The sequence below is a fragment of the Galendromus occidentalis genome, unplaced genomic scaffold (genome assembly GCF_000255335.2).
Source record: "Galendromus occidentalis unplaced genomic scaffold, Mocc_1.1 scf7180000077429, whole genome shotgun sequence".
NCBI classification, from domain to species: domain Eukaryota; kingdom Metazoa; phylum Arthropoda; class Arachnida; order Mesostigmata; family Phytoseiidae; genus Galendromus; species Galendromus occidentalis.
Genome location: NW_003805417.1, coordinates 230935 through 355844, shown reverse-complemented (window position 1 = coordinate 355844; position 124910 = coordinate 230935). Strand labels below are relative to the sequence as shown.

The window sequence follows — 124910 nt, the reverse complement described above, 5'->3', positions numbered from 1 at the left end:
CAAGCCGAAAAATCGTGCTCGGCAATGCCCTTGCGATCGCGATTCCTTCCGAATTCACTTTTCAAGGGATCTACATTCCCAACCGCGGTGCGCGTTCGGCGCTTTAATGCACTGCGCAGTTGCGCCAGGCGCCGCCGTCGCGCGTCGTCGCCGTTGCCGCCGTTCACTCCGTGTTCGCTCACGCCCGGAGATGTCCTACGCTGAGTAAAAAAACAGTGGCAGGTAGTATCTTCGACACTACCGTTCGGCGTGAAAACGTCAGATTCATCCGGTGTTGTTCTGCTTAAAATGACTGAATAATGTTTTGAACTTGAAATGATTCATTCCTTATCTTGATAAAAATGGGTGAAGGTTGGATTGAGATTCCATTCTGGCTTTGGGGTCCGTCTTGACTCAACTAGACGGGTTCAAAACTTCTTATAATATATGGAAGTCGCGGTGAAATTCGCACACAGGATCCAATTTTGGCAAGTCTGTGGGCTTCGGTGGGTATGTATATCCATGGGTTCTACTGAGATTGGGTACTTTCTTATTCCACTTTTGTAGCAATTGTGGCAGAGCCTGGAACTGACGGCATCTTCTCCGGGGAATATGGTGTCAAATAGTGTGCCATCTGATGAGAGGTGATCGGCTTCAAATCCCGTACAAACCAGATGCGATCGCGAACATCGCATGCGACGGAGCTGAGTAGTGGCACGTTCCCATAATTGAATGTATGTGAAACATCGTGTCAGCTCAACTTGACCGTCATAAGAATCGTCTCGACTTGGCTCGTCGATCGATGTTGAAATGTCATTTGATTCGTTCACCTCCCTGCGGGCATCGTCAGCTCCAGTACCACAAGACACGACCGATGAAGTCTCTCGGCGACGCTTCCGATATTCAGCTGATCTCTCAGCAGAAGTTCTCTCTCTTTTCACTGCCCTGCCCGCTGAAGCTTCCGCTCGCCGTATGTGCTGCCTTCTACTGGCGGTTTTTGGCCGCATCATGGAAGATTCACAATCTCAAATGATCAGTGCCGATGACTATTGAAGAATGTGATGAACTCGACGGATTCCTCCCATAATAACGAAGAACTCTTGAGTAGCACAAGGTTTATATCCCGACCAAACACTCAATTTTGGAATTATGATCTAGAATCTAGATGTTCGGGATTGAGCGTTCAATTGACACCACTCATGATTCCCTATTATTCCCAGTCATCTCGAGCTCAACTCCTCTCACGAATTTCAAGATGATTCGCGCCATCTGTTCGAATTTCGCCTCCGCTGCGGAGAGGTGTACTCCCATCGACCAGAGATTCTCGTGGCATGGCGACAGCTTGAAGGGGAAACGATAGTAACGCTGACTAAAGGAGAGAAAGGAACAAATCGGCCCCCATTGCGAAATGTCTCATGTTTCGCATGAATATATCCTTCCTGTGACCCCCTGTTTCGCAAACGCAACGCGACCTAGAAGACTGAAAACCCCCTCGAAATCAAACAGTGATTTCGAATCAGAATAAGCTTCAGACATCTCACACAACCTTCAGACATCTCACACAACCTTCATTCATGTCACTCTGGAGGCCTCCCAGATTTGATACCAAAATAGAATGGTAGTTCATGCCGTGAATTCGCGTTCACATGAAACCAGCTACAAAGTTCTACGTTCCCAGGTGTCCGAGATCTAAGGCACAGAAAAGTTACAACATTTGTGACGCAAAGGACGAAGTACCCTCGATCTGTATGGTCGATGAAATTAAAGACGTTTTCACGTCAAAAACTCCGAGGCTCTTCGTACCGTCAATCCTTTTAGCGATGAATTTTCCTGCAATAATTCTCATTCAAGTCGAGATTGATAGAAAATATATCAATATTTTTTCGGGAAACGTAGGACGAGCCTTTGTGCTGTGTGCTTCGCTATCAGTTCCATCAGGAAGCTTCGAGAAACGTAAGACACGTTTGGTTCCTGTGCGTCAATATCATCTTCATCGAAATAGACATGCAACCAATTGCTGAGAGAGCTCGCTGCGAATGGAGCATTGTGGGGCGACATAGGGAGCATCTCTACATGACTGTTTCAGAGATGTTCCAACGCAATGATTAGGAGTAACTCTTGATGGTTTCGAAAATACCGCAACAAGAAATACCGGCGAATCGTCAACGTCGTGAACAACCGTAGTTGCACTCCACGAGCCACGCCGACAGCCTATTCCCAGCCAGCGAGCGAAGCGAGCGCCCGGCTGGTGAAGAACAAAAACAGCGACATTCTGTCGAATATATTGCCAACATAGGCGTCTTCCTTCGTTTCAATCGACGAAATTCGTTCCCTGATCGGGCATGGTGCGCGATGTCGTAACGGTGTCTGGATGGGGACCACCACCGCGAAACACACCTCAGAACGAGCATGAACGCCTGAATCGGTCATATCGATCGGATTCGGACGAGACACAAACAAACTATCCCGAACTCTGACAAACGTGTGTGCGCGCGACAGAAGCTCTCCGGTTTTGAGCCTTCCTGCGATGGCACAACGGTCCATTGGTCGGACGACTCGACAGCAATTCGGATCAGACTCCAACGTCTTTGAAACGACGATCGGTTTAAACGAACGCGATCAAATACCTAGTAATCAGGTGGTCGGTTCCGATTCCGACGTCAAAGGGGACATCGTAATTCGCGGCCTTCAACAGCGGACCGTTGGAAAGTTCGAAGGTATCAGTTCTCCAGAAAAGGAATCCCTTCAGAAAAGTTGCGCTGATTCACAACGCGGAGAGTCGCGGCGCTTTTTCTCTCATTGCGGCAAGAATTAGTAGCAGGAACAAAGCCTCCCGCACGGCGCAGCGTGAGCCTCGTGCTGAAGCCTTAGAAGTTTTGATGATCATCGTAAATGATGTAGATGTAACGAGAAAAATATGAAAAAAAAAAACGGGAGATACTTCCATGCGGCGGGTTCTCAGCGCTTCCCGGCCTTGGCTACTCGTCGGAACGCGAAGTGGGCGATCCTAGAAGAGCTGCTCTCACACTAACTAAGCTGAATTCCAAGCTCAGACCAGGAATTTCCGGTTCTTAGAGCTTTTACTAGCTCTTCAATTCGGAAGGGAGGATTCAGTAGGCGGTTCCGAGACTCTGCGAAGGATGAGATCTGGAGCTAATGAAGTGATACAGTGAATTGTTGACTGTGCTGATCTACGTCATGGTCACCGAGGAGGTACAAGGCTCCTCCGCGTCCGAGCTACCTCGTATCATGAACTCACTCACATGAAGGGCCGAATGCAATCGGGGCGACCGAGGGACTCCCGCGGAGGAGCCTAGAAGGACATCGTCAAGCTCCGCTCTCCATCGATGATCTCGAACTCGATCACGAGTGAGATTCCGCATTAGACTCCTGAACCCCTAATCACCCGGGGGGGGTTCCTCTAAGCTCTGCGAGTTCCCGAGGTAATACTTCCGGCCGATATCGGGTCTGCCGACATCGGTCGAGAAGTATCTGATTAGATATTCACGGTAATTGGATTCGAGAAGGCTGCATCCACGGATTTTTTATTCTCATATTCTGGGACTTTCCGGAATCAGCGGATCCCGGGCGTTACGAACTTTGTGCTTATCAAACGCCTGTTGGTCTCTGTATTCTGGAGAATCGGGTTTCCCAGTCTGGGAGTAGCCTGTCATACGAACATTCCTCTGCGTTCCTGAGGTGAGCTTTAGGGCGCTACTTATTGTTAAAGGAAAGACCACCTGATCGGGGGAGCTCGGGGTCTTTCGGACATGGAGCTGGCCAAGTCCTCCCTCCCGCGGGACGGAACACCTGACAGACACGTATTTGTTGGTGTGTCTCCCATCGATCAAGATACCTCGGTGGTTTCGCTACCCAGTCGGTTTGGATAGATCTAGTGGTCAACGAATCCTTTCACCGCGAAGTCGACACACGTCGATTAGCGTCGAAACACAGCACCAAGAACGACGGCGGCAGCGGCAGTAGTGGCGGCAGCAGTGGCCGCAGCAACGATGCGCTCTCCCCTTTCCGACGTTGGGTCTACTACTGACAGCCATTCCATAGACTCATATGTAATATCTTCAGTCGAGCTCCGTGATAGTATGGTGTGCGGTCTCTGGATTCCTGGAATTCCTAGATTCCTCGTCGAACTCGGAAGGAATTAATTTCACAAGAGAAGTGATTCGCCTTGCACTCTTCCGGGAGGACTTATGCGAGTGCTGACCCAGGATGATTCTCAACCGCCGGACTTAGCGATCCGCTCGCTGCGAGGACCTGGAGATACGCCCCAGATTCGTTCGTGCCCAAGGGAGAGCTCGTCCCATCAATCGTGAAAATTGTGGACCCGAACGAAGTATTCTACCACCGGGAGTGGAGACGGTATCCCGGTATCATGCTGACAGATTTCAAGCGACGGAAATCCATCGCGTGTACATGGTCAGTCACTGATGCCATTCATTGTTATCTCGAAAATTTCGTTCGATCCGCGAGCTTGAGTGAAGATTGGAAATCAAAAAGGGAGTGGTAGGCCCTCAAGTTTGACATCCTGATCGAGCATTGCCCTTGAGGATTCCGACAGATCTCATAAGCGTCAATGCATACGAGAAGAGCTCGCGACATATCAATAAGCCGGCATATTCTCTTTCAACATTTGACGGTTTCACATGATTAGATGTGCGTGAGGTGATTAAAATCAAGGGGGGATTGGGTTTTTCCGGTTCGTATGCATGCTTTGGGCGCCGGTCGAGCCGATTAGAGAGCTCAAACCGTCTACGATCGCGCACGAATTCCCGCCGGTGATCATGATCAGATATTCATGAAAATTCACGATCAGCTCTCGTTAGAGTTCCATCAAGTATCACCGAGTATGAGGGAGTCACTACTTTCAGTCTCGAGAGATGTTCCCAAGAGTCGTATACGCTCTGCGTCGATTACTGTACAAACTTTCCACTCCTTGATTGGGCTGGGAGCAGTCGATAACGAGGTTCCCCTCAAGATTCAGACGCATTCTACGCCGATCCTTTTATCTCTGATTGTCTAAGCGTGTGTGGGTGTTTGGAGTTTCTCTGGACCAGGGAATCGTAAAATAATCTGATTCGGTCGCTCAGATCACGAGCGTTTTTATTGTGTTACTTTGTCCGTTTTTACGACGCGGTGGTCATGTTCTCCACGCGGTTTCGACTGAATGGAAATTATCGTCACTTTGCTCGAACTTGAGAAGCAAGCCGCCGGCACACGGAGAACCTATCCCGAAGACTCGGCTTAGATACGCTTGTCAGGGGTTTGGTTTCGATCTTCGCGCAGTCATTTGCTCGCCGGAGCCGTACGCATAGTTTTGTCGATCTGACATCAACCCGATTCCGTCGGGCTACTAGTTCGCGTTCAGAATGCGAGAAGGGAATCAACGAAAAACGACGCTCGACTTGTTGCCGGAATCGGCTTTCGGCCCGGAAGCAACGTTCGATCGGAAGAATCATCAGCTACTTCATCGCGAGATCCGACAAACAACTCACTCAGAGCAGTCCTCTAGCCGCTCTCGAGAGGGTAGAATTCCTAGGGATCGAATGAGCCAGGAAGACGCCTGCCGCGTTCAACGGTCTATCGGATCATTTTGAAGAGAGCATCCACAATTTGTTTTCCATAATGGTATCGATTGAGGCTCTTCACCACCGACTGGGATTACTTGAACACAAGAGATTCTCATGTCTCTCTTCTCGGAAGCAAACACCACTTTAGATCCGGGACGATCCGACTGCGCATGAGTTCTGTTGCGCATCATCGTCTCCCCTAAGTTTCGGGAAAAACTCTCGATCGACTCTTTGAGCAGTTTCGTTCCATCCGTGATCATATCTTCGTGCATCACGTTTCTGATGACTCTATCGATGGATTATATCATCGACGAGCACTCTCTCATCGGACAAGGTCGTAACAATGTTTTGGCACACAGTGCACCGTGTCGGTTTCCCTCTTGACACGATGACAATTATTCCTCGTAAACAAGCTCTCGTGCTCATCGAAGCTACACTGATCCGGGGAAGAACAAGTGTCGACTCAAGATCCAACTTCCCCCGCTTCGGGCGATCGGCTCATATTCCATGAGCCCCGGATTGCTCACCGCACATTCGCATGAACGATCTTCCGAATTATTCGAGTCCTCCTGCGCGTCGAGGACAATTCCGAAATCCCATCCATCCCGCTATGAATGTTCCGAGGACCTTCACGCCCCGCGCGGGACAAGGAGGGTCCGTCTTTCCCGGCCGACGAGACTGTGGGAGGAGCACCAAACTGTCCCGTTAGACGTCTAAAATATTCGCTTCCGAGCCCATCTCCTATGACGTCTAGGCTATTCCATGCTGATGCGTGTGAGGTGAGAGCATGAGTTCATGTGACAGTCTAACGGAAGCGGAGAACCGCTTCCTTCCGCTTGAACTTCCAACGAAAGCTGGTGATTTCCTTTTGAGTCATCCTCAAAGAAGAGTCGACACACCGCAATCGTGAACGGTCGAGTGACAGTGATGAGTGATTCATCGGAAGAACCGCCTATAAGGGAACCATAGACTCAGAATCACAGTTTTCACGCGCTGAAGCTGAGAATCATGACGATGGTTCGCGACGAAAGCACGGCTCCCATGAAAACCCAATTTTTCGGAGATATGTGCTCGCTAGAACCGTGGAAACACAGCGTTCGACGACACGTCCCGAATCTTTTCCCTAAAACAACACCGTCATTTCAGCGTGACCCCGGTGAAACCAGTGGCGCGGCAGCATGAGCGATCGGCGTCATGCTTCAATTTCCGGAGAACTGATGGCGTTCTTGAGGTTCGCGATGCGCTGTGCAGAAACCCCTCGAGTAGATCGTTCGGCACCTTCGCCGAGCTGGCAGACGCGGGGAGACGGAGTCAGGACAAAAGCCAAGACCTGAATCGGTTGACAGCAGCCGATCGCTACATCATCGAGTACCTGACCAATCAGTACCACAAGGTTGGTATCCCGAGTTCGGCTTCGGCACTATACGGATCCCGATTCTCGTCGATCGCCTCCGACTGAGGTGCAAACCCCTCGAGCCTCCTCCGTCAGAGTACACATGTGAGCATCAAATCGGATGAAGCTTGCTCAGTGGTCATTCTGTGCGAAATTACAGGACTATCCCGTAGAGGAAGCGGAGATTGTTGACGACCGGCTATCGTCACGAAGAACGAGTGTTTCTATGAGACATCAACCCTTGGATACGTCCCCTTTCGTGACTGTCCGGGACATCATTGGGCCTTCAGGTGGGTGTCCGAATCTTTCCTCTCAGCGAATTCGTCGAGCTCTAGTCGCTTCAGAGACTAAAAATGAGATATCGACTCTCTTGCAGCGTGGTGTCTGATCCTGATGGTGGCCATGATCGTTGCCGACATCGGGACCACGGTCTCGTACCACGCACAAGACGAGATCGAAATGTTCCGTTGGTGTCTTCTAATTCCTCATATCGTCTGCATCGTTCTCTTGTTCGAGCGTTTGTGTGGACTGCGAAGAACGTCTGGTTATCTCGTTTCGATAGTCGCGACTCTCTGGTATATTTTCACCGCACCATTGCTCCGGTTCCTCCCGGTCCTGACGTAAGTATCACGAAGAGCCGCCGTTTCGATGCGAGCAAAGCTCGAAAATCGATTATGATCATCCCTCGGGGAAATTCCCCGTTGCACGAAGATGAGGAACCCTCGCGTTTCAGGCTGATGACTGCGACTTTTGACAAAGTGTTGATGCTGAGCGGTGATCCGACGGATACCACGGAGTTCGTCAACAGGCACGAATGGCACGCTTTCAATGATTTGGTCTGGATCGGAGCATTGTACTGCGTCCCAATGGCGAGCTTTCAACTTTATGCTTGTCTTCTGACGAAAGTCTCCAAGGGAGAGCCCACTCTACGTAAGTTCGAGAAATGCATAATTTCAATGTTTGTAAGAGGTGGATCTATGAGGAAGGACTCGGAGATCTCTCGATTGCTGAGGTTCTTCGATTTTTTTTTCCAGTGACTTTCCAATTGGTGTCCATATGCTGCGGAACGCTCCTCGCTTCAGTTATCGCGGCCGTGTATTCGTTTTCTATCCGTCGAGGATCTTCAGAGCGCCAGAGTTTCTCTCAGCAGCTGTTGGTCCCCACAATCGATCGGCCGACGGCGGGTTACGTGATAACAAGGATTTTCGCCTGGTTCGTCACTATCAGCTCAAAAGTTTTGATTATCGCGGTTCTGATCAAGGTGAGTTCATCGAGCGATCGGCAGTCGGGAGACGGGCATCGAAGACCCGCAAAGCCATAGATATTCTCCCCCAATGTCATCAGGAAACTGTTCTCTTCGCAGTTGATCGGTCCACCTCTGGCCATCTTGGTGCTTCTGGTGAGCCGAATACCCATGGTACTGCTGATTTCACTAGTGAGTGAAATCACATGGTCCGTGGGTGATGTCATCACCGTTGCGATGCTCTCCCCGACGTATCTGGTCGCGTCTTCGAAACTCGGACCCGTACGAGACTGCATCGAGAAGCCTCGGATCGCAATCCTGCACTCTGGGGCATGCCTCGTCGAAGCGGCTAGTGTTCTCCTAGCTGCACTCCTACTCGACGTAAGTGGACTCGTTCACTTGGACGCGGAAATGAGTCAAAGACAGAGTGCTCCGCCGTCCCGAGTATCATTCCGGGTATCCTCGTGACCCGCTGGAGGCTTCTAAGATGGCCCTTCCATTTCAGGCTTTTCCTGCGGAACGTGTGATTCAGATGGCTCTTTTCGAAGGAGCAATGCTCTTCCTGGCTTCTCTGCTGTTCTTCCTGTCGCATCGGATTTACCTGAACAGCATGGCCTCGATCAAGATCTGAAAATATGTAGTAAGCGGAGAATCTCAAGGGACACTCGTTTTAAGTCGTTCCACATACAGCGAGACTCAGGAGGCGAAACCCCCGTGGCATCGTTCTCATCATTTGTAAATACGCCAAACCCAGATCGACTCCTAGTCGATTATAATTGTCCGAGCATAGGATTATCGCTTGTTGTCAGGTTCTCAGCTTTCATGGATCAGCTGCGGCGTCGTCGGCCATGGCTCTCTAGAGCAGAGACTTTTTCAGATGTCTGTTTATTGATGCGAGATAAGCATATTGTATAATTCTTGTTCATGGCGTACGGCTAAAGTCGTGCTCCGACTCCCCCCAGGAGAGCCAACTCATCGTTCAATCATCTATTTTCGCTCGGCTTTTTAAGAACATCCTCTTCTGCAGATCGCATCACAGCTAGAAGGAAAAGTTGTCTCCTTCGGCCCAGACTTATGAGGTTCAAACCCAATCTACAGTTAGAGTGTTTTATATTCGTGGAAGTCCTCCACGTGACCTAACGAAAGAGAGGAGATTTCGAGGGAGACCGAACTGATATAAAAACGAGCACGGAGGCTACTCCTCGCCTTGAAGTACGATACATCCGGCATTCTTATTCGATCGACCTAGCCTCTCGCGTGATATCGCCGTATCGAAACATTCCCTTGGTGGGAGGTTGGCCGTCACGACGGGCGGCGCACGGTCTCTCTTCGGGCATTTAGAATATCGCGTGGCTTCCATGACCTTTTATTGGACCGCACTCTCGAAAGCAGAGAGATCCTCCCGATCCCTGCGATATGGCACGGCGATAGACATTTCCTCCTCAAATATGACAGTATGTCAAGTCAATCATCGAAAATATGATATTCTGTTACGAAAAGCGACCGATGATGCCTAGAAATCATCTCGGCGTCATCCACCTTTCGATTTCATCGACAGTTCTCGGAACTTGCGTGAGGTTTTCGCAGCCATCCGCTGTGATGACGACATCGTCCTCGATTCTCACTCCCCCGAAATTTCTGTATTTGTTCAATTCGTCGACAACGAGGAATTGCTTGAGTTCTGGATCGTTCATGGCTTTGTCCAGAAGGCACTCGATGAAGTAGCATCCTGGCTCCACAGTGAGGACCATATTCTCCTGTGAAATATTTTGAAATGAGTGTCTCCTAGACTCTGAATTCCATGTCATCGGAGCTCGAAGTGACATCATATTCGTGTTGCTGATTGATTTCGGGGTAGCCGAGTTTTCACTTGCTCCTTCCTTGATTCGGAGCACTGACCTGCAAAGTTCTGGCGGTCCTGAGAGACTTCAATCCCAGCTCCGTGGATCTCTCGGGACAGCTTTTCAGATAACCTCCAACGTCGTGGACATCGCAGCCCATGAGATGTCCCAAACCGTGGGGCATGAAATAATAACCCAAACGAGCTTTGACCATGGAGTCGACATCGCCTTTCAAAATACCACCCTCCTTCAAGCTCGTGAGAATAACGCTGAAAGTTGTGATCATCGTCATTCCACAGTCAAAAATAGCAACAAAAAGATTTAAGGCCATCGTCTCAACGGCGATGTAATCTCAAGAAGTAGCAGAAAAGAATTGAGTCGGCCATTTCTCACGTTTCAGCAAGGATGTGCAAATCCTTCCAATTGGCGCCTGGTTTAGCAGCCTGCATGACCGCTCTATTCGCATCCAGTACCGCGTTGTAAATCAATTTCTGTTGTTGGTTGAATCTCCCATTGATCGGAAAGGAGCAAGTGATGTCCGAGCAATAACAGTGGTATTCGCAACCCATGTCGAAGAGAGCCATATCGCCGTCCTCGAGGGTTCGGGAATTGGGAGCACCGGAGTGGCCGTAGTGTAGTATGGCGCTGTTCACCCCGGTTCCAGCGATGCAGGTGTAGCATACATGGCGCGCCCCACCCTCGGAATAACAGTGATGCAAAAACAGGGATTCGAGCTGGTACTCCTTCATTCCCGGGCGGATTGAACGCATAACGAGCTTGTGCGCTTCTGAACTGATCTGATTGGCATATCGAATCACCTCGATTTCCTGAGAGAATACAGTTGAGCTTTATCGGCTGCGGAACCGCCCCAAATGCCATCTCCCCGATTGGTCTCCGGAAAGATTAACCCATGGAGCGCAGCAATATCGCTCACCTCGGGTGTCTTGATGACGCGCAATTCACTGATCTCGGGATACAGGACTTCCTTGTCGATCTTGTAGCTCTCGATCCCATCGAACGTTGCGGGCTCCGTCTTGAGTCCGGAATCAGAGTTCGTCCCTTCCAACAGATAAATCATTTCGGGACCTTGTTTCTGTAACGTGGGCTCGATGAGAATCGGCTAAGCAGAGTTTGGCGCTCCCTGTTCACCCCGAAAGTCTCAATGGCTTACCTTGAGGAAATCCGCGATCTCATCAACATACAGGACCTGGTCGGTTCCGTACTTTGTCTTGAATTCGTCCAAGCTCCAAATTTTCCCACACCAAACCGCATAGGATTCTGGCAATCTTGGCACGAAAAGAGTAGATTTCGCAGTTGCCACCTGCAAGGGCGCTCATAGAATGGAAGGAAGCAATGCTTCTCATTGTTGCGGGAAACATCGGAGACTTGTTAATCTCAGAGCAGATGCCGCCTATGCTCACCTCGACGATTCCGAGGCAGTCCGGCTCTTCGACACCGAATGTCCAATGGAAGTACGATTCTTGTCGGAAGAGATCTTCTTTGTCAGTACAGTAACGGTATGAGGTCTCGCCTCCCTTCAGGAGTATGAGAGCCTTGGCCTAGAACAGAGATAGCGTTCGCTCATGTAGACTACTCCCCTCAGACTTGTCTCGCTCACATAATAATCGGGCCCTTGGACTTGGACCGCACCACAACGACTTTTCTCACCTTGACGCATTTCTGATTAGCCCTCATCCTGTCGCTCAGTCTCTGGCGATTCTTGGCGAAAAGCGAAGCAGGTACCCTGAGGGTATTCAAACCACGGTGGAACAATGGCTCCATTCTCTGGGAAAACGAAAGACTCCTCTGAATATTCGCGCAACGCCGGAAGACTTCTTCGGTGCTCCAAGTTATCCAAGGCAGTGATTCTAGCAGAGAGTACCTGAGTTGACTCGAGACCCATGTCTGAGATGGGGCAATCTTTGATGGAAAACTCACACTCAGTGGGGGAATAAGGAAGCGCTTCTCGAACAAGTTGAGAAGGCATGACAAAGCACATCCGGTCCGGCTCCACTGAATCACTCAAAGGGATGATACGATCCGGAATGCCATAATTCAGGTAAATAAATCCCTCAACCCAACGCTTATCGGTGCAATTTTTTTCAAGCTTTATTTCTGCTCCGGAAATGCGACTCTAAGAGTTTCGTGTGCGCGATTATCCGCATGACTAAAGATTCTCAAGAGGAGAGAAGCATGATGTAATTGAAGGAATCGATTCGCCCGGTACAAAAAATTGCAAGACTTCGGTAGTCACCCCATGCAGCCGGATTTATTGTCGACTCACACACGGACGGTGAAAGTTATTCGTGCATGGATGGTCGACATTGGACATGGAAATTTTCACGACTCACTCCGTGAAATTCTGTCACTGACTCACGAGATCTCCGGAAATCTGTGGGGGGAGTTCTCACTTGTGTTTTGAGAGTCTTGCGAGAGCCCCGAACTGTCAAGACTAGACGAGGGATTCCACAGGAAGACAGATGGCGAGGGCGGTGCTCTGAAGGGAAGCTTGCACGCTCAATTTTGATTGGACTTTATTCGGGAGTGACGGGGGCCTCCAATGAAGTTACCAACTTGAATGTGCCGAACGGGATTTCGGGAAGCAGACGATCTTTCCAGATATCGGTGACGATGATCTCTGCTTGGAGGGACGGAAATCCCGGAATTCCCAGATCTGGGGAGTGCGTCTCGCACGGTTTCTCGCAGAACGAGCATCTGGAAACGGCCTCATACGACTTGCTCGAGCCAGGACTAATAATGTACCTGATATCACTCTTCGGCTATACTAAAGTCGGTGCAGTCTCTCTCAATCAGAGATCCTCTTTGGTTCAAGGTCTCTCGGAGCTTCACAGCACAGGACAGAAATATTTCCGTCGCATCAATTCCACACCCGGCCCTAATTTTCACAGTCTACACCGGAATATCTCTAGATTTTCTTTTCAATTAGTGGAATCCGATTCCGTTCGACTCTGCCCAGACGGGAACCTCTCGGTTACCGGCCCTCCTCGGGCCGGGCTGATCACACCACGAAAAATCATCTCCATCCATGAGAAAAACGCTTGAGCTGCAAGAAGCTCTTTTTTATTTCGTATGTACAGCAGTCGTTCCGATAATTGTCCGACATCGATCTGCTCCAGTAGGAGTCAGCAGCAACGAAATGAATGCATCCTCACTTTCTCTTTGGAAGCATGAATTCGTCTCGTATGCATCGTACGGTTCGCTTGTGCGACTCCGAGACTTGACTCCTCGAAAAAACGTCCGAGCGCCGGCACCCTCCCACGTCATCTCTTCGACGTCTGTCACGTTCGAAATCGCTACGCTCGGACGACAAGCCAGTCACCGGAGATTAGATCGAACATCTCTCGATTCACTTCAGAGGAGAGAAAGGCAGAGCGAACAACCATCTCGACCTCATCTCGCGGATCAATGGTACCGTATACGCGACGCATTCATCCCAGCCCGGTTTCTGCCAATTCCTCTCACGGGTCTGTTTGCGATCGGTCAGGCTCTTGTAAGCTGCAGAAGGTAGACGAGTCGTAAAAATCAAAATTAATGAATTTGAACTCTTTCCCTGCACGTACAATGATTGAAGCTCCATTCAAAGTCATCGACCCCTTGGTGCCGACTCACTCCAAAAATGATGCACCATGTGTAGTTGTCCTATTTGACTGAAGAATCCGGCTACAGCGTTCTCTCGTCGGAACGTTATCCCGCGAGCCCAATTATTGCCCCACTCGCTCATCGTTCCCGGCTTCAAAATGTATGACCGCATCTCATAGATTCCTCCGTTCGCCTGAAATGCAGGGAAATGCCCGAGCGTCGATTGAAGCTCATCAGGTATACACATACATAAATCGAAGCGGACTCGAGAGCTCGGATCGATTGTACTCACTTTCGGTTCTGGATGACCCCAGAAGGAAAATGCCAGCATGAAAGTATTCTCGCGAGATCTGATGAGCTTATTCTGATCTGCGACGAGACCCCTTATCTCGTCGTCCTTGACGTGAGCCCATACGAAATCTGAAGCAGATGGATATCCCGCGCTGTGGCGCCATACATGCACTGGAAACGAGCAGAAAGCTTGAAGGCTGGAGGCGAGCGGTGGTATATCGCCCGGATGAGAGTCCTGTGAATTCTCTGGAAGCATACTGAACCTACCAAATTGATCCTGATCGCCGATGACCACTTGCCAGCTCCCGATGTGCTCGGCTGTGCTCACTTTCCGGGCTATTGCAGCAACATATTTCTCACTGGAACGGGAAATTAGAGCCCCGGTTCTGAGCTAAAGCACGGTGCGCCTAGGAGCGGCTTCTCGAGCAACATCCGTCGAATCAAGTTTCTCGTAGTTCCTCTCGACTCACTATGCGCTGATGTATTGATCTCGATCCTTAGGATAAGCGTTGTGAACCTGCAGCTCGTATATCTTCTCGGCTTTCGGATCGGCGAGGGTGATCGAGTGGGACGACTTCCCTGGATCGATGGTTCTCACATGGAGCAACTTCGACAGCCAGCTCTCGCGGTCTGAGGAGCGCGCACTACCCACAGAGAGGGCCCTGAGCGAGAGAATACAGTCACTGAACCATACGTATTCACTAGCATCTCCATTTCTTTTTTAAGGGATCGAAGCTACGTCTGAACACTGATCCTGGTTCAGATCATTCATTCTAATTCGTAGCGGGGGCGCGCAGGTAGCAGATGCGACGCCGCGCCACTTCCGTTCGATATCTACGAGTGAATGTTATTCAGAATTGCGTGGAGAAGACCAGCGCTTGTTGTGACGGATGACGCTTTCTGTTCGCAGATTCGAATCTCAATAATTGGGCGTATCTCGCCGGGAGAAAATATGACCGCGCACTGAAAGGATTCGTGCTGGCCAGCGGATCAATGAGACTCCTCCAGAGAGAAATGGGATGGGATTTCGTCGGGAACGGGCCGAACCTTCTGTCCCAATTTACGGTTGCAATCCGGCTTAAATCACGGCGCTCTCAATGACCTCCACGGGAGTAGAGAAGATTTCCGGCAGTCCGCCTGTAGTTATCAAGAGCTTCAAAGGAGGGCCTTTACATCCATTGAAGCTCGAGTACTCACCTTATAGAGCTACTGGCGAAACTCCTGAGATGGTTGAGCTTTGTCAGCGTGCAGTTCATGTTGATTGTACAGCTCTAGGTCCCTCTGCGAGACTGTTGACGACGTACGGGACTTACCAAGCAAGGACCCTAAACACCGGCTGTGCTCATCTAATATCGTCTGCTTCCTCATCGGGGGCCTGACTGAAAGACTTACTGTCGCGAGAGCACGCTGCGCGCGGGAAAATTCTCGCCAAGGGGATATTAGTGCGGTCGTGGTCGGGAAATAGGGGTATTTGATGACAAGACTGATATCGTTGCGGATTCCCGGTCGATCACCAGGTTGAGTGGAAAGTCTGCGATTTGTTCTGAGTTGTCCCTCGACGGACGCTTCTGATTCGTATTATTCCCTGACAATGCCGAGCTCCATTTAAGAGAAAAGCGGGAGAATGTAGCGATGTTGACTGGAGACCTCCTAAAACCTGGGGATAGATGAATGGGGGACCGGACAGAGCTGAGGTTTCGAGAAACCCGTCCGAGAATTGGAGGTCATTCAGGTTCCGCTTTCTGTTGTCCACCCATGACTTCTGATTGGAATATATAGATCCGACACAAGATCTGTCTGAATCAATATTCGAGCTACACCCCGGCATTCATCAGCCATAGTTCAAGAATTCGGGCACCTATCCGCTAGCCAAAAGACCGGAGACCATGGGGAGAATACGCTGCTGACAGGAGAGACCGCAGTCGGTTCAAAGTCCAGCGTATCCCTAAAATCCGACCCTAGCTTGGGGACCGACACGGAGGCTCTCCTTGGGTTCCGGGATGTACCCTCGGTCACTGATGAAGTTATCGAATGGAGCGAATCAAATGAAACGTGAAGGTGATCCGAACTCCGATCGCGGGAGAGGTTCCGCGCTTTAGTGCTTGTCTAACGGAAGCACATGCAACTTCTCAGCGCGACTTTCTCTTCAATGTTTATTCGTTCGAGTTGGAATCGAACGACAAGCATGGAACCACTGAGCGGATACTCTTGATGTAATTGTAGAGACTCCGCGAGAATCATGGCGAATCATTTCCTGAATGCGGAGGACATCCGGGGACTCTTCTTAATGATCGGTGAGATCCGAGCTCCGACTACGTGGAGACAATAACCTCTTCACGGAGATTGTCTTTCCTCACTGTAGAGTCCACAGCGTGAAATCCTGCATGAGTCTCTTCCAGATGATTGTCGACAAAACATCTTGGCAGTGATCAGCACATACCGAGAGAAGTTGCGCGAAAAGTAAGACGGTCTCCGCGTAAGTTCACTGCTGAATGTTTCTGGCGGGAGTGAGCCGCGAAGTTGTCGTCGTTTCATAACTGAATGATTTTCAGAGGCTACAATGTACATATCATCAATCCTTCGAGACCGGATATTATGGAATCCGGGACTATCGCCCCGCCTTTCTGGCCCCCAAACTTTAAGGTCTCTCAGCCGAAATCGGTGCTCATACTGCATTCCTTAGAGCTCCTTCAGGCCTTGGCTGATGTGGATTTCCAGACGCTGTTCAAACAACTCATAAACTGGCTTGCGCTCCCCACGGGTATTTGACTTGCAAAAGAATTGCGATTTGATTTTGGAATTCGGATTCCCGCGCGACGGTGGAGCTCCGGCCCGGATTTCGGGGTCGCCTCTATAGAGCCGGGGTAAGTCATCGTTCATCATGAGATTTCAGTGACGATGAATGACTTCTTTTTCAGTGAGTCAAATCGTGGTCTCGGTGAATCGGGAATCGATGTCGACTGGTGAACTCGAGACTCTCGAGTACCTGTGCTCGCAAAAACTGGAGCTCCTCGAGAGAAATGGGAACGATTTCAAAGTGGAGAGCTTGTGGAAGAAACCGCGAGGCAAAGCGCTCGTGCAAAAAGAGATTGTGGTCATTCAGAACTCCCGACTCGTCAAATGCTCTGTCGTCAACGACCCCGTCCTCCCAGCAGGAGCCAGAAGTCAGCCGGCGAGTATATTGGCAGACCTCACCTTCAACGTCAATATAACCGGAGACGAACAAAAAGATAAGGATAAACTCGTCCTACCCTACACAGAGTGAGTGGACTGATTGACTGGCTTCGCACTATCGTTGATCGAACCTCCTTCCGCGTATCGGATTGATGACCTCATGCGGTGATTTTTCAGGGCTGGTCAAATCACCTACACTCTCGACCGCGAAGACGATTTCGATGAAGAAGACGATCCAGACGACGACCTGGATATATAAGAGGGGGCTGCTCTATTTCGACTTCATAGTCGTTGATCTATTCCAACGCCTTCGATTAAAACAAAAGAATCCTCTCTCCGGGATCATTCGTTCTTCACTGTAGCATGCCGTCGACTCAGATCGTTCGGATCGCCCGCCACGATCCCCGCGCCGGAGGTCCGGGTGTTGATACCCGGAAAGGAGCGACGGGCTCCCTCAACGGAGGCGACGTGCTCCCTCACCGGGGGCAACGTGCGGGAGGAGATCAATTCTCCGACTGGAATGAGGAAACTAGTCCATCTCTTCCGTAGTTTATTTATTCTCTTTCAATCGTTCCATTTGTGCACTCGCGCATTCTCCGATCGCGCCGCTCTTCTCTCCCGACACCGCGGACTTGTTCAACTCTCTCTTTCAATTCAGGGAACAAAGTTCTCCGGTTACCTCGAACCGAGCGACCCGGAACCGAAGGGCAGGAATCTCCGATCTCGCAAGAATACCCACTCATCCAAGCATCCAAATGTTCCTGAGTTCACGCCTAAATTCTGACGGATACACTCTTTACTTCGGGCCAAGCATGTCGTGGGGGACGACCATCTCATCGAACTGTTCGGGAGTCAAGTGTCCCAGCTTGACAGCGGTTGCCTTCAACGTGCTGCCTTCCTTGTGCGCCAGCTTAGCGATCTGGGCCGCTTTGTCGTATCCGATGTGAGGATTGAGAGCCGTCACCAGCATGAGGGACTCGTTGAGCAGTTTCGAGATACGTTCCTTGTTGGGCTTGATGCCGACGACGCAATTGTCGGTGAAGCTCCGCGACGAATCCGCAATCAAGCGGATGGACCGCAGAACGTTGGCGACGATCATTGGTTTGAAAACATTCAGTTCGAAATGCCCATTCGAACAACCGACCGACACGGCGGTGTTGTTGCCCATGACTTGCGCGGCGACCATGGTCACGGCTTCGCATTGAGTGGGGTTGACTTTTCCGGGCATGATCGACGAGCCGGGCTCGTTTTCGGGCAGTGAGAGTTCACCGAAGCCACAGCGGGGACCCGAGCCCAGGAAACGAATATCGTTGGCAATTTTCATTAGGGAACAGGCGATGACATTCAAGGACCCGTGGACTTCGGCCATCGCGTCGTTGGAAGCTAGCGCTTCGAACTTATTCGGTGCCGTCCGGAAAGGAAGATCCGTGAGTTTCGAGACGGTTTCCGCCACTTTCTCCGCGAATCCGATGCGAGTGTTCAGACCCGTGCCGACTGCGGTGCCCCCCGCGGCGAGGTAGTAAAGTCTGGGGAGAGTCGCCTTCACCCTCTGGATGCCGAACTCGATTTGAGTCGCGTATCCTCCGAATTCTTGACCTAAAGGAGTAAAAAGTGATATCGATTCATCTCGGGATTGAACATCTGAATTGGGGTTTCGAACTTCTGACTATGATTCGGTTCAGAGGCCGAGATTCCGAGATATGTACATATTGATCTCAAGAACCAACCTAAGGTGAGGGGTACGGCGTCCTGAGTATGAGTCCTCCCGATCTTGATGATGGTCGCGAACTCGTTCTCCTTCTCTCGCAGGGCAGCGAGGAGCTTCTCGAGCGACGGCAGGAGGCGCTGGTGGATTTCGACCGCCACGGCAATATGCATTGCCGTCGGATAGGTGTCGTTCGACGATTGGGACTTGTTGACGTGATCGTTGGGATGCACGGGTTTCTTAGAACCGAGTTCCCCTCCGAGCGATTCGATCGCCCGATTCGCCAAAACCTCGTTCATGTTCATGTTTGATTGCGTCCCGGATCCAGTCTGCCAAATGACCAGCGGGAAGTGATCGAGTCCGATCGTACCGCCGATGACGTCATCAGCTGCTTTCGAGATTGCATCGGCGAGTTTCGGCTCCAGACCGTATTCTTTGTTGACAATGGCCGCCGCTTTCTTTAACGTGGCGAACGCCTTGATTACAGCCTCCGGCATTCGCTCCCGTTCGCCTCCAATGTCGAAGTTCATCATAGAGCGCGCGGTCTGAGCGCCATAATACTTCTCGACTGGCACCTTGAGCTCACCGAAAGTATCCGATTCGATTCGCACCTGAATATAAAATCTTCGTTTATTATTCTCGCTGGCATCGGGAGAAGTTTCGAGACGTCTGACAGGGAGGATGGTCGAACGTGAAAGCGTGCGCGGAGATGCTTCCGTTACAATTCACGCATGTCGTTCGATGGACCATCCGACCGCCGCACAGAGATGCCGAGATGACGTTTCCGAGCTCGTAGACATCTCCTGCCCTTGCGGAAGGTCCCTATAGATAGCGGCAGCACCATGTCACCGAGACAATTCGAAAGATATGCCGGAGGGGATGTTCTGCCAGTCAGAGCACGGAGTTGGTCGTCGACGATTTTCAGGATCGACAGAATTTCGTCAGGACGCTATCTCCGTCGGCAGGAAATGTTTCAGGCAGAAGGACGAGATAAATTTCGAATTTCTATCTCTACCATCCGCGGTGACATGTGTCGTTCATTCGCGCGATTTCGTCCATGTTGATAAGCAGCGAGATAACTCGGGGTCGATACAGTTTCGGGGCTGACCCGTCGAGAGTACGAATCGCCTACATATTGAGTAGTCCCGCTGAATCTCTGGTCATCGCGCTCCGCGACGAATCCAGAGTAGTTTCGACGACAGCGAGTTTTCAGGGACCGGTTCGAGGACTCGCGATCAAGGTCAAGAAGTGAAGCCCCGTCAAAGTCTTACCTGGCCAGACATCATTCTCAACGTTTGAGGCGCACGAAGAGTAATCGTGGCTCCAACCGAGCGGATGGAACGACTTGCGAGGGAGCGCAGCATTTTGACTGGCGATAGAACACAACCGGGACGACCTCCTCACACCGCTGTCCAACAAGGGGATAGATGATAGAGACACACACACACCAACTTTACCAGAGAGCAGGCAGCGGCGACGACGACCGTCACCACCGTCCACTGAGAGGAAGATTGCGCATGGAAGCTTTGTTTTGTTCTCCGTCATCCGGGACAGGAGTCAAGAGTGAGATCTCGAGCGGATCCTCGAGCCGCGCTCCCTGCTCAGCTTTTCACGGAAACTTTCGGGAAAATGCAAAGGTTGCGCCCGGTTCAACGTCCTCGACAGCATTCAGACCCGGAGCGCACTCGGAGCCGGTGCAGGCTGATTGTCCAGTTTCGGACCTAGGCTCGTTGACATTCGTTCGGAAGGCACCCTGGGATGGAACGCTCCAATATGAAAAAGTATAATTTTCGGAAAACGAACCCGGATGCGACCTCGGATGCTGTTTTCCGCGCGATCTGATGCGATCTAGTACAGTGAAGCTTCTATCGCGGTCGAATCCGAGAATAATGGCGACGACCATGCGGGCGGCTGCGCGCTCCGCGAGATTCGCGAAATTCCTCGCAAATCGAGCGATTTGGGCCCAGAGTCGACGCAATTATCTCTCAGCACAGTACCTTTGTGAAAAAGAGTGGAATGAGTCGAGAAAGGGCGATCCTCTCTTGCAAAACGTCAATATCGAAGGCTCGTTCGTGAATCTGCTCAGGAAGATAGCAAACAAAGCAGAGACTCACGTTGCTCTGGATTTTGACATTTTCGTGAACTCCATCGAAGCCGCAAAGGTTCTGGATGAACTGGACAATTCATTGAGCAGGTGAAAAATTTCTCGGTAACTTCTGGCTGGGCGCGAATTAGCTCATCATTCGGAGGCTTCACCGCGTCCGGAACCTGTCCGAAGCGACCGTATCCGGCTCTCTTCTGATTTCTTCTCGAAACTGCTGTCTCCATTAAGTCCTCGATCGAAAGACTATCCAGTCACCCCGACGTTTCTTCCAGATTCCGTCGATCTAAACATACAGTAAACGTTCTACCGTCTTCGATCACCGCCGTAGTTCGATACTGTTTGAAAAATGGCTTTGAAGATAAGCTCATCGATTTCCTGGAAGACCGCCATAACTATGGAATCTTCCCTGACACGCAAACGATCAACATCATGCTCGACCATTTCCTGACCCGGAACATGCTTCGGAGTGCTGCCAAAGTCGCGGTACACATGGCCCTGCAAGAAGATGAGGGAAATCAGATCTCGAAAACTCTTTCTCTGATAGCTTGCGCGAGGTGAGGTCGTTGATCTGTGGACTATGGATCGAACAATTGAAAAACGAACTGATCGTTGGCATATGTGGTCGACGAATCTCAAAGTCGATCGAACTACCATTTGAACTCCCGCGAATTTCGGAGGGGGGGACAATTATTGAAGCCATTTGACAAATTCCGTCCTTCGCAGATACCTGTCCGCTGGCTCGAAAGCCGCTCCGTGGAAGAAAGAGGAGCCCGCGCCCGAAGCAGCCGAAGATGACGACGATGACGAGATCCAGTACGTGCGCGTACCGAACATCACCAACCCGTGGTTCGACGATCACTTCGATCTGACCGACCCGAACGATCTCCTCGGGAAGACTCTGATATTTTTCGGACGGGTTTCGGAAGGGGCCGTGCGCGACTCAGCGATATTGATCGGCATGGCGCGACGACAGAAATGGGACGACTTCAGGAAGGAATTGAGAACAGTTACTGAAATCTCGTCAGACACCAAGAGTCTTTGTCTGGATAGAATAAGCGCTCAAGCAGAAGCAGCGGAGGAGGTCTCATCAGAGGAGAAATCCGACGAAGCTGAAGCAACCCCCGAAGACGGACAGAAGACTACAGAGGGAGCGGCCGCTGTCGGGAGCGCAGTTCCTGAATGGGTTAAAGCAGAACTCTCTAAGATTAAGGTGATTTTCCTCACATCAGTCGAGATAATTCGTCATTCCGTTGTGGCAAAATGTCGTTCAAGGTCACGAATCATAAGAACTCGCCTTCCTTGATTCCCAGACCAACAAAGCGACGTTGACAGAATTGCTCGAGAAAGATGTTCCGAAGCTCGGAAGCGTTGAAGAAGCCGATATACAGACTCTGAGAGAATCTATCCGCTCATATCCGGAGCGGAGAAGATCAGAGAAGTCCGACAGAGACTGGAAGATCGAAAGGGACACGCGGTTCGAGGCCCTCAAGAAAAGGAAGGAAGAGCTCTTGAAGAAAGAAGAACTTCTGTATGCGTTTGAGAAGTGAGTCAATACCGCAGATTGAGGACTTGAATCATTGATGCGATGTAATGTTTGCCGGGGAAGAACGACTCGATGCATATCTCGATATCGAGTGCATGCTGGTGCATCCATCGAAGGCGCACAGGAACTCGTAGCATACGATTGAGCGCGATTTGATTAGGTACATTCAATCAAATTGAGAAGGAGCACTCATGTATCCCTCATTCCAGCTGGAACAAAATAGAAATGATCCTCACGGAGGTCCAGGCGGCACGAGGAGAAACCAAGAAGACTGAGGAGGAATACATCCCACCGGAAGTCAAGGCTCGATTCCCGAACAGAGATCGAACCTCAAAGGTTCGAGGCTGAACGAGCGAACGCACAGAGAATCCTCTCGGGAGATGACCCCTCTCGGAGAATGGGTGAACTGCTGTAGATTTATCAATAAACGAGTTCGACCGAGACGATTCCTATGCGAAGCTTGGTCAATTACCTCACACGAAGGCTCACTCTCGGGGATTATTCCTCTCCTTTTTACTCAGGGCACCAACTGGAGTCGTAGCCAATAAGTCCGGCGACGCTCACCTACAGTGAGGATGTCAACAAGACGAATGTCTCTATTCGTGTACCTAGCCAAACAGAGGGCATGAGCCGAACGATAGAGATCGGCTCGTCTGTTGTCGGATATTACCGGTAAATATTTCCGATCCACCGACCGCGCGGTATGCCGATTCCCTCGTCCCGAAAAGGATGGAGTCTGATAGAAAGCAATGTTGCCACAGGAGAACGATTCCTCCTTCATTCTCAAATCTCTATGAATTATTCAAAAGATCACCTGATCAATGGCTGCTCTCTCGATTCTCGTTCACAGCGAGACTGGCCAGCAAGTTCGTCCAAACGTTTGGTCGAGCAAGCGAGCATCTATTCAATTTTGCTCACCGGACTCTTATGCAGCACGGGGTTCCCGAGAGTCGACATGGGAGTCAAAGACTCCGATCGAACACGCCGAGAATGAACGACATATAAAAACAGGAGCTTCTCGAAGCTCCGTGACAACCTCCGTTGTCTCAGGGCACGTTCAGTGCTTCGAGTCGGTAAGCATTTTTGGCCGGTATCGGAGCTCGTCAGCGAAATTCAAGCGAAGCGTCGCGATTCGAATCAGTTTTTTTGCCAAGTATCGTTCGCTTTGTCGCTGGCCCTGATTAGCTGAGCGAGTCCGCTTGCATTCAGGCTGACGTCCCACGTGTCCGTTTCTATCGAGAGGGATCGACGCGGCTCCGTGCTTGCACTTCCGTATAGCCCGTCCGCGACAATTACGTACCTTCCGAGTAGTCGGCTCCTTAGTTTTTGCTCTCTCGTGTCTTCCTCCAGCATAGTCCCGATCCCTCATTGTTTTCGGAGGTTCCAAAGAGTCAGTTCCAGAGCCTCCTGCCAACCTGATTAATTTAGAACGCGGATCAAGTTATTTTTCTTGGAAGCTGATGCAAGCCTCTACAGCAGGTCTCAGGCGGGAGCGAAATTCTGGAAGCACAAAGCTCTAGATATACAAGACGGGCACCTCTACAATCATTAGGATACTCGCGCCATTGTCGATTCACAATGCCTCCTTGTTTCCCTCCTTGTACGCCGCTCTGATATCATCCGGTCTTGTGACTATTCACGCAGGCAGCCGACCCGATCCCGGTGACGTCAAAGACCTTTTCAGAAACGAACGCACCCCCCCCCACCGCACCGGCGGGGGCGGGTTTGCCTATTCACCACCTCACAGAGTTGGGAGCTTTATCCGCTCGAGACCGAGCGTGTACCTACTAATGAGAGGATGTGTATCTCGCTCACAGGACAGCTCCGCTGGCTGGAGATCTACGCGGATTCCCGGAGCGTTCTTCGAGTCCCCATTAATTTGAGAACTTCCTCGCCTCGATCCGATTTTCGCTTGTCAACTGCCGAGCCAGAACCCTTCTCTGCGTGGAATCACCGCCCGACTATGATCCGTAGAGGGAAACTGGTCATGATGAGGACGTGTCCTTTTCCGGGTCATGATTAGTTTCTAATCAATGGCGACCTCCGGGGGAATCCCGCGCCCCGAAGCTCTCCCATCGACAATCCATTCTCGGAGCAGAATCATATGGGAATTTCGTTCCAGTCTGAATTCGTTATGGGAACCATATAGCTTGGAAAAGGGCACGAATGATCTCTTGCCAGCCGGGCCGTGACGAGAAAAATTTCCCGACGAGACACGGATCGAGCTTCTCCGTTGGATTCAATATCGGTGAGAGTTACCTCGGATTCGGAACCACCGTTGGCACCACCGCTGGTGTCATCTGCATAAAACAATCCCCGAATCTCATCTCGACGTTCCCGTCGCGGGAATTCTACGGCTCGACCTCGGGCTCAAGGAACTAAGTCAAAACGTATTCATGACTCGCTCCTCTCAATTTCCGCCCGACAGCAATCAAAGCGACCTCACTCCTCGCGACTCTCCGATACTCTAATTTTGTTTCCACCGATGCCCTCTCCATCGGCTCCGGCACAGTTTGGTGTTCCCACTATTTGATCGGGATATCCCTCCAGAGCGGAGACATAAAATTTCCCTGAGATCGCAGAGTCGAGTTTTGCAGGATCGGAGCCGCGAGGAGGGGAACACGACGAGGATAAACGATATCCAGGCGGGAGCTCGATCCGGAGACTCTTCGGCGACGAGCGATACTCCCCATTTTCGGAAGTCGATGAAGCTCGCTCGGAAGCGGTGGTTACTTTCGGTTAAAAAATAACATGTCATTCTAAGAATGGAATGAAATACAGAATCTCGTTGGAAATCAGGAAACTGACTCGCCCTTCGCTGAAAGATGCCAAGCTCGTCGATCTCTTACTCGCACGCTAGAATCGGATTGGAAGCAGGAGATATACCAATGAGAGAGGCAACCGTGGTGACATCATTCTAATTCCGGTCGACTTGGTCTCCGGCAGGGGACGTGAACATCATGTAAAATATGCGTGAATTGTTGAATGTTGGCAGCCTCTGCCGGGAGGAATGACGGCGAAGTGGAAGAATGATTATCGAATCGTTCTGGAATATTTCAAATCAAGGTGATTCCAACTGGCGCTGGCTCCCGAGATGAAATTCCCCGAGCGATGGCGGGAGATCATCTAATTGAGTACCTACGATAGGCGCTGAAAGACTAGATTCGCCTTAGATTTTCGGGGGGAGGCAGGCTTGATTCGCCGGCACCGACGCTCGTACCTCTACCGAAGGCGGAGGACTTGGAGTGAATCTAACGATTCCCTGGGGACATGAAAACTCTTCCGGGGGATGATCTGACTCGAGGAGGAAGGTGACGACGTATGGTTCCGCTTCTCACGGCCGGCACTTTAATGACGATAAAAATAGAAAGTCCCCTGATACGTGAGTAGAGCAAAGTCACATCCACGCGCACCCCGCTCGCAGCCATAATCTCTGAGGGGGGGCTGTGACCGCCGGAATCAAGTATGGTTTGGTGGAGCGCTTTTCTTCGCTGCAGAAGTTTGGTCTTGCACGTTCAGTGCTGGCATCTTCTTCGTCAACACTCCATCCTGTACGGCGCGCCGCGGAGACACACTAAGGTTCGCCGGTGAAAGGCGGGGCGTCCTGTGATTCCGCAGCATTCATGTCCTGGAGCTTTCCCGAGATCTCGTCCGGCGGTGGCTCCTATTCCACGCACCAACATGTAGTCGGCTCCTGTTCTCGGCGTCGCATGTCGTAGCGTCAAGATAAATTGATCGGCATCCCCTCAGTCCGCTGTCCCTCGTGTCCGACCTCCTGCTTCTGGGGCAACGAGTCCGCGTCGGCTGATTTACCCGGCCCTTGTAGCTCATTAGCGATTGAAACGAATTATTCAGCCTCGTAGCATATTCAACAGAGCAGAATTAGAGGGGACGGGGAATGAGCACCAGCAGCGGCAGCAGCGGTTCGCCATCCGACCGTTGGTCAAATGCCGCTTTCCTCTGACTTTCCCAACCAGAGCAGCAGCAGCAGCAGCAGCTGAGTGGAACCATCGACGCTTGTCCTCCCGTATCGGACATTCGGTAGGGAGCATTGATTTTATTGTTGATGCCTTAACGATATCGATGATCACACCACAACGATGTTCCGCAAGCGTGCTCTGTTCCCATTATTGTGCCTTCTGTCTTCCTCCGGGGTCGCGGCAGGATTTTACAGCTGTTGGGTCTGTTCTGCTCGTCGCGTCACTCCGAGATACAATACGAGCTCGGGGCTGTAAAAAAAGGATTACTCGCTAAATAGGTGGCAACAAGGGTGCCGACCGCCCACGCTTTGTTAACTCTCGGCTAACCGGCTTTATTGGGAGAGGTTTTCTCCTATCCGGGGGTGAGTCGGGTAGCCGGCATTGCGGGACAGCGGAGACGAGGATGAGACTCCCAGATACGAAGGGATAAGATGGGATCACAGCGGACTAATGTTGACATTTCTGCTGGCTCGTAAGACTCTTCTAATCTTCCTCACCACCGTCAACATACCCACCAGAGATTTGTGCACCGGCGCGCAAGAAACAAAACAGCGAGGGTTGCAGCCCTTGAAAGAATTTAGTTGAGCAGAACTGGCCTCGTGAATGATCCATGGTCAAGATGCAAGTCGCGACCGAAAAGCAGGGATTTTTCTGGATCATCTCGCCCTTTTCGTTAATGAGGTCTGAGAGAGTGGAGACCTCGGACCGAACATAGACTGCGCTCAATCGTACCCGATCATCGTAGGTGAAATCATCAGATGAAGCTCAATTCGGAAGTCAGAGCCTACACCGATTTCTTGTTCTGGTTTTTCGAGGGATGGCCAAATGTAGTCTTCCCTCGCGGACGCCAGGACAGGCGTCGGCTGACATCTCTTGTGTTCGTTTCGCACTTGTTTCCGTTCGGTGTCGGCAGTATTCGGAGCTATTCCACTCTCAACGCTTCCCTTAATCTTGCGCACTTGAAACAATCGTAAAGCTGATGCTAGGCGAGATCAACAGGCGTTGTTCGCCGCCCTTCTCCTGGCTTGACGCCGATACGCTGCTGAAGAATTCTCGAGTTGGCGCAAAGTGGAACGTTAGTAGACAGTGTTTCGCCTCGTGATTTTCGCTCGATACGGGTGTGTTTATATCAGAATGGTAAGACGTGATTATTTCTCATTCTTTGGACGAATTTTCGGAAGGCGTCGCCCTTGGCTCGTCATGAGTCGATGAGGGTCATTCGAACATGGTGCCCGATGGTGGAGGTGAGAGGTGAGCGGATATTTTCATCGGGTCTCGACTCTACGAAGAGCATTCGAGAAATCCGACGGATGCGCGACGAAGATCGCTCCCTTTCTCTAGAATGGAACCGCGAATCTTCCGGGTGACCCTCCTCGATTTCGGGATTTCCGCGCTGCTCAAGAATCCGGTGGAAATAGAGATCTACGTTTTCCAGCTCTCAGAAGGTATTGAGACGGATCCATTGAGATCATTCATGAAATGATCATTCTTCCTCGAGCCACAGCGGACGAAAATGAGAATTGTTCGGATGAGTCGACGAATTCTCAAGTACTAGTACTTCTGGGCCCGTTTTCCCAAGTACATTCCGATCGATTTCTTAATCATCGTATCGAGAAACATGACTCCCGGGGCTGTGTATCGATGCATCCGCCCCTCCAATCGATATCCGATACTCCGCTGAAATCTAGACTCTGTGTGTTTCGCGGAGTGCTTGATTTTTTTTCTCCCTTCGAGAGCTCTTTCTATATTTCCCCGAGTGACTATTTCTTCGTCGTGATTGTTCAACGATAATTGATGCTCCCAGTTTAGAGCCTTGATGGCTGAGCAGTCTGCCGATCTCAATAACTACAGGGAACGAACGAGCGCCTCCTTAATGTTATCAAGCTCACCGGATTAAAGCCGAACTTAGGTGTTAAAGCTTGTTTCCAACTTTGATAAGCGCGCTGCCGCTCAACAAGCGGGTGGGCTCACGATCTCGGGAGGAATCGAACGGTGCCGGATGATTTCTGAGCTCTACTATCCGCTGCAGGATCAGCTCAAACGGATGGAGGAGCGGATAGATAAATACCGTAAATATTCTAATTGAAGGGCAGTCCCAATAGACAGGCGGTCTCTAAGAGACGGGCAGGTTTGGGGGGCAGGAATTCAGGTGCCCAAGTCGCGGAAAACGTGAACTTCTCTCGAAGCTTGCGTATATGAAGATCTAGCCTGGTCTAGGCATTTATTTGACGGTTTGAGTTTTGATATGGCTACATAAGCAACCTGGTCCTATTCCCTTGTCGGGGGATAGAAGAAATAGACGGACAGTCTCCGATAGACGGTCAGTCCCTAATAGACGGGCAGGTTTCGGAGGGGTCGAAAAATAGACGGGCATGCCGCATGCCCTTCTATGAGAATATTTGTGGTATGCTATATCAGCTCCGGAGCGCCTGGAGAGGTCGTTCTTTCATTTTCCCCAGATGGGACTGGGAATTGAGAATTCTATCTTGATTGCAGACACGGTCCACGCTCGATATGATCACTTGTTGTCTAACCGAAGAGGAGAAAACCAAGCGATCTATCAACAAAGCAATCGAGGAGCAGCTTCGGCGATACAAAAAGCAGGACTACAACGAGTTGAAGCTATTACTGCTCGGTGAGGCTGCGAGTCCCGCTCATTACGGAGGAGGGAGGGGGGTTTCAATTCTTGATCGGAGCTCGCCATCTTCGGACTGATTTCGCCCGGGAGAAGCTACTCGTCTTCTACTTTTCTTTCATCTTCACCTCATTCGTAATTTTGGAAAAGTTCGGCTTAGGAGACGGTCCCTGGGGGAGTTCTTCGGGTTACGGACCCGCCGGATCTCCCCACTTAATTTGTGTGTCGAACCTGTACAGTTCCGGACACGAATCCATCGCGACACAAATCAACACGATCGCTTCGATTCCATCAACTGCGTGCTCAGAATGCGGCTGAGGGAACCGTGTCGCCCGTATCTGCGTCGGATGAGGGAGAAAATCGAGCCGGGCTTTCAACGGGGGGGATCCATCGCTAACCGAGAAAAGAAGGGCGCTCATTGATGAGTTTGCCTCGAAAAATAGTCTTCATTTCCAGGGACCGGCGAAAGTGGGAAATCGACCTTCATCAAACAGATGAGGATCATCCATGGCAGAGGATACACCGAGAAAGATCGAGCACGTGAGGAGACACTACCTATCCGAGATGCGGGAATTCGTCAGAAAAACATCGCGACCTGATACTTCCGTAAAAGTCGATATTCATCGGGCATTGCTTTCCAGAATTCGCTCGAATCGTCTATCAGAACATATTTATGGCGATGCAGTCGCTCATCGATGCGATGAAGCTCCTCGGCATCCAATACGCTGCACGGGAAAGACTCGCCGATGCCAACTTGATAAGCGCGATAGAGTATCGAACGGTATCAACTTTTGGTGAACCCTACGTGCAGGCCCTTAAGAAGTTGTGGGACGACCCCGGGATCAAAGAGTGCTACGCAAGGTACGGTTATCGATAGCTAGGGTGATGGAACACGTGTTGCTCGAGATGCAAGTCAAGCGTCAGATACCTGGATCCTACATGACCATGATATTAAATTCGCCCAACCGAAGGCTGGGCTTGAGGTCAGTCTTCTTAAACCGGATGCCGTTCACTTGCCGCACGCCGGGCTGGCCACCGTAATTCTCTGAATGGCACATCCAGGAATAGTAGCAATGATTTTTCTTCTTCTCGCAGACGGCGAGAGTTCCAGCTGACCGATTCGGCAAAATACTTCCTTTCGAATGTTGACCGATTCGCAGCGGAAGACTTTTTGCCGAATCAAGAGGACGTGCTAAGAGTTCGAGTGCCAACTACGGGTAAGTGGACGGTCGCGGGGCGGGCGGTCGAACGAGTAGAATGCCGCGGGCTGGATTCAAATCGGCTTAACTGACCAGCTGAATTCAAGATCGAAACCTTGCCCCACTCACTACAACTGGTCGGCTTTTTTTCGGGCCCCGTTCGCTTTTCCCCCTGCCGAATCCTGCTTCTCCCCACGACTGCTCCAAAGATTCTTGAGTGAGAGAGTGCATTTTCTCGAATATCCCTCGCGGAGACTGTCCTCGCCCAGAAGCTATCCCTGCTCTCAAAGCGCGAAACACTCAATTCCGATCACAATTGTCGTGGGTAGGGCTCTCAACGTCCCTCGGACTCGCTGCATCCCTTAGCTTTCCAATCGTATCGAATTTCAGAACAGAAAGGTTTGACCACTGGAGGGAGCAATTGAATTCCAGGTGTCGTCGACTACACATTCGAAATAAATTCCCATAGGTTTCGAATGGTGGATGTGGGTGGCCAGCGGTCTGAGAGACACAGATGGATTCATTGTTTTTCGAATGTGACTTCTATCGTATTCCTTGTCGCTGTTTCCGAATACGACCAGGTGAGCCTGGAGATTCTGTGATCGATCGATTCGGAAGAATTGCCCGCATGCTCCTCGGCACGCGAGGATTGAAGCTTTTCAACCGTGGAGAAATCCCTTCACTCTCCGCGTTTTCAAATCTATTTTCACCATCTGAATCCAATATCCATTCGATCATAGGTTTTGCTCGAAAAAGACAACGTCAACCGCATGGAGGAGTCCTTGGCTTTGTTCAAACTCATCATTTCATACAAGTGGTTTCAAAACGCGTCGATGATCCTGTTCCTGAACAAAAAGGTTCTGAGAATTCCTCCCGTCAATCTGTATCCGTTCAAGAATACTTACATGAAGCGTTCACGGCGCAGCGATATCGCAGGAGGTCTTGCTTATCGCATTCCCCTCCCCAGGACCTTCTCGAAGAAAAAATTGCCAATTCGCATCTGGCGGACTATTTCCCAGAGTACACCGGTCCGAAAGCCGACGCTTATCAGGCTCGGCAATTCATTCTGGACATGTTCCTCGCCGTCAACGAGGGTGAATTCGGAATGAAACCCAGGCAAATCTACTCACATTTCACCTGTGCGACTGGTACGTTAATTTTCCCCCAAACTCGCCGATGCTTTCTGTGAATAGAAGGTGTGATGATCACCGCCGTCAGAAGTATATCAGTCGAGAGAGGTCTCAAATGCGTCTCTCATTTTATCTCGCAGATACAAACAATATCCGTTTCGTCTTCGATTCTGTGAAGAACACTTTGATACAGAATAATATCGACACCATCATCCCCGTGTAGTAGACCTGGAAATCTGCTGAAGAAAAGAAGCCGGAATACGATCCGATCCTCGCCAAGGAAACGTGCTGGAAGCGTTTCCGTCATTCGAAGAGAGGGTCGCCGTGAGGCCGGTTCAGGCTCCTTTCCTCGAAACTTGGAGAGCGGCGAGGACTAAGGAATCTCCTGATACATTCCCATCTCTGGAATCCCCGAACCGGAGCTTTATCGTTCCGACATTATTGTGTGCATAACTATGTGTAAATATCCGCTAGGCCATTGGAACTCGGAGTACATCTTCGAGTTCCCCTCTATGGAATGGAAAGGCGCTCCGCGGAGGTAGCGAGCTAGTTCTGCGATTCCTGCTTGGAAAACTTGAGAAAAATTCGTTCTCCTTGCCTATACATCCTTGGAATTCATTTAATTCGATCTGTCCGACGAACCATTCCCTTCAAAACACTATGAAGCTTTCGACTGCCGTGAACTTGAGATCTCTCTCCGTTCGAGGATTTTCGGACCTAGCCCCGATCGGAATCCCCGGGACACGAGTTGCTTGCGCCCGACAGGAGCGGCTCCTTCGTGCGGGAGGACATCCGTCGGGTCCAGGTGCAGGACTCCTGGGCTATTCATCTCCAAAGTCGCGAAGTCGGAGGCTTGGAAGCGGATACTCGGGGTCCGGGTGGATGAGCGAGGCTAATCGTCAATTCTTCATGACTCATGAGAATTACTCGCCGAGACACGCCTAGATCATCCGCGGGTCAGCTTCATCTGGAACAGCCTTCAGGTCTCTTTCCGTGGACAGATCACTCGTCTGTTGCAGTCAACGACTCTTCCGAGATTATCCCAAATGCCTCGAGGGTCGGCTTTTGATCTGCTTGGACTCTTGTCCCATGATAGGTCTCGAAACTCTCCAGGAAGCCTGAGCGGACACTGTGCAAAGTTTGTGACCGGGAAATCTCCCTGAGTGTAACCTTCGTCGAGCTTCCCAACAAAAACCATTTGATGTTCCAACAATGACCATCAGATTGGCATTGTCATGCAGAGAGGAAGACAACAACGTGCGCATAATCTATTCCTCGAGGAGCGCTCAACAGAAGGTTCGCTCTGTGTTGGTGTACAGAAGCTAACAGAAGAGGCATACCTCAGAGGAGCATGCTTAACATGCTCCACTGCGCGTTTAGGCAACAATCGAGATCACAAAGGGGGGAATTCCAGAGAAAATGTCCCCATTAGGGAAATTCGATGTAATACCCGCGGATCGGGCTCACGGCCGGTGAACGACCAACGACGTAGTTTACGTGTGACCATGATCGCTCAGTTTAATTAGACGTGGAAATATCAGACGATCCCACAACGCAGGGAGATTCTGAAAGGGTCTGGTCGCTTTGTATACAAAGAGTGATACCGAGGGTGCGGCCGGAGCTACGCGATCCGTTAGGCATCTTGTGAGTTGTATTTGGCACAGGGCCACCCTCAATCTCTTCACAAGTGATCGCGAGGTAGACGGACCCCTGACAGTTTGAAAGCCGGCAACCGTGTAACATGCGTGTCTTGTACCAATGCCAAAATCTCTGACTATGCCCAAACAACCGCATGGATCAGGATGGGAATATCCAATGTGGAGCTCATTCAAAGGCGGGACAGCCTCTATAGACTCCCAGGAAAAAATGCGATTACATGATCCAGAGCCCTCGTCGTAGGAAGAAATCTATTGGAATGACTCTTCTGGCCGTGCATAGAATCTGTCGCTCCAGAGGAAGCTCAGGGAGGTCAGGCACTCTCATTGAAGCTCCGATCGAGCACGAGGCACATATGCATGTGTGCACAGACACGTAGGTATATCCACACATAGATATTGAATGAACGTAGCATAAAACTTCCGCGTGTCGAATAGAAGTTTACTTTGATTCTATGGAGCCTAATCTTTTTCCTGATTGGGAATTCGCCAGGATAGAGTGGGGACCACAGCGCAGCATGACGCTCTCCACAGAGAATCGGTATCCGAATGAATGATTTGGAACTGCGCTCCGCTTCTCTCATCTCCCGACGGTTTCATATTGGGTCCAAGAGCTTCGCGAGAATTTCTCAAAGCACATTGCCGTGTCCGCGGTCTAAGTAAGTGGATTCCTCCGATCGCTCCATATCGGAAAAATGAGCGGTCAGCGAAGTCTCGTTTTCGTTCGGTCCAGGCTCGATGTCACGAACAGAAGGCTACGTCTGGTCTCATCGTCTGGATGAGAGCCGGCGCTTCGTCCGATCTCTTTCGATTGACCTTCTCCTTTCGCGGGCCGCGCTCCTCTGGACCTTAATTAATGAGTAGCTAGAGTGACGAGATGGAATGACACGACGAACCCGAGGCGCTCAAATCGGCCATATCGACCGAGCAACAGTCCAGTCCGCTCTCTCTTGTCGGAATCTCCCGTAGGTATGCACTACAGGTCACTCATTTTCGACTCCATGATTGACTGTGCATAATGTTCGAAGACGCACAACTCAGTGGGAATAAGAATATTCTTTTATTACCTCAGACCATTTCATGTCTGCCCTTCGTCGGGTTCCACTTACAATAAATAATCACTTCCGATCGGAACCAGATCAAATCGTAGTGTCGGTGACATTTGGATGTCCGCGTTCCCTTCAGGTCGGGTACAGATCACGTCTATCGCTGAGAGAGATCTTTTCAAATTCAAGTCGGCGGAAGGAAGCTCTTCGCTCATCACCAGTCGGAGCGTTCTTATTATTGAATGACATTTTTAGGTTTCCTTCGACTTAAGCTCCGGTGCACACCATATGTTTTTCTCGGGTCGATAGTAACAGTAATAATTCCCTAATATTTAATTATATATCATTTTCAAAATAGCGCCTAACGGGATAAGTTTGCAATGCAGCATGGGTGAAGATTGGATACATTCCTGTAATTTCGATCGCATGTTCCTCCTGATGAATATTTGCGTCCATGTGTGTATTTATACCGAGTCATATGCACGAAGTATGCGTAAAAATTCCATGAGAGATGGATAGCAACGGCTCATGAAGATCTAGCCTGGATTCGCTGTTCCCTCAGCTGGTATGCGTACCTGTACGCTCGGACCGACAGTCCAGACATTGCAACGGAATCAGGGAGGTCGAGATCTTCGCGACAGAGATGATGGCGTGAGGCATTGCTCGCCCTGATTCCCACGCCGGGTCAGGAGTCCCGTAGTTTTCCTTCCAAGGGAACTCATATAACTTGAATTTATCCTGACGCTCATTCCCACGGCGCGGCATCTTAGGAGTTTTCGGTTTCGCCCAGGTTCATCCGCGGGTTCCACCGCTAAATCACCGAGATATACATGTATTCGACGATAGGAAAGTTAGCTTCGGATCTGAGACTAAACGTAACGCTGGTCATGGACCTGTGCGCATCCACAAACATTTCGCTAAACAACGCCCTCGACCAATCTTCTGGACCGGATCCAATGCATACAAGGGGTTTAATCACTCATCAGGGAAATGCGTAGGAGGGAAGACTGGTGAGAGTCTCGGCCGGTTCCGTCCGGGGGCTCGCACCATAATGGTGTTCTCCGTTTTAGTTCCAGTTTTTCGAGCTCAAGTTCAGTCTCTGGGCAACTTGTATTCGGAAGGTATGCGGTCATCATACGAAGTCCAAGACTTGGACCTCTTACCGCGTATTTATGGAGCCTTTTGAGAAAAACCCAGTTGTCCATGTTTCGATAAGGATTCTTCTATTTGCTCCGGAATAGCCGATACGGCTCCATCTCGAGCTTCTCGGCCATTAGAAGAACACCGGAACGATTCGGGAATATTGATGATTGCTCGCTTCAGCGTGAGCCACAAAAGCAGCTTAATCATCGCGCATCGGTTCCGGGAGAGATTCACACAGAAGAAACTTCGGAAACATCAAAGATCTCCGATCAAGACAGTTCCTATCCGGATGAGTCTTAGGTCGATCCCGGGGAGCTCATCACGTCATTCTTTTCCGATCGATCGGACTCTGTGAGAATCTGCATCGACGTTCAGCTTGCGTATCGAGGTCGAGTGAGCCGAGCGAATGTGACGAAAAACACTTCGCGGCGGCTTACTTTGCCTCATAATTGATTCCATGCTGTGGCCCGATTTATTCGACTCCTTACCATCGCTGAAGCTGCGGTCCGAAACAATGTGCTTTGTGTGTGTGTGTAACATGGCGTCTCTCGGCGTCCGCGAACGCCGTCAACGCAACAACCTTGGTATTCGTCGTTGATCATCGTAAAAATTCACTATATTCGACGATATTGTATTACGGACAGAGGCAATGGTATAATCGGAGCGGAAACCGGTTGACTGCTCTGTGGAGGACTCTCACATCTGCGAGAGAACTTCGGCTCCCCGTCCGTCCGTATCTATTCGAAACCACGATGATTCGGAAAACTATCTGCCGAAGCCGGCTTCAGGCTCCAAAACAGAGTCGGAGCAATACCTAATTTGCGACTGTAAGTGTCTTCAATCAGCAACGACCTACGGCCAATAGGTTCGAGCTCGGATAAAGTGCTGAAGCATCTGAGGAAAACCCATTCGGAGCTTTCGAACGCGGAAGAAAAAAATCGGCGATACTCGTGAATTTGTCCAGGAAAAAAAGGGGGATAGTCTTTCGTGAGGGATCGACACTCTCGATAGATTTGACGAGTCAACTTCAATACCGGAATCTAAGGATAGAGTTTGTACCGTAAACGTTGGGTCTCTGGTGGGGGAAAGGTACCTGATCTGACTTCATCAGGGCGGAGTTTCCTGGAAATGCAGAGATTATGAACCTCTGCCGCTCATCCCTTTCCTTCTGGGGAATGTCCAGGGCGTAGCAGTAATTTACAAGGAGTTGCACGTCGACGGTTTTTCTTCGTCCGCGTGTAGTGTTTCGACATACGCTCATTTTGATATACGTTGCCGACTTGTGGAAACTCAGCGACCTCGTCTAATGACTACGATAATGTTCGGAGCGATATCTGATCGAAGTTTACTGATCTCTCTGGTAGAGGAGGTATCGCTTTTGGTCGAGGGATTCATTCGGTGTCATGTATCCATTATGGGATTCGCTTCTAGATCCGAATTAACACAGAAGCTGATCATTCATGCTAATCGTAATTAATGAGATCTCGGAGTGACGACTTCGGAGCGACCAGAATAGAGAGGGGAAGAGAATCGTTCCGGCACACTTTCAGCCGAAGCCGAGGGTGTCTCAAACTGTAACGACCTTTCTTGCTCAAAACTCCATCTCGCAGCGGGGGAAAATGGAATTTGCTCAGGGAGAAAATCACTCCTTTCGAAATCTTCCAACTGTCCGGCGAAGGCTCCGTGTTGTTCCTTGGTCCGAACTCAAGTAACTGCGCTGGCGTGTCTGTTCCTGGTTTCCTCTCATGTCGTGAATGTTAGCGTCAATGATCGATTGATCTTGAGGGTATGTTGCGTGATTCGAGGCACATATTTTTCAGGAAAGGCGGGATCCACGGAACTTGGGTCGACGATTGAATTCCCGAAGCGTCCAAGATGCTCAAACCGAAACCAGCGACTCTGTTCACAGCGTTTGCTCTCGTTGAGCTCTATCTTGATATTTTCGTCCGACCTCGAGTACGGCTGCCATTCGCTCGAACCTTGTCAGGTATCATTTCGCAAAACGAAATGACTGCCCGTCATCTCCGGCGAGGGGCTGACGATGTTTCGCGGCACGATTGAGGTAAATGAGCAGGACCCGGACTCCATGTGGATGTAGTCTTGAGCTCGGGTTGTTGATGATTGTGAAGGCGATGAATATTGAAGTTACATTGATATCCTCACGATGAAGATGATGATGGCGAAGGCGTCCCATCAATCACTGACGGAATGTGGATGGATACTGATCTGTTGTCGATGTTTAGAGTTTCGTCGGATCTCGCAAGTTCGCCCGGGGCGGTAGAAGCAAGTTCATCTGCAATACGAATATAATCCCGGTGAGCTCCGCGGGCGATTCACTTGCCGAGTGGCCGAGAAGTTCGCATTCGTCCCCACCTTTAGCAATCAGCGGTTCCGAAGAGCCCTCATCTATATCGATGAACAGAGTGGTTTTCGTAGACGAGGAGTCGTCCTCGTCTTCATCCGAAATCTCTGATTTCTGGCCCTGCAGTCGGAGCCCTGAAAGTTGACAGACAAGGTCGCAGCCAGATGTCAGGCTTATTTTGCGCGCGACCGTAAGAGCTAAAAGCGCAGAACTAACCCTCCTTGATGGTTGGGAGACCCATGGCCTGACCGGTTGGAGACCATGTGGCGTCGTCCTGCGATGATACGCCCGGCTGATCGTCTCTTCTGTTATCGTGCATTTCCACATTCTCCTCAAGGTTTTCTTTTATGGAATCCGTAGAACAATGCTCGCTTCCCGATTCTAGATCAGCGTCGAATATCAAGGGTGACGCCCGACCGCGCGGGGCTTCATCGTCGAGACTTGGGAGAGAGGACATGAGTCGTTGTTATGCACAGGTATCATTTTTTCTCCGCTTCCTAGAATTTTGAATCTCGCGTCGGACTTTTTGGGGGAGAGCTGTTCTGGAGAGGGTCCGCCCCGCTTTTCAGATGTCGAAAAATTAAGCAGCGGAACCCTCATCGAAACAGCCTTGAATCAGTAAGCCGCGCTGGTCGCACTTTATTGGGAGCGAGATGATTTTTCAAAGAGCTAATTGAAGCGCTGAAGGCATTTTCTATTAGTTTCGCTCCGAGTGCAGTCGACAACACTTGTCGCCAGCTGTAACAAGTTTCATTAGCGAACGAGCTTTCTCAGATGGCACATTCGACGGCGACTTGACTAGAGTCAAGCTCGACGCTCCGAGTAGATAGCGAATTCGAGAGATGCACTGTCTTCCACGCCGAAAGGGCAGTCGCCAGTTGCGCCCCGGGTTCGCTCTCGAGTTGTGTGGAGATGGGCGACTGGGAAATGAGAGCCCAGCTCCGTCCTCACCTTTTCCATTGTTGCGAAGAGCGACTTCTGGAATTCGAGCCGGTCGGACTCTGTTCGGCCACGGAGCTGTAGCGGGACTGACAGAAAGCTCTGGAAAAAATAGGTCGATGAACGAGTTCGTGGGATTTTGTCAGATTCGCATTCTATCGTACGATCTCCGGTTTCCAATGAGATGAGAAGCTCAAGAGCGGAAATGAGGAATGACAATGGAACGAGAATTTATCCAAGATATAAGATGACAGCAACCTACTTTCTACGGTAGGCAGCTACGCGAGAATCCTGACTTGAGCTCGTCTGAGAAGACGGAGAAGAAGTCTCCCGCAACCGAAGATTTTGGTCCGAACGAGAAAGCACGGACTCTATGCAAGGGCTGGCGGAGCTCACTGAAGAGCACTGGCTGTCCGAGGGCAGGATTCGCCTCCTGGAGAGAAATATACCGGTCGAATCAAGGAGGTTCTCTCTGATGAGCCTAATCCTTCGTTTGCCGATCATTCCGGCAAGACATCGTAAAACGCCCACTGGGCCAGCCGCTTGTTCCCGCGAACTCGGAGCGTTGGCCTTCGGATCGCGGCAGATCCCGATATTGATTCCTCCCGACGGAAATGGCAATGAATGATACCAAGCAACTCAATTTGGGAAGTTTGCGTCGGGCTGACGTCGTGAGATGTTCAATCTCCACGGGACATTCGGAAAAATCATGCTGAGCTCGTCGTCATACACGTTTATGACTGCGTCGAGGGGTTGCGATGATGATGATGTGGCTGCGGCTATGCATTATTCGCGCCGTGCTACCTACCTGGCTTGTAGCGTTGGAACGTCAACTGAAGCGAATCTGGCGAGTGATGCTCGCCGGATCTCCGCTCGTCTCGAGGTCGTTCCGAGTTCAGGGAACCGTCCACGGGTAAAAAGCGCGCGGGAAGATCGTCTGCGGATGTCGTCTCGATTTAGGCACTCATATTTCTCGTTTGATTTCTCATAGCAGAGTTCCTCCAACTCGCGTAGGTATCCCTCATAAAACTTCTGCTCGATCGTGTAGTAGCTGCTCTAGAGTCGCTCGGCCGCTTCAACTTACCCGTACCGACGACGGATTTCTTTAGAATCGCGAGACTCTCGGCTAGGGCCGCCAAAGTTCGGATAACTCGACGACGGGTCAGCTTGCAGGACAAGACGCTCCCACGACTGTATATCGCAGGAAGAATGACGACGGCCTTGAAGAGGAGCGAGATTCATGCAATCAGTCTGAACGAGGTGTCCAAAAATCTCATAGACATCGCTTAGCCATAAAGAGGAAGTCGAGTGCGATCGTCGTGATTACCTTCGAGGGAACGGCGTTTCATCTTCTCATCGAATTGCTCCACCAGCATTTTCACCTCCCAATCGTCGCAGGAGGCCTGGCGCACGTCCTCGGTCTTCAGAGCAGGCGCGTGTTCAGAGCTGGCGGCGCTGTTCGAGTTTGTCTGCGCCGCCTGGATACCGAATAACCAATCAGTGTGGGAGCGGAAGTTCAGCCTCACAGATTCTCAATGGATGCAATCAATTCATTTTCTTCCGATTGTCACATTGGTTACAGTCCTTGAATCATTAGTTCGAGAGCGCGAGAAGGTTTGGAAGAATTATGGCGAACGATAGGAGCGAATAGACTCAGAGAGAGTGGCATGAGGAACGAATCCATCGTGCGGGAAATTCTCCATTTTCAAATGAATACGATAGCAGTGTGTGAATTGACATTGAGGTGGGGTATGGGGAGAGAAGTTTGGGGAACACTGGTGTTCACGATTGTTTAGCGAAACGGGAAAACTCGGCAAGAATGATCAAGAATAGAATAGGATGAGTAGGATGTAACGGTAGAAGCCATTAGCCATCAATCGATATAGCATAGTATATCTGAGGGATAAAGAGAGGCACATTGCCTTGGAGCTCACGGTCACCGATTTAATTCGCGGGCCACGAGATTAAAGATTAAATTTAGGTCAGTTTTGGTCAATTTAGGTTTTAATTGCGGATCGGGTCAGGATAAGACTTTCGAACAAAAGCTGAGGCTGAATTTTTAGGAAATATCCGCTCCTTCGCTCCAAGTCGCATGAATGAGTAATGTCAGGTTCAAACGTCTCACGATATGACGCAGAGAGGAAGAGACACAATGCGAATACAAGACAAAAACTACGGGATACCAGAGCGCGCTACCCGACGAAGACCACAAGGAATCGACCTCGTGTGTAATCAGTGGAACGCTTGTGATGTGTTTTCAAATCACCTGTTTCATGGCAAGAGCGGCATCCTGCTTCGATCCGCGTTTGGCCGGCTTTTCTGAGTTCGTTTTCTTCTCCAAGGACGCTGGACGATCATGCGAAGGAATAGATCTCCTAGAGGTTTCCACAAGGTTGTCCGATATCTGCGGGAACTCAAGTTTCCATAGGTCTTCAGGTCCCATTTTCGAAGCCACCACCTGAAGACCATTTAATTCCGAATACTTGATTCTACGAGTACGGTCGACTTATGAAGGGACAAAATCAGCAGCGCAGCCGTCAGCGACACAGTATCTGATAGATCAGCTACAGCGTGGTCTAAAACGCATTCGGGAAATGCTATGAATCGAGATAAAGGCGAACTACGGTATTTCCAGAGCATTGTACCAGGCACCGAATTCAGAGGTTCGCATACACCCGTCGAACACCGACAGCAGGTCCCCCTTTCGCTAATTTGCAATGTACGCTACTCGTAGTGTTCAGATCTTCATCGGCGACGGATGGGTTGTGTCTCGCTTGCGTCTCGGGAGTCTGGTTCTTGTCTATTGTGAAAGGAACGTTCATGCAACGAGATAGGGATCAAGGAGCAGACCGACATTGATACCGATTTCCGACGAAGTATCGGAGCGGGTGTCATTCGCGAATTCTACGTGACATTCTGCATTCTGGGGAGAGCGGGGAGCTTGGCTGAACGAGTCGGATGACTCGCAAAGGGAGGATAGTTTGAGAATTACGGTAGAAATACACAGCATCCCGGGGTGATACAAAAAAGCCGCCGTCGACTCGTCTTGCAGAAAACCCGGGAGACGTTTATTGACGCCTCCCCTTGAATACAGATTCCCGAGCGACATGCATGCGAATCGCAGACTACTCGTCTGCTCATCGTCCGACTAGAAGGCTGGGAGCAGCGAGCAGAAAGAAAGGACGAATCCCTGTAAATTAAGGGGCGCAGGGAACGAGGATGTGATCGAACCTTTGCTCCCGAATCACGTACCATGCCGGGGTGCTCTGTGGCCGAGGTCTGCGACGTCGGGTAGTCATGCCAGGATGCACTGCGGTCCCCAGCCGCCAAGTTACTTAGTTCGCCTCTACTTTCCTCGTGGTTGTGAATGCCGTTGTTGGCGTGCAGTTCGCTAAAAGTGCTCGTCTCAAAACCACTCCTGGGCCAGGAGTTCCGCGGCGACGGATCGAAAACGTCGGACGAAGGCACCTGAAGTCCGCCACCGTATCTCGTAGTTGTCCTCTGTCCCTTCGAGAGGTTGACGAAAAACAAATGAAAATCTAGATTCACCGATTTCCTGCCCGACCGAGCGAGAATCGGGCCATCCGCCGCCCCCGATCATCGTCATGCAATGAATTAGTGATTGCGTGCGTCGTGACTAGAAAATTGTGGGCAACGCACAATTCGAATATCGTGCAGTGAATGCTCGGACGCGACCTATTCAGTAGGTTTTTCCCCGATCTTCGGAAACCGAACCCACTCGATTTCGTATTGAGGGAATGATTATTTGCGCAAAGCTCGGAAGATATTTACCGTTGCCGCGAGAAGGAAGGCGTTATCTTCATCGTCGGATTCGAACGAGGTTTCACTCAGAGAGCAGATGTCTTCTATGAAATTTGGTCCTGGTCTCTGATGGCGGAATTCTTTCTCCTGAGAAATCCCGCTCGATGTTAGCCTGGCACTTCGATCGCACGGAATGCAGCGGATCCTCACCCGGAGAGGAATGCTTCTGTTTTCGGGCAGTTCGAGGAGAGAAGTTGCACAGCAGCCCACAGTCGGGGGAGACATACTCACTTTGAAAATTAGTTCATCCTGCAGTTCGACGATGAGGTTGTCCTTGATCTCAAGCTCGTGCTCGAGGGCTTCGACTCGCGATGTGAGTTCCATGTGTGTATCCTTCTGGAAAGATAATGACATTCTTCCTCGTCCCGTTTTTCGCAGACCGGCAGATTCAACTCGCTATACTCTAGAGACGAACGAATGCACCCCAGTTCATTCTTGGTCGAAACTCCGGAGTTAACAGCTCTTGTACGAAAAAGAGCCTGAATCATTCGCGACTGCGCGGGGCATTTATGACTCGGGCTCATGCCGATACCTTTCCGATTCGAAAAATTCGAAACTTACCAGATAGTCGGTGACGGCAATCTTGATCTGTTTCATGGCAGCAGTGACCATCAGCTCGACATTTTCTTGATCCGTAATAATAAACGTCTGCTGCGAGTGGCTAGCGTCGTCGTCGATTTCCGTCTTCGATTGTCGAGTCAGCGCATCGTCTTCCGATAGGATGTTTGATTGAGCATTGTTATTATTGTTATTGTTGTTGTTGTTAAATACATTGCCGCTGCTGACGGCGACACTGTTAATGTCGTTGTTGTTGTTACTGCTGCTGACGTTGTTGTTGCTATTGTTGTGAGTGATGTTGCCGGCGGCAAGCAAGCCGCCGCCGCCGTCACCCGCATGATCTTCTTCAGGCGGCGAACTCAGTCCCTGCTTAATTGCGCACATTCGAGTAAGTACAGCGCGTCTCTCCGCATAGCCGTCGAATGTGGCGTTCTGCCACAACGCCCGTTTCTTTGGACTCGCGAGCGCATCTAGCTGCCGTCGAACCTTCGCGGATAAGCACGGACTAGGAGGAGTACTTGAAGAAGCCAGCGGGTGCGAGCCACGACTTACTTCGTCTGTCGCTTCTGCAGCCGTAGAGCCGACATGCGTTCCTTCGGCGACTTCGTCAATGCCGCCGACGATTGGCACGTCCTTGAGCGGGGACGACCATTTTCCTTCGGGGGCCTGTCGCAAACACGATCTCATTATTGGCTAGTGTAGAGTGTCCTGGCGGTGGACCGGAGCCTTTTTCCGATGATGGCGCTTTCCCCGGTGGGCAAAAGAAGCGCTTCTTACAATGAAAGATTTTCTCCTTGACCTTACGCTCGTGCATCCATCTATCGGAGCGGAGCTAGACAATAATCGGTGGTCGCGGCTGGGAGCTACGAGTCTCGAAAAGCCTCAAGATCTGCCCAAATGTAAGATCAAGGAACTCCGAGACCAGGGAATGCTCTATTGGCACGGTAAGAACTCTTGCAGTAAGGCCAGAACCTGAGGAGTCCGCACGAAAATATGTACCGAAGAAAATTAACCGACGAAGCATCTTTGCGCTCGATGGGAAGCAGGGCTTACACCGATCGACACGAAAAGGTCTGCCTGATCTCTTCTTTCGAAACTCAGCGCGCTACGGAACGCGGATGGACTGTCATTTGGAGCTCTGCTCACGGCAGGAACTTCGCTGCTCGACACAGGGTCGAAAAATGGGCGGCGGGAAAAGAGTCGCGGCATGTGCGAGGACAGAGCCATTCCGCCCCAACACGTAATGCGATAACTGTCGAAGAGTCGCTAATATACGCATGAGCACACAAACCTCTGTGCGTGGAGAAGTTGCCTTGAGTGGCGAAATAAACACCTCATCGTCGGTCTCTACTCTTGGAGAAAGTTTCGCCAATCTGCTGCTGCTGCTGCCAGAGCCAGGGGCAAGTCCTCGAGGCGACGACTCGGATAACTGAAGGCTCTCCGGACGAGACGACGTCTGTCGGAGGCGCTCTTCATTCGCTCTCGTTGCCTGCTCTCTTTTGAGCATCAGAACTCGGCGGAGTAGAGGAATTTCAGCATCCATCGCCGATCCTGCGGCGCCAGTCGCCGAGGCGGAGATGAGCGGCGGTGGCGGCACTTCGAACGTCGTAGAAACCTGAGAGTTCGCGTGAAAAACGGCTGAGTCCATGAAGCTCGACCATTCGCGCTCGACAATGCAGAAAAATAAAACAGTTTCCCAGAATCGTTCAAAAAGCATCGAAAAGTCGATGTCGCAAGAAAACGGGGTTTGGGCGATCCGTACCATTGTAGCTCTACGTAAGCTTTCTGTGATTCGCTGTCGCGGAAGTGTTCCGGTGTCGAGAGCCCCACAACCAACTCCACCGGCATTACCGCCTTGGTTGAAAAAACGTTTGGAAGTTGGCGGGGCTTCAGAATGCCGTCGCGTCTCCAACTGTGGCGAAACCGTCAGAAGCTCGCTACGGGGTGATCTGCCTGTCGTAGGGTTACAGTGCTGAAGACTCTGGGAGGGATTGATTCGTGCATTTTGAACCTGGGGTGGAGTTGATGTCTGAGCAGGGCTCATGGGAACGCTAGAAGCGGGCCCTGATTCTGTGGCGATGGAAGCGGACGACGCGGATGGCGATCTACGTTGTCTTAGGTCGGCCTGCGACGGAAGAAATTATGAATTCTGTTCTCCAGCCTACGAACAGTGAAGTCTACCCCTCGGCAGGAAGTAGGCATTCTAAATTCGAAGATTCCTCCCCGGTGATATTTCACACGGATCTCCGAGAAAATTTTCCCAAAAGAGAAAGGAATCACTCTAATCACCTGAACAGCGGTCTTTGACTCCTGGGAAGGATGCGTGGAAAAAAGCTGAAGTTAGCTTCGCGGAATATTCGGTCCATTCTCGTTCATCGATCATCATTTCGGGTGCGTCGACGCCCATTTCGCTGTTCAAGCTTCGCTGCGATGGTTCGGAAGGCGAAACTTACGGAACGTCCTGGTCCCATCGAAGAGAACGAAAGGTTGTCCTGGACATCTGCGTCCATGTCGCCTTCGATGCCGCCTATAGTTTGTCCTGGGGAAGGGGAAATTGAAGCTTTATCCTTCCCTGAACGTATCTACGTCCAGCGTAGTATTTTCAAAGGAAGTTCACACTTTTATCATCGTTCTGTATCCAGCCGCGACTCTAGCTCGAGACCATCACCGTGAGATTGAGTACGGAACGCTGGACCACAACCCGGGAATAACATCATTCGGGAAAGAGAGAAATCGAATCGAGACGGCGTCGATGACTCAATTAGTTTATTATCGCGAACTCTCCTGTCGGGACGACGGAGGAGAGGGATTGAGCGACCGAACAGAGGATGTGTCTGCGTGGAACGTTCCCCAACAACATTAATTGATGGAGATGATATTTCAAAAGGCTTTCAGCTGTCGTTCGTTCGGAGTTCGTAAATTTTTCCTCCGGATACAAATGACTTTCTCCAAGCCGTACATCGAGCGGTCGTCTTTTCTTAGTGCTTGTCCCCCTCTCCGATCCGATTTAAACGATGGGAATAACTCCGAGGCGGATGATTTAATCACATTTCTCCGGCCTTCATGAGATCGTCGGAGCGAGTCCCGACTCACCTTTACTAGATTGGAGCACTGGCTCGCCTGTCGACGTTTGACGGTGCCCTACATGGAAGCGTCTGGAAACGGGACAAGTTTTGAGCGCGAGATCGGAGGTTCCACGACAAGGCGTATTTGCCCGTTTCGAAAGAATGACGCATAACAGACGGCTCGAACGTTCCCTACAATGAGCTTTCAAAGTCGACACCATTGCCTCGCACATCGAGTTGATAGCCTGGCCAACGACAATCACAATCAATAGTATATTTGGGAGACGGTAGCTCTCGATCAGCGGGAGAAAAAGTCCCCGATCGACACCCCTGCCCAGCGACATGCAAAGAATCATCGTGGTCATGCTCGGAAGATTTGAGGAGGAAGTTCCTCCTGGAGCGGGTTCCGCGAAGACACTCCCACTGGAGGGTGCATTATTTTAGCGGGGAAGCAGTATCGCATATCGAAGGAGGAACAAATATTGAGATCGAACGAGGGGGCCATTCAGACAGAAATATAGAAGAATACAGGGAAGTACTGGTATCACCCTAAAATTCCGCTCCTAAAGGATCCTCTATGACAAGAGACCGCTTTGTGCAGGACGAACCCCATTATAAGCACAAATCTTTCTAAGGGAAATTCTTCATACGGAAGAAATCGCCACAGGAAAGCTTCCTCATACGCAATGGCTCCTTCACGGAGACTTTTGGATGCGTAGAGTTCGCGAGGGATCCAAAAGAGGCAGCATTACAGGTCGATTCCTATGGGATTGACCGGATTCAATGAGCATTCCCGGAAGATTCATGAGAGATGCACTCATTCACGTCGATGATGAACTTGATCCGCCATTTCAGGGGGCTCAGTCATCTCGCGTCGGATTTATCATCGTATTCCTATAATCGACGTCCAAGGATCTCAGATTTGTAAGCATGCGACCCGAGGGGATCCTTCTTGAGTCAGGCGAGGTGCAAGCCTTAGGGAATATTCAGGGAACGCGAGGGAAGTCTCAAGTCCTGCAGCGTGTCGAACCCAACGACCACTTAGGGAGCAACATCTCCCCTTACAAATGATAGCAGTGTACAGGCAATTCAGAGAGTTCCTCATTATTCGAGGAAATGCCCATTGACATTCACAGCGTTATTCGCAATATCATACGCATATCAGAGTTTCTTCAGTCGAGGCAACGGCCCGGACTGGATTCAATCTGAGAAGCACGTCGGATGAAAAGATCTACGTCAGGCGATGATTGACTACGCAAGATGCTTGGATTGATCAAGGGTTGCGTGCTCCCTAGTTACCTTAAGAGCCGTGAGATGGATTTATTAACGAGGATTCCAGGTCTAGCCGGCGCGGAACGTACAAACCGCACATCAGCAGTGAGTCCCGCGACCGTTGTGCAACTGCAACCGCAATGATAAAGTGCACTTGTATGTGAAGTTTATCTCGATACTAAATGGAGAGAGCACAGCCTTTCGCTCGCATGCATTTCTCGGAGGCAGGCCCAAGGAGAGCCGAAACCTCTGCGACGAACGAGGGGTTTTAAGGCCTTTTACGAAAATGAACTTCACAAGTTTGGATTCGATTTTACGCTCTCGCCTCGAACGGCGTGCTCTACCGGATTTATTTATGTGACGCCCTCTCTTTCTACAGGAACAAGAACTCAGAAGCGACCGGCAAGCTGTAGAAGCATAACCAAACCCGGGGAGAAATAAAATTCCGGACCAATCGTCTCTCTTCGCTGAGGAGATCGTGGACGTAGCTGCCCTGAGTAGGCATTCCGTCAATTAGATGCTCCCTTATCGAGGAAGCCGGCAGGTTTCCACCCGTCCCAGGAAAACACTTTCCCCAGCGCGAATCCGTGGCGAACCGAGATCACGTGGAGCAGAGCGTTGAACACGAGGTGTTGTCTTTCGCAGATAAAGGAAATTACGAGAAACAGATATTTTCAGTCGTTTTGTGCTGTGACAGAGCTACGGGCGTTGCCTTCGCGTGGCATGAGCAGATGGTCTTGGAAGCTGCAGCCGACGACGATTCATCGTACGAGCCAGCGTCCGACGTAGGATTTTGTTTTCACAAACATCCGCGGGGTGGAGGGAGCCGAGTGGGGTTGGGCTTCGAGAGGGAATCAAAACATGAGGGTGGAATCACAAAAAGAGGCGCCTTAGGTTTGGAATCGCCGACTCTCACGGAATCCGTGGTGTGTTTCTTCCTCCTTTTCACTCTGTCATATCGCGACTAGCGACTAGTATAAATAGAAACTGTAAAGGTGGCCACGAACAGCGAGCAGAGCAGCATCTAAACGAGAAAACGATGAGAGGGGAAAATAAAAGAAATGCGCAGCGGCGGCGATGCGGCAGCAGGATTCGTGAGGCAGGGAGGAGGCGCAAAGTTATTTATCTTTAGAGTGGTATCATCGCAACGCGGTCGTTTCGCACGACCGGCGAGCTTCGGAGGGAGGAAGCAAGGAAGGAACTAGCGAGAAAGCTTGCTACATTTCCATATGAGCCGCTAAGCGTACTACGAGGCGCGAGGAGAGCCGCCTGCAAAATCTATCATTGGATATTAATGTTCGCTGCCGCCGCCGCCGGACGACAGATGGCCTCCGTTCTCCTTTTCTTGGCTGGGTGTCAAATGATTGGATAATGAGCGGATCGAAAGCCCACGGCGGACGGACGCACGCTCGCTCGCGCTGCCACTTACGATCCGTTCGAAGCTAGCGTTCCGCTTCGGAGCAGATGTTTGAGGTCTTTCCTGAATTTTCGTATCGTATTCATTGACTTCTGCGTGCTTGGTGCGCCCGATGCAGTCCCGACTGGCGATCGAGTAGGCGACTTCGGCGATTTTTGTGATTCTGGAAGCGATGCCGTGTCCCCGACCTCGGGTTCCATAGTTGGTGCGTGACCCACGCTGGGGACCATAGGCCCGGCTGCCGCGGCTTGGGACTGCACATCTCCTTCCTGTGAATTTCGAGGAGAAAATCCTTGTCAGGAGATCGGGTTTCAAAACCGGCTCCGCTCAGAGCCGGACCAAAAATTTCTCCTGAGTACGTGGCTGTATTCTACTAAGAAGAAAGTTTGTATTTGATTTTTCGCCGTCCAATTTATTATCAGGTCATTCGGCATGGGAACATCTCCGCTACGGTCCAGGGTACCCGATGCCCAATATTCATCTCTAAAACAGAATTTGGACGCTCCTGGTGCTTCGATATGTGGAGAACTTCTCATCAAGAACTCCGGCTCGAGTCCCCGTGAATGAGTTCCCGGGGCTGTGACCGAGAATCTTGTGTCGACCGAACACTTTATCCAGCTCACCGTCAGCGATCAGGCTCCGTGGAAGGGAAAACTCTGATTCCAGAATAGCGATTCCCGTCGATTTCGCCCCGACGGCGTGCGAACACCCGATGCGACGCAATAGTTTCAGTAAGACGCGGACACGAATCCCCGTCGATTTGGGGGCGCGAACCTCGAACTTCGACGTGAACCCGGGGGATAGGGCGATCCAGGATAGGGAGGATAGGGGATTGGAGGGATAGGGCGATCCAAAATAAAGCGGCTCCCCTCGTTCGGTCAATCAACGAGTCACGTCGTAGCGTTTGTATTCGAGTTCTGGACACTCTCACCCCGATTCCGCAGCAAAAGTCTCTCCCAGAGCTTCGAGGAAACACACCCCTGAGGAGCAGCGCTTATAAAACGAGAAGACTTCTCCATCTGATCGGAAGGTTGGAGTCGCAGAGACCTGGTGCAGCTTCGGGGAATTGAACACTGGGGAAAAAAATCAGCGGGAAGTTTCGAAGACGAGCAAGACGGCGGGACCACAAACATGCTCTGGATGGGACTGGCGCGTCGAGACGCGAGTACAACAACTAGGGGTAGAACGTGTCACAGGAGGACAGGAGAAGTGAATCCAACACGAGCACGTCGTCCGTCGCCGCTACCAACAAAGGAACATAAAAATGTGTTTCCTGCTCTCTGCTCGCGCGCCCAAAAGGCTTGTGAGCTGCGTGTAGTTCTTCACGTCATTGTCTCCAGAAGTCGCTGAGTGGGTGGGCGAAACAGAGAGAACTCGGGATTGCTTCCGCCTAGCTGTGACGACGGGAAGTCCCGTCCGAGAATCTCAGCTCAACCGCCGTCTGGGGCAATGATTCCATCGAACGTCCGTAATTCGCATTTGAGGCCTTCGTTGAGGGGATCCGCGAATGGGGAAGTCGAACGAGGACTTCCCGGACGATCTGATTCCGATCGGTCCGCGCTAATGATCCGAACGCTATTCAACATGCATTTCGGATTCCCTCCTTCGATTCGAAGAGACGGCTAAAAAGATCCATCCAAGATCGTAATCTCCCAACGGAGCCTTCCGAAGAGCTCGGTGATCTATTTGTAGACGTAAGGTTTCGCCCTCCAATTCGGCGGGCTGGTTGACCGGCACAGCGAACCGTGAACGAGGCTCAATTGTGCGGAGGGCTGTTGTGTTTAATGGCTAAGTCGAATTTACGTCGACGGGGAGAAGAAGCCCTCAGTACGGAGCGTCGAGGTGACTACTAACGAAGGAGCTCGAGCCAAAGAGCACCACCATGACCCAGAAATCCGATGGTCCGCAATTTCCATGAGAGCCGTGAAAGAAATCACCTCGAGAGAAAATGATAGCAGCGCAGCCCGAAAAACACCCCTGAGATCCGAGAGGACTCTCTCCCCGAGGAAGACCCACGCCCACTCCTTTCGACATCGCAACCAAGCTCCTATCCGCGTTTCGTTCTGTCCCCTTGCTCGCAATCGTGAAATGTATCGCCGGCGGACGAAATTCGGTGAAATCGATCAGAAAAGTTTTTTGATAGGAATTCCCTGGCTGAATCAAGAGCTCACCTGTTGTACGAGTTGCAGCGGTTGTTGTTTCAACGGTGTATTGGCTTGCATAGGACAATTTATTGTTGAAGAAAGTCCAGCGTCCATCAAACGCTTCCGGCCCATAGCCCGCAGAATCTCTTGGGCCTCCGGATAGTCCCTCATTGCCGAGAGAACATCTTCCCGAGACAGCGAAAATAACTCTGAATATCCCACGGATCGTACATCGGCGGTTCGTCGATTGAAACCGTCAAGGTTGAGAATACCGATTTCTCCGAAAAAATCACCCGGCTTCATTTGGGTTAAAACTTTTCCCGTCTCACTTATTACCTGGGAAGAACAGAGAAACAAAAACATTTCAGCGACGACCACCCACGACCTTCGACAGTGACATGGAGTGAAATGTTGGGATTCGCAGAAAACCGCCCTCACCTCGAGAATACCGTCTGCGATGATAAACATCTCTCGGGCCACTTCCCCTTTCCGACAGATGAGGTCTCCAGGCGTGAAAATATACGCACGCATCTTTAAAACAAGGTCATGCAAAAACTCCGGTTGGCACTCTTGGAAGATCGAAACCTGTGGAAAGATTCAATCATTAAACAACCATCGGGGATTACCGTCCCGCATCGAGCTCCGCCTCAGGGTCGGAGTAATTTCGAGTAAAATGCGAGGTTCCCAGCGTTTTGAGAAGGAGTCTCCGATTGAGCATAACGAACCTTTTTGAGCGTCTTGAGATTTACATGAAGAGCAAGTTCGGTCTTTAACTTATCTGGAAGACCGCCCAATGCCGAATTTATGTCTCCTCCTCCTCTCATTCGGCCGCTGTGGAAGAATAAGGGTTTGAATCCGAGATAGCCGAGAGACGTGATAGAGACGTTCAAAGGAGCCCATGTGGAGCTTGGCGAAAATCCGTCAGCTCTGGCGGTTTCGGAGCATCGCTGAAGACTCGATCAAGCGTAAACTGTTACATAGACTTGAAGAGGAAATCCTCTTACCGCGACCAGGAGTAGTCGTACCATCGTTGAACTCGCCTCTGCATCTGGTGAGGCACTTTATGATGACGCATGTACAATTTGGCTCCATCCTGAGAAAATAGGGCCAAAACGATTGTTAGTCCGAGCCAGACTCGGAACATCGGATTAAATGATGCTGCTAGATGACTCCCGAAGATGAGACTAGTCGGCGCCGTCGATCCAGGAATTCCTCCTCGACCATAGTTAATTCTCTGATCAGCCCTTCCGCCCTTGACTGTCGGTGAACAAAGTCCAAAGCTTTGAAAATGGTCCGTCCGAGCAAGTTAGTTTCTGTCTGTCGGAGACGGTGGTGTTTTTTTCTTTCGAATCAGGAGTTTTCTCGAGCGAATCCATTAAACCTTCCCTCTCCCCGCTCAGGCCCTCGCTTCTCTCACACGCTCCCAGTCTTCCACACAAGCGTTCTGCTGTCCTCTCTCTCTGACGTGAACGGCTCCATTAATCAACGACTTCGGATATATACTCTCAGAGACCCTGTCCAAATAGGAAACGCATAAGAGGATCTCTACGCGCTTCGCTCCCTCTCGCAGTTAGTGTGCTTCAGACTGCTTTGCTTTCACTGACTTCGCTCGCGCACCGCTAGTTTTCCCTGCACGCTTTCGTCTTCTTTGTTCCCTTGGCCACTCTGTGCAAGTGGTCAAGATCATCATTGTGGTATATACGCTGTCTGAAGCCGCGAACGGAGAATCGTCGACGCTACAGAGGAGCTAACTCAATGAACACTCCTGTTCGTCAACTGGAGCTTCAGCTCCAAGAGTCGGGATCGAGTAGACCGTCATACGGACCCCTCCTCCACGACCCCGACTCTGCTTCTTTCGACGCGACCTCGACACGGTCACCTGTCGCGGAGGAACTATGGCAGAGTTCGAGAGATCCAAACTTCGTTCATTCGTCATCGAGGGGCATCCTTTCTAATGTATCTACTCACCAGTAAACGCTCGAATTCGAGTCGTGATGCATTGCGATTAGTAATGACGTTCCCAACTTGGCCTGGAATGATTAGATATTCATTTAATAAAGCGTCCGAACCCCGGCCTATCCTTGAGAGTATTTCTGCGGGCTTCTAACAAATCATGCATAGAAAAGCTCTTCGTGAACTCTCCGTTCCCTTGAACATGAACTACATGAGTTCCACGACTTCTCCATCCAGGTTCTTGGAAAGAGAGAAATTTTCGAGCGATGCCCGCGGACTCACCCACAATCGTAGCGAAGATAAACACTCCGATAAGGTAGGAGAGTATTGTAAAAGCATATCTGGAAAAATTCGCGAATTCTCATTACAATCACCATGTCTTCACATAGCGACGTGTACTATCTGTGCTCAGCGGGACGCGACGGGGGCTGAATTCACGTGCGGGCCCGGTAGATGACGATCTGGGTGCGCCCCCGTCTCATTGACCATCCGCACCACGGAAAGTCGAGGCATTCGTCGATGGTTCAAAGAACTGCGAGAGTCTGAAGTTCTCCCGGCCTTGATTCAGTATAAAATCCCGAACTACGCCGCAGGTGTTGGCCACGGTTTTCCTCTACTCGAATGTATACGGAGCAGGGAGAAAGGACTTTCATCCGTGGGGAGTTTTTTGTCTCTTGTGAGCAAGCGAGCGAGAGAGTTGTCCCGAAGCAGGCGGTGTATCCCGGTCCCATTAGGCGAAACATATTTGTCGCTGACTCCTCTAAAAGCTCTCTCGGGCGCTTGTGAGTAAGTGATGCGGAGGGTCAGCTAGAATTGTGTGGCTGGCGGTCCGGCCGCGGCGAACACAAAGAAAACGGCGCCCGACGGCAGTCCAAGATATCCGCAGCACTTCTGGAAAACAGCTTTCCGAGTTCAGTCGATTGTACTCACTGAAGATTTGAGCTCGGTGTCACGTGATCACCACCGATAGTCGTTAGCGTCAGGGTTGACCAGTAAACGGAAGCGACGTATTTGCGCGTGATGGCTCGCCATTCGGCGTTATCGCTCTTGTACGGGTTGGTGTACGCCCAGGCCCCTCGGAAATTTTCAAACTCGGAGAGCATATAATGGAAACAGCCGAACCAGTGTGATAGCAAAAGAAGAATATGAATCAGATTGGCTACCCTCCAGAAGTTTGGGTAAATCGTTCGACTTTCCACCATATAGTAGAATCTGTAGCAGCGATACACCTTGATGAATCGAGGAAATCTGTAAGGGAGGAGAGCGCATTCTTAATCGCGGAGCCGAGCCGACCTTCAGAATAGAACATTTTCCTCCGACGATACGGTGCCCGAACAGCCCGTTTGTCGCTCGAGTTCATGATGCGCGAAGAAGTTTCGAAAGCTGTTCTCCGAGTCAATAGGGAACCCGGAGGCCAGGTAAGTACAGGGAGGGATTGCCGGGGAAATTCTCCGTCAGCTCCCAACTCCGCTGTAGAACGGAATAGAACTCAGTGTTCGAGTGTTCCTCTCTTGCTCCGGGGAACACAGGAGCCACTCGTCGGCTATTCTGCCAGTACGACTTAAATCAAACCAAGCGAATGCAGATCAACAAAGCTCGGCTCAATGAGAGCTCGTTCGTTTGTCATCCACAAAGAACGTCTGACGTCTTTCATTGTTTACAGCGACGAGCTCGTAGATTAGAGCACAAAGAACAGATTACTTTGGCGGACAGGGGCGAGTTCTTCGGAGCCCGTGTTGTTGTTGCTTTGTATCTGCTTTGTATAAAGGGGAACACCGAGAATACCGCCACGGTCCACAGCGTTTGTCCGAACGAGAGAGTATGAGCATCTTTCTTTTTTTTCAGGCTTGTCGCCGTGGTCCCAATTCGAGTCCCCCCGGATCCGAAGACAAAGGTGAAATCGAAAGAGAGTACGTCCGGCTGACAGCATCGATAATGAAATTGGGAATGATGATAAATATTTTGGTCAAGCTAAACTTGCACTGTGGTCAATCAATGCAATCTGGTCAAATTCGGTCGGACAGAGTTCGGTTGCAGCGTTCTCGTATGGTTCGGTGATGTCCTTGGATGAGCAGCAGTGGATTGTTATCTCGGGGAGCGCTGGGGGCCGTCGGATGGTTTTCCTCCTCGTCTTTTTCTTCTCCGCCAGAGGCATTTTTCCATCTGTTTGACGGACGGACGGACAGACAGACGAACGGGCAGTTGGTCCGTCAGGCCGTCGCTGTGTCTGTCCATCAGTCCGTCTGTCCGTCCGTCCGCCCATTCGTTCGATTCAATAAGCTGTGTGTTCCATCTGCTCGGTCGTACATTACTTCTGTCGTGCTTGTTGGACGCAAAAGAACTTTACGTCGCGCTGTTCATTAACAACCTCACTACTGACAATGTCGACAAGCAACGAATTTGGACATTTTCCAACCAGAGACGACTTGTCTACGAAACATCAATTGTCTGCAGAGCCAACACGAGTAGATATGACTCGGGTTTTCGGTGGAACGCGAAGCTTGTTCATTCTGTTCTCTGTCCTCTAAGCGCGGAACCGTTTTTATTTTCTACGCCCGAAATAGATTAGGAGCAGGAATGAACGGGAGACATTCAGAATGAAGAGCAGCGATGCAGCAGTCGTCTTTTCCAGCACTCACCTAAGTAGGGGAGTTACCCCTATGATGAACTGTAGGAGGTCCAGGGGTGTCAACGATACCAGATCGAGAAGGAAACTCCTATAATTCAATCGTGCATGCGTCAGGGATCGGAGCGACCTGATTCAGGTCTCTCCTTCTTGGGTAGTTTTATTCGAATCGTCGAAAAAATAATTCCGATGGCGACCGCTCCTGAATCCCCGTCGGCATCGGGCAGAATAGTGGGATAAAGAATCCACGCTACTCAGCTGCAGCAATCGTCGTAGAACTGCGAGAGCAACATGAGCCTGCATTCCCCGAAAGGACAAATTGTGAATCGTTCTCAAATACCTGGATCTTAAGTAGTGGCCTCGTAATTTCCTTCCTTCGGACACCATTAACCCTTGTTCCAAGTATCCTGTTCGGAGCTGAATGACGATGTCGAGCAGGTAGACAAAATCTGAGAAACCGTCGAATGCAATCCACATAAACACTGACAGGTGCTGTATCTGGAACGAAGGAGAAGCATTTTCGTTTGTTCGAGCGACGACACAGCTGAGGGGAGTCCACAGGTTCTCGAGCGATACCAAGGCAGCGATCTCAGAAAAACGCTATGAGCACAGATCGGAGCAGAACGGTGAGCTCTTTCCAGGAAATCGGGGGGCGAGTATTTGTATGAGAAGACCGGAATAGGTGAACAGGGAGACGATCAGAGTCGATTCTCCCCGGAGCTCTTCAAAGCGGAAAAATCTTCAAAAAGATCCGAAGAGCGATAAGAAAGAAAAATCGCTCGGTCCAACCGAGCGGAAAAATTGGCACACGAGAGTTTGTCGACGTTCCGAAGGGGCCTCCCCTGAAAATCGGTCTCCACACCTCAGCGTGCCCCGTCTCTATCATCGTTCCTTCCCCCCTGATTCTCCTGTCTGCCGACGGTCTACCGTCGAGCCGTTATCTGTCTTCATCCTTGTAGTACAAGTAGGAGTTGTGCCCAGAGCCGTGACTCAATCATCCGACTGAATGGGTGGCACGTGGAAGAGGCGTGTGAATTAAGTTCTCCCGTGAAATCGTCGAAACTGTCTCCGCCCGCCCTTCGGGCTTTTCGCCAACCGTCCGCAGCTCTCTGCTTTGGGCCTTGTCGCTGTTATCCCAAGTGTCGCCATCGTGGTTGATATTGGCTATCTCTTACATCGTATCTGAATTTTTCCGTAGGCAGGAGAGGATGCTCGTCGACGACATTCCAGAACTCTCACAAGTATTTGAATTCTCCAAATTATATGGCTAAATTGTCATTCCAGAGATTCCTGACACTGCAAACGAGCGGATTCGCTCGTCATGAGGGCTTCAATTCCGTCCCGAACCCTGCCCATTGTCACCGCGGGGAACCACAGAGTCGATCTCACCAGAAACGATTCTTTGAGACACTCTCAGCGGGATTCCGAACGAGGGCAATACAACGGAGTCCTGGATTGGCCCGAATCGCTCGGAAAATACGGACGCGAGCCGTTCAGGAGTTTCTTAATCAGATCATGTCAACCCGTGTGAGCTTCCGTCGGACATATAACCCAATCAAAGACACGGAACCGCGTCGCTGTCATCTGTCGGAGTCAGTCGGAGTAAATCTCACTCACTCGTCGAACCCCACTCAGTCAGCCTCGACGTCGACTCAACGCAGCAGTCAGATTTTGCTCGACTCTTAAGTTCTCGACACGAATTCACTCCGCCTCTGGACGCTTCCGCCGAACCCTTCCCCGAGCCGACCCGCTTCGGTTGGTAGTGAAATCATGTGTGAACAAACGAGACGGATCCCATCAGAGGCCAGCGTCGCCGGCGGAACTTCTTCCAAACAACGTGCGCAAATAACCCCACCGCCAAGTTCGTCTTATGCTGAAGAGCGTTCGAAATCCTCTCGGCCGAACATTGCGGTCGGGACGAACAAAGTCACAACGACGGGAAGGCAAGCGACCAAATTGGCACGATGAGTTGCGACCTTAGAACGGCGAGCTTCCTCTCATTATGCTAATAGGGAGAATTCCCATCGAAATTTCTTGCACGGCTCTCCATGATAGTCGGAGACCTACGTTGACGGTCGTCGGTAACGGCGAGCATCAGCGTTTCAGCCGTAGGCTCGTTCCCGCCAGAGCTCCGCGTTCCATGTACCTAGTTGGCTCGATCGCGAGCTTACCTCCGTAAAAGTCTGTCTGAGAATTAGAGCCCAGGCGTTGTAGAGCACGCATACTGTTAGCAGCCAAAGCCATAAGAACATAGCATTTTCATCAGGATTTATGACTCCGAACATCAGCTGGCGACACGTAGACCGTGACCAAAGTCTGGGCTTCGGAATCAGCTCTCCTTCCGTAACAGGATCTGAAATGAAGAAACGAGGGATCGGGTTGGCTAAGTGAATTATTCGCTCTATGACGCCTCGTACGGGATTCCGCTCGGTCGGCTACGGTGACAAAACTACCGAAAGCGACAACTCGACGGCACCACCGTCATTCAATATCTTCGCGATATCCAGTGCAGCAACTCTCGGTCTCGTTGTTTGATGCGGCCCGGGGGCGAAAACCACAGCGAGGAGCGATGTACGACTTTGCTGTCTACGACGCTATTCCAGTAGAGGAGACTTTCGTAATCTCGACCACTTTCTTCGTGAGGAGGCTAAAGTTTCCTCATACGATCGCAGCCTCCGCGATCATTCGATATAACCAAAAATGGTTAGAGAAGCAGTAATCGGACCTTGTGATATCGAGAAAAGGAAACGAACGACCGTGAGTAATAGAGTCGATGGGCGCTTAGCCGAATCTGCGGACAACGGAGACGCAGCAGCAGCATCATAACGCTCAACTGATCACCCGAAATTGTCCGACCGAACTGCAAATGTCTTCTTTATTGTTGTTAATTGGAAATCGGTGTTACGTTGCCCGGCTATTGTGAGATCGGAAGGAGGAGGAGCACCAAAGGCATTCGGCTCGCTGCGACAAGGAAAAGGTGACGACCAGCGGTGAATCGCGTTGTCGGAGCAACGAAATCTACGAAACGAGTTCCCGAGCTGGGTCCTCGCGTTTGGGCTCGTGGCCAGTCGTGATTTCTTACAGGTGATAGATTTTCTGTTTTTCGCCACGGCCAACCGACTTCCTCCATATCTGCATGCAGAGCTCCATCTCTGGCGATGAGAAATCCCCTCAACGTAGACTCCGAGCCGAATTTTCTTCCGAATGTGATGCGATACAAAATTCGAATGAAAATCTCTTACCATACTTCTCGAGTTTTGATTCTTTCACTCCCAGATGGATTCCTGGACAGTGAAACGAACGCGACGGAAGGACATGCAGAGAGCGAGCTCGGTACTTACTGCCGTCAGCATCCTGTGCTTCGCCGATGTGCCTGGTCGAGAAGCGTTGCAGGAAGGAGTCTTCACGTTTTAGGGGCGCTTTTTTCTGATTGACACTCATCGCTCCGGAGATCTGGACGGTTGTCCGAAGCTTAGACCAGCGCGAGGCGCCACTTCCAAGTGGAGTGCCCGGTGGAAGGTGAGCCAGAAAAGCTGGCAGACCGTCTTCTTTTGTATCTGTGGATTGAAGTCAAATGAAACCCTCAATTTCAATAAGGAAATCGCTCGCGTGCTCACACGCATCCAACCGCATCTGAGCTCATCGCACTCCGAGCGGAATGAGCATGCGACCGTACGCGTCGGAGTCGCCATACGGACAAAGCGTTTGTGCGATCCCCAAATTCTCATGAGAGTTCTTTCTACTCCTCCGATTAGCGAAGATCTGTGTGGTTTTTTTTCAGGTTTAACGCGTTGAGGATGAGCTCCTCCGAAGGAGAATCTCGACTTCGCCTAATCCTCGTAGAGGTCAACGCAAAGCAAAACATATTCCTTCGCTCCGTAACTTCGTCGACATCGTTTGCAAGTTTGATCATGCGGCGCGTACACAAAGCAAGCTGCTTTGAAATAATGAACCGTTGCTGGACTAAGTACCGGGGAACACTTGCTCTCCGGAAAAGTTTTCCCCGAGCAAAGCCATTACGCGGCCACGCGAAGGGCCGACGGGGAGAAAAAAGGAGCACGAACTACGGATTTCTCTATAACGGAAAACGATACGAAACTACTAATTGCAAGTGCAACATACTCATCGTCCCATTGGGTGAGGTATGCCGTTTGGAAGCTGAGTTTGAGTCGGTGGGAAGCGCGGGTGGGTTCGAACTGCTGCTACTAGTAGGTGCACGTGCACGGAGTGTAGGTGAACGAGGTGAGGAATCAACGGACGGCACTTCGGCTGCCGCTGTGGTCGCAGCTGCCGGTGGCATCGCAGTTGTCGCGGCGGATGCCGACTCCTCACCGTAGACAGCGGTGGGCGTTGCTGAATTCATAGCCGTCGAATCCGGGCTCGCAGCGCGATGCAGAGGACGATTCTGGCCTGATCCGTCCACCATCATGGCCACGCGACCGCCACCTGCGAAAACCTCTCGAGCCTTAACGATACGGTTGGGCACTGGCGGGGAGGGGAGATGTTTGGGCTTTCTCACTCGGGACAAGCTAATTACAGCCTCGAACATTCATCACCGCGAGACCTGCCTCCGGAGTAAGTCGTCACCGGAGTAAGTATCGGAAATCTAATGACGGCTCTTCCCGCTCACAATGGATACAAATTGATGGATAGATCAACGGTTGGATGGATGGATGGATGGGTGCAGGAGCCTCTTCGACATGAATCTCGCGGAATCACCGAGGGACCCTCGTGATTCCGTCGTCGGATGAGAACGCGTTCACTCCGTCACGGTCGCGTCGGGACTCGTTGCCTCGTTTCGAACTTCGCTCTCTTCGTTTCGACTTCACAGCGAATCAGCTCTTTCGATGGTAATCCGCAGGGTGACCACTTGTTCGGCCGAGAATTCCTCGCTGCTCTCATTAATGATTAACTCCGGTCGGAAATCTTGTTCGAAGGCTTAACGAGCCCCCAACCGACGAGACTCTCACATCACAAGATCTCATCGTAATCGAACTAAGACCGTTGTTGACACAAGGCAAGCAAACGGCGGGAGGACGAGGAGGTAACTGATGAGTGAGTTGGTGATCACCATTCAATTATGCCGGCCTGATGAAAGGGACTCAACCAACGAGCGTCTGGGAGAATCGGTGACGTTTCGATTCCGTACTCCGAAGCCGCTGGCTTCGCTCGAATTCGTGAGAGGCAAGAGCTAAATGATTGCGGTCGATTCCGGCTCCGGGAAAAATCCCTGTGAGGCCGAGAATAATGAATACTACGGATTCCGTTTTGTCCATGATTGATCCGAAGAGAATTCGAGCTCGCGTGCCTTGCGTCCATGAGCCCGGAATAATACGCAACAGCATCGGGTTGCTAGGTGGAGAATCTGAGAATCCTTCCACAACTCAAGAAACAAATGAGCTCCCTCATGATGGACGATGTTCCCGTCCAGGATATTCCGCTCGGTCGGGGATGAGTTATGAAAAATGCAAAACTCAAACCAACGTTTCTCCGCAACTTGGGAAGCATCGCTGCTGTTGGTTCCGCCGAGGGGAAGTCGTTTGTCTGCGACACCTCATGGAACAAGGGGTCCCAGTCATGAGTCCATAGACGTTCCCGCGGTCGGACCGACGAATCGAGTGTCGGAGGAGATTCGACTTCTCTTCGACATCGACCGTCCGTCCCTCTTCCGGAAACTGTTTATGTGCGGGAGTCCGTCATGATCAAGACCATGTAAGCGACGCGACAGCTACCGTCGCGTAGACTTATCATCTTTATCGTGGCCCTATGTTCTCATGAATGATCAGTTTCCCAGATCCAAGTGGTTTGGGTCCAGCCGATGTTCGATCAAAAGGACGCCATCGGACGCCATCAGACGCTTGTTCGGCGCGTGTCGTTCATTATGCCGAGCTTCTTTGAGCACAACAGATCTGATAATGCTTTCACACATTATCGAGAATCGGCGATTGGCGGAACGAAGCCCGAGGACGACGTCGAGCGGAGATTTTGTCGCTGAAAACTGCGTGCTCCAGCTACCACTGCCATTCGTTTACCTGTTAGAAGGGCCGTAGCCACCTGCGCCTGGGGAGTTCCGGTGTTGCTCGTCGAGCCGTAGGTGGTGCCCTGTCGAGACGCGGACGGGGGCAGAATTGCCCCCGTCTGCGGTTGCGATGGGCGATGACCCTCCATCGTTGGTCCTCGGTCGCTCTGAAATATGAATGAAGAGACGATAGTTGGAAAAATAGAAAAAGCCCACTGTTCGTTGACGAGGGCGGTCACAGTTGATTGGAGCCTCATGGACCCGAACCAAACGCTCGGCTCCCGACAGAAAATACTTTTTTTACGTTTCCCGAAGCGAATGGCACCAGATAACAAAAATGGATTCATCCTATGCGATGATGAATGCGAAATAATCACCCGTGATTGCTCATCGAGAAAATCGCACCCTTGAATAGAAAATCCTCGCATCTCTAAAGCTCTTCAGGCGAAGAGATTAGACCTTCGTCGATGGGAGGAAATTCGATGTCAGGTCGGTGCAGATGCCTCCTGAGCTTCTCGAGCTCTCAATATTCATTGTGAATCTAAGCGATAATGTGCTGATCGCAAACTCGTGCTCAGGCTCCCCGATGGATCTGCTTCCCGCCTCTGTTGACCTATTTGGGGAGTCGCAGCTCCCTTACACTTCCGTCGCGTTCATGCTCTGGTCGAACTTCGCCAGGCTGCGAGAAGTCGCAACAACTTGCGATGCATTTGACTTCTTATCGAGGATCGCAACGAGGTTGGGGACCGGGCACTGTGTAGCACTTTCGGAAGCCCTCGATGACTGATTCGAAGACAACGGGGACGATATACGGGTTGGAACCGTGAAATCGGCCTGTGAGATTGAACTCCACGGGTGACTACCGTACTCGGTGGTCGAGCGGACGCACGAACAAAGTGCCGATAACCTCCTCTTCCATATCGTCCCAAGATTCTGAGGGCCCGCGGTAAATCTCACCAGCCGCTCCTTCGAATTCGTGTGTTCCGCTTCCGAATAACTACGCCGCCGACAAGTCGAATCAGCGAACGTTATAGGGTCAGACGATAATTGTTTGCTCGTACGTCAAAAAAGCATGGACGTCTTGTGCCTCGACCTCGTAGAATATTGCCTCCCAATATAGAAGTTGCTTCTCGTGTTGTTGTTGTTGTTGCTGTTGTTCTCACTGTGGCAGAGAAGCATATATGGAGTTGCGCAGATCCACACGTCAATATAGTGGACATGTTCCATACGGAAGCGGGAGCCTCGTCTGATAAAATATCGGTCTCGAGGGTTCTACCTCGCCGTCGTCCAATATATTTTCTCCGATTCTCTTCTCGCAGTATGACAGCGTTCTGAAATGCGAACCTCCCCCCTGCGAATAGTCCTTCTCGAGAGATGTGGACGCCTCCTGAAAGCGATTCTCCCGGCTTCTCGCCGCGGGAATCGAGTGGAGATTCGAGTCGGGGAATCTGGATCGCACGAATCGAGCTCCGATATGCTCCACCGGACTCAAAGTTCTACAGTAATGAGCGTATCAGCGAATATCAGGCAATACCTAATGGGCCCCTCTCTCTGAGGTGTGGACAGGCTAGTTATACTTCATGAAATAAGATCATATTAGGGTTATACGTAGTGGAGTTGCCCGAGCGTTTCGGGTCGTCTTGCCAGTCCGCGGATATCCCCGTGAAGAGCTCCCGAGAAGCAGACTGCGGGCGTTTCATCAGCTGGACAGAAGCCCGACGGTGTCCGAATTTCTCAGGTTGGTTCAATTTATCGAGAGTGCGAGATTCCCTAACTGTTTCGATCGAGGGACTTTGAATTCTAGCATTCGCGGCCGGACTCGTGTGACGTCATTTATTAACACCTCCTAAGGAGATACTTTATTTCGTTGAGCTGCGTAATTTCCTGCTGGGCTTTCACTCTTTACCCCCCATTCCAAACATTTGCCTTACGCCCAGAGAGCCCTCAACCTTGACTACCGGCGCCTCGCGTATAGACGAGCTGACGAAGGTTTCCAAGCGAATGAACGGAATAATTGGACATCGACATTTGACCGATACGGAGCCTTGATGAAGTCAAACCTAGGAGAACCCCGTGAATCGGAAAGGTTCTAACAACCTCGTTTCGAGCATGGATTCAATACACTTTCTTTTTCGGGCGAAGCTCATCAGATCCAGCCCTCACTTTTCTGCGTCGAGAGTAACTCTCACCAGGTCCGCGGTTCTCACTACTCCGAGGTGGGATGCAAATCTCACGCGCATCGTCAAGTTAATCTGTCCAGACATCATTAATCATGGCAACTATCTCTTACCGCCCTCTAATTGCTGAAAGAGCGTAACCGAGCCGCGCTCTTGTTCAGATAATTCGTGCGGGATTCGAAACACGCTCCGGGCCGAACAGCCAGGGTTGATGCTCAAGGAGAAACATTAATGCGCGAGCGGGTACGGACGACGGCACGGCAGATCCGGCGATCTCTCCGAGACAAATGAGGGCTAACAGAGCCTTTGCGGCTTGAGCTTTGAATCGATTCGGGTTCGATACACATCTTTCCCCTGGGTATTTCCTCAGTTTATGATGATTCGGGAGGGCACGGAGAAAATTCGAGAAGGAAACGACCGGTGAAAGAGCATCGCTGTTCACATCCCGTTACCGGCTGGAGTCGAGACAAGAACGGAACGGCACGTTGCTCATCTTTTGGGACCCCATCGCGCCGAGAAGACGGACAAGTTCTCCGTCACGCGTGTCCTCTCGTGAGGTTCTCCAAATATTTCGACTTCGTTCAGCAATCACAGGAAGAAGAAGACAAGGACTTCGAGGATATTTCGAGAAAGTTCTGAGACCTCTCGACCAAATCACGATTTGAGCACGTTCAGCAATGATTCATTGGCGGACTCTCGGAACTCCTATGGACGTTTGCGCTCAGATCGGCTGGCGGTCTGTCGCCAAACTTTCCATGGCCGAGATCACATGACACGTTCGCCGAACAAATATCACAAGCCAGTTTTCCGAGGCAAGGGTAGGTAACTCACGTCTCCTGTCGGCTCTCCAATGCCAACAAAACTGTTGATGCGACGGCTCCCTTTCCTCTCCAGCCCCTGAGGTGGCGCTGATCAAAGCTTTAAAAATATCATACTAGGCTTCGGGGATGCGGTTCTCTCGGCGGAGGAGGCCTGACTGACCCAGAATTGGATATTTTTTTCCCATCTCTGGTCGACTTTCGACCCTTGTGAATTACGCTCACAGACCTTCCTTGATCGAGTCGGTTCCTCGAGTGAAGGAGCTGTGCTTTGCGAGGAGCGCGACTTTGATGGAAATGAGGCCGTGCTGACCTTTGCATGTTTGGAAGAAGTTTCGAAGCGGTTTCCTTCGTACGCTGAACCTGACCACCTCTCGAGAAAGCGATCTCCTTCTCAGTAAACCGAATTCACTCTCCGAGAAAACAGATTAGATAATTCCATTCGGGAAAATCCCCGATGGCGTTCCCTCCCTCGACCTTCTTCGCCGCTATTCGGTTGGGTATTGACTCTAGCTCTGGAATATCTTCCTCCAAGTGCAATGATCTTCGCGAAGTCCGTCTGTTCGAAATAAGCCTCAACTAATCTTTCCTGCTTCAATTGATAGTCCTCGCCTCTCCTTTCTCCGGTCTCGGTCGCGACTCGCATGGAAACCCGTATGTGACCGTCGTATTCGCCGCACCCTGAATTATTCTCTCGGCCGAACTATCGACTGAGTTCAAGAGAATCCCGCGAGATGTTAAGGAACAAGCGGGGTATGACGGGAAACGGAGGACTTCTCTGTATCCCAGCAATCATGTCCGCTTCGAGCACCCAGCGACGCAAATGAATCAGTTCAGCGAGACGTTCACCGAAATTTCGATAATCTGCCGAGACAAATATCAAAACGCCAAAGATTCGCTGTCAATGTGTTAGAATCCAAATATTCCGGGGGTGCCCGTTTTCGTTGAAGCTCCTCGGTGAACGCCGCGCCGCAACGAAAGTTCAGCAAACACATCAATCTTGAGCCCGAAACAAACAAGCGGTTGAGGGAAAACACGGACGAATGAACAAATCGTTGGCAATACCTGTCCTTGTCTTTTTCTGTTTTCCCTGGTCCGAGACGAGCATGTGTCGCGTCCTCCTCCTACCACCCAGTATCCATGACATTCCATATCAATGATTTTCAAACCGCGAGGCGGCCACTGCGTTCCCTGGCGTCTGTTCGCCGGAACGGGGGACTTGGGTCATGGCCTCCGCGTCGTTTGTTGGAAACGGAATCCATGAGCAAGGAGAATTCCTTGCATATGGGATGACCTCGACAATCTTCCGCGCCAACCAACCTGTTCGGAAACGCTCGAGCTCCGCATGACATTCGACCATGAGCTCTTATTCGTTAAGAGTCTACAGATTCGAGCGGTGGCCGCGATGGACCAGGAAGTCGGGGCGTCAGCTTCCAGTGGCTAAACGTGAAGTTTTCTGGTGACCGCTCATGTCAGTTACCTCTTCCGGAAAAATGTGGTCCAGACCGATTGCAGCACCTTAGGTCTCCTCGCGTATGTACATGAGGAGCTGCGAGCCGGATTTCCCCATGAGCGGATTTGGACTCCTCGAGAATGAGAGACGCGTCGGCGCCTTGGAATGGGAGAAAAACTTGGGTAAGAATGATTAGGTCGAGCGATCGCCCAGCCGGAACAACTTCGCTGTCACAGTCCTAACATTCTCTCTCGCGCGCGCTCACCGACTTACAGCCATTCGTCATTCACGGCACAGAATTGAGAGCGCCGGTCCCGTACCGTTCGTGCGCTGAGCGCAGTCTTCCGAGAACAATAATTCTGAGGATCACACCCCAACTCGATCCCCCTGTGCAGAGCTCCTGTCGAGCCAGGAGTTCACTTTCGAGGAACTAAGTTGAGCACCCCTTGAGGTCCTAGTTCCAGCATTCCGCTCGCCATCCGCAATCGAACTAGTTGGGGTCTGTCCGCGGCATCCTGATCCGAGCCGCCTGGGACATATCGAAAGCATTTCATTTTGGCGACAAGATCTCTCTTTTCAAACTGACGAATGCAGGATTGTCGACACTCGATGCGCACCCTTACGTATCAATTCGAGTTTCGGCCTAGACTTCGATCCTCACGAGGAAAAAATAAATGCGACACTGGGACGAAAAGCGCAAAGTCCCCGCTTTTTTTGTTTTCTTTTCGAATCCCATCCCGAGAGAATCATTTGTTCTGGGAATCGGCGAAATTTTCTGATCGCGAAGAGCGTCCCTCCATGCGTTTGTCGTATCTTCTGTCTGCCTGTTTGTCTGCTTCTCCGTCGCCGTTTTGGAAGCATGCCAGTTGTATGCAAATTCCTTTTCGGCTCGATTCGAGGGGATTGATCGCGCTTGTGTCCCAACTTTATCCCAAACGCTGAATGAACAACGCCGTGACGCATGTAAGAAAAATGTCGGACCGTGAGGGAGTGCGAGATATCGAATCGGACTCGCCCCTTTCCTCGGGTCCAATGAGCTTCAGACGACCATCGAGTCTGGGTCTTTTGTTATCCTTCTTGCTTGGCCCTCATGCAACCATCTCTGGAAGCGTTCTTCTGAGCCTTTTCCTCCAAACCCAGAAAGACCCGGTCGAGTTTCCGGTGGGCATCTCAATACCGCAATGGTTAGATCTCGCCAAGCCTCTGACCGATTTCGGCTTGGGGTTCAAAGCTCTGCCGATCGAGATCCGGTATTCTAGTCACCAAAGGAAAAGGATGAAGCCTTATGGGGGAAATAATGGATGATCGGTTCGCGCCGTCTATGGGTCAGTCGCTGAGACGGGAACTACTCCGTTGCCAGACGGGGGGAACGAGCCCTGAATGAAGATTGATTGCGTCGGAGGTTCTGGGACAACGCATCGGCTCCAAGGTTTTCGTGAGATCTCGACTGCTCACCGAGATTGTCGTTCGTCCGTTACTAGTTCGGTGACTCGTCGGCTTTTGTTCAGTGATTCCAACCTGGAGCCTTCTCACCGAGATAGGACATCCAACGGGGTGCTAATGGGTGTTCGTTGAACAGATCGTTCGCGGATGCCTTCGGAATACTCAAGAGGCGGGCACGCAGACAGACAGTCAGAGAGAGAGAGAGGCAGAACAGCTATCCGTTCTCGGGTCTGGCTGTCGCAGCCGCCATCGTCACCGCCGCTGATGTAGTTGACGCAATGTCACTGTGGCAGTATCGCTTTCGGAAACAGGATCCCTCTCTGCGTAATGGTTCCCCGCCGACCATGGCTCTCCTCAGCTGCTTTCGAAGATAGTCGTGGCAGCTGTTCGAAGACCGCGCGATGTACTTTTATCATTCACCCGCAACAGCTCAATGATGTCGAGAAAAATTGGTCTCCGGGACAAGTGGGTTACAGCTAACATTTTGCGCGTGGTGACGAAGTGATCCCTGATGACGTGTTTTGGAGTTGATCACTTCTGTTCGACTTTTGGAGTTCTGGACAAGTCCGCGAAATTGCGGCAGTTCCTCTCGACGCTGCAACCACTCCACGGAATCGGGGAATAAGTGAGCTGCCGGACAGCACCCCTCGTTTCCTTTTCCGGAGTCCGAAATACGGAATCGGGCTCAGCGGGCTGATGGATTATCACTTTCCCATGGCTGATAGATCGTTTCGGGGTAGATGAGACGATCGTACCGATCACACCCTAGCTTCTTAGTCATCCGGAACTGTAAAGTGGGTCCGTCGTCCGGTCGGCGGTACGCGGACCGGGTGGGAAGACGGGCGGCGGCTCTGGGAGACTGCTCCGTTTCCACATGAAGGTACGGAGAGATACTTTCCCCAGAGCCGAAATCAGCGGAAAAGAGATCACCACGTTAGGAGGACTCGTAGCCGCCAGATTCAGAAATGTTCCCTTCCATTCCTCTCCTATACTCGGCCGATGAGCGCGAGCCAGGCGCAGCAACCAGCGAGAATCTGAGAACGGGGGGAGGACCCAGGACAATTGAGCGAAAGCGGCGTCGGTGCTCATATACCTCGAGGACTGAGCCGGAAAGTCCATTGGAGTCTCGTGAAAGCAACCCCGCTGAGTTCTGCTACTGACTCGAATCAGCCGGTCCTTGAGGGTCAGATGAACCGCGAGGGCTGGGTGGTCGACGTCGATTTTTCTGGAAATGGGACGGCTGATGATAATGCAGGGAACTGAAGGAAGAGTTCGGTCGACCTTCTTCGCGTCGAAGCAGCCGACACTACGTGGAGCTCATTAAAAACGCAATCGGACTTCGGCTGCCGGCGAACGATTTTCTTCTCGAGAAAGAATTCCGCATGGACAGGCGGAACCTCCGCGTACGCTCTGTCACGGATTGCGGTACCGCGGGGTGTCCCCGTATCCATCCATGCTCAAGGGAAGCGCTTAATGAACGATATACTCGACATCCTCCCACCGCCGAATATCCGGCAAAGGAACTCGCCCACATTATCTCCGGATCAGATTGTTTATAGCGAGAGCGAGGCCTAATGCCCGACACACGGCACCGATATGAGAAGTGGGATAAAGACACCTCTCACTGATGGATCATGATTCATTTACCGCGGCGTGATCATTGCATCCGAACGAAAGACGAGGAGGTATCTCTTTGGGCTCCGCTAGGTCGATCTGCTACGTCTGCGTATAAGATCCGCGCCGCGTCGTTCGAGGAGCTGCCCGATCCCGGTACTCATGTCTGGAATCGTGTTGGCATTCACACTCAGGGAACTCGACTCGGGCGGAACGCATCACCGAATTCGTGAATGGGAATCAGCCCTGCGATCGAAGCTGGGATGCCTAATGTTTCTCGTCAGGATTCAGGCGGTTTCAGATCACGAAGGGGTAGCGGGAGTTTTCGATTGATGAGAAATCGCCTAAGGGCAGCGGTCTCGAATAAATTTCGCCTGTTATTTCGGATCGTCTGATGAATCCACCATCCGCAAAAAGCTCATAGCATTATCGCATTGAGAGCCTTCCATGATCCATCATCCATTAATCTCTACGCGAGCGACTTGCACGGCATCGGAGGAGTACGTTCCCCACGCGACGCACCGAGCCTGATACTGCCCATGTGCTCCCGCTGAACCGTTAACAGCCCACAGACTCTGACAGAGATTAGGCAACAAACCTTCATGGATGTATCAATTCCGGTCTCTCCTGTTGTGCCCGCAAATGAGGTCAATCGAATAGCTCAGCAGAGCGGATCTTTACCGAAAGCAAGTCCCTGCATCCAATGCATGCGGTCAGATCGAGATCCCATGCACGACAAGATCATGCGAACAATAACTATCTCGCTCGCTCAGAAGCGCAGCGATTCGGGAGATTTGATCAGACTTGATGAAAGAGACGTGTGTTGGATGAAAGATATTGTACACGTGAATTTGTGCTCGTGGAATCTTGCATCGATCCGCTCATCAGTGGCCCGCAGTGTCCAACGGAACAGCCCGGAACTGAAATGAATGCAGAATGGTCCTTCCGACTTTCGAGAGGGAACCTTGGGATTCTCCGAAAGCGCATCTCACACCCGAGCGAAGGCTTCCTCACGCCATACATCCTATCCAGGACGTGAATGATTCGCTCCATCAAGCTGCGTCCGATGGATCACAAGAACCATTCAGATCTGAAGAGGCCCCATCGAAACCTCGGTGGCGCACGAGAGGCTCCGACTAAGAGAACCGAGAACGCATCCCTAACTCATAATTCCGGATCCTGAGCCGGACGATCATTCGGACAATCATATATCAGACGACTCAGACCGCATGGAATTTTGTCAGACCGCGAGGTCAGAACTCAAGGATTCGCGAACAGAAGCTGTGGATTGGATTGACGCGAGGAAGGATTCGGAATTGCTTGATGATCACCCTTGATGAAGGCAGTCAGAGTATGTACACTGCGGATTCATGATCATAAATTCATAAAGTAGCGACCGGACCAGCGGTATGGAAGCATGTAGGCTCACAGCTTGACTCACAATGCTCGTCACAGGAAATGACGTGTGTAAATAGATGATATTTCTCATATGTAGCGTCGATCTTTGCTGCTTTCATCCCTCGCATTGCTCTTTTATTGACGTATTCCCGTCCCTTCTCGGTTCCGGCACGACAGCGGTAATCCCTGATGAGCCTCGTGTGTAGACGTGCCCCTTGAGCAATACGGAAACGTGGTCACGAGTGATGAAGAAAAAGGAGGAGATTTTGTTTTAGGAGCCATCATGAGGTACGAGACGACATGTCGATGAATCATTCGAATCATCAGGGGACTTTGAGAGAGGTGTGTCCGAATGTTCGTCTTCGCAGACCCCTTTCCCCCCATCCGTCGGGTGTGGACGTCTTTTTCGTAAGAGCCGAGGAAAATGAGCATCGCCGGGACAGACAGGGACGTCGGCGACTCTGGTGCTTAGTACGTGGCGCGCGGACATTCATCCATGTCCAAGGATACGTCTGAATCGAGGATGGAATGAGCACGATGACGGGAGCCAGTTTCTTTAAAATTCCAATTTGATGCGCTTGAAGCTTCGAGACAAAAATTGCGCTCCGTACCGATGGGCCCGTTTGCCTCCCAGCGTTCCTGGCGGCGAAGACGTTCACGTTCAGATGGGATGCTCTGCTCGTACAGACGGATGCAAAAGGCATTCGAGGCTGAATGAGATTTGATTGTAACCCTCGAGAAGGAGAGTCCCCGAGAGGGAGAGAGAGTACCGCGAGCTGTAATTAAAGCAGTCACCGATCCGTTGTCCTCTTCTACAATATCGAAGCAGCCGCTGCATTTCAGACTCCGCGAGCCTAATCACAGACTCGAGAGGCAGCCGCTCTCTGGCGCAAGCTCTGGGTCACCCTGCGCTTAACTTCTCGAACTCCCCCTCTATAACATGAAATTGCATCGGAACCCTTCTATGTATGACAGGCTCTCATCTCGCTGGATAAAGCATTGAGAGACCTCAGGGACTCCGACGGCAGTGATGTGACCGAAAATAAAACATCAGTGACGGAGTCAACCAATGCGAGCCGAGGGAGTTGCGAGGCTCGAGAAGACTCGGGAAAAACAGCAAAAGAATCGAACGTCAGGGTGTACAGGCTATGGGAATGAGCGAGAAGAAAGTCGTCCCTGTCAAAAATAACCGATCATTCTTTCAGTCAAGTGAACATCGAGCGAGCGAGCGAGCGGACACATCCCGGACCGTAGTCCTAGCGAATGAAGAATGTCCTGATCCTCCCTGCTCCCCCGGATGACTTTCGAGGAAAAAATGACGCAAACGTTTGGAGCGGGAACGATCGCGTGTGTATAGGCAACAATGTCGGCCGAGATTCGACGCTCCGTCGTCCCGCTCTCCTACACTCCTGATTCCTTTCTTTTCCGCTCCTCCGTCATTCCGGTTCCGTCCTAGAAGAAATATTATTTCCTCGAATTTTGTGGTATCAGAACGCTTCGAAACGACTGCGCCCCATCGTTCGACGCCTCATCTGAAAGGATAGCGACAAACTTCCCCTCTTCATGCCTCCGAATAACAACTTCACCTGCACTCTGTGAGGGCCGGTACCCTATGTGCTTGTTTCTCGCTATCTCACCGCTCCGCTGTGTATCGCACGCTATCGCCGATTCCTTCATCTTCGTTGCAGTTCATCTTCCTTCCACGTTTTTATGTGAGTACCTGCTCTCATCGCATCCTCCTGGTCGCACCACTCCGTCTTCCCATCATTACCGTGCTTTCCCGGGACTCAGACCTCTCTATCCGCCCTATCTATCTCTAGACCTAAGAGCTGCGCGTCAAGCTTACGAGGAAGTCTGAATGCCGCAAAGTCGAGCAGACCGAAAGACTAGTGACCTCTCCGTTTCAAGTACCCGAGATGATGGGACTTCTGCGTTGCGGTGGGGATCTCGACAAAGGCATTATCACTATCAGAGATCGATTATTGAGAAAGCCATTCGCGGCGAAGTAGGGCGAGTCTTGAAGGCTTGTTGCTCGCTCTTGTTGAAAGGTGTTACCTGGTCGTTGTCGCCGTGGTCGTCGTCCATGGGCGCTCCTCAGCATAACCGCGTCTTCTCCGCTTTTCGAAAGCGGAAAAATTAATGCTTCCCTCGCAGTTTCTCACGAGGCGACGAGAAGTAGGGAACGGGAAATCGAGAGCAGCGACTTTGAAACAAAAGCACTGTTCTCGCCGTGCGTCGCCGACGTACTCGCTGAAAAATGAGGCAATCTTTCTGTTGCGTCCCCCGAGGAATTTTCCACGGCTTCATGGCGAAATATCACGGTAGCATCGAAATGTGTTGGTCTAGGAGGCATCGGACGCCCGCGAAGCCACTGACGGGGATACATCGATCGTGGGTCTCGATAAACGATCCGCTTCTTGGGGAAAAGATCCAGGGGAACGTCAACGGAAAGCGGAACTTGCTGATTCTTTTTCATCCCACAGCCTCACGATGGCTGCGATTTGAGGGCATCGAGCGAAATTCGCCGATCAGGCAATCACAACCGCGACAATGAGCTCAGGAGAGAGGGGGCGATCCGCTAAGACTCTGGCTCGGTGATGAGAGCCTCACGTCTACTTACAATGAAAAGCTACAGATTAGGGGGTATCGCGACTCTCGAACACCAAAACAGAGCGTCTCTCTCAAGCCGAATCGCGGTCCACTCTCGCGAGGCAGAGCCATGCGATGAAGATGAGCGATTTCGAACAGATTAAATTTCGGTCTGACAACTGAGTGATCTCGTGGACCAAACTGCATCCGTTGCCATTCAGAGTCACTGGTCTTCGATAGACGACCGCCGCCGCCTTCGGTGAAGGCACCGACAGAGCCCAAGTCTTACAACTAGTTCCAGTGTTTTGGGAACCCATGAGCTCGGCGGCCCCAGCGCTCATACAGACTTTGATCAACGTCAGCTGCCTTATACCGAACTTGCAGAACTTCGAGAATTTAATCACGCATTCAGAGAAATATAGATGTCGAATTTGATCTCGAAGCCTCTCATCTCGAGGCAGAACGCGATTGGTAGTAGGAGTTCCGTTCAGAGAACCCCTGAAGCCGCGCGTCGGAGCGCCGGAATGAGAGCGAATGAATTATTTCACGTTTAACGGGAATATGACCGTCGTCATCAGTCATGAATTTTTCGCTGAACCTGATTAGAGGTGCCGTCGGACGGCTGAAATACCGAATAATGAGAAATCGATCATGTATCAGAAATGAGTGAAGTCGATGCCATTGATTTGCAATGAAGTCGCCGAGTCGATTATTTTCGTTCTGTGCTTGCTGAATTCAATGGTCAATTCCCGAAGAGCATTGTCAAAAACAGAGGCTCATCGATTTTCGAGCGTTAGACTTGCAGTGGCCGCTGCGATGGTTCCGGACCACCCCGATGAACTACCGTTTGGAATTACCCGACCGAACTCTTGGACTTTGTGAAAAGCCGGAATACACAATTCTTTGTTCCGGCAAAGGATTCCTGTTCGTGTCAGCGCTCGCTAGGCACAGCTCGTCCTGATTCCTGACCTCCCCTGTGGCTTCGCGGTGACCTCCGAGTAAGAGACGGATACCCAGACACAATATACAACGTCCGGAGGAGCTCATCTATTTCTCGAATCGACAGAGACCCAAATCGATCCATGTTCGGAGGTATTTGCGACCTCCTTCCGAAAAGGATTTGTAGGATTATCTCTGACTTTGCTGAAGGCGAGGTCAATCTATATCTGCCGGAACACACCTTGACCCGAAACGCGAGTGGAGGTTTACGGGGATTCGGAGAGGCACGACTTCGCTGTGTAACGAGTCGGTGTACGTGGAATCGTTGAGACATCGGAACGACTCTTCGCTCACACCCTGAGTGGGAAGTCCGATTTCCTGGAAAACTTTCGATCAACCACGGAGAATGCGGCAAAAAGTCACCCCAACTGCGCCCGGTGGAGAATGTCCGCTAGTCAAGCATGCATCTCCTCATTGGTCTCCTCACTAGGTTCCCATCCCCTAGCGGGGATGTGGAATCGGCTTCGGGGACTCTCGGACGTGCCTGAGATTATCTCGGTCCAGATACTCTACCCTTGAGACTCTCTTCCTCCGAAGGGACACCTCGAAATCAGGTTGATATCTGATTGTCGGAACCCTTCCAGGGAGCGTCGTGGTTTATCCCGGGCGGACCAGAAAGCGAGCGGGATTCTGCCAATTAACAATATAAAACGTCGATTGAAAAACATTCGGAGCTCGCGAGCCTCTGAGCCTTTGAGCTCTCCGCCATCTGGGCGAGGCATCCTCATCGAGGGAGGTCGAGCACTTCAGAGCTCTCAGTGAATATTCCGCGGGTCCAGGCTGGCATCGTATGGGATCGTTTCCGCTGGCCGCCAGAATCATAGCCGCTGAATAAATGCTGCGTCCCACAATAGCTCTTCTCGGCCGACCCTACCCCATCTGTAGGAGACCGGGAAACTCTCGAGTCGCTCATCGACAGCTGATCTCGCTAGGGGAACTTGGTTGGCGGTTCGGCAGGGAAACACAACCGGGAACGGATTCCGTAGTTTCCAGCGTGTAGGCGCGCCTCATAAGCTGGGAAACGAGGCACTGAAGCTGAGACCTTAAGCCCCACCCCGATCCGACCTTTGCTCGATCTCTTACAATTCTTTCAGAAATCCGCGGCCGTCTCCGGCCGCAACGTACATATGTAGGACAAATATGTCCGATTTGGAATGATGAACGATACACTGTCTCTATATTCGCGTCAGATAGTTCTCGAATCGGAAAGGCTGCCGAATTCTGGGGATTCAACGTGGATCGTTCTCAGCAATGCTTGAATACTCTCTGCAGTCGTTTACGGTTTCGTATCTGCCCAGCGACAGATCCCCTTTAATGAGGGTATCAAAGCCTCTCTTCCATATGCATAATGCTCTGTCTCCTTCTCCGTCCTGACGGATTCTCTTCCGATCAAATCTCACAAAATCTCAGCATCCGAGGTCTTCTGTGTGAATCATTGGGGCGGTCAGCCATGAGTGTGGTTGTACTCGATTTCTATCAAAACAAGCGGCAAACATCGAAGAAGACCGAAAGGACTCGCCTTGCGGCCGTAGAGAACATTGGATTCCGCGGAAATGACGTCTCTAGAGATCGTGACGCAGTCTTCGCGTAGGCGGGTCATAATGCGAGGGACCGTAAGGAGCTGCATATGGTCACTCAGCTTGCGGCCGCGATGTCAGACGCGCAGTATACAGATTGAGGCGTCATTTGGATGCCGACAGCGATGGACAAAGGTCCAGTGAGAAGAGTCGCTAAACCGAACGACCCAGATCTCGGCGAGCGTTTCTCTTTTGTGAGACTCAATTGAAGCCGACCGACCGACCGTCTGTCCGACTGATTGGTAGCCATTATCCCCCACGACTCTAACGACAACAACAGCGACAATCAGGAGACACGACTCCATGCGGTCCTGGTATCTGTGCCCTAGGCCTAGGCTGTATCTACCTATCTATCGAGCTAGCTATGAGGGACGGAAGCGAGGCGGGCAAGAAACGGAAGAATATCATCGGGAGACGTCCGAACCTTATCTTCCCTCGGATACGTACGCTGGCCACCTTTAGATCAGCACGCTGCGGCGTGATCACTCGATGATGAGATTGCGAGCGACACACATCGATTTCCAGGACCCGTCGGACTAGATGTTCTCCTCCGCTCGTGCCCACCAAGCAACATTATAATTTATCTTGGGAGCGCCAGAGCTAGACAGTCAGGACAAGGGAGAGAGGGGGCGTACGTCGCCGTGAGGTAGAGCAGTGAACGAGTCTCACCAGACACTCGCGGACACATTGTGTCGGTGACATCATCTGGGCGGTTTGTTTCAAGTCTTGGCTGTCCCATCAATGTTCCGCGGCATGTGACGTTTAGGTAGAATCGGGAAAGCAATTCGCGGCTGAGGAAACGCCCCTGCGACTTTTTGGAGCGACTGCTCGCCCGATGACATGATTGATTTTGAAAGTGACGCAGACGATTCGAATTCGAAGATCGCCACTGTTCCAAGTCCGGGAATTTCTCGGTATCCGACACCGACAGGCATCTCCCGGACTGTGTAGTACAGGAGAACAACGCGCGCCAAGAGTTGCGGGAATGTCTGTCTTCTCGTCTTCATCCAGGCTCCCGTGAACTTTGCGAAACGACGTCACATCGACGCTCTCCTCCAAGCATTCGTTCCTGAATTATACTGATCGGTCGTCTGAAACGCTCGGAGTCGTTCCGCTCCGCGGTCCGGAGAGGCTATTTGAGACCAAGAAAAAAAACGCCGCCCCGACCACGACGAGCGTTCAACCGCTGCTCTCATGTCGTCGATAAGTGTCCTCACAGCGCAAAAAAGTTTCTACGCTGCAGATACCTTTCACAATGTTCAATTTTCCACGGAAGAGTAATGTCGCGGTCGTCGGGATCGTCTCTCCGAGAAACTGGGCACAGTTCCCCGTGTTGTGATGAAAACAATTTCAGCAGATCACTCACTTAGTTAGACCCGGGTCGGGAGTGGAGTTCTTCTCCGCTGGAACCTTGGGAGGAAGCTGGGGCTTACATCCCATGGTCAGCGTGAGCTGAGAGCGATTATCATCAAGGAAAACTGATACGATAATCGTGTCTTAACGGGCGCTTATTAATATGCCTTCCTCGAGTTGTCCGAGTGCATCAGCCCACGACGTATTCCGCTCGATCATTGTAGCGCCATTCGGATGAGCTTTCTCAGGGTCCCTGATTTTCCCTTTCTCCAGGCATTCAGGGTACGAGAAAAACCGGTCAGTGAGTCTCCCAGCGGTGGGGAACCTCATTTCGAAGAGAAATCTGAGTGAGCTGAATCATGACCCCTTGATTTTCAACATAATTCGTTCGCAATCTTCCGGATGGTCCGACCTCTCAAAGCGGATGAAGCTCGCTCGGATACCCTTTTTCCTCACAATGAACTTCGACGTGAAGCCTCGATCCGATTCGAAAGCAGACCACCAAACTGTGCCTCTAATTCGAAGTCAATCCGTCGAGCTTCCCGTCTTCCCTTCGAAACAGCAATCACGTACTGCGTGCAGACTAATCATGATGACTAGGAAATGAAGGTCGTTCGTTTCCCACAACAAGCGGATAAAAATACGTGATTTCACTCGTCCTCTGGGACAGAGACGCCCTTCCGAAGAGAGAGTAGGCAAGGAGGGTCCCTGCCGAAGTCGGGGCTCCCTTTGACGGCGACACCGACGAGGATCAATGTCCCAGACGTAAAAACGTTGAGCGCAGCGTTGAACCAACTCGTCGTTTCTTCGAGTGAGACATTTGTTCGAGCCGCTCCATTTTTCACGGGAGAGCGGGAATGGAACAAAAATCGGCGTAAAGAAGAAGCTTCGCCACAAGAAAAAAAGAGTCATCCTTATCACCCTTTCGACGGGCCTCCAGGTCAGTCGATAAAGGTCAGCATTCCCCGGGATCCGAAAATTCTCAGCTCGAGTCGATTTCTCCATCCGACACAGCAGAAGATCTCGACGCCCATGAAGATCTCGAAGCCCGAGCCATCGATGCGGGCTGAAAAACTTCGGAAACGCTTCTGCATGACAGCGGTGTGCTGAAGTCTGCATCGATTTGTGATGACATCGCTTTTCGCCGGCGCTCTCTTCCCATCTGCCCTACTGAGGAGATATTCAATCGTGGTGATATACACGAATGTACAGCGAAGCCTGTTGTAGAGCGGGATTTAGGGAGGCGCTGCATATCTACCCTGTAGCTCCTCGGAGCCCCGATTTCGGAGCGAGGAGAGATGATTTTCCCATCGAGCATGAGTAGATGTTCTGCCTAAACATACATACTATCTGACTTCGCCTACATTGAAGCCTCGCCCTTCAGACACTGCGTATGCAGATCAGGGGATGCTCGTTGACAGAGACAGCTTCTTCTTGCATCGGTGCTTGTACAGGACGCATCTTTACATCCGATCCAACGATGGAGAAAAGAGTTGTGCACTTGTCAAAGTCTCGTCAGGCTCCGTTCAGAAAGTGGGTTACGCTCCTGCATTCCGGCGACTAGGTGTCTGATGTTTGACTTCCAGCAAACGACCTGGGCTGTGGAGCGAAGGTTTTCTAGAGTCCAGTCAGGCCGATTGGATCCGAATTGAATATTTCCGAGCGAGAGGGATACACGAGAATCGCAACAACGGAGACGAGGGAAATATCTCGCGCAGCTAAGGGTTCTCGTGTGATCCCTCCGTTGAGCCTCTCGGATATTTTTTCATGAGCGCAGAGATTCGGTTTGTTTCCGGCGAGAGGCGATCATCCGATTCACAGGTCTCCTGGGTACGTACCCCTGAGCAGAGTTCAGAGAGGATGACTTTCCACTGGGAGAACCATGTCAGCTACCTGCGAGTCGACGCTCCCTCTAAGACTGAGATTGCTCCGGTGTTGTTATCTCGATACTTCAAGTTTTATGCTGACACCACACACGACGTGCATCGCTGCTCTACTGTTGAAGGGAGCACTGTCTCGGGCAAGTTACTCAAACCGCTGTTGAACAACTCGGCAGTATTTTCGGGGTGCGGCTGCGATTCTCAGCGAAACTCGATCAGGACCCGGATACCTCGACTCACTATGGGCAAGCTCCCACGGAGAGATTTTGGCCGACTTCCGACTCCGAGTCCCAATTCACGACGGCACCGTACTAGAAGAATAAGAAGATGGGTTCCGCTAGCGTGGGGAAGATCGAGAGGCTCGACGGGAGCGAGAAGCAGGAAATTTCATAGATGTTTACACGGATCGAGAATGCTCATAGCTTGTGAACCGAACTGCGTTGTTTAATTTTTTTTCCGGCGTGAGGCTAGATCAGCGTGAGAGTCCCAGGAGATAATTTTTCCCAGCTCCCGCATCGCCATCGTTTTTCTCTTCGGGTTGTTTTTAGCTGGAGCTGGGACCGTTTATCTCCCTGTCGTTTGCCGTTCCGAAGCCAAACATCACCCCGGGCACTCGGACACTTGCTGGGGGCTCCGTTCCCGAGCAGTGTTGTTGTTTGTCGCTCGCTGAGGTGCCTGAGGCGCAAAAGATCGACCAAAGGAAGTCGTAACTAATCGATATGGTGAGCTTGTATTTCCGAACATGGATATCGGATCTTACGCTTTCGGGCTGCATGAATTCGGTAGAATATAGCCGTGCAGATCGTCCCCCAACATGTGGCCCGTCATTTCTTCCGACCTGAGCGATTTATCGAGCTCCATCGAGTCCGTGGAGTCTTCGCCCACGTCAATAAGAAAGTTTCCTGCGGAAAAGAACTGGCTCCAGAGCGGAGATCCGACCCCTAGGTGTGGTCTGGAAACGTGCGCCCGCGGTGCCGAGTGCCGACCCTGCGCTGTCGATCGAAGTAAATTTCGATCGTGTAGCAGAGATCAGGGCACCTGCTGTCATTGCGGATCCGGTATCAACTTTTCCGGGGCGATGCGCAGAGCGACAAGAAACTTCTCGCACATCGATGAGCGAGGAGACTGCGCGGACCGATGAGCAGAAGGCTGGTTGGAAGCGGTTTCGCACCTGGAGTCAGGTCTCCCTCGAGTCAGGTCTTCAGAGGAGTCATCAACATGTGGCCTTACGTACGTGGCGTTTCGCACCCGACCGAAACATGGAAACAGCTAATTGTAAGTCGTATGAAAATACAGAACGATGTAGCACGGGAGCCTTCAACTCATTGGAAAGCCCTCAAAGTAAAAAATTATCAGTATCTCGACTCATTCGAGAAGCGGGGCTGAGAGCATATGATTGACTATTATTCATTATACGGAGCGTCGTTTGTCCCTATCACTCCCTCAGCGATTCGGGAGGCAATGCTCGATCGTTTTGGCTTCACCCAAGACTCTAGCGGACCTAGGGGCTGAATGGACACGAGGACCCGCAGAGATTCCGGGTCGATCGATCTCCCTGATTGGCAGTTTTTTTTCCTTCACTAACCACACGCTGCGGGCGATTTCTAGAATGGGGAGGACAAGGATTTTTACAGCCCCTACGCAAACCACCGTGGCTTCCGACAGTATCACCGTCACGTGACTTCCTCCCCGGCGCTCTTCCTAGCTAAATGAAGCTCATTCAAGGATGATGAACGACGCCGCGTCGGTAGACTCCACCTCATCCCCCTGGAAACCTCTTCGAAACAGTAAAGTCGACAGTGAGCCTACTGAGACCACAGTTCCACCATCGGAACGTGTAGCTTGCAAATAACTCCGGCCTTGAGTCGTAACGCGGGAGGCTCTCGAGTCCCACCATAATTTGAGGTACATAGCCTCTAAACTTTATATCAAATCTCGAAGGCTCGCTTTCGTATTCTCGCCGGGGGTGAAACGTGTTGCGATACGGAGCATCGACGGAAGATCGCGTTCCTTCGACGAGGCCTCGGAGGAGTGTTGAATTCAATTTTTCCATATCAATGACGTCTCGATCTGAACAATGAACGACAATAATTCTCCTGGCGGAAAGCGGCTCAAGGGCAAACACGTGCGCGGTCAGCGTCAGTACGGAAAGCCCCCGCTCTCGCTCAGCTTTGCATAAGTTGTGGAATTCTCGAGGAGAACTTGAGGCTGAAATGTCGGAGCGTTCTTTCATTTTTAGGCATATGAATTCCTTCGGCGGAATGCTCGCCAGACGCTGGTGTTTCTTAGTCTGGCTAGCTTAGACGACATCACAGAAAACGTGTGTTGGAGCGCAAAGCGACTGAGTGGTCACGGTTTTTTGTACTCGCGCTGCGACAGGACGTGTGCTTAGATGTCCTAAAAGCCTTCAGCGAGCAAACGTTTCAGCCTGCGGACCTATCCCGATCAGATACCCATGGTAGGACAGAAGTGCGTTGTTTGCACGAATGTTTTCCGACACGAGTCCGGAGATCATGAATCTCGAATTCCCGATGGGAGATCTCTCGAGTCCTCCTCGGACGACTCTCCGAGTTTTTCTGAGCCCTAATCGACGTCGGTCACAACTCCCGCATTCCCTCCAGCTTTCGGAGTTCACCAGTTCAAAACTAAAACTAATGTGCGATGAATAGTGCTGATGGAAATGATATGTGATCCGTAAAGATGCTCTGGAGCAGGATCATCAATCCTGGCGTCCGCAAAAAAAGCTCAGAGGACGGTTTCTGATCCGTTTGGCGCAGTTTGCCAAGCGGAAGCACTCCAGATCGGATGGTGGAGTTTTAGTGCTCGAGCGAGCGAAGACTTCTGCAAAATGGCCTCCGGAAGCTCCCTCAGAGCATACATCGCTAATCAGCGTGTCCTGTCTTTAGGAGCTCCTCTCATAGAATAATCCACAGGGTGGTCAGTTCGAGGTCAGCTCGAGTTGGGAGTTCTTGATGATACCCTTGTCGGTGCTTGTCTCTCTGGGGTCGTTTTATGGAGTTTTCAGAATCTGAGCGGCTCAGGATGTGAGTGCGGATGAGTTAACGAAACATAACTCGAGAGTCTGTCTCCCCGCTGCCTTGGGACAATGAACCGATTTCAACTCCCCGTCGGAGCGGAGTTTCCATCGACTTTTTAAACATCGCGAACGAGATAAATTTGGTCGAACGTCCAGCTCTCTGCCGAGTCCAGTATCTCTCCAGAATTGTCATCGTTTTCCAAATGATGAATATCGAAGATTGAGCGCTGAGCGCCGAATTTAGAAATGAGATCATCGCTCGTGCTTGAAACCTTTGAACTCCCGTTCAGACTCCGAGAAACATGAGACCATAGAAACGAACGGCTAGGAAAAGAGCAGCCTTCGAATATCAACGGGTTCGGTCTGAGAGGTTCCTCAGGGTCGCAGAGAAATTTCCAAGTGGATCGTCGCTCGGTCTCGTCCTAGACTGGCCAGTCTCTATTCGATAAACTCCCAAGATCAAGGTCGGAAAAGGGCGAGGCACAGCCCGTCCGCTCCACGAAGAGTCATTGATAAACTCACACCCTCGTTCTTTCGGAGACCCGTTTACCGGGAAGCCAACGTTCAGAGCCGGGATTATTCACAATGGCTCCGAGCGGAAGTGAGCACCACCAGTCATCGGAGCTCCCCGCAAAATGGATTCCACTCGAAGGGTTCATAAAAAACTTCGTTGCGATGAAATTATTGGATCCTGAACTTGATAGCCTTGCGCATGAATATTCAGAGTCGCGAGGGCTCCGTCGCAACGGAGATCAATCCATCTCCTCGACTCGACCTCTGCTCAGTAGGTCGTCTGGAGCCGGCGGTATCGAATTCTCCCCTCTCAGAAATACGTGTTTCTACGCTTTATCCTTCCTCAAATAACATCGGCATCTCTTCGGATTATCCTTTTCATTTTGGAGCTCCGATCCGGAGCTCCCGGAATCGCTCTGCTCCGCGCTCTCCGGAACAGTCTCGTGGAGATAATTAGATTCTCGGTCTGTGGCAGCCAAACCACCGAACGACTGTATCAGAAATCAATGAACTCGTCCTTCACTTCGGAGCTCCATCTGTTTTGAGTTTCACGCGTCGCCGATCTGTCATCGCGAGAGAGCTGGCGCGCGCACCTGTTTCTAGTTTCCCCGTTTATAGCGCTCTCGCCGATGATCTCTTTTCGGCAGCGGCAATCATCGACGGAATCGAAAATGCATGAGGAGTTCCACTGGTGGGAAATCGATCCCAGATTAATCATCTTACATTCCTGGCCGCGGGGACGATGTTTCAAATCGGGAGAGGGATCGCGTGAGCAATAGAGCCCCGTGGACTGTCTAATGATCTCCAGTGGTCGACTGGGCGGAGAGGGGGCAATCGGAATCTTGCCCGATCTCGCCAGTCGTCGATCACCGTCCACGAGGCAGTTCCGATAAGAGTCTAATCCCGCAGCTGATTCGGACAATTTGACTCCTACCGCCTGAAGAACGCTCTCTCTTTGCACCTTCTCCCCATCCGCCTCCTACCGCCCGGATGTGAGCTCTAGAAAGTGCTTGACCTCCACATGGAACATCGATGAGTGGAATTTTCCATCAGTAGAACATTCTGATCAAGAGCTGGTACCCGACGACTCCCTTCTCCATGGGGCGTCAGACTTACGTCTGGAGCGAAGTATATGAATCTGCCTGGTGAGTCGGCTTGCCCGTAATTGGGAGTCGACAACTGGGTTGCTGTCCGTAGAACCGTCGGAGCGTGGCTAGGGCGAGTCTCGGCTCGCGGGTCGGTAGGCTCCGAATTAATTCCACTTGAACTCCGGATTGATGCATGCGAATTATTGGCAAAGCCCCGCCTTGTCAGGTCTATATCGAAGCGCCAACGAGGGAATGATCCGCAGGGCCGGCCCGATCTCCGCCTTAGGCAACTTGCAGACAACTAGAAGCTGACATTCACACGTCCGTGATTCCTGTCGAGCTACTGCACGGAAAAACGCTCCGCTTGATTAGTTGCCGAAGCTGAGTGAGGTCTCGACAAAGTTGATATTTTCCGAAGGAGGAGGAACGGCAAACTGTTAATGGTATTAAAGGGTCTTCCGCGAGGGTTCTCGGAAGCATCGGTTTGTTTTCTCGAATATTCACGATTCGTGGGGCCAACGTACATTGGCTGAGAACCGACCGAAAATGAACCGAGTCGCTCGCTAATATTCTCGCGACGATTTATCGCCTCATTCGCGGCCTTTCGCGACCTCCGATAGCGCGAGTATTCTCTGAAGAATCGATTTCCCCTCTTTCTGGTCATCATCGCTCGAATACCACCGCAATTCCAAGATTCGCTAAGATTTGAACGAATAAGTCACTTCTCAAGCAGTGTGTGACGTGTTACAGATAATGGCTCAGGAAAGCGATCAGACGCTCGAGTCTTTAAGTGCCTCTGAAAGAACGTGAACTTTCCATTGAAACTTCACGAAGGACCGTCTCCAGTATCGGGAGCATGCTTCTGACGTTTGCACAATGTCCTTCCCTGGAATCAAACTGGACAGGAAGGAATCGGTTCTCTTGCCTTGGGTCCTGTGGAACCATTAACGGAATGGTCCATTCCCGTCCGGCTTTGCGTGATATTCATCCTCTCATAGCTGAACGTTGACGGAATTCTTCCCGCCCTTCTCTCGACAGCAAAAGGGAACAGCGGAAGGTCATTGCCGAAGCGTATCATTTGCCGATCCGAGTGCCAGCAGAAGAGAGACATGAGCCTCCGAAGGGGATACTGGGTGCGAGAAAGTAGAGTCTCGGAAAGAAATGTTCGCGAATCGTAGATATCGGTGACGTGAATCCTCAAATTCTGATACGTATACATTATATGTGTAGGTAAGCATGCTTCTGTATATATCCAATACGCACTATTCATTCTAACGATTTTCGCACGCGTCTCCCATGTCGTCTCGAGGCGATTGCTTGTAATTTCAATCAGAGCCTTCTCGGCGGATCGGAAGGGCCCTTCTGATTGCGAACCTCCCGGCTTCGCTTACCCTCGGGTATTCAAGTCAATATCTTAATTCTCCGCCCATGTCCCCGGGGTGACCAGTTGAGCGGTATGACTCGACGATGCCCAGGGCGATTCGCGGACCGGATGCCTCGTCGAATCTTTCTAGCGATACCTCTGGAAGCCTCGTCCGGGCTACTGAATAATAACATCTACTGGATAAATCACACGGTCGGCGAGGCGGTTCGGTCATCTTCGGGGTGGCATTGCTCCGCTGTATCCTTGAATGAGGTGTACCCGAACATCAGCGGGACCGGGATGGCCAATTCTTATGCCCCAGGTCGGTTTGAACCATCGTGACGGTGTGGTCGAGTTCCGTTCCCCGTTCCCACCTATGGTAAGCGTCACGGACCCACTCCCTAAGATTTCCCCGGTTTCCCGACGGCATCGCGAAATGCCTTGAATTCGAAAAATTATGAAGAGGATTGATTCATTCATGCTTCCCAAGTCGTTATTTGTCTGCGATTGGGGAACGGGAGCTGAGGCGCCTTAGCATCCACGCCCGGGCGGACCGCGCACCGATGCTGCGCTCGGAGCTGACCCGATGGGAACCCGTTGAGAGGAAGCCAATCGGCTCTCTTGCCAGCCGGCCTGGATGAAATGGAAATTGGAAAAGACCGTGAGTGGAGTGTCCTTTCCGAACTCAACTTTTCCGAGAATAGATACGTTACTCGTCGAGGGAAGAATCAACTTCATTGCCTATGCAAATCGTTTCCCATGACTGATTACTTTGAGGCACACGGCGGGCTTCCGCACGCTAGAGTTCATTCGGCATCTCACGTTACGTCAAGCAGAACGTCTCCTCCGGCAGTCGTCTTCGGCACAACATTGAGTCGGGGCTGACTCAGTTCGAGGGAACTCAAGCTGCATGACTGAGATTTGCCGACGGCTTCGCCACGATTGCCGATCGTTTCTCCCTCTCAGTCACCAGATGCCTGATCCTCGCCTCGGCCTTAATCTAGGAATTCAATAATTAGAGCCCCACGGATACCAGCTTCCGTAGTTTGTCCCCGTTCGACGATCAGACTGTTCCGGCGCAGCCCCCGGATGACCACATTCCGAACGTGAACGAGTCCTCAAAAAGTTCAATCTCTTTTGCCGAACTCCGCGGAAGCAGGAGGAGGGATCCTGCTCGAAAGAGACTCGCGTGGCTCCGCGTCACCGCAGCTCGTCTGTCCATTCCACTATGTGGAAGTTTCCCTTTTCTTGTTACTCAGTCAGAGAATGTGCGTCAATTCGTTGGGCATCTGCCTTCGCAAACGTCGGACGGCACTGGAAACAAGCTCCAGGAAATGCAACTCCATTGTAGCAATCTGTCAAATGTCACAGCGGAGAGAGATATCCGCCGCCCACGTCGCGTCGTCGCTGCCCTCGCGCTGACATGAACCGGTGTAGGAGGCTACTCTGCTCCGGAGAGAGTGCCGAATCCGGCTGCGAGTCAATATTAGAACCATATACTCTTCGCAGAATAGCACCCAGCATCACGTTCCGCCGCGTGAGCCGTAGAGCGATGCTCCGCGTCAATGCTACGAAGTCTCCCTATGGGGGCAGAGTAGCTTTGTTTATACAATGCTGAGAATCCCGGAGGTCTCTTGACCTGTGGCTTGGTCCTTGGACCTCGTTCTGCCTTTCCTGCGTCGGGCATTGCTCCAGGCAGAAGCCACCGCCCAAATCAGCCACATTCGAATCCTTCTGTGGCGCAGACCACCGAGTTATATCGACGCGAACGGACGAGGGAAAAGGACCAATATCGTGGTTGGGCAAGACGTCAGTCGCAAATCTTTGATACGGAATACGGAAGCTCGTCATTACGGACGTCCAGGCGGAATCTATAGCGGATTCCGTTGTGGCTTCCTCTGCGAGGAAAATCTCGCTACCGACCAGTAAGAAACTCAGCGGGAGCCGAATCTGAACTCTTCGTGTGCCGTGCATCTGATCATGAAAGATCGGAAAATTTTCCGCAGTCGCCGATCGAAGCTCTAGAATCGTTCTTCTGCATTAGCTCTCCCACCGAGCTTCTCCCGGTTCTTCGTACCTTCTCCGATGTTTGCGGCGGGACCTCATTTCTGAGAGCCAGTTGTCAATCTGTTGAGCTATCCGTCGCAGCGATTATTCGTCGGCACCGTCTCCAACACCTGATCGCACTGTCGCGTCCTTCAGGATTTCCTTCCTCGTAAAAGAGTCAATGCGAGCACAATCACTCCAGCAAGAGACGATTCTCATAGGTTACCGAGCCCCGGCACAAACTTCTGAATAGCCAACACGAAGTTCCGGGATAACCTTTAACACCGCAACACTGTACTCCTGGTTGTTTTCGATCAAGTCCGCGGATCCGACACCTTTCATTCACGTTAGAACTATCACCCTCGCTCACCACCACTTCCCCGTCTCTAGACTTGAAAATCAATCACTTTTCCACTAACGCACGGGAAAAGTTTCGGAATGTCACTCCTTACTCCTTCGTCATGCTCCTCGCACTCCCGAACACTTGAGGTTGACGCGTTTCCGGTGATCACTTGTCGCGGGAAAGGAATCCTCCAACGTTCGTCTGATAATCCTCAGGTACTTTGGTTCCACCGGAGTTTTATCTATGTACTTTTCCCAAACTGACACCGCGGGAATCTCCTTTCCCTTTTCTCGACACTAAGCTCGACAGCGTTGTATCGCGGACAGGTGACTGGCTGTTTAAGCAAGACGAATAGATCGGGGCTCGAGTTTCAAAACTAGATTCGTGAGACACAACGCTGCTCAATCACCATAATACTAAGAAAGGATCAGGAGGTCTAGCGTGTTCCGTGGTCGGGCTGTGTTTGGCGCTCCAACCGCCGAATTCGGACCTTCACGCATGCGCCGAAAGCCCACTGTGGGAGGCGGGAACTCGGAGGGCGCGCGAACGGTGATCCCCATGCTGGGAGATACGCTAACGGAAAAGGTCCGGCGATCATGGCCGCAATCGTTCGAGGGTACTCCGTGGGTTTTCACGCACTCCTTCCCGGGATGCCGACTCACGGAACGAGAATGAGCGGCTCAATCCAAAAGCTGGGTAAGCCTCGGCCACATCTTCACCTCAATGTCGGGGAGCCCGACCCGGAATTGAAGATCGATATTGAGTTGACGAGCTCCCCGGAGCCAAGGGTTTCGATCTACCTCCCAATGAGGGAACCGATATGGCATTCGAACCCATTCGAATTTTTCGAATGAGTCCCGGGACACATCACGGGAGCTATCCCCCCGGTCCGGTAGAACCTCGACGGGTCTTCGGGCGAGGCTCGGAGGGATGTCCCGGTGGCGACGATATTCGATACACGAGTCGTCGATGATATGCGAGGCGCGTCGATTCCTCCCATGATAAATGATCGGGATTCCTTTTCGATTGATGCTCATGGATATTCCGAAGAGGGACATTCCGAGTGGTTTGCCGTGAAGTCGTCCGCTTATATCTACACAAGACCATGCCTCTAGTTCGGTTCCGAAAAAAGAATAAATAGATATGCAGATCGATCGATTCCCTCACTCACGAATTCTGAGACCCTGGAAGAACCTTAGTTAGACTGAACTGACTACCGATCGAATCCTCCTGAGTGCTGGCAGTACTCAGCTACGATGGAGGCACGAAGGATTTACCAGCTCTCGGATGAGTTCAGGATATCTTTGGCGACTCCGCGGACAGACATTCCACGGGCGTCAGGAAGTATTCGGAGAGACTCGGTACGGATATACCTACATTCTGGCCCTTGATCTGAACAATCGCATAGAGAATTCGCACGAGACACCTCGAGGAAAGACAAATTTGGAGAGCCATTAGGGAATGTTTCAAATAGAGGGGGTGCTCGTCGATTTCTCGACCTTCCGAATTCCCTTTGTTTATTTGAGACTGCTTGTCGATTTCTTCCGTTCACCCACGAGAGTATTGGCTCCGGTCACCCATACTGGCTTACAATCATATGTCGGATCAATCAAAAGAGTACCACGAACAATCTGGAGAGTCATGCGAACAAGGTGCGAGATAAGATCTGCAATATTCGCGACCCGGGTAACAGGATTCCTACCCTCAGACGTGCCCTTCTATTGGAGACCGCCCGTTTATTTGATCCACCCTCTGGAACCTGCCCTTGATTGGAGACTGCCCGCATGCTAGAGACTGTCCCTCTATCGGAATATTTACGTTAAACTCCGTATCCACCCATCTCTTCATTCCCTAGCGAATCTCGACCGCGGTCTCCAGTTTCATGACTGGTGAGCCTCGCTACGGAGACGAAGATCCGTGTCTCACCGGCGAAGCCTTGAGGCACACGGTCGACCCATATGCAGAAGGATCGTTGATCTCGCGAACAAATCCTATCGGATTTGACCCTTCGAATATCTGGAATTCAATGACTCTTCGCAGAATGCCATGATATATCGAGCATTCCGTGAGATTTTTCGCAAGAAACTCGTCTCGTTTCGAACCGCCTTTTTTCCGTCCCCAATACCCCAAATCGAATCTCGCTTCGGGAAGCTCGATTCAGCGATGGAGTGTTCGGTATATCTCTGGAACTCTCCTTTTGGTTTCGGCCTTCTGAACTGCTCCTCAGAGCCGTCTCCTTCCCGGTGGATCGATCTGTACGGGCACAGGTGTCATTGCCGCTCTCCGTCTACCAATATAACCTGCCGATATAGAGAGCAACTGACTTTCCATAGGCGGGATCCCCTCTGTATGGAGCGAACTTCCCGAAGCTTGCCTTCGATACAACTGGTTCGAGTCATCCGCAGGGACATCTTCTGCCGAGCTAGGCGGGACGTTTTCCCGGAAAATGCATATTCCGAAGCTAAAATAATGAAATACGGCAATATTTGGCATGACTATGACAATGCATGCCCAGTCGGAACTTAGGTCTCACGCTCAGCTCCTCGACATCAGGCCTATGTTTGGACTCTGAGCTGCCACCGAAATCGATCATACGATTAGAGAGACGCAACCGATGCAAGTCCAACTTGTTGTATCACTTATGCCCTGCTGCTCGAATTTGTCGATCGGCTCGGATGAATTTTCGACCGAGTCTGCGGCCGCTCGACAAACTTCGACGAACTCTCACAGCAACATTGTGAGACAAACTTTTGCATGCATCGGGAAACTTCGGTGGTCGGCTCTGAGGGCGCCCAGAGGGCAATTGAGGCGAGCTCCGAATCGATGTTAGAAAAAAACTCTGGGAAGTGTCACGCTGCCAGTAATCATGGACCAGACCTCGACTAGGAGGTCTGCTCGATTAGTTTTCCGAATTTATAATGATACTGTATAACCATGATTTTCCTCGGAGCCGATTGGTCGACGCCAAGGTCCGGCATCATTGCAGAATAGGCTCGAGACGCATGTTTGTATGAGCTTACACGAGGGTTTAAAGGAGGAGAAATCACGCAAGCTCTCAGTATGCCCTGCAGGTGTAAATTTGGATTCGGTGGCCTACCGGAAGGCTTCGAGCTGAGCCAGCTCGTTTATTCGCATCTCGTCGCGTGGTCGTGCCTTGAGCACGATAGAATGCACGTACTCAAGACATTCATTAAGAGTCGCGTTCGAGATCCGTGGTCATCATTTCGAGTGTCCGAAAATAGTCTGAATCGTTTTCCTGAGGCTAGACTCGGCTCTGAGACCACTTACTCAGACATCCCGCGCTTTATTGGCAGCACTCCCAACTCTCCAATTGATCAGAGCGAGCGGTCTAGCCGCCGAAGTCGAACCGGCGAAAATCGAGAGCACTTGTCTAGAGACGGGGAGAATAGAACCTCATGTTTTTTCAAGATGATACGCTCATCGGCGTCGTCGACACCCTCTCAAAATCGGCTATGATGGGGAGAGTGAGGCAAAGAGAAGAGCAGGAGAGGTCCTCATCGAGGATAAATAAGGCATAACGAGAGGGCACTGGATTCGCTTCATTGGCACGGCTTCCGAGAAGGGGAGCGTTGCAAGAAAACAATTCACAGCGAGACACGAGAACGCAACGGAGCGAGCGTTCGCGAGTGCAGGGTCACGGTAAAGGGTTTTCGATTGAACGAAGGTAACACGAGGCGGATTTCCCTCGAGACTCACCATTCCGACATTTTATTTACCTTCCATCGAGATCCAAGCAGATCCCCTGGATTTGGGGGCGCGAGAGGGGGGAAAACACTTGAGCCCCTTTGTTGAAACTGTTCCTGTTTGGGTATAGGCTGGGAAACTTTTTTCCGCGACAGTAACACCATCCCCAAAGTGAAAGATCTATGCTAGCGCACGACTTGCCCGAGCGTCGCGGCAACGTTAATGGGAGACGTCAGACCGGAGGATGGGGAATTAATGTACACAGATCTACCCCGAGACTGTCCAGCGAGGATGTACTGTGGGTATGCATGTATGCATGAATGCACGTATCATACATATATGTCGGGAGATGTCCGCTTGTGTCTCCGAGAGGATTTTTCTTCTCGTACGAGAAACGCATGATTGACTCCGAGTCAGTCGGATAGCGAGGTCGGGGAAAGGACGAATCTCATCAGAAAATTCGAGAACGAGATCCGCAGCCGAGCAAAAAGTCCTCAAGCGACTGAGCTGCCGCACACTCCTAAGTCGAAGCCAGAGATTCCTCATTGGATCTCTCGAATGCCTATCTGCTCGCCTGTTTCTCCGTTTGTTTCTAGTGAGATGAGAAGGGAATCAACGGAGAAGAACGCAACCGGATCCCCATCCAGTGAGCTGTTTCGAGCAACCACGCGATTTTGTCCGGCCGTCGCCGGTTCGGTGGCCTCACAAGGAGCTTCCATCGACTCCCTGCCATCCTCCGCAGCGTCGGGACCATCCTCACGACTCACGATACGTAGCGACGCGGAGGATGATCGGACTCGACACTGTCCGCCTTAAGCGCGGGGATAAGCCGATGCTACAGAGCCGCAGACGGCCGCGCGGCGTCAGCGAGTGTCGCCCCTGTTGATCACGGATTCCGGCTGCGACGCGCCGTGCCGTCTTGGAAGATCACGGGCTGGAGCTCCATTGGGTGCAAGCCTACAGTGCGTCGATTCGCATCGCCGTGCACGATAGAAGTTTCTAGATACTGGACAGGCGTTCGATTGCTGGACTTTCCCTTAGAGCAAGAGCTCTCTCACGGAACTTTCCACGCCTTCTGTCTCATGACGGCTCGTGTCAGATCTCCGAGGACGGACTGCCAGAACTAGCACGGAGATTCTCCGTGCGGGAGGAGCCCGACAGAGGGACAGTGGTTTCCGCGGGGCCATCCGCGGAGAACCGACCGGAAAGGCGGAGTGGAACGAGAAAAGGATTGAGTAAAATCCGAGCGATCCGACGAGAGCGGCTAATCAACTTGCACATTCTTGAAAAATCGCGAACAAAGCTCGAAGCCAATAGTTCGGGCGTTCGCGAAGTTTGGACTCGGTCCAATCGCATCCCGTGTCGCTCCTCGTTTGCCCACGCACAGGCCAAGGTCACCGCTCGGGTCCGGTACACAGCCACATTCGAAGCTTTGTCAGAGCTTGTACGGGTGCGTCGCCTGCGTACCTTCGTGCGTTCCCCTCATCTCAATTATAATCGTCTTTCTTCCCATCAATAATAATCCGACTCGCTTCTAGCTCGTTATTCCAGCAATCTTTGCGAGGGCGCCCATCCCACCAGGTCGGGAAGGAAACGGCTCACAACGACAATGCCAGCAGGGTGATTCCGGCTATGGGAATAACGTTCAGAAATCGTCGTCGCTCATCTAACCTTTGACAAGCAAAAGTCGTGAGGGATGCTGGGTAGAGCATCCGAGGGCCCAGGCGGTGTGGACCAGAACCTTCTGCGTTCTCTCGACGCGATAGCGACACAGACTTCAGGTTGGGAGATGATATGCGGGAATCGAGGGCAAAACGTTCTCGTCGACGCTGAGGGAGAGCTAACACTCCTACGCTTGTCGTGTCCACGGAACTGAGGAACCTCTCCGTGGAATCCACTGGCCGCGAGCCTTCGTCGGATTGCGGCCTGAACCCTGAATAGGGATTTGATTGACGAACCTTGGAATAACTCACCTGGCAACGTGAATGGTGCGCCGAAAAGGTTGGCAGAAACTGCAATTTAAAATCGCATGATTAGATGGATCGGCGAAAGCTGGAGCTTAGCAAGGTCGTCATATTGTGCAGCGTTCGTATTCAATCACAATGCTCCCCCAGGCTACGGTTCAAAATTCCCGAGGGTTATTCGAGATCCCTCCTCACTCGAATCGAGAACGATTGTGTGACTGGAGAGAGGAGAACTTTTCCAGCAGCGATCATTCGAATAATTGTTATCTTACAGCGGCGAGTAACCATGTACCAGTAGAGCATCCTCATGGAGTCAAGTATTGACAAGGATATGCAGGTGCCAATGATCGAACCCGGGAACAAGGATCCGTTTACGGAAGCGAAGCGTTCGTGAAGATACGCGAGCCTCTCGATTCAGACCACAAAATACTTGGTCTATCGATTCTGAGCACACCGGAAAGGGGTGAGGCATGCGATCGTCAATCGGATACCCCCTACCTTGGTGACCCGTGCCGCTTTATGAAATAATAGAGATTCATTCCTCCGGAGTTCAGAGCCAAAACGCAGAAAACCACGTCTTTCATTCCAAAAAATCAGATGAGCGAAAACTGGATCTCTCCGAAAGTGGCGAAGGGAACCTCCCCCGTTGGCTCTGGTATACGATTCCTCGCATCAGAGATTGTGATGCAATCACGTCGTAGAAACGAAGCGAATCACCTAGAGCTTCCCGTCCCCGGCTCCTCACAGAGTCGGCACGCAACTTCCCCTACATGTAGGTAAATATGCCATGGACAATCTTACAGACGATGTCGACGCCCTTGGACACACCGGCCGGCCCTTCTGGGAATTCCTCCCGCTCGATTGAATGGAACTCCTTCCCAGATCACATTCCGAAAAGTATCTGATGCCTTGGGAGCCAGCGAGTCTTTCCCCCTAGATCGCTCCGTGTGTGGCGATGCCGTCGCATAAATAAGCTCGGCGATAGGGCAGTTCACTGGCATTTTAGAATCATTTCCATTTAATTGGTCTTGGAAGCGGACACTATTCCCTTCGGCAAAGCATCCGCTTGCGAATTACCCATTCCATATCGAAGCGATCCCGATTCGGGGAAGGATTCCGATAGCCGACAAAGGGATTGCGTCGCGGAGGCGGGTGCTGAACGACATCGACGAAGCCGTGCGATCCGTATGTGCTCTATCTACCCAAGTTGCCCGCTCATCAGTCGCGAGTGAAGGAGAATCTACTAAGCCTTGACCATTCCGAAGGGTTTCAGCGTTGCCGGGAACCGAGGAAGACACTCAGTAACATCGACATGTAGGCCAGGCGATATACGGAAACGGGGCGGACAGACTTACACTTATTTGCACACATACACACGGACGAGAAGAAAACAGATGGATGGACAGACAAACTCTTTGCTCACTTCCTGCGCCCATTGAGTCGATCCCGACTGACTGAGTTCTGTAGACAGCACTGAGCCAAGGGAAATTGGGAAGCTTCCAGCCCTGGGAAACTTGGTTTAAGCAGGAAACGCCGGCCAATTTGCTTCTGCCGACCGTTCCCCACAACACGTTCCGCTGCTAGACGACGATATAGAGAGAACATTCTCAATGGCAACATTGACTGAACCATTCGTCTCTTTCTTTCTTCCCCACAGCGAACGTCGACGGTGTTTTTTTCCGATTCCGAGCGAAACAATTATCGCGACTTCGGCTGGAACGAGTCCTGGCTCCGCGAGAGCAGGTTCCTAGTCAGAATCGAGATGAGAGCGTTGGTAAACGGGAAAAAGTAAATGCTAGGACAAATCTCCTAGCCGAAATTCGGGAGTGCCAGGACTACCGAGTAGCGATTCCGGGATTTTCTCCGGAGTTTCGGTATACCCAAGTCCGGAGGCTTTTCCGTAAATTTTGGCTGTCAGGAAGAGATTTTACTCAGCGGGAAAACTCATCAAATCTGAGCTTCCCCGTCTGTCTCGAAGTGATCTCGCTCGCAGAGTCAATTTCTAATAAGGTCGAAATCAGCTGCCGCAATTTCGACGAACGACAAGGACACGAGCCGGAGTAAACTGAAGTCTAGGGGAGCCACCTGGACCAATAAGACGGCACACACTTCACTCACTTCCTTGTTTCGAGCGAGCCGAATAGCACCGAAAATTACAGAGACTCGAACAGAGGCGACGTCTCGTTTCCGGAGGGACGAGCGGCATCGGCCCCCAAAATCTTAATCGACCAGTCTTTATATTTCGCTTTCGAACGAGATCGGCTGAGTTGGCTGCTCCCAGTGCGCCTGACTCTCAACAATCAACAATTTCGAGCTGAAATTTTGTGCGATACCGAATCTAGCTCTCCTCATCTCATCAGTCCGATTTCTTTTATCAGAATGGATGTCTGGCTCCCATATCGGCCACGAGTCCTCTCTCAGACGCCAAGACAAAGAATCTTCGATGCCACCGGTCATTCTCGAACAAGAACCACTCTACCGACTTCTGCATCGGAGCACGGGCTCCGGAGTTCCTCGTCGGGTCCCCGGACGCTCTCAAGGCACTCCGATTATTTCCCCGAACTCAATCGAATCCCGATGTTTCCTGTTGATGTAGCGAATCGTTCCCACTAAATTGCACAGTGGGCACGAGCACGCTGCGCCACACGTAGGCGGGGGTTAACGGCAAGAAGCCCCACCGAGGAACTATTTGAGGTAATGTGATTTTTGCAGGAAAGCGCGGCTGCTAAATGGAAGGCGGTAAATTTTCGCCTAGTCACTGTTCCGGAACATCACATCGGCCGCCTGGAAGCTCATCCCCATCGCTACATTTAACCCGTGAGCGTGGTTCACCAATGGGATAGGGCTAGACATCTCCTCTCTGACATTTCCCCATCGATCCTGTACTCCGTTCGGCTCCCCGGAAGCACAAATTCCGCGCAATTACGCGAATTCCTCCATGTTAGAGCGTGGGACGAGGAAACTTCTCTTGGAGCTTCCTTTCCCGCCGTCGCAGAAGGGGGTAAGCTCGCCTCTGATTTCGGGAACATTCTCTAAACGAGATATTTGCGAATCCTAGTCCAGGACGAGAAACCGAGATCACCGAAGTTGTGCTTCGCTTTCCCTCGATGTCCCCGCTGACTGTTAATCCACATCTAGGGTTATGCAAGTTCCGAGTTACGGGAACGAATCGGGAGACACTCTCCTGCTCGCTGATATGGACCCACTACGTAGTTATGCGTCTGGTATTGATGATGGAGGCTGATAAGTGCTCTGTGCGGAATGAGTAAGCTTTCGGTACCCCGAGTGTAGCTAATGTGGATCGTACAGGATTTTTGCTTACATTAAACATGTCTACCCGTGGATCATTGCTGTCGATCATTCGTTCCTGTAACAATTAACCCGTCATTAGACCCGAGTCGCGAGGTGAAATACTTGCAGCTGAGTGACAAGATTCATTTTCCGGGTATCTATTCAGCTTTCGCGATAATTCTTATTCCGAGAATACGCTGAACAGATGTGGAAGAACAACAGCTGTACCGCCGAGCAGTGGTATCAGATACGTTGGAGAGACCCGCGCCTAGAATCGACGGGATTGATGTGATTTCATTTCACGATTGGCCGGGACTCTCCCGAGCTTTCCCATGTCGTGACTTCGTGGTATCTGATGAATTCCCCTTTGGATGGATCGAGGATGGATTTCAGAGGGTTTCAAGGTCGAGTGACGATGAGTCGATACAAGGGACTTGGGGTGAGTTGCGAAGGGGAGGCGCAGCTCCGGGTGGAGGCATAAATGGTCAACAAGGCCATAAAAGCCGGAAAATATATACTATGCATATATCCATTCTAAGGGGACTCGAGTTGATTTCCTGATGGGACGGTCTAGTCAAGGGTGGAGCAGACAACACGATCTTTGGGACCATCTTCTGCAGCAGCAGCGAATAGTACTTCGACCTTGGATCTTGATATCGGGAGAAAATTCGGATATTGAGAGACCGGGTATCGAACCTGCTTCGGGACATCGGTGTGAGTTTTTCAGAGACCATTTCGGAGCTCCTCCCTTGGACTTCCCTCTTTGTTACCCCATGTGGATCAAGTTCTCTTGGATGCGGCAGCATACAGACAACTCAGCGACCGAGGGATCGCGTAATTAATCGTCGACCCAGATGTTACAATCGGATATTCGGGAGACAAATGCCCCTCCCTAGTATGTTCAGCCAGGGCTCGTTCTCTGTTTGTAGCAGGTCAACGAGTCTTTTTAAAGACGCTCCCATTGGAAAAATATGTTCCAGCAGGGGCTTGGGAAGAGAAATGCTGAGTCGGTTTCCGATGTTTCTAATCCAAGCGGCTAAGTCGGTGAAACACTTCCCTCATTCTCCTCATTCGCGCGCAAATGCTGGGGATTATAATTCGGGGACGGGACCTTAGAGCCGCTCTCGTTCGTCTCGTTCTATCCCCGGAGATACTGCTACCGAATATTTAGCCGCGCGGCGAATGAGTCTGGGTGGATCATGGACGCGGATTGCATAATAAGAATAGGGTACGTTCTTTCCGCCCCATTTCCCCCCATTCGGAGCAGCCTTGGACTTCGAGAAGTTCACTTGGCTTGTGAAGGTAAGGAGGTAAAATGCGCGAACAGAGCCCCACGAAGGAAGTTCACGAAGCCGACACGGGGACCGTGAACTCTAGACCGCTTCCTGGGCTCTGAAGCTCGCGCGGCATCATTGCCACGTCGTCTCCCTCTGGGTGTACTGGATGCCCGATGAGGACCTCGGGGCCCGAGAAAGTTTGATGGGACCTCCTTACCCGGAGACAAATCGATTGTTGATATCGTGATAAAGGGGGAGGGGGCGATCCTCCAAGAAATCGTCCACTCGCTGTTAAACAAGACTTTCGAGTCGCCTCGAATGAACGTACTCCGAGGTCTCTTTCCTGAGGGGATGCAGACCTCTTCGAAGAACTTTTCCTCATCCAATGAGGACCGAACACGATAGTGTGCTCAGGATAGATATCACGATATCGAGGTCCTTCTCGGCTCGCTGTCTTATCGATATAGTGGATGACTCATTCGTTGTCGTTGAGATACGCATCGACGTAATATTTTCGATATCCTGGCTCCGGAATCAAGAGCTCTTTCATGCAAATAGAGCTGTTCATTCATCTTCGGAAGGCGGGAAATGGTCAAAGTTCTCGACGCCTTATTGCAAAGAACTCTCCATACCCTTTGTTCCCACGAAAGGCTCTCGGATATTCCCCATGTGCTCCGTGGTCTGAGAGCTGGAATCCCCTTTTTATGTGCATGCAGGCATGCGATCGAGTTTGTTTGTTGCACGAGCGAGAACCTTAGTTCGAGACTGATGCAAATATTTGACCAGACAAGCTCTCATCCACGGCCGGTAGCGCCCTCGGCGATCGCAACCAGAAACAAGAGGGGCGGCAATGCGCGATTGGTCCGCTAGGCGGTGCTCTCTGCTAAATACACCGGTAACGAAGTCCCTCGGATCTAACGACTGTCTTGGAACTACGAGATGGGCTCGAGCTCGTGGTAATTCTTGATAATAATTATTCACCGTGACTTCTGCGATAAGCTTTTGATGCAAAAGTTAATCGAGCATCGTCTCTCTGTTCCTCAAGAAGCGAGTTTTCCCCGAAGGTTTTTTCTCGCAGTCAGAACGTGGTCGGTTTCGGGATGCGTCTCACATTAAACACGAGTAATTGGGACGGTGAGCAAGACTCGAAAGCCTCGACCCCGTCGCTGCGCCTCCGATTGCTGAATATTACCGCGAGAATTTACTTAAAAACGGACGTCACCCGACACGATCGAGAGAGAGCAACGCGCTAAATGAACATATTCAAGGGGAGAATGGCGGTCCGTACCGGGTATCGAACCGACAAGACTAGTGCATCATCTCTGGTCGGGTAGGGTCGGCAAGAAGACCTTTGAGATTTTGTTTTTGGGTGTTTGGAAAAACACTCGCGACCGACTGCGCCAGAATCGGGGCTCGACAACTCCTACGAAAACACGAGGAACGACGCGCGAAAACGATTGGAGAACAGCACGAAGTACCACGGAATGAGCCGTGGCTGTCTCTCCACGTTCGCTAATCCGGCCGTCGAACACATTTTTCAGCAAGTGGGATTTGGGACGAGTGGTCTCGAGTAGTCTGCCCAAGCGACCGCCCGCTTGTCCGCTCGATCCAAGCTTGCCTGTTGGTCCTTTCGACATGTTCCTCTTGGCTGCTGCGTTTTCCCCTGTTCAATTCAGCGGTGTCGAAATCGTCTCAGACAAGCGCAAACTTTGCAACAACGTGGGGACACACCGATGGATCAGTGATGGAATGGACTCGTGAGGCGCGCAGCAGGAGAGACGCTCCGAGGACTTCCTGAGGGAACAAGAGTTCCTCCCGTGCATTGAATACGATATGAACTTTCGATCAAGATGACAGTCAGCCGTTGATCGTCACGAGGAATCCTGGAGAGCCAGGGAGTGTCATACGGATATATGCATCAGAAGAATTCTCGCGTCGCCATGAATTCCCGACGTGGCATCCGATTGCCCCGTCTTGACGTAGCGATTCGCTTCCTTGACGTTTATCGGAGCATAGGCTGCCTTTCTACTTGAATCATTGAGAAATAATCCACCCGAGCCCCGTGCACGATTTCAATGGGATCAATGGGGAGTTTCGCCAATTTACAAGAATCAATCGTAGCCAATTACCCGACGGATGGGATAGGCTTCAAAAGATCGTCGGTTTTAGCGCACAGCAATCATTCTTCGACAATTAGTTCCTTTGACAAGACTTGTCGAGAGGAGATTCGTCTTTCGTGATTACGGAGCGTTGTCGCCCTGTTTCCGGAAGCGCGCTCCGGCAGAACAATTACGGACCGACTTTGCGCAAGCATTGCATCGTAGCGTTGCTGTTAACAAGCTGAGCATCCTTTATGGTAGACGGTAGATTCAGGGATGGGGATCAAGGTTCCGAGGCCGGCATGTAGAGCGTGTTTACCGAGCATCTCGATTTCCCACGCTCAGTTTCGAAATCATTGTTATCCGCGGATCGGCGCCCAGGCGACATCGGTGACAGCGGCAGACGGAAGACAAATATTGGAAGGAGAATAAAAATTGTATATCGTGCGATCGCCGACGCTTCACGGGGGCGACTTCCAACGGCCCTGACATAGGTTCGAGGGGTTCCCCTTCCCTGCCTCGATTGTCCTCGGCGGTCTTTCGGTGAAAACGTCTCCTAGACGTTTCCATGAGTGAACATGGATATTCACCCGCGCGACTGTTTGAGCCTCGCAACCTCAATTCGACTTTGACTTGACACGAATTTATTTGGTCGAGGACCAGCTCGCTCTATCTATTTTTAGTGCGCGTAAATGGCAAAACGGAGCCGCGGACCTTTGGTCGGAGAAGGCCAGGGCTCTGCTCGAAGACCCTTCCAGATCGAGAAACAGCCTTCGCCCTTCAGATCTACCAATAGCCAGTGAGCCCCGATGAATTCTGCTCACTGCTCCCGATACCTCCAGAACTGTCTTGCGAGGAGCTGACGTAAGATTTTTCAAGAGCGGGCGAACGCGACTCGACATGCTTTATGAAGCGCTCTGAGGCGACGCTAAACGTGACTTTCCCATAAATAGCGCTCCTGTACGTCGTCGATAGCACATCAAAACAAGGGCATCATATAGAAATCTCGGCAGCACCGTTGAGCTCTGGCCGAACACGCGCGAGCTGAAACGAGCGACAAGTTTTCCGCAATCTCCCTGAACTTCATGGAACATGAGAACAAACTCTGGCGCGGTCGGAACGACACGTCGACGTCCGTGGTGCTGGCTCGTTACCATTTTTACGAGCCGCTGCACCGGAAAAACAACCCCAGGCAGCCCTCTTGCAGTTGAACAGACAACAGCTTTTTTCTCTCTCCGCATATTATCCTTTACCATTCACGAGTTTCTCGAGTCGATGACCGCCGATGCGGTGACTAGGGCCACATTTAGAAACAGCCGACGATGGAGGACAAGAACGGTCTCGATACTTGTCGGAAATCTGCGTGGAGCTACACTGAATTTCCCGGGTAAGTTGTACGACATGATTTTGGATACCGGAGACGATCGATACAACGTCCGCCCTGGTCCTTTGTCTCCGCATGCGGCGACTTCGATAGCACGGTCACGTCCCTTGGGCGAAGGTGCCCGCCTGAAAGCATCCTCACATCAGGCGCATTGTGACCAGATGCGTCGTCCTCATACTCCTGCAATGGACAACGCTAAAAGCGTTCCCTGCGAAAAATTCCCTTCTCCGGCCAGCAGGGGGAAAAGCGAGCACCTCCTGTTCTCTCGACATTCTCTCTCCTTATGAACTCCCCGGAAGGGAACATTAATATTTGTTTCTCAAAATGAAGGGAAAAAGTGGAATCGAATTCCGTCGAGAAACGACTGGGGATCGAATCAATAAGGACGATCCTCCCGCTCGCTTCCATATCTATTCTGGGAGCGTCGAATTCAATATGTGTCCTACTTGAAGTGACAGCGGAAATGCCCACTCTGCAAACGAATGCTGCGCCGAATCGCAAAACACACACCCGTACATACACACGCGATGAGTCGTAGCTGGAGACGACAACAACTTACTTGCCCAGGCGTATGACCGTAGACCTGCGACAAGAGCGCTCGCTGATATGAGCAATGTTGATAAACAGCGCGAGATATTCGGGGACAGCCTCGCACGTCTTCATCGACTCGTTCATCGAATTCCCTCTCGCCATGCTCAACTCGCTCGTCGCTTCCATGGGTGGCACTCTATTCGTACACGGGACGGTCTTTTTTTCTTCTAATCACGTGAGGGATTCGATCGGGGCGAAATTACATGGCCTTCCGATTCCCACCATTCTGTCTTGCGGATCAGATAAAAACAGCCGACCCGAACTCGTGGAGAGCCGCTCGTGAGTCTGTTTTCGGCTCGCACCTACCTACTTCCGATTGCGAAGAGGAGCACGCATATTTCCAGCGTTAACTCGATTTGAGAGGCTCTTGATGAAGACATACATCGACTCGACGGTCATGTATTTTCGTTTCTCTTTTTCTCTGACTCTAGGGGATGCCGAAACGAGAAGTGTACTCGAAGTCAGCGGATCGCTTTGGAACAAAAATCGTTGTACTGCTTGATGTTCTGCGCCTGTCTATCAAGTGGGTGGGACGGGGATGAGCCGCATGAGTAGCAGCCCAGGCGGGTAGAAGCTGCACTGCGTCTCACAGAAGGAAGAACTCAGAAAAGTTCTGAGGGATGACAAAGCAGAAAAGCCGCTTCTCGAAAAGAGGAATCTCTCTTCTGTTCGCAGTGACTTCCGCCCTCACTCGCTTTCGCTAAGACCTCAAGCCTGACAGCCACGAGCCCCGCTTAAGCTCCGCGGCGCCGATCACCAACAGATCTCCGCTGCACGAGGAGATTGCTCCCATCTGAGCTATTGAGATCAATTAACGGTTTTTGTGATCTTTTCCCCATCGCTCAAGTCTTTGTATGCACGTGTGGGCAGTTCTGGGAACGGCTCAACTGAGGTCGGAGTCTCCGCCGGAGCGCTTTCTGTCGTTCGCATAATGACAGCTTATCACTCAATGTCTGGCCTCCCGGATATTGTGGTTTCCATGGTGATACGGTGAGTGTATGTTACCGTACCTTACCGAAGTCGTCTCGCGGAATTCCGTGGAACTTCCGGGGACCTTGAATTCCGGGGACAGCAATCTCAGGTGCCATAGATGCGCTGGATCTCTGCTGCGGGGGTAAACCTCAGAGCTACGGCGGGTATCCGCATGCTGGTTTTCGCCTCGAATATTCGCCCGCGGGTCTGGCGGCGTTTTCCTGGGTTCGTCCGAACTTCTCTTGTTCCGCGAAACTCCTGAGACTTGATATCTCATATGAAGTCGAAATACCGTCTCGAGCGATTACCAATCTCCTCGGAGGGAAATATTCAGTTTTGACCTCTGCTAGGATCTTGATCGCTGGGGCTCCGAAATTCAATGCTTTGTACGTGGAGGCGAAGTGATACCGTGGCACTGACTTCCTTTCCACGACGACGCGAAGGTTCGGCAGGTCGTGAGTCATGATTCATGATATCGCAGTGTACTCATCGGGAAGCTTCCACTAATCGGATGGTTCAACCGCAAGCTCGGACAGCCTGTGAGAGACGCCGGCCTGCCAAGCCAGCGGCCGTCTAGTTGGGGGACCGATAATAATCGCCGGACTCCGGGGGATGATAATCGAGGAACCGGGGGACTTCGCAGTAAACAGGATCTGATCACCCGCGAGCGATTTATCTTCTTGGACCTTGATGATTAATTCTAATTCTCGATATTCCTTCGACGCAACGACATGCATTCGAAGTAGACCCTCGACTTGGCTGGATGAGCCCGTGTGATCCAGTTTCGGAGACCTTCTCTTGTTCGGGGCGGCCGAGGCACTTCATCTGAGTTTCGTGTCGACGGCGTGCCTCGCCCTGAATCTCACCAGAGAAGAAGGGAGCCCTCAATGCGAAGATTTCATTTTCCGGAAGGGACATGAAGTGTGATAAGGTCACTGTTTTCCCATATACGGGGTGCGCAAGGCCGCGGGCTCTCGCGCGATCATTCAGAGTATTTATCGACACGTGAAGCTCTCTGTGGAGCATTTAGCACGAGCTCCTCGCTCACGTTGATCTCGCAATCAGCGACTCGAGTTGCGCAGAATCAGCTGACGAGGCAAGATGCCTCGAGATTGCGGTTTCATATGTTCCTTGTCGACGGCGCGGCGTCGGCTCGGATATATGCGCTGCTCCACACCTGTCAGCTGAACGAACAAGCAGCTCGCAGGGCTCAACAAACGAGCAGATCGACTGGTTCTGGTGGGCTGCTCCCGAGCTCGGTCAATGAATGAAATCCCTCGGTCAGTTCGAATCATTAGCGTTCGAGCTGTCCAAGATCAGCGATCCGCTATGCCTGCAGGGAAGTTTATTGCGTTCCGGAATCAGCTCTCGGGATCAATATGTCCTAGGCTGAAATGAACCTCGTCCACGAGAATGACGTTTCTGGTCAGGACTCCGACCGGTGCGGGCTCAGCCCCGTTTCCAATATCCAACAATGCTTGGGGAGGATATTGGATGCGAAGAGAGATGCGAGACAAGAAGGTTTTCATGATCGAATTCATCGGAGGAAGACGCGAGAATTATGTCTTCGGAGACATTTGGGGATTTTTCGGGAAAATTACGAGTGCGTCAAAAAGTAAACGAGTACGCCCCATAAGGACACCATAACATATCGGGACCCGACGTCCGCTCAGGCAAGCAGAGAAGACGGCGTAGTCCCCACAAACTTATGTCGACCAATTGCGACGTTTCCTCGTTCGTCTGTATTGTCGAAATGGCGATTTCGACACTGATTCGAAACGATGTCACCCGCTGAGTCTCTCAATTAGATTTCCTTCATCTGTGTCTGATGTGACTCTGGCAAGCAGCGAACGCCGACTCCCCTCCTTGTCCTGAGCTTCTGCATCAGCCTCACTCATGTGAAGTCTCTTGAATTCTTCAGTCTAGGTCAAGTTGAAAACAAGCAGACGTACCCAATCAGATTGCTACGCGGGCGAAGCAGTGCCTTCGGGAAGCTAATCTCTCCTCTCTCCTATTGGGAGGAGAGCGAATGTAGGAAGGAACACCGTTCAGTCTCCAAAATACCAGAAGGGATGAAGGGGCAATAACGTTTGGATGGATTAGATCATGTGAGTCTTCCTCCTCTCGTTCGACAGATAGACAGTGCTGTTGTGGAGATTGGGATCCAGACAACGAGAAAGTGAGTCAGAGTAGTTCGCTGTTGAGGAATATCTTTGGTTTCCTCAGCGTTCTGGAGAAGGCGGGGGTTACCCTATATATGCGGACCGACGAGAATTACGCGCCTCATTCAAATAAATCGTCCTCGATAGGGATAATGGGACTGTCGTTGACCTTCGGGCTCTTCGCTGAGCGGATATCGGCGAAGAGATCACAGGGAATGAATGATGAAAACTCTCATTTAGCATTGCGCGCCCTCCCGGCACGAACTTATTCAATTACCGTTTCATCCACAATGTCTCGATTGCTTCAGTGAATCCTCGAGGTCATTCAATGGACAGTTCTGGGGACCAAGGAATTATCAATCGGCTGCCTTCCTTCCACGGACCGCCAGAGATTTGGAGTACAGTGCAAGAATTATTGGAGTACCTGTCGGAACTCTACAATGATTATAAATACTTATCAAGTAATCGAATATACGGTCAGAATTTCGTTCCTAGAATGCACGTCCCCCAGTTCCCACACGCGGTTTCCACTTCTCATCTCTCGCATTCGGGATAGGTGACCATCGATATCTGGATTCGTGATTTCCCGGAGGCCACTGCGGGCCTCGATTCCGTCTGTCAAACTCGAGGAGTTATTCATAGACCGCGAAAACCCATTCGGTCGACAGATCAAATCCATCGATTACATTGACTCGAACGAAAACCATCTTTGAGGATAGCAGCGCGTCGCTGGCCTAAGGGAGGCTCACCGGTTTCAACGGCGACGGCTTTGCTCGATTGGAGCATGTTCCGTTGAAGAGTACCGATTTGAGCTCAGAATACCCCGCCGATACGGCACTAGATGTATGTCAGTATATCCCTTTTGAGCCGATTCTGATCGAGCATCGTTCATACATGGACCCATCCACCAATTTTGGCACTTCTTAGACCCTCGTGGATCGATAGACGACCCGAAATGACAACAAGGCGCAGAAGATCAATTAAATGAGATCGAGATTCTGTCTCGAGAGAGGCCATGAATTTCCGAGCAAGCCGCAGACGAGGCTCCGCGAATCGACGAAAGAAACCTCTCTCGCACCGATACTCTCAGCAGAAGGTTCCCACCGCCGAAGGTAAACAGGGCTTCAGCTCCTCTAAAAGTCGACTTCTTGAGATCAAGTATGCTAAACTTTCGACTCTTCTCTCGCCAGTCGTTGAATTTTTTTAATCTAGGTAGGCGTCTCCAGTATTCTTCTTCAACGCCGCTTAGACTTTCGGCATGTCCTCGCAGAAAATACTCGATGCGGGAGAATATTCAAATTATCACCCTCGGTGTCGCCTTACACCTTTGAGGCATTCTGTCTCTCCCGAGCTCGGTGTCTGACTGCATTCGTGGATGAGTGAGTCGCTGGGAGCGCATTCGTTGCGTGAGCCGGCTCGTTGCGTGAGAGAAAGTTATGAAGGGGAAACTCAGGAGCCCGGCGGCAGATCATGGCTGCGTTGGTGAGACGGTCGAAAAATGAAATGTGTTAGAAGCTCCAAGGAGATTATTTCAGCCCGAGGCTACACCGTTAGTACATATCTTGTTCACAATACCCCGCTGGCCATCTCCCAATGACTGCTCTCGGACGTTTTGACATATGGCTGCTCACACCGGACCGATTTCCCCCGGGATCCGCCAATTCATAAAACCAGTAGACAGTCCTGCTACAGGTGAATAGAAGATCAGCCTTCACTCGCTATGAAAAAGTAAACTTAGAGGGTGTGGTTCGATGATCACTGGGCTCCCGTTTCGGGTTGGTGACGGGAGTCAGGACCACGGTGCATCTTCTCTGCCCAAGTCATAGTATTCTGGAGATCGAGAGCCTGGCATGAGTTGGGAGTGGGATGAGAATGACGACGAGACGGAAACTAGATGAGAAAATTTCACCCTCTCTCAAGCTGACTCGGAACGACTTTGCAGATTGGAAGGGATGAGGAGCGTCCGTTCAGCGGCTCTGACCAAAGAGCACACCTGGAAAAAGGTTCAGGTGGTCGGGAGCAAACGTGCTTGAGGCCATGCAAGAATTCAGAGCTGCCGAAAGAGCGTGAGAAGAAGAAACAGAAGCAGGAGGTGCCGAACGCATTCGCCGTCTGTTGTCAGTTTCGGCTCTCCGACTTCTGAGGGGGATTGGCGCTCCGTCGTAGAGGAACACGGCGACCTCAGAATGGATTTATCGAGCCGTAAGCTCGGTGGCGCCCGGTGTCGTCGCTCTAATTTCGATTGGAGCCGTTTGAGTGTAGATTTAGACGTCAAGAGCAACGTCATGAGACGGAGAACGAGCTCGATTGAGACTGCTCTCCCGCGGCGATTCTCCATGAGACCTCTCAAGGTGTTCGCAAGGTACGCCTTCGAATCGTTTGCCTTCGGAATACACTTCAGATGCGACAGTTTCACATCACTCCTCCAACCGTCCTCGGATGCGCACGTGCAAGGCGAGATCGGTGTTTGTTAGATTATGATCGTGGAAGACACGTCGTCTTAGTCTTATTCGGACGAAGTTAAGTTTTATTTCGGCTTGCTAGCTCTTTTATAGATAGCTTGACAACGAAGACCATCGCGGACATGCGCAGATATTCTCACAGTGTTGAATCGAATCCATGGCATCGTCCGCACCCCAGGAAACTCGGCCTCAAACTATTCTCGGGAAGTATTTATTTCTAGGAGTCAACATTACACGGTCTAGGGAACCGTGAGTACAATGATCCGTTCTCGAGAAATGGTTCGAATTGTTAGTCATTCGATATTGGGCCTGATCTATTCCTGGCTAGGGTCGATAAATTGATGGATGCCCTCCTGAGCCGTCGAGTTGTTGAGGTCTCTCGAAGTGTGGGCTACTTACGGGCAGCAGTGTGCTGACCGAATCTAGACGGAGTTCGCGATCAATTTGCTTAGTGGCTCCTTCGCTCAGAGATTCGGAGAGACAACCCTTCAGTCATGGACTTTGCAGTCACATGATGGGAGTTATCATAAAAAGCGTTCTCGGGACGGTATATCGACTCCGAACCGAAGATCGACGAGTCCTGGCGCCAAAATGAGGGGAATATTGTTCCAGAGACGGGAAGCGGGACGTCATTGGACGATGGATAGGCCTATCATGATGAGCTGGTTTAGCGGGAGCACCAAATTAGGCAAATGATAGTCCCAGGCAGCCGGGAAGTCTTCTGCCCGCCCCGGCACAATATCTCATCACAGGTAGACTGCATCCTTTCGAACAGCGGTGACAAAAGGCTGCTCAGGGTGTATTTCTGCTTTCAGCCTTCTATGCGGAGCTATTGGGGGTCCTTGAGGCGTAATCGGTAATGACAATGAATTATTGCACAACTTGCCGCTCGAGGCTTCCGTACCGCGGGTGTTCGCTCGGCCACCAGAAGCCACCAAGAGCGGATGTCCCATCCCCTCCACGGTTTCTTCGCGATGAATATCCGGAACGTTTAGTCTGCAGTGGTGCGTTTTTTCTAATGTCTCGGACTCACGAAGCCGGACGTCGAATCGACTACCGTGAATATTCTTATAGGAGGGCCGTCTCTGATATACGGGCAGTTTCTTATAACCGGGCAGGATTGATGAAATGAACGGGCAGTCTCCAATGAACGGGCTCTCTGAGGAAGGGAATCCAGGTATCCGAGCCGCAGGTATCGCTGATCTCCTCCAGCGAGTCATTTGTGTGAGTTTGTGGTATGCTCGCGGTGAATGTTTTGTCGACTCAATATATAAAGTTTACCAGCATGAGTGACCGGATTCAAATAAGTCGGGAGTGGACGGAAGAATTCGATGGGCAGTCTTCGAGAGATGAGCAGTCCCTTATACAGGAACAAATTTCGATGGTCGAAAAATAGACGGGCATTTCCTTCAATTTGAATATTCAAAGTACCTCTATGGGTCGAAGGCACGGTCGTTTGTCAGTCGATGGTCACGTTAAATAGGGAACACAGAAGAGGTGAATTTCCCAGCTCTGCCTTGACCTGTGATCGCCTGGAGGATTCTAGCCCCAGCTGTTGTCGCGAGCTGGAGAAAATAACGTTCTCCGGCATCGATCCACCCATCCGTCAAGCAAGGTGCCCCCTAATAGTATTTCTGGCCGATCGATGATCGGTCTCCCCCCTCGGCAACAAAGGATGAGAACAGTTGTCCTTAAACAACGAGCCGGACTCTCGGCGCGATTCATACAATTCCTGTCACTTCTGCAAAATTCTCGTGCTCAACCCGCCGTTTAATGTCTCGGAGGGGGCCGACGATGACTCCTTATGAGAACGTCATCAAGTTATGCGAAGAGCATTTCGCGGGAAACGGAAATCCCATTTCAAGACCGAATCAGATAAATCTTTCAAATAGAAGAAACGTGCCTCGAACCGACCTTATCCATTTGCGGATAGGTTCTGCCATAAATAAAATTAGACATCCCGGAAAGCGATGCAGATTATTGCGCCTCGAACAAAGGCATAAAGATGTTGTTTGTTTACAAGGCGCTTGAAATAGACAATCGGACGGAGCTCTGCGTCTGCCTGAACCTCCAACTCGACATTCTTGCGGTTTTCGAATCTTCCCTGACGACGCCAGAGCAGAATGGGATTCGGTTCCAGTGGATCACGGGATTTCCTAGAGCCCATGATCAGTCCAGCCGGGGTTTTCCGAACTGTGAATCATTCGGATGGGGCGCCTCGAAATGCGCATCGAAGCCGAGCATTGGAGTTCGATTCTCGAATCTCCGATCCCACAGATGCTCGACTGCAATAATTATCTTGAAAGGAAGCACGCAGAACGTATCGCATGGCGAAGCGCCGCGAGGAAATCCTTAAGAATAAATTCGAGGGACGCTCGCTGCGGAGCATGCATCGAACAGGCACCGGCGGCGCATCGCGGTACCGATTATTGAGAACTCCGTTCCCAGGACGCGTCCCTGTAATGTTCTCTCGTGTAGCAACGAACGAGAGTATCGTCTGAATTCTAGAATACAGACATCCATCTCGACGAGACAACCGCAGGAGATTCCCTCCGCGGAACATACAGACGCAATGCGTCTCGTTCAGGGACAGGGATCACATCGACCACTATCCAAACGATTGCGCATGGGACCGAAAGCCTCGAAATCACTACAGGACACTTGCGGTCTCTATTTCCTCAGCTGTCCAGGTGGAGCAGGCCGGTTCTCTACCCCAAGACTTGAACGTTACGCTGATGGTGCTGTTAGTCGTAGTAACGTCTGACCATAACAACTACTATCTGTCCACTATTGCTTTCGATGACCCACACTCGAACAGAGCGACTGCCACTACGACCGCTTTGCGAGACGATTTCCTTCCTAACCCATGGCCTCTATCCTTATCAGGGGGCTTATCGATAGATATTTAGTTGAGCGTCCATAGACTCGCTGCGTGGGAGACCTGTTCGGTGAAGATCACTTTCCCCTTATGGCGGCTTGTCTCTCCACGAAGTGAGTTTCAGGCGAGACACCGACCACGAATATGTACAGACAGTTTTCAGGCTTCCTTCGGGAGCTCTTTTGGCGGTACGATCGAGGATCGTCGCTCGCATCCATTTTGACTAACAGCCTAAATTTGACCCCTCGGATTCTAAAGGGACGGATTCTTTACGTGTCTTTAGCCTCTGGAAGCGTCTCTCTGCTCCACGGGCCCTCTGATATCTCTGCTCGTCCCAAGACTTTGTCACTTTTTCACCCGGATCCACTCCCGGAATACTGGGGATTTCCGCGCGATGAATCCAGAATGCCTCTCGAGCAAGGACTTCGACGACGCCTAATTTTTTCCTCGCGGTCTCGAATCTTCGTTTCGAGGACCTACATCCGCAACGATTCTCCTAACAGCACACCTCCGTCGGCGCTTTTTCCGAGCGAGACTCGGAAGGATTCAGAATTCGTTCCACATTCGAACAGCTTCTAAGATTCCGCTATTTGTTTTCCTATCCGGTTTAGCCTAAGACTATTGCATCAAGCTCTCTCGGCGCCCTTATGGTAAATACGCCGCCCTACGCGCAGTGGTCCATGATTTTCCGATCCGACGATACGAATATAGACGATCGGGTTAGTGATAGCCGGCACGGAGAATCTTTCACCGCAGATCCAATATGCAAACTCAGACAAAACCAGGGAACGACGGAGCGAAATCTCCGTAGCATGTATTTCGGAACGCCGTGATCCGACGAGATCTATAATTGACGGCTCAGAATCCGGCACGCTCTTTTTCCTCTCGGTGACTCTAAGAGGAAGCTTCGCCGGAGATTCTTCGTTGCAAAACAATCGATTTGAGGGACTCTTGGTGAAGGCTTGGTAGCTTCAATTCCTGAACGTCGGACCTTCAAAGCTCGGATAGATCCGGCACTTGAGAGATGTTCCAATAGCAAGAAAACAAGACTGGACATTTGGCCAAGTGCAAACCGACGATTTCCCGACGATAAGCTCCGCGAAATGGACACGCGATACGATCATTTCTTCACTGACGTATCCAAACGTAGGACTGGAGCAACGCTCATCGCAGGCTAAGTACACGTTACACGCCTTGCGATGACACGTCCGCGAGGGATGCTCCGGTCGCCGGAGGTTGATCAGTCGTTGTTTATTGTCGCAGATTGTGGCCCGACTCGAGATATGAAGGACGTATCCGGGATCCGCACAGCAGAAGGCCGCTCTCTGATGTGGGCTGGTGAACAGAAGCACTTTTCTTGATAGGCGCGTAGTCTTTTTCAACTCTTGTTCCTCCTCCTCCGTGAGTCGAACCTGCCGCCCGCCGCCTTAAGGGAAGGCCCGGGAACGCACCTATGCAGGTCGCTGCATGTTGAAGTTCTAGTTACGACCGAATGAATTCCTAGCTGAGTGGGGGCGAACAGAGAACAGGAACTTCATCGCTCTCTGCTCATTCGTCCGTTCCTTGTAACGTTTCCGAATGCTCGATATGACGGGATGCAGAAACTCAGTCTTTGTCAACTCTGAGAACCAGCATAAAGATGTCGGCATCTGTGATTTCAATCGAAACTTATCTGCTCGAATTCCGCTCCATCGAATACGCGGAAAGGAACAGCTCAGAACATCCGATGGAGAGCGAAGATGCGGGACTATGCTCGAATGCTCGCGAGCAGTCAGACGATCCGTTTTTGCGCTTTACCACATGTCTCTAACACAAACTCCAGCCTCACCGCCGACTCGTATTGTCCTCAGCATCTCGAGCCACCGGGCGGATCAAGGCCCAGCACGAACAAAATGAAGCGACGAATTTGGATTTGGTTCCACGTGAAAGGTCAGAAGCTTCCGTTTTGGGATCTCCGAGAATTGCTCTGGGAGCTTCGCAGTGACCGTCTGACGCTTTTTCAGGACCCTTTCCGATTCCGATTGCTCCCCACATTCTGTAGCTCATCAGAAGTAGGCATGAACGGAATTTTTCTTCATCTCCCGCCGATCAGCTTTGAGGAATTGATCCTCGATGAGGAATTCCGAATGGGGATGAGGTCCGAGCATGACTTGGAGTTGTAACTTTCGACACATTCGGTTGATGGAATCTCTGAGCTAGCCTCTATCATCGAAATGAAGTATGCATGTGCATCTGCTCCTGCTTTGTATTTACATGCATGCATGCATGCATGCAAGCGTATGTGTGACATCGGACGAAAAAGACTCCTGAGAGGATTTTCTCCGCTTCGCAGAAGCTTCTGAAAGTATATGGGAGGGCATAGGCGAAGGGAAGGAGAGCTTGGCGACGACGGGCAAAGTGAACCCGAAGAACTAGAACCATGGAGAGAAGGAACGGGTTTGTTTGAGGTTCGGAAACTTTATTTAGTCGAGGAATTTCTTATTGAGGGACCTATTTTGATATCGTTGGCAATGCTCCAACCCTCGGATCGGTATAATAGTTCTGAGAGAATAAGAGAAAGAAGGGCCACCAAGGAGGAAAACTGTGCGGCTCCAGCGCGCAGCTCGGATCCACCCCTTTTGTCTCTACGAGGCACTCAGACGTCGAGGGTTCATTCATCAAATTTCAAGCGAGCCTTCATTGGTTCTCCTGCACCGAGTTCGGCTGCATTAATCGCGAGAGATCCATTACGGAAAGGACGGTGTGAACTTTGGTCAAATACCCGAAGCTTGTCGTTTTTATCGAGAAGGAGATTTGACAAAAAAGAAGAGACGACGATTTATTGAGCGAGTCGAGGACAACATTGTTCAAACCTCGTGAGACAGACGACTCCGCGCGCTGCCGCCGAGATCAAAGGATCCTGGAATTAAGTTCGCCTCTTGTCAATTCCCGAATCCATTGAATTTCTAGTCACATTCTCTGATGAGCTGATTTCTCCGCGCGGAAAACTCGGACGCAAGCATTCCGCTCCGGAGCGGGTACTCTGCGAAAAAAACCTGGAGGCTTTATCGAGACCGAGTCCAAACCGAACGAGGACTGAAGAGAATCGCCTGAGAGCGCCACCTGAGCAAAAAGGAAGACCTCTCGGGACTCTGCACTCGCACCAGATTAGAAAAGAAACTTCAGCATGAGACTGACGGTCCCGTGAAATCAGCCGATATCACGATGGCCGATTAGCGACAGTGACCGCATGCTCGACACCTGGAGATGACTCAACGGAGTTTTCGCGGACGATGACTTCGGATTGATGGACCTCTCGGTCTGCTCCTCGTCGGAGCAAGCCGCGACTGGTTCACTTATTCCCGGGCGTACGGCACACTCCGTACTCGATTTTGCATGGGAACATCGCTCAGAAGGAATTGAAACCGCAAGCGCTTCAATAGGCTTCGCGTCGCATGCCGTTATGCTCCTCGGCATCCGATTCCCGAGTCGAGGACGCGTCTGAGCTCTTATTATTTTAGCGACTCGAATGATATTGATCTCAGCGCCGAGCTGGGTTGACCTTGTCGTCTCTCTCGAGTCTGGCTACTGTTGACTCGCATACAGCCGCCCTGTCCAAACACTTTCTTGGCGTTTCCTCAGCTCGCCCTAGTGTCTGTTCGGTTCTTCTCGCATGACGAATACGGAATAGAAAGTCAACTCGCTGTCAACAAATCGAACAATCCTGTTCAATACTTGACAACCCCAGTCTCGTGAGACAAAACACGGCGAGGGAAACCTGAGTCGCAATATCCACAATGCTGTCTGTCTTCAAAAGAACTGGCACACGAAGGTGGCGCAGCTATCCTCTTCTAGCAGACACGAGGATTCACTCCTTTAATTTATGTCCGCCCTCACCGCTGGCTCACGATCCACCGCTTGCCACCGAGCTTGACCCTCATCGTCAAGCAATCGATATACCTAATTCAAATATCCGCCGCCGCCGCCACCACCGCCTCACTCATCTCCGCTCCACTTCGGAGGCTCGGGGGCTCCTCTAGCCCGTCGGGCTGCTCCGAACTGTTGATCGGCCCGTTCTCTATCTTGCCGGGTCTCTACCCATTCGTGGAAGTAGCTCGACGTCCCCGCGTTCTCTAGATCGCTGGCAACGCGGATCAGGTTCCAAGTGCAAACAATGACTGCTAGGGATATGAGCGGAAAGAAAGACAACAAATCCGCAGAAGTGCGACGACGGGGCTGTCTGAGGGGCCCTGATGCGATGTCGGCATATCCTGATGCTCCTAATGCGTTTTGACTGCATTCTCGAACCGGTTGAGCTCTCACAGGCGGAACGGGGCTCGCGTGGCGGGAAGTTCTCTCCTTCTCAAGATAACACGTACGCGGCAAGGCTTCGCGAAATTTCAGGTCTACGCTGTTCAGCACCGCCCGAGTACAGAGGAACTCTTCCCGCCTGAAATGACGATCATCCACTTCCTCTTGGAAAGGAAACCTGTTCGTCACACTTGCTCGGGGAAGACAAGCGAGGTGATCGTTGGGATGAGCTGACTCAAATGCACCCGTTTTCCAGTCACTCGCAACGAGGCGTGCCGGAAAGTCGACTGTGTCATCAATGAATATGTCATCATAAAGCCATCAATGACACCGCAGCCCCTGATCGATGACATGAACTAAAAAATATTCATGCGGGTTTCGTTGGCAGGTCGGTTCTCAAGCCTGGAAGCTCAAACCATTGTGTCGAGGTTCCAAAGGAGTCGCTTGCCGACCGGGAATTTCAGCCGACGTCATGATGAGGAACTTGGGAATTCCTCTCTAGGCTTAGATCCCATCCTACAGCTTGCTGCTTAAATAGTTCATTCGAAAGCTCGAATGCAGCGAATGAATATGTAGGTGGTCACGCAAGCTCTGAAATGGATCTAAAAAGGTCTCTCACAGCATATTCAGACCGCTGCTCGTCTCAAAGCGTTTGGACACGAATGCCCGTCCTGATGACGCGCGTCGAGTAGCTCGCCATTCGCTTGAGTTCGGGTTGCATCTCGGAAATTCAAAATGAGCTGCATAGGTGACGAACTCTGGTATTTGTCGCTCCGACTGGAGCAGCGTAATCAGACGGGAGCTTCTACTCCAACAGAGATCATCGTGTAAGTCAGCTGATCCTCTCGGGAGTCCCCTGCTCGGAAAGAATGCGAGTTTCGCTCTCGTTGTCCGCTCCTGGATTCCCCTCGAAAATAGCGGAAAGATTCACGAAGCCTAGCTGCCATCAAGGACGCTCACGGAAGTTGTCCGCTAGAAGTCTTGGATCTAAATACGTCCGACGAGTGCTTCCGCCAATGTCGGTTCTCGAGCTTCTCGAGCCCCCATTCGATTGTCTACCTTTCTGGCCGAGGCCGGGTTCAATGACTTCGCATCGATCGTCGGACGCTGAGACAGGTAATAATGACACGAGTGGTTTCGATTATGGTCCCAACTGGTATGAATCTCCATTAAGAATTCAATCGATCGCAAGAGTTTCGCGCACTCAGTCATCCTTCGGAGTCTGGCCACATCGAAAACGCTGGAGACGGAGCAGGGACCTAGATGACGGACTATTCCCCGATTATCCGGCGGCTTCCCTCGACAGAGAGCAGCAGGGAAAGACGAGGAAATCATCGATTAGCCTGATGGGGATTTGATCAATCTAGCCTGACCGGGTTGGAACCCTTGAGAATACCTCACTGAAATCGATGAACGATTTCCTAATCGGCTCCATTGTACATATCCATGATCGATTTGACTTCGCGAGGATAGGTCATGAGAACAGTTGGAGCAATGTTCTCGGGGCGCAGCCCTCACTCAAAACAGAGCGATTTCGCTCGGAAGATCCTACAAGTACGGGAACAATCAGCGAGGGAGTAATTCGAGAAGTATGCCTCCAGAATCAGCTGCGGCTCTGATTTCGAACTGTTAAGACCGCAGAGCTTTTATTTGATTCGCGGATCCATCGATTCGACCAGGTTTTGTCAAAAGGTCAACGGATCGGATCGGCCCCGTGCACAGATTCGACACTCGGAATGATTCTAAGCGTCTTTTCGGTTTCCGCGCCTGTTTCGAGAATCGGACTTCGATCTCGAAGAATTTTCGTCATCTCACGGAGGAAGCGGAAAAAATGCCCGAGCTCCGATACCGGACCAATCTATTCGATCCACTTAGAGGTTGCTCTTCGGTAGACTTCAGACGTACAGCAGATTATCGCCTAGATTAGCCACTTGCCGGAGTTTATACTTCCTAGTTATGGAATGAGCCAACTCTGCGACGCTATTTTCGCCGTCGGTGAGACCTTTCGGAGTATTCGCTTCGTCCGCCGAGTTTGGGCATTGTTACCAATCGGATCGGAGCGATCGTGGATGCAGCAAGGCAATGACTTTCGAGAGTCTTTTTACGCAGTGCTGGGAAATGTATTCACGATGTGCGACGCTGATGCCAGACTTTCTTTGATCGGAGACTTCCGGCCCTGTCTTCCGTCGTAGCCATCTTTCACCCGATTTACTCGATTGCGATGGCTCTCAAGAGCAGCGTATTATTCTTGCCTGGTTTGAACCAGCAGCTGCCGCCGGCGATCGCGACAACTCGGAGCAATGGAGAGGAACTTCGGTGGCGTAATGCCACCTGATTCTGGGAGTCTGAACAACGCTTGGCCAGCAAGACCTGGAGCGGTGCCGGCGCCGGTTGAGAAACACCAACGAAATCTCATCGGGAAGCAGCGTCGTATATTGGTCTTACGCTGGGAATATTGCCGGAGGGTCTATGTCATATGCAGAGATCTCATGGCACGAGCTCACTGAGCGACGATCGCAAGCAGCTAATTCGAGCAGTGAGGTATATTCTGTAATCAAACCGACTCGCGGACGGAACAGTGTCACGAACACGAAGCGCATGGGGCACAAGAACAAAGTAGATTCTCTCAAGCTCTAAGCAGCGGGGCGTGAAGGGAAAAAGAGAGTAGACAGGTGTAGGGGATGCGATGGCAAACAGCCCCATCGTCCTGAATTCTGCACCGAGAGACGCTCAACCGAGGATAATTTCGATGGTGATGAATTCCCGGTCTGTGACGATACAGCTTCATCTTCCCTGAGAAAGAAGCCTAGGAACTCGTACGCTTCGAAGATCGGAGACCTGTTCTATGTGAATCATCGGCCAAGACCTCCGAAGAAGAAAGCGTGGACGCGCACGCTCCCTGTCTACCCGAGCGAGCTCCGACCAACGATGACTTCAGGGAACAAGTTATCAAAAGAAATGGGATTGGGGTAAGTCTTGAGGAACCGGCCTTCGTGGGACCGGCTACTCCCTGAAGATTTATCGCGGAACGATCTCGGTTTCCCCCCAGAATTTGACTCAGGTGAGCATGTTTCTTCCAGTGGGAGTTCCTGTAGACACAAATCATGCCAAACTCATCATGTCACGGATTATGTTCTCGAGCCCAGAGGCAGTCAGATAGAAGTCATGTTTCGAGGTGTGATTCGAGAGCGATGAGCCTCTTTCGCGGAAAACGTATAGGGCTCTCAGCCATGAATGCATGTCTAGGTGGAAACCTCCCCTACGTTTTTTCTCGAGACAGGTTTTTAGTCACATCCCTCCCTGCGCTTCAATGTCGGGGCGGAGAGCGCGGACGAATCATGCTCACGCGGGATTGGGAAACGCTAGGTTTGCGGCCGTTTTTCCGATGCCTGGGTTCCTCGTTCGTCAATGTTTGGTTTGCTCAAATTGTTCCCGCGTTCCTGACCGAATGCAGCCCTCATTGAACGGGGCCGGCTGATTGTGAGCCGGGGCTCCGATCACTCGAAGACTCCGCTGAATACGGGACCAGGGATGCCGTTCAATCGTGACAGGGAGAGTGAATTGGGGACGGCTTGAGACAGATCGTCCTCGAGTGGGATGGCTCGGATTTTCTTACTCTGATCGGCAAGCAATGTTGGATGCGCCTACCCTCGTGATTTATCGCCATCAGCTTGGTCGCACGCAAAAGTTTCCCGCGGGAGCCACTCTGAGTTCGCGGGGGTTCCTCTCAAGAAGTTTCCAGTGATCTTAAAACCTCGGCTCCGTCTCAATGACGACTACCAACACTAATGAGACTTCTCCGTCGGTTTTGATGTCATTGTGCCAGAGCACCGCGCTCTCCAGGTGCATTGTCATCCAGCCGAAAGTCATCATCGATCCGGATCTTCGAGACTAGTCGATTCGTCAAAAGCGATTCCGTATGCGTGCCTGAGCTGTGCGCTGGCAGTCCCGAGCTCCTTTCGATCTGGGTACTCTCGATTTTGAGATTCGAGAGCAGAAATAAGAAATGTTTTCAACACAGACCTTAAGCTCGGAGGGCTACTCGACACGCCCCGGCAGAGGGGACGGAATTCTTGCTCAGAGGCCCTCAGAACGAGAAGAATGCGCCGAAAACCGGTGGGTACGTGGTCCTGTACACCGGAGGCAGCGGTCTGTCAACGTGGGCAGAGCAGGCCGCGTTCTGCGTGTCAGTACGTCGACACGACCCAGTTAAGCCCTTTGTTTCGCGACCGATAGAGAGTAAGCTATTATAGGAACAGCGCCTGATGAGATCACTCCAGATTCGCGTCGATGTCGTTAATCCAGAATGGATAGATCTACGGACGAACGAGCAAAGGATGCTCCACGTGCTTCTGCTCCACACTAATGAATCTCAACTCACCTTCGGCAGCGATATGCTTGTTCCTCTGCTACTCGTCTCTCCGTCGGACTCGCGTTGGTTTTGCAAGAGTGCCGCTGCCGCGGAATCCAAGGAACTTCCTCTACGATTGCTTAGTGAACCAGGATTCAGAGTTGGGACGAGGGGATTACCCGTGCCGTAAGTGTTTTGTCGTATCGATGTCAGTCTTTCGGTGCTTGCCCGGTACGTGGCGACGCTGAGTTTCATTTTGATATTCCTTTGATCCTGACTGATGTACTATGTTGCTGTCGGCGAATGGCGCAGCATTTTGTGCGTTCCGACCCTTCGGACTTCTGCGTCAGGTCGGAATGTGTTCACTTTTCCCGTTTACGTAGTTGTTAGTCGGCGCACTCGCTGATGTAGTCGCTCTCAATGAGGCGATGAACTTCACTCCGCGATAATCGACTGTGGAATTTTCGCTTTAGTCACGCATACGGAGAACTTTGTCTTCGCTTTTGAACTGCGGCCTCATTGGTTGGGTTGTTGCTCGGCGATCTCGCCTGCGGATCCGGAGAGTGGCTTCTGTGTCTAACAGCCGGTGTTTCGGCCCCGAGGTTATATGTGAGGTCGGGAACTTTGAGAGCTTCTCTCAGCACAGTTCGGGAAATCACTCCTTTGATTAAGATCGATTATCGTAGACTGTGATAACAGCGATGGGTATGAATGCAACTCAGCTCCATGATGATGATCATGATCGCATAGTGAGCCGTCGGAATGAAAAATCAAGTCGGAGTCGTGATTTTCACGGATGATTTGGCCAGGGGTCTGGGGAGACCACCGGCTCGAGCTGAGGTATCCTCGTGGTTATCGACTGATTCGTTCGGAGATTTTTTCGGGAGCGTCAGAGCTCCGAGCATGAGCGATTAGGTTTCCAGAGAATTTTGAGCAATGAAACTCCGTTTAGAGAGTTTCGAGTCAGCGACATCACCTTGATCACTGTCCACCACAACGAATAAATGAAAGTCACGGAGGCATCTTCCACTGAATGAGTTGAAGCATTGTGACATGAGGATCCAATCAAGCGACAAACCTAAAAATCATCGACAAGAAATAATAGAAAAAATTCAAATGTCGTTCGGCTAGAATGTTTCCTTCAGACGTCGTTGCTGCAGTGCCCGCCGAAGGAGAATCTAGCAGTGTGAGCCTGGCAGTTGCTCTCATACGCACTGAGTCCACGTTCAGGGCGCAGAGGGCGCTGTGGTAATGCCCGCCTTCACCAGCGCGGCATCATTCAACGTGTCCCGACCTTATCACGCTCTTCGCCTCCAGGTTTTCCCTATTGGTCTGCGTTCCTTAGAAGAGTCGGGTAACGGTTCAAAGATGAACTATTCTCCGGAGTACAGTGCTCGGTGATGAATCTCTATCAGGACCTGGATGCCGGATCTAACTTTGACCCGGGGAATAGAGGGACCGCATACTTCAAACCCTAAACTCTAGTCGCTTCGATACTCCCTCGAAGGTATGGGCCGGCTTAGGTCCCGTTCATGGGGTCTAAGCAAATGCCTAGACTTTTTCCTCTATTTTTTCAATAGGAGGAGGTATCCCTCGTCCTGCGATTCTTATGCGATGGAGCTAAACTCAACGAAAACCCAGGCAAAGAATTGTGCTCGGCGAGAATCGAAAACACACTCCTAATGACTCGAGTGGCGGCGCACTGATGACTGATGCTCTACCAGGTTCGTCAGATAGACACGGTGTTTCGCGAATGCGGATCGATTGAATCGATAGATCCAGTTGGTTGATCCGGCGGCCCGAAATCCGAGGTTCCACGCAGGATCGTCCGAGGTTGTTTGACTGTTAGATAGCATGCCACGCCAGACTTGACTTGTGGCCCCCTCAGGTGTCCACGAGTATGACCCAAGTACCGATCTCCGCTCTTATCATTGTCGTTGATTCATCGAGTGCTTGGATTTGAATTTTTCAACAGCTTGGCGTCCGATAGATCTCGATTCTTCACTCGAGAAAGGCGGACGATTCGCATTCTCGATTTGTCGACATCCTTGTCTGGGAGGGAGTTAAAGAACTTGCCCAATCATTGGCAGCAGTATACTTCAGTCCTAGCTGTCGACCACTCCTTCCTTTACCCTAAGCTGCGAAGAAATGTACTTCGCGCGCCACTCGGACCCGTCGGTGATCTGCCCCATCCTTGAGTAATTCTAGAGAATGTGGGAGTCACACTCTGTGTGTGGCGAGGTGGGTATAACATCCCTATTGGCTGACACCAGGGGCATCCTCGGAGGCGTGGGGTAACGATTTATAATTTAAGATGATGATTATAAGAAGTTCAATACTGGAGTTGTTCATGCTACCAGTAGGGAGGGGGTCATCACTCGTCTCGCTCCGCGCAGCCTCGGAAAGAATCCGAGAACTCAGCTGGGTCCTTATCCCGTCTGAATAAGCGGATTCGCATATCGACATATTTCGCTAACGACATCGCATCGCCTCCAGAACAGGCAACCTGACGAGGAGTCAGTGGCGAGGAGCCGGCCGGAATCTCAGCTTCATCTGGAGCCGCAGTCCCCGTCTCCCCTATCCTTCTTGTATCCAGCCGGATGTCGGATCATCAAAATTTCCAGATATTTTTACATCTCCGCGCACTTCTCTCATACAATCGTCGCTTCACCATAACGATCCATTGATCTGGAGCTCCTCATATAACATACTGTGGTTGGCGTTTTGAGCCAATACAAGCTGCGTCTTGGTGCTACAGAGGCTTCACTATGCGCTTCTCTTGCTCAAGCAGAAATGAATGAATGAATGAATCAGTGAAAAATCAGTAAATCTTCGATAGAATGGTCCTCAGCAATCGGTTCCGATTGAGGAGCTTCAATACCCGCTCGGAGGCGGCCGGGAGAACAGTCTGGGTCGCCTATTCGGTTCCTATCTATTGTTAGAAGTGACATGACCTAGAGCAGAGGTTCCCAAACTGGGTTCCGCGGAACCCTTGGGGTTCCGTCGCTCTTTTCCGGGGGTTCCGTGAAAAAAATCTTCGCGGAACCCCAGTCTTCCGTGGGCTGCTCTTTGCACAACTCGGGGTTCCGCGACGAGGTTTTGCTTCCATATATACGGTCATATACGGGCCCTAGGTGTCGTAGCCCTGTGAGGAACTTCTTTTCCTGATTCCAAATGTCTTCCTCAATTCCGAAGGGGATCGTTCTAATTGGCGCATCGAATGCACACTGCGAAGGTTGTTGCACAAGGCACGTTCTCACTAGATGAGCATTCTTAATTTACGCAAGAACTGACTTAACCAATAAACATTCGGGTCTGGTCCGGAACAAACGCGTGTTCTCTTCTCTAATAGCTGAAAGGAAAGAGCAATTGACAGGACTTTGAATTTTTTGAAAAATGAGGACGGGTTCCACGGAACACTAGGGGTTCCGCGAAGGGATCCGCGGAAGAAAAAGTTTGGAAACCACTGACCTAGAGGGACTTGAGGTTCAATTTATCCGAAATCTCTATTCGAGTACCCTCTCTTGTTAGGCATATCCTTCAGAGGAGTTTGATGCCTCGCTTTTGGTGGCGATCGGTAATACAGATTCCTCTCCTGCTCCTGGGTCTCAAGTACATTGAACTTCTCGATCTCGTCCTGAATAGAGTGCTCCTCGAGCTCCCTGTGTGCTTTCGCCAGCGAGATATTCCGTCTACAACCAATGTCTGTACTGTAGGCAGTACATGAGCGAGCTAGCTAGCTGACAATTGGCAAAGCTCATGATCATAAGATCCGGCAATCGGTTCCTTTTGGGCTCATCGCCGATGTTCGGCTCGGACGACTGGCTACCCATCTTTTTGATGGGAAAACTCTTTTATTTATACAATAAAAGGAGGGGGTTATCTAGTTTAAATATACATAACATAACATCATTCCTAGGCATTGATCGCGTCCGTCAAGCGCCACGATCTATCCTTGTAAGCGAAAGACCGCGTCTAGGTGGAGCGAACCCGGAAGATGACTTCGAGAGCTGTGCGGTCTCCGGAGCGAACGTCCAGCGGAGACCGCAATGCCTCTTGCGGAGGCTTGTCTGGAACCCCTCGCATAAATAGCTGGGAATGCTGTGCTCTAATCTTTGCCAGATAGCTGATCCGACGAGGATATACAGAGGGTGATCTCTATGTAGAGTTTTCAAGATGTCTGCTGCGCTCTCCGAGACCTGGAATCGCCATGATCTGTGTCAGGAGGATCGTCCGCGAAGGGAAACCTGCGGATCTGGAGATGATCGCTTTTCTCTGAGGCGCGTTTATTGATGAATTCTTCCCGAGGACCGTATATATTCTTTCATGTCCTCATCTTATTGTATCCTTATAAGGAGGATGGAATCCCCGGAGTATTCTAGGATGGAATCCCCGATTCGCAGGGAATAGCCCTGAAGCTCCGCGATCATCCTCGATGGAATCGCGTGATGTGATTTTTTTACAGCCAGATTATTTGCTTAAAATGATGAATCTTTCCTTGCACGGAGCGAAGTTTCGGGGGCATAAGGGATTAGTCCAGATCGACTTCCGAATTCAAGCGCCCTTCCTTCCAATAGCCGATACGAGATGGGCTTCCCGATCATATCCCTACGAGGGATGCGGTAGAGCAGTTCTCGGCTTGGCCTGAGGGTGTCGATGCCCGAAATCGAATACCCTTTCGTTCGTCAAGGGCTCTGTTCCCTCCTGAGCTGGGGCGCGCACAGAGGAGGGGGAAGGGGGCCGACCGACGGACCCCTTTCCGAAAGAGCTGACCTCGGATAATCATCCCGTGGCGACGAGACTCTCTGCGAGAGGAAGCCTCCTCTGCTCAGGCAGAGGAAGAACGTCAATCGCTTACTGCAAGTTTCAGCGCAGATGTTGTCTTCCTTTCCGGCGCTTGAGATGTTTGGGCTCGGTCGCACAGCACATTTCCCAGGAATCGGCCACCTTGCTTCCACTGATTGGTTTCTGCTCCGCAGGGCGATTAGGCCCTCCGCGGCAGGTCCTGGTAAGCCGAGGCTATAATCTAATGAGGAATGAATTCCGACGACGATTCGAGGAAGCGCATGGACCCGAAAGGGTTGGGTGATTGACATCTGCGCTCACCGGAGGGGGTCCCTGTATCTCGGGCTCGGAGGCACGGGCCGAAGCAGAGGAGTCGCGAAAAGCTCACTGGGGTCATCCTAACCTGTAATGTTCAGGCGCTGAAGGCACGGCATCGCTCATCTGAGGAACCACCGATGGCTCCAGCCCAGTGGGATGCTTCCGCAGCTTATTCAAGCAGATCAATCTGAGGAGCAGATGGGAAATCCAATTTCTCCGCAACCAGGCTATTATTGGGAGCAAAGTCCCGTCCACATCACGGTAGGGGATACGCAGAGGTGCTTTAGTTTGATCTTTTCATGTCCGACGGTTCATGAAGAAGCTCCAACCAGGCGAGCAGAACGAGTCGTGAGGGACTGCTCACTGCGCAGACCTTAAGTCGAATTGTTTTCGCCGAAAACAATTTAATTACTTCATTCAGTCTCTTCCTGGATTTTCTGAAGAATCGGGGAACGTCCCACGAGGATGAGGACTCACCTCGTGGATAGACCGAACCACTTCCCGACCGCATTCTCTTCCGGAAAAATCCGAGAACGTGTTCGGGACAAATATTGTACCTGAAGATTCGAGAAGTTTATTGGTCACGATAGGTTATCAGTCATCAGAGGCGTCTACTAGGAGTCGCCCTCTTCTCGAGCGAATCTTCCCACTTCTCCGACACTCATTTTCGAGAATTGAGCCGTGATCGCGTTGACCGTACTCGTTATCCCTGGTACGTATCTGGAGACCAGGACCGATTTCCTCATTGTGTCCCCTCCCGTAGCCCGGACGGGCTTGTCTTCCTAAAGAAGTGCCCATAATCTGTAGAGGGTCTAGCGCTCCCTCATAATAAGATCCTGTATATAAGGAGAAAAAGACTTACTTTATCATAGATCAGTCCCAGAACGGGTACCCATTTTATTCAGCGGTCGAATAGCCTTCAAGATGCGATATTCCATGGATGGATCGAGATCGCTGCTGAATGATAGATTGTGATTCATGAACCACTCAGAAATGATCCCAATAAACCCAAGAGATGGCATCGATGGTCTCCTTCCGGCTGACCGGCTCAAGTGCTCCATTGGGGTCATGCGGTGAGCTGGCGCGAGGATGAGGAGTACCTATGGAAATCACTATTCGGGGAACAAGCAGTCGCGGAGCGTAGCATCGACGAGACCGAAGAGGAAGTTCACCGAGCAAGGTACAGAACGGATAGACCGCGTCATGAGAAGCTTTGGCGGCTTCGGCAGGCCCTGTTCTTATGTCCTCGACGGGTGAGGTCCTCGAG

At 51.3% G+C, this 124910-nt stretch overlaps 7 protein-coding genes across 7 annotated transcripts; 3 read left to right on the top strand and 4 right to left on the bottom strand.

Annotated features, from left to right (window-relative positions):
- Positions 1-9554: 9554 nt before the first annotated feature.
- Positions 9555-12626, bottom strand: Dip-C (dipeptidase C). The gene is made up of 8 exons (XM_029111286.1): positions 12419-12626; positions 11710-11826; positions 11463-11600; positions 11213-11362; positions 10976-11134; positions 10435-10868; positions 10100-10310; positions 9555-9957 (listed from the first exon to the last, which is right to left on the bottom strand). The coding sequence occupies exons 2-8, from the start codon at positions 11821-11823 to the stop codon at positions 9721-9723; spliced, it is 1443 nt and encodes a 480-aa protein (XP_028967119.1). The 5' UTR covers positions 11824-11826; positions 12419-12626; the 3' UTR covers positions 9555-9720.
- A 466-nt stretch (positions 12627-13092) lies between these two features.
- On the bottom strand, positions 13093-15276 carry Nipsnap (protein nipsnap). The gene is made up of 6 exons (XM_003742688.1): positions 15130-15276; positions 14403-14594; positions 14200-14291; positions 13934-14103; positions 13672-13834; positions 13093-13557 (listed from the first exon to the last, which is right to left on the bottom strand). The coding sequence occupies exons 1-6, from the start codon at positions 15186-15188 to the stop codon at positions 13409-13411; spliced, it is 825 nt and encodes a 274-aa protein (XP_003742736.1). The 5' UTR covers positions 15189-15276; the 3' UTR covers positions 13093-13408.
- Positions 15277-16113: 837 nt separating this feature from the next.
- Elp5 (Elongator complex protein 5) lies at positions 16114-17438 on the top strand. The gene is made up of 5 exons (XM_003742699.1): positions 16114-16226; positions 16332-16392; positions 16485-16693; positions 16851-17193; positions 17284-17438. Exons 1-5 carry the CDS (start codon positions 16172-16174, stop codon positions 17363-17365), a joined length of 750 nt encoding a protein of 249 aa, XP_003742747.1. The 5' UTR covers positions 16114-16171; the 3' UTR covers positions 17366-17438.
- Positions 17439-17758: 320 nt separating this feature from the next.
- On the bottom strand, positions 17759-20208 carry LOC100908311 (fumarate hydratase, mitochondrial). Its single transcript, XM_003742686.3, has 3 exons — positions 20083-20208; positions 18834-19422; positions 17759-18702 (listed from the first exon to the last, which is right to left on the bottom strand). Exons 1-3 carry the CDS (start codon positions 20173-20175, stop codon positions 17903-17905), a joined length of 1482 nt encoding a protein of 493 aa, XP_003742734.1. The 5' UTR covers positions 20176-20208; the 3' UTR covers positions 17759-17902.
- Positions 20209-20699: 491 nt separating this feature from the next.
- Positions 20700-22833, top strand: LOC100898070 (28S ribosomal protein S27, mitochondrial). The gene is made up of 5 exons (XM_018639292.1): positions 20700-21005; positions 21188-21469; positions 21639-22125; positions 22226-22458; positions 22668-22833. Exons 1-5 carry the CDS (start codon positions 20701-20703, stop codon positions 22804-22806), a joined length of 1446 nt encoding a protein of 481 aa, XP_018494808.1. The 5' UTR covers position 20700; the 3' UTR covers positions 22807-22833.
- Positions 22834-27424: 4591 nt separating this feature from the next.
- On the top strand, positions 27425-31992 carry LOC100908166 (guanine nucleotide-binding protein subunit alpha-11). The gene is made up of 9 exons (XM_003742685.2): positions 27425-27575; positions 28935-29073; positions 29530-29613; positions 29715-29934; positions 30169-30290; positions 30705-30853; positions 31013-31129; positions 31240-31420; positions 31543-31992. Exons 1-9 carry the CDS (start codon positions 27573-27575, stop codon positions 31623-31625), a joined length of 1098 nt encoding a protein of 365 aa, XP_003742733.1. The 5' UTR covers positions 27425-27572; the 3' UTR covers positions 31626-31992.
- Positions 31993-37485: 5493 nt separating this feature from the next.
- Cngl (Cyclic nucleotide-gated ion channel-like) lies at positions 37486-61572 on the bottom strand. Its single transcript, XM_029111288.1, has 28 exons — positions 61437-61572; positions 59737-59850; positions 58746-58961; positions 57576-57757; positions 55745-55902; positions 55418-55495; positions 53709-54026; positions 53061-53119; positions 52794-52855; positions 51830-51918; positions 51551-51656; positions 51264-51410; positions 50853-51161; positions 48694-48950; positions 46021-46082; positions 45381-45466; positions 44219-44542; positions 43480-43593; positions 42931-43413; positions 42601-42705; positions 42340-42456; positions 41800-42054; positions 40814-41005; positions 39875-40025; positions 39632-39767; positions 39356-39484; positions 37825-38048; positions 37486-37742 (listed from the first exon to the last, which is right to left on the bottom strand). Exons 1-28 carry the CDS (start codon positions 61570-61572, stop codon positions 37486-37488), a joined length of 4866 nt encoding a protein of 1621 aa, XP_028967121.1.
- Between the last annotated feature and the right edge of the window lie 63338 nt (positions 61573-124910).

Bases quoted from the DNA above. Each gene is read 5' to 3' on its own strand.
- LOC100908311 (XM_003742686.3), bottom strand. From the start codon at position 20,175: ATGCTGCGCTCCCTCGCAAGTCGTTCCATCCGCTCGGTTGGAGCCACG. The intron at 19,423-20,082 runs GTAAGACTTTGA...TTTTATATTCAG, and splicing joins TGAGAATGATGTCTGGCCAG to GTGCGAATCGAATCGGATAC. The intron at 18,703-18,833 runs GTTGGTTCTTGA...TTACTCCTTTAG, and splicing joins CGCCGTACCCCTCACCTTAG to GTCAAGAATTCGGAGGATAC.
- Elp5 (XM_003742699.1), top strand. From the start codon at position 16,172: ATGGCGAATCATTTCCTGAATGCGGAGGACATCCGGGGACTCTTCTTA. The intron at 16,393-16,484 runs GTAAGACGGTCT...AATGATTTTCAG, and splicing joins CGAGAGAAGTTGCGCGAAAA to AGGCTACAATGTACATATCA. The intron at 16,694-16,850 runs GTATTTGACTTG...CTTCTTTTTCAG, and splicing joins CTGGCTTGCGCTCCCCACGG to TGAGTCAAATCGTGGTCTCG.
- LOC100908166 (XM_003742685.2), top strand. The intron at 29,614-29,714 runs GTGAGGAGACAC...ATTGCTTTCCAG, and splicing joins CACCGAGAAAGATCGAGCAC to AATTCGCTCGAATCGTCTAT. The intron at 31,130-31,239 runs GTTCTGAGAATT...TCCCCTCCCCAG, and splicing joins TCCTGTTCCTGAACAAAAAG to GACCTTCTCGAAGAAAAAAT.
- Nipsnap (XM_003742688.1), bottom strand. From the start codon at position 15,188: ATGAACTGCACGCTGACAAAGCTCAACCATCTCAGGAGTTTCGCCAGT. The intron at 14,595-15,129 runs GTGAGTACTCGA...TCTCTCGCTCAG, and splicing joins TTCGCCAGTAGCTCTATAAG to GGCCCTCTCTGTGGGTAGTG. The intron at 13,558-13,671 runs GTGAGTCGGCAC...TACCTTCTGCAG, and splicing joins CATGGTGCATCATTTTTGGA to CTTACAAGAGCCTGACCGAT.
- Cngl (XM_029111288.1), bottom strand. From the start codon at position 61,572: ATGGAGGGTCATCGCCCATCGCAACCGCAGACGGGGGCAATTCTGCCC. The intron at 48,951-50,852 runs GTGAGCTCTTGA...CGAAATTCACAG, and splicing joins CGCTGCAACTCGTACAACAG to GAAGGAGATGTGCAGTCCCA. The intron at 37,743-37,824 runs GTTAGTTCTGCG...GTCAACTTTCAG, and splicing joins TCTCCCAACCATCAAGGAGG to GGCTCCGACTGCAGGGCCAG.
- Dip-C (XM_029111286.1), bottom strand. From the start codon at position 11,823: ATGGAGCCATTGTTCCACCGTGGTTTGAATACCCTCAGGGTACCTGCT. The intron at 11,601-11,709 runs GTGAGAAAAGTC...TCTCTGTTCTAG, and splicing joins CTAATCAGAAATGCGTCAAG to GCCAAGGCTCTCATACTCCT. The intron at 11,135-11,212 runs GTAAGCCATTGA...CCCACGTTACAG, and splicing joins AGATCGCGGATTTCCTCAAG to AAACAAGGTCCCGAAATGAT.
- LOC100898070 (XM_018639292.1), top strand. From the start codon at position 20,701: ATGGCGACGACCATGCGGGCGGCTGCGCGCTCCGCGAGATTCGCGAAA. The intron at 21,006-21,187 runs GTGAAAAATTTC...CGTTTCTTCCAG, and splicing joins CTGGACAATTCATTGAGCAG to ATTCCGTCGATCTAAACATA. The intron at 22,126-22,225 runs GTGATTTTCCTC...CTTGATTCCCAG, and splicing joins CAGAACTCTCTAAGATTAAG to ACCAACAAAGCGACGTTGAC.